At 43.1% G+C, this 144,179-nt stretch overlaps 2 protein-coding genes and 1 long non-coding RNA gene across 3 annotated transcripts; all 3 read left to right on the top strand.

Moving 5' to 3' along the window:
• Positions 1 to 19,362: 19,362 nt before the first annotated feature.
• Positions 19,363 to 49,076, top strand: CUNH13orf42 (chromosome unknown C13orf42 homolog). The gene is made up of 4 exons (XM_032149181.2): positions 19,363 to 19,832; positions 43,107 to 43,254; positions 45,608 to 45,848; positions 46,868 to 49,076. The coding sequence occupies exons 1-4, from the start codon at positions 19,428 to 19,430 to the stop codon at positions 47,040 to 47,042; spliced, it is 969 nt and encodes a 322-aa protein (XP_032005072.1). The 5' UTR covers positions 19,363 to 19,427; the 3' UTR covers positions 47,043 to 49,076.
• An 18,829-nt stretch (positions 49,077 to 67,905) lies between these two features.
• LOC116467487 (guanylate cyclase soluble subunit beta-2-like) lies at positions 67,906 to 125,606 on the top strand (the record flags this gene model as incomplete). Its single annotated transcript, XM_058438167.1, is given in 17 exon segments — positions 67,906 to 67,971; positions 68,798 to 68,871; positions 83,918 to 84,012; positions 98,163 to 98,288; positions 102,192 to 102,256; positions 102,586 to 102,685; positions 103,876 to 104,072; positions 105,483 to 105,594; positions 106,858 to 106,961; positions 107,980 to 108,196; positions 111,576 to 111,822; positions 111,824 to 111,864; positions 111,867 to 111,893; positions 115,494 to 115,642; positions 116,234 to 116,380; positions 122,400 to 122,554; positions 125,486 to 125,606. Coding segments are annotated over 17 exon segments (2,043 nt in total), but the record flags the coding sequence as incomplete, so codon positions are not given.
• A 1-nt stretch (position 125,607) lies between these two features.
• Positions 125,608 to 138,283, top strand: LOC131383396 (uncharacterized). Its single transcript, XR_009213386.1, has 3 exons — positions 125,608 to 125,637; positions 128,269 to 128,369; positions 138,123 to 138,283. It is a non-coding gene; the product is annotated as an uncharacterized LOC131383396 (long non-coding RNA).
• Positions 138,284 to 144,179: the final 5,896 nt, after the last annotated feature.

Below are 144,179 nucleotides of genomic sequence, written 5' to 3'. Positions count from 1 at the left end.
GCCCCAAAGGCTGCTGGTTGCCCATTTTTATGGTTATTTCTTGATTGTATGCCAAACCAGGGGTGGATTATTCATGCCTCCCCTTTGTAGACCATATAGTGTAACGTCCTGATGTTGCTGTGTCATTTGTAAACTGTCATGGCGCTGGCGGGGGTGTAGTAGTGAGGATGACCAGTGGTCACTCTCATCATCATCTTGGTTTTGGTTTGGGTTTTAGCCGGCTTCTTTACTGCAAGCTGTTTTATCAGCAAGGTCTTTATGACCTGTATCTTGTGCCAACCTCCTATTTCATCCTGTGACTTAAAATGCCTTAACCTGCTGGGAAAGTGGCCCAGCACGTCTCAGCAACATTTTACCCAGCCCCTATTCAAGATGGAGTTGCTCTGGTTCATATGCCTCTGACATAGGTACCTAGAATGAGTGGAATAATACAGCATTTGTTCTTTTGTGCCTGGCTCATTTCACTTAGTGTGATGTTTTCAATATGTATAGTTTTTTAAAAATGTAAATTTTGTACTACATTGTCTTATAGGCATGTAAATTGTTTAAATTATTAACATATTTCAAAATTTGAGGAGGTACTATAATGGACACCCAAGACCCCCACCACCTGGATTTCATGGAAGGTAACACTTTGCAGTGTTCGCCTCATAATTATTTTCATAAAGTTTTCACTGAGTCAGGTTCCACTGACTCATAAACCAGTCTTCCTTGCGGGTTCACACACAGAGAAGCAGGGTAGTAGAGAGGATAATAAGGGACCCTGAGCTGCCTGCCTGAACTCAAATCCAGCTTCCCTACTAGCTGTGTGGCTATGGACAAGTTACACAACCTTTCTGTGAATCCACTTCTCTTCTGAAAAATGGGGGTGGTCATACTAATGTCTACCTCCTCATTGCTATCATCAGGATTGAGTGAGTCAGTAAATTGCCTAGACTGAGGCTGGTTGTTATTCCTTCAAGATGTGGCTACAACTTCTCTGTGGCCCTTTCCATTTATTCCCCCTTGTCTTGTATTTTTTTATTTTCATTTTTTTAAGACAAGTCTTCTGCTGTGGTCCAGGCTAGAGTGCAGTGGTGCGATCACAGCTCACTGTAGCCTTGTCCTCCCTGGTTCAAATGATGGCAGTTTCCATGAAAACCCCATCATCTCAGCCCAAAATCTCCTTAAGTGGATAAGCAACTTCAGCAAAGTCTCAGGATACAAAATCCGTGTGCAAAAATCACAAGCATTCTTATACACCAATAACAGACAAACAGAGAGCCAAATCATGAGTGAACTCCCATTCACAATTGCTTCAAAGAGAATAAAATACCTAGGAATCCAACTTACAAGGGATGTGAAGGACCTCTTCAAGGAGAACTACAAACCACTGCTCAATGAAATCAAAGAGGATACAAACAAATGGAGGAATCAATATCTTGAAAATGGCCATACTGCCCAAGGTAATTTATAGATTCAATGCCATCCCCATCAAGCTACCAATTACTTTCTTCACAGAATTGGAAAAAACTACTTTAAAGTTCATATGGAACCAAAAAAGAGCCCACATTGCTAAGTCAATCCTAAGCCAAAAAAACAAAGCTGGAGGCATCACGCTACCTGACTTCAAACTATACTACAAGGCTACAGTAACCAAAACAGCATGGTACTAGTACCAAAACAGAGATATAGACCAATGGAACAGAACAGAGCCCTCAAAAATAATGCCACATATCTACAACTGTCTGATCTTTGACAAACCTGACAAAAACAAGCAATGGGGAAAGGATTCCCTATTTAATAGATGGTGCTGGGAAAACTGGCTAGCCATACGTAGAAAGCTGAAACTGGATCCCTTCCTTACACCTTATACAAAAATTAATTCAAGATGGATTAAAAACTTACATGTTAGACTTAAAACCATAAAAACCCTAGAAGAAAACCTAGGCAATACCATTCAGGACATAGGCATGGGCAAGGACTTCACATCTAAAACACCAAAAGCAATGGCAACTAAAGCCAGAATTGACAAATGGGATCTAATTAAACTAAAGAGCTTCTGCACAGCAAAAGAAACTACCATCAGAGTGAACAGGCAACCTACAGAATGGGAGAAAATTTTTGCCACCTACTCATCTGACAAAGGGCTAATATCCAGAATCTACAATGAACTCAAACAAATTTACAAGAAAAAAACAACCCCATCAAAAAGCGGGCAACGGATATGAACAGACACTTCTCAAAATAAGACATTTATGCAGCCAAAAAACACATGAAAAAATGCTCATCATCACTGGCCATCAGAGAAATGCAAATCAAAACCGCAATGAGATACCATCTCACACCAGTTAGAATGGTGATCATTAAAAAAGTCAGGAAACAACAGGTGCTGGAGAGGATGTGGAGAAATAGGAACACTTTTACACTGTTGGTGGGACTGTAAACAAGTTCAACCATTGTGGAAGTCAGTGTGGCGATTCCTCAGGGATCTAGAACTAGAAATATCATTTGACCCAGCCATCCCATTACTGGGTATATACCCAAAGGACTATAAATCATGCTGCTATAAAAACACATGCACACGTACGTTTATTGCGGCACTATTCACAATAGCAAAGACTTGGAACCAAGCCAAATGTCCAACAATGATAGACTGGTTTAAGAAAATGTGGTCGGCCGGGCGCGGTGGCTCACGCTTGTAATCCCAGCACTTTGGGAGGCCGAGGCGGGCGGATCACGAGGTCAGGAGATCGAGACCACGGTGAAACCCCGTCTCTACCAAAAATACAAAAAATTAGCCGGGCGTGGTGGCGGGCGCCTGTAGTCCCAGCTACTCGGAGAGGCTGAGGCAGGAGAATGGCGTGAGCCCGGGAGGCGGAGGTTGCAGTGAGCCGAGATCGCGCCACTGCACTCCAGCCTGGGCGACAGAGCAAGACTCCGTCTCAAAAAAAAAAAAAAAAAAAAAAGAAAATGTGGCACATATACACCATGGAATACTATGCAGCCATAAAAAATGATGAGTTCATGTCCTTTGTAGGGACATGGATGAAGCTGGAAACCATCATTCTTAGCAAACTATCACAAGGACAAAAAACCAAACACCGCATGTTCTCACTTATAGGTGGGAATTGAACAATGAGAACACATGGACACAGGAAGGGGAACATCACACACCGGGGACTGTTGTGGGGTGGGGGGACAGGGGAGGGATAGCATTTGGAGATATACCTAATGCTAAGTGATGAGTTAATGGGTGCAGCACACCAACATGGCACATGTATACATATGTGACAAACCTGCATGTTGTGCACATGTACCCTAAAACTTAAAGTATAATAATAAAAAAAAAAAGAAAAAGGAAAAGGACTGGAAGGAAATGTGAAAAAATAGTAAACAAGGCAATTTCAGCGTGGTGAGATTAAAAGGCAATTTTAATTAGAAAAAAAAAAAAAAAAAGACACAGTCTTGCTCTGTGGTCCAGGCTGGAGTGCAGTGGTGCGATCACAGCTCACTCTAGCCTTGTCCTCCCTGGCTCAAGTGATCCTCCTGCCTGAGTTTCCTGAGTAGCTGGGACTATAGGCGCCTGCCATCACACCCAGCTGTCTTTTTGTATTTCTTTTCTGTAGAGAAGGGTTTCATCATGTTACACAGGCTGGTCTTGAACTCCTTGACTCAAAGAATCCACCCGCCTTGGCATCCCAGAGTGCTGGGATTATAGGCGTGAGCCATTGCACCAGGCCCTTCTCTCATCTTTTAAAATTCCTCAGACACCTGGCCCTTGACCACTATTGAATTCTTCATTTGTCAGAATAATCAGGTGTGGCATTGGCCTTGGTCCATCTGAAAGAACTGGCAACCATCTCCCCCAGTCTTGGGCAGGAACCCCCCTTGGTAGTTCACTCCCATCGTCCCTGGCCCTCAGTCCTTGGGTAGCCACTTCCCAGCCCAGGACAATGCAGACAGCACTCTCAGAAGTTATTTTGGACCTGATGAGGGGCTTCCTTTTTGCCTGGCACCTTCCATTTGTAAATACATCACTGTTTGCAAATAAAGCACCACAGAACCCTGGGTGCATGTGGACAATTTAACAAATGGAGCCGAAGGTAATGCTTTTTAAATTTGTAGGTAAATTCTGGAATGTTTTAACTTCAAGGAAATAATTTTAATATGCCCTCCTGCATCTCTGTCTCATCCCCAGCTCATTAAAGATAGAGTTTTGCCTGAATGTAATTAATTTTAAAATGTTCTTCTTAATAGAATAGGTGCTTTATAAGCCAATTAAATGGCAGTCAACAGATGAGAGGGAAATGCTTATTTTACTTCAGTGTCAAAACAAATACACCTCAATGCATTTCACTGGCACTGCTCTTCATATAAAATGCTAATTATAAATAATTTCGTTTTAAAGACAAAAACTAAGGCAAGTGGCACCAGTTTTGGCATATGGTAGGTGCTGAACGCATGTTGAACAAAATAGTGACAATGTCTTTGCCACAACTTTTAAGATGTGAATACACATCCACCCGGCCACACACGTAGGCACACAGGCACATGAAATTTGCATACATTCACTAATTCTGACAGGCTTCCTGTCCATCTTGGTGCACCTGTTATTGTAATGGCGTGGATTGTCCTTGCTTTGCTAGTCACACGGAGCAGGACCAGGGCTGATCCTGCGGACGTGCTGCCCCCTGGTGGAATTGAGAAGACTTGCATGGTCAGCCAAATGAAAGAAAACAGTCACCATATTAAGAGCTCAGTTAGCTGTCGTCATTGCATTTATTTAATGACCTGATAGATGAAAACTGTGAAGGAGACAGAGAAGGAACAGCCCGAGGAAAACCCTCACAGAGCCCAGGCCAGTGATGAGCACAGAGTATCTCCCAGCAAATATTTGCTGATTAATTAAAAGGATAAGCCTAGGTGCTGTAGATGTTGATTCATAGACACTGCGGGGTGGATCTTGGTGCTGGCATCCACAGTGACCTCAGTGATTCTTCACAAGCACCGAGAATCCTGCTGAGTCTTGAATTTTTTTAATATTCACTTTCAGCAATTGATTAATCCACCCAGCACTGTTAGAGAGGTGTGTGGCTTCTCTCCATCAGCTTTTTGAGTTACAGCATTGAAAGGGCCAGCCATTTTCCACTCAAAGGGAGTTTAAAAGCATAGGGATAAAATATACATTCTCCACAAGCACAATCTATGCCCTAAAAACCTCAACTGAACCAGGCACCAATATTTGATATGAAGTAGCAGTTTCACTCAAGTTCCTTCCAAGAAGAAAATAACATGCTTTGCTGAAAGGGGCAAACCAGGGAGCTGAGAATTTAGTGGGAAGATAATGCAATTATAGGTCAGGATAGACACGTTTGCCAATCTTCCTGCCAACCTTGAAAGATTTACTACCTCTAGCTATACCTGTTCCTAATTTACTTGTCACAAATAAGACTGGCACCTTTGCCCAGCAGAGAGGCTGTTAATGAATGGAGAGGCAAGGCAGGCTGCTAGCAGGTACTGTATCCTTAGAGCTCTGAAACGATCTTTAGGCCCTTTTTCCAGCTAAGACTTGAGAAGAAAAACACTAGTAAACCTTACATAGAGGGCTTGCCTACAGAGTAAATGTAACAAGTTTCTTTGGAGTGTGATCAAAAGGAAAAAAAAATTCGTTTAACCCTCAGAAAAAATAAAGGAAGACCCTGCATTAAAGCCACTCTGTGTGTTATGAGGACAACGAGGTTTAATATAAGAATTAGGGTTTGTATGAAGGAACAAGAGCTGGGGGAGTGAAACCAGCTGGAAGGTCATGGAAGCAGCTGGAGGGTCAGACTGAATACCTAAGTGGGTGGTTCTCTAACATTTGCCAGGAAACTGCTGCAATTTTCAAGAAACTCTGGAAAACCTCCTACCAAACCTGGTGCTTGACAAGAAGCCTAGAAGCCATTGTGAACCTTGTGTCTGCTGCGGCCCCCATGACCTGAGGAGAATTGCCTTTCTTTACTGTCTTCCAAAGCTTAGGCAAGTTTCTCTCATTGGGAAATTGAACTCAACCTGTAAAAGGCAGGAGATTCTAGGAAAGAAAGATCCAGTGAGAAGCACATGAAAGTGATGCAAAGCTGACAACTAACAACGTAGCACAACCTGAAAGCACTTAAATTCCTACATTTACCTCCTCATTATGTAACCGCCCAATGGGTTCACCTTGTCCGCAGCCTAGACAGAGCCAATTTATCAAGACAGGGGAACTGCAATAGAGAAATAGTAATTCACACAGAGCTGGCTGTGCAGGGGACCTGAGTTTTATTATTACTCAAATCAGTCTCCCCGGAAACTTGGGGATCAGGGTTTTTAAGGATAATTTGGTGGGTAGGCCAGTGAATCTGGAGTGCTGATTGGTTGGCCCCGGGGATGAAATTGTAGGGAGTCGAAGCTGTTCTCTTATGCTGAGTCAGTTCCTGGGTGGGGCCACAGAACTGGCTGGCAGGTCCAGGTGGGGTTATTCAGTTGCTAGAAATGCAAAAACTGGAAAAGACATCTCAAAAGGCGGATCCTAGGTTCACAATAGTGATGTTACCTTCAAGAGTAAGTGGGGAAGTTGCAAATCTTATGACCTCCAGAATAATGGCTGGTAATATTTAGAATTCCAGCCCCTCTTATTCTAACTTGGTGGCTGGTAGCTTTTCATCTGTTTTACAGGGACAGTTCAGCTTTAAACTATAAACTGAATTCCTTCCCAAGGCTAGTTCAGACTACGCCCAGGAATGAACAAGGACTGTTTCGAGGGTAAAAGCAAGATGGGGTCAGGTAAGTCTGATATATTTCACTGTCATAATTTTCTCAGTTCTAATTTTGCAAAGGCGGTTTCCATTATGTGGGACAAATTATTCATTCATGCACTCAATAAATAGTAAGTACTTGCGGTGTGTCAGGAATTGGGTTAGGTGATAGAGGTGGATTTAACTTATGTAGAAGAATTTATTCCTGCCCCATGTGAGCTGACGTTGAACTAAAAGGGAGAAAATGGTTTGAATACACAAACCGTGATGATGCACAGGCATTTTTAGGGCTGTTCAGAAATATTCTGGCTCTCCTCCAGGCACATGCTAAGATTGTACTTCCCCACCTGCTTTGAAATTTGAAGACAGCATATGACTTGCTTTGGTCCACAAAGTGTGAGCAGAAGTGATGTGTGTAATTTGCATTTGGAAGGTTTAGGAATGATCTATGATTCACCATGCTGTCTTCCCCCTGCCATGATCAATCTGTTGAGATGAAGCTTGGGTCAGCCTTAGTCCCAAGAGACTAAGCAGAGCCCACCCCCCCCCCCCGCCCCCAGCTGACCTGCAATAGATATGCAATATGATTGAGAAAGAAATCTGTGTAACAAGCCTGTAAGAGTTTGGAGTTATTTGTTGTCACAGCAAAAGTAGCCCATCCTGACCGACGTGTAACAAGAGTGAGAACAATGAGCGGTGCTAGGGTCCCTGGGGGAGGGAGGAACTTTTTCCAGATTGCCTTGTACATTGGTTAATCATTCACCACGTGTGGCTTTGGCTTAGCTTGCTCTCTGGAGAAGATCAAAGAAAACAGATTAGCTAAGGAGATACAGCAGTGGGCAAAACAGACCACAAGTATCAATCTATCTTTCTAATGCTATCAGAACATCTCCTTTCTCCCCCATTGTTTTCAGCATGCACTGCCCCTGCCTCTTGATTTGACTTTAGATGATAGTGAACTGATCACCACAAGATTGGTGAGGATAGAATAACAGTGGGTGTTTTAAAAATTGTTTCTAACATGATAATCAGAAACAAGAACAAAACTGAAGAAAAGAAATGATCAGAATAGAGATCCACAAGGCCCTAAGGATTTACCATCCAATTTTAAGACTGGTCACAGGTTATTTCAGGGGAATTGATAAGGCTCTAGCTTGGTGTATCAGTCAAATCTACTTGTAGTGGGCAGGAATTCAAGCACAAAACAGCTGAGCTAGCACTTTATAACAAGATGACAGTTTAAAAAAAATTTTTAAGCTTGTAAATGCTGTCTTTTCTTTTTCTTTCTTTTCTTTTTTTTGTTTTCTTTTTGGAACAGTTCTTGCTCTGTCGCCCGGGCCAGAGTGCAGTGGTGCAATCTTGGTTCACTGCAACCTCCGCCTCCTGAGTTCAAGCAATTCTCCTGCTTCAGCCTCCTGAGTAGCTGGGATTACAGGCATGCACCATGATACCTGGCTAGTTTTTGTATTTTTGGTAGAGACAGGGTTTCACCATGTTGGCCAGGGTGGTCTCAAACTCCTGACCTCAAGTGATCCACCTGCCTCGGCCTCCCAAAGTGCTAGGATTACAGGCATGAGCCACTGTGCCCAGCCCAGTGCTTTCTTTTCTAATCATATATTCTGGTCATATATATTTCTGACATATATTCTTTATATATGTAAATATGTATTTTCAGTATTTACATTATACCATATTTACTATTTATATATTTTCAACCTTCCTTTTTCTCTTAATATACTAAAAATATTTGTGTATTTAAATATTCTTTTTCTACATGACTTCAAAACAACACATTTGTGTACTTAATACATGAAATATTTATTATACAGACACATAAAAGGGAATGTATTATATATACTGTTTTACACTGGACTTTTCCCATTACATTGTGAATATCTTTTTAACATTTTTAATTATTGCTCTAAGACATCATTTTTAGTAACTGCTGTGTTCCATTATATGAGTGTAATTTATTTAGCTAATTCTCAGTTGTAGAAAATTTGCGAGGCCAGATGTGGTGGCTCACGCCTGTAATTCCAGCACTTTGGGAGGCCGAGGCGGGTGGATCACGAGGTCAGGAGTTTGGGACCAGCCTGGCCAACATGGTGAAACCCCGTCTCTACTAAAAATACAAAAAATTAGCCAGGCGTGGTGGCACATGCCTGTAATCCCAGCTACTCGGGAGCCTGAGGCAGGAGAATCACTTGAACCTGGGAGGTGGAGGTTGCAGTGAGCTGAGACCGTACCATTGCACTCCAGCCTGGGCAGCAGAGTGAGACTCTGTCTCAAAAAAAAAAAAAAGAAAGAAAATTTTTTTCAGGCTAGATTACTAGAAGTGGAATAGCCAAATCAAAGCGAATGCACAATTTTAAGGATTTTGACATGTATTTCCAAAATACCCCATACAAAAGTTATTCCAATAGATGCTGTCACTAACAGCATATTAGAGTAACTTTTCCCTGAAACTTTCCCCACCCTTGCAACCCCAGGTATTATTTTTCTCAAAGTCTGGTCTAACAAGTATTAAATGTGGTTTTATTTTAATTTAAATGTCTTTGGTCGTCAGTGAGGTATGCAGTTTGGAATCATTCCACACTTCCCGCGGCACCGTTCTAGGTCTCTGGGCTCTGATCTGCTTGGTGAATTCTTCGCAGTGTTCCTCAGGATAGCTCTGCGCCCTTTTGAGTGCAGAAGGGCAACTCCATCCTGCTCTCAACCCTGAGCTCAGCTACCAACCACAAAGCTTGTGTGGCTCGAGAATCCTTAAAACCCAACCACCAGGGGGCAGAAGAGGGCAGGATCTATTACGACGGGCATTTATTTGTTTATTGAGATGGAGTCTCGCTTGGTCGCTCAGATTGGAGTGCAGTGGCGCGATCTCAGCTCACTGCAACCTCTGCCTCCCAGGTTCAAGAGATTCTCCTGCCTCAGCCTCTCCAGTAGCTGAGATTACAGTCACGTGTCACCACACCCGGCTAATTTTTGTATTTTTAGTAGAGACAGAGTTTCACCATGTTGGCCAGGCTGGTCTTGAACTCCTGACCTCAAGTGATGCACCTGCCTCAGCCTCCCAAAGTGCTGGGATTACAGGTGTGAGCCACCGCACCTATGACGGGCATTTTACTGAAGAAGAAACCAAAGGCTTTCCCAAAGTCACACAGCAATAATTGACAGATCCGAAAATAGAACCCAGGTCTTCTAACTCCGTATCTGGTGCCGTTTCAGGACCTCTGAAGTTAGAGACAAATAAAGAAGCTGGGAAGCGGTGGAAACAGTCTCAAGGCATTTCTCCTTTGACAAATATTCAGATAACCATTTTTTATGACCACAAAAAGGTTGAGTCTCATTTAACACATATTTATAAAGCTCCTACTACATATCTAGGAAGGCATTGTGGATACAGCAGGGAGCAAAAGCATCCACAATTCCTGCCCTGGTGGAACTTCTCATAATGCGGCAAGCATGCCCACTTCCAGTGACACAGCTTCTGCGTTCACATCTCGGCTCTGTCACACAATAGCTACAGGATGCCAGGCACGTTACTTAAAAAGGTCCACTTCTAAGTGTCCCCATCTCTGTAGTGGGGACAATAATCATACCTGATAGGTAAAGTTATAGGATTCAGTGAGATGACACATGTAAAAGCCCAGCATACGTCGTCAGTGCTTGCAAATATTAACCATGATTATTACTGTAATTCTCAAGTGGAACCTCTACAGATGAAACCATTTGCATTATTAATAACAATGGCAACTATTATTGAGCGACCATTTATTGAGTGCCTATAAATCAGCGTGGACTTCAGTACTTTCCTAAACTTCCTTGATGGTAATAATCCTCTGGGATGCTTTTCTTTTTTTTTTTTTTAAAGGAAAAATTCCCAGATTCTCCAATCTCCTTGAGTCGGGAGTTCCTCTAGAGGGTCTTGGGAATCTGTTTGTTTTTAAATTTATCATTTTAGCCATTTTTAAGTGTACAATTCAGTGGCGTTAAGTACATTCACACTGTGCAGCCACCGCCATCCGCCTCCAGAACTCTTTTCGTCTTCCCAAACTGAAACTCTGTCCACATCAAACACCAACTTCCCATTTTCCCCTCCCCTCTGCCCTTGGCAACCACCATTCTTTCTGTCTCTATGAATTTCATTACTCTGGGCACCTCATATAAGTGGAATCATACAGTATTTGTGTTTTTGTGTCTGTCTTACTTCACTTCGCATCATGTCTTCAAGGCTCATCCATGTTGTAGGGTGTGTCAGAATTTCCCTCCCTTTCAAGGCTGGGTGCTGTTTCATGGCAGGTATAGACGACATTTGGTTATCTATGCATCTGTTGATGGGCATTTGGGTTGCTTCCACCTCTTGGCGATTTCCCCTCTCAGTCTGTACACCATGGCAGCAGGAAAGCATTCAATGCTTTTCTGGCTCTGCTAGAGACAAGCTGATCAGACAAACGAGGACTCTTTTTGAGCATTTCGCACCCACTGATATCACCTGTGAATTCACCAGGTTTAGTGAAGGTTACTAAATTCCGAACAAACACTCCTTTCCCAGTGCACCCAGGTGTTATTGACTGAACCATTTCTGAAACCTCTCATTTCCTCTTGACGACTTGAGGATCTGTGGCTCACTCCATGCTTGCAGCCACAGGGCGTGCCATACACCTGGGCATGCCGTACGCCTGGGGATACTGTACACCTGGGCATACTGTACACCCGGACATACTGCACACCTGGGCATGCCGTACACCTGGGCACACCATACACCAGGGCATGCCATATGCCTGGGCACACCATATACTGGGCATACTGTACTCTTTGGCATGCCATACACCTGGGCACACTATACACCAGGTCATGCCATACGCCTGGGCACACCATACACCAGGGCATGCCATACACCTGTGCACACAGTACACCTGGGCATACTGTACCCTTGGGCATGCTGTACACCTAGGCATGCTGTATTCCTGGGCATACTATACCCCTGAGCATACTGTATGCCCAAGCATGCAAATAAGGCCAGGCTGGCTGTGTCACTAGCACCCTAGGCTACAAGATCATCTATTTGGGGTGCTATTCGTAATTATGCCATAGACAAGTAGTAGACAAACCGGATGTATGGTCACTCTATGTACAGGGATTGTTTCACCTAAATATGTTCTGAGTTCTTGCTGCTGCCTGAAGAAGAGTCACCACCTCTCATCGATGAAAGCAGAGAGCTGAGGCTGCCTGTGTAAAAAAACCACCACCTTGAATACCCCCATCAGGGCAGCTTCACTCTCTGCCCCAGTGTTGACTGACTCCTGATTCTAGGGAAGACTCACTGAGGCTAATCCAACAGCAAATGCCTGGTGGCCCAAAACTTGGAGCCCCACAAAGCAATCAGTGTCCTTCCATTGATTGAGGAGGTGAAGACATGAGGAAGCGTGAGGTAGGAGGCCTGTCGTGCCCCTCTCCAGGTGTCTTTTGGAGGACTGTTGTGGAGGAGGCAGCCAGACCAATTCCCTGTCAGGGGATAAATAGTAAAGTAGACTTTGATCTTGTGAAAAGCTAGAAAGTTGTTTTTCCCTCGATGTCACTACTCGAGGTCTAGATGAAGAAAATGTCTTCCTCATCTTATTTCTCTTTTCCTTCCTAACTCCACAAATGAAACTGAGCCATCTATCAGAGATTGTTGGTTGCCTCCCCCTGACCCCAGAGCTGCTATAGCAACAGAAGCTGGAACTGGACACAAGATCATCCCACAAAAGACCACATTTCTTAGCTCCCCATGCAGCTCTGGGTACCTTGTGAGTAAATTCTGGTCAATAGGAGGTGATTACAAGTGAGAGAAATGTGCAAAGCCTTTTCTTTCCCATTTTTCTATTGGCTGAAACAAGGATACTTTCTTCTGAGCCACTTTTGACCATGCAGGCAAGAGCAACATACTTAGGGAGTGAGGGAGCAATGACATGGAAGGAGCCTGGGTCCCTGAGTGTTCACGTGGAGTAGAGACATCTCCCCTGGATTAGCTTCCTCTGCGCTGTTACATAAGATAAAAATAAATATGTATATTCTTATTTCAGTTATGGTAGCCAAACTGATACTAGATAGCCTTAAATTAGAGAAAAAAGGAAAAAAATAGGAGGGGAGAGGAAGGTCTGTGAAGAGTGGTAAGTAGGAGGTAGGTGCAGAAGAATGTGAAAAAAATACTGGACCGCAGATATTTTATTTATTCCAACCCCAAAAGTACCATCAGTCTCAGACTTCTACCTTGGGTTTGGAAAGTCACACTCAGTTTTTCTGTTGATTGTCATGTAAATGTTTGATAAGGAAGCATGAGCATTCATGAGAAGACTATATCTTTTTTCTAAAAGTTCCAGTAAAATGCTGCAGTATATCACTTTAAAATGATTAAAGATAAGGCTCAGTCCCTGAATTTGTCTTTCCAAAGTATTATATAATCCACTCCTAATTATTCACTTTCCTTTTACATTTTCGGAAAATGAGACCTATTCCTACAATGATTTATGAAACTTGATTTTAGGCACTATAATCTATTTTGCTATTAGTCTTTGCTGAATACATTTAGAAAAATAAACTGACTAGGATATATAGTATTCTCAAAGCCAACTACAAATAATTTGGAGCTTATTCTTAGAAAAATCTGTCCACTGGCTGCTGTCCAATGAAGTCCTCCCCACTTCCACCTGGATGGCCATCTTAGCTTCCTAAGGAACTGTGGCAGTCTACTATACCTGTGGCCCCAATGAGCCATTCTTCTAGTACTCACACCCTTGTGTAGTCCCCTCCCCTTAATCTGAGTTGGTCCTGTGATTTGACTAAATCAATAGAATTGGGCAGGAAAACCAGGGCGCTAGTTCCCAGTTTCAGCCTGAGGCTTGGCCGTGTCCACCTTTGAACTGTTGGATGCCCTGAGCAGCCATTTAAGTATTCCAGCCACCTCGCTGGAGAGACCATGTGGAGAGGGAGAGACTCCCCATTTGTGCCTAGACCCAGACAACCCACCACTGAATGCAGCCACACAAGTGCCACTGGCACACCCAACAGAAGCCCAGCTAAATTGCAGATTTGTGAGCAAATATAATGATCATTATTTTAAGCCAGGAAAGTCTTGGGATGGTTTGTACACAGTAATAGATAAACAAATAATTAGCCTTTCTTGAATCATATGGAGCTCCTACTTAAGTTTCCTAAATGGAATTTTCTCACAATTCCATTTGCCACATCATCTTCTGTTCTAAGTTTTTAACCAGCCAGGGTCACCATATACTGTTGTGTGGGTTGTACACTGTACCAGGGCACCTGCCAAGGGAGCCAGTGGGGACTGCTTACCTGGCCTTCCCCTGGAGAGGGCACTTTTTCTAAATTGAGTGAAAATGTCTTATGGGCTCTCAGAGGTCTGATAACAGGCACCTTGTAGAATTAAATTGAAAGTTGTTGAACTGGCTTTTAAGACCCTCCTTTAACTGCCTGTTGCCACCCTTGCCCTTCCCTTCCAACTTTCTCCAACCCAGCCTCTCATTACTCATCTCCAAGCTTGGCTTAGCCGGGTTACCCTACCTCCCATTGTCAGATGTGCCCATTCTGCCTGATGGGTAGCAATGTACACGATGCTCCCAAATTAGGGCCACGCCTTCTAAAGGAGGATATAGTCCCGCCACCAGCCCTTTGTGTACTCGAGCACCAGGACATTTTCAGTCTTGTAAACCTCAGAGGATCTAATGTTTGCTTACAGGGACTTTTTTTTTTTTTTTTTTTTTTTTTTTTAGAGGTTTCCAAGCATGTTAAAGTAAGAAGGGATGGTGTAGAGATGTGTTATTCTGCTTTTGGTCTTCACATGTGGAGGGCCAAGCCCAGGGAGATTTGGAGCTGCACTTTCCCCAGGGAACTGTGCTTCATCTGTCAAAGATCTAAAGCACAAGGCCTCACTGTCTAAGCCAGGGAAGCTGGTCTCCAGGGAAAATTCTTTCCTCAGAATTCATGGTGCAACCAGAAAGCTAAATGTTCCAATACACTGTGCAAATGGACTTGGACTTCATGACATGGGATACACGTTGTCGAACTTTGTAATCTTACCCTTCATTCAATATTCAACACATTTACTTGATCTCTTCCTTTTCTCAGCGTCCCCTTCTTCTTCTGCACTCTTCCTTCGTTCCCCCCCACCCCTACCTCCCTGCCTCTGGGAAGGACCGACTCAGAGTCACCTTCCTGTCAGGGGAGTGGTCGAGGGGATTTCTAGATGTGCAGTTAGGGACCAAGGTGCTGATTGTTTTCTTTGACTCAGGACTCTAGATGAAGTACAGTTGCAGGCTGGTGGGATTAAAGGAGCCATGACCTTGAGAGGTGTGTGCCACAGACTATCCCCGGTTACACCATGATACGAGGCAACGTCCCCAACTGTAGGGAGGAAAATGATGAGGTGCTCACCTGAATCCATGCCTGAAAGGGACAGGATGCCTGGTCAAATGCCCCGTAAGCAGGTGTGCTAGTCACGATAGGGGGAACCAATGAACATCTTAGGGAAACTTAGCACTCTTCAGGATAGTGGGTGAAACTAGCAGTTTCTAGCTGATTATTATTAAGGATGGCCCATTTGAGCCTGTGATCTCTACAAATATTGCAGGATGAAAGGCCCCTTGAATTATAATTGGATTCCAAATATTTGCCTGGAATAATAGCTTGGCAACTATATGCTGGGAACTGTGAAGTAGAAGTAGTAGTAATCATATTTTTATATTCCTGTAAGTAATAATTACTATGATTGAGCAAATATGCATATTAAGTGCTCTCTATTATCTCATTTATTTTTGTTTTTTAATTGTATTTATTTAAGTTATATGACATGATCTTTTGATATACAAAGTGATATGGTTATTACAGTGAAGCAAATTATCATATCTATCATCCCACATGGTTATCCATCTCCCTCCTTTTATTACAAGAACACCTAAAACCCATTTTGGCAGAAATCTCAAATACAACACATTATTATTTGATGTACTCCTCATGTTGTATGTTAGAGTCCTAGACTTGTTCATCCTACATATCTGCGCATTGCAGCATTACTCACAATAGCCAAGATACGGAAACAACCAAAGTGTTCACTGATGGATGAATGGATAAAGAAGCTGTGTATCTATCTATCATCTATCTATCTATCTATCTATCTATCTATCTATCTATCTATCTATCTATCTATCTATCTATCTATCTATCTATCTATCTATCTATCTATCATCTATCTGTAGTAGAATATTATTAGCTTTAAAAAAGAAGATTCTGCCACTCACCACAACATGGGTGAACCTGGAGGACATTATGATAAGTGAAATAAGCCAGACCCAGAAATAAAAATTCTGTACGATCTCCCTATATGTGGAATCTTAAAAAAAAAAAGTCAAATACACAGAGATAGAGAATAAAACAGTATTCACCAGAGGCAGGGTGGGGGCGCAGGGAGGAATGAGAAGATGTAGGTCAAAGGATATGGTATCTCATTTAATCATTACACCAGCACTATGAAATAGGTGGTATCTAGTTTTGGAGGTGAGAGATCCAGAGTTCAGAGGTTTAAATAACTTTCTTAAGCTGGTAGGTAGTTGAGCTGTGATTCAAACTCTGAGTAAGGCCCATACTCTCATTCTCTCCTGCTACCCTGGCCTGCCCTTCCAGTCATGAGCAACACCACAAGACCAGGCTCGTCTAGGAGCAGGCAGAGGCTCAGTCAGCTCTTCTACACCTGCTGCCTGTAGCTGCCCCCGCCTAGCACTGCTACGTGGCAAATCCTCTGGACTGCTCAGCTGTCACTCTGGGGTTCTGCCCTTTACATTTGAGAAATTCTGCAATAAAGCAAGTTTTGTTACACAAGTCACTTTATGCAGATTCTCTGGCCAAGCCTCAAGGCTCTGACACCACCAGGAAGAGGAAATCTGGTCTGAGCCCAGTGAGGAGCACATAGGCAGTGGGGCTGGTGTGGAGGGGCTAGGCTGGGGGAGAGGACGCAGCCTCTCTCTCCCTGCTTGGATGTTTGTCCACATTCCACAATGTGTAAAAAGAGTCAACCTGGGGGGCCTGATTTGGGGTTTGATGGGCATTTGTAGTTTCCTTGTGATACACTTTGTGGCTAGGTATGGTTGCTCACTCCTGTAATCCAGGCACTCTGGGAGGCCAAGGCAGGAGGATTGCTGAGACCAGGAGTTCAAGACCAGCCTGGGCAACATAGCAAGATCCTGTCTCTACTTAAAACACACACACACACATGTACACATGCACACACACACACACACACACACGAAATATACTTTGGAAAACCACAAGGTGATTTCACACCTGTTTCTTATAGCGTAGGCTGTGAGAAAATCTAAGTAAGATACATTAGAGGCAGTCACTATTCTGGATGAATTTCCTGCACCAGCAGAGGTGACGAGCATTTTGTAGGGAGAAAGCATTCTTTCCCCTCACCCAACTCAGTAGGAGCTCCAGGAGGGAGGCGGCCTCAGGACAGGACTGGCATGGGAGGTGACTGATGGGAGTCAGCTGCTGGGTCATGGCTGCTGCTTAATGTCCTGTCCATTTCGTGTTCACGAAATGTTCCACAGGTTGATGTCAGTAGAATTTTCTCTCAATTTTCTTTCTAGGTCTGACCCTTGGGAAGAATCCAGCAGGAGGTAGGAGTGAAGAAAGGAGAACGTAGAGGAAGACAGTTTTATTCCCTTTGTGATCAAGATGTTAGGTCGCTTGTGGCATTCTAGATATGGAGGTAGACTTCATTTTTATTGATTTAAACTCTCCAAATCCATGTAGAATAAGTGTAATTGTAAACTCACTGGCACAAGCTACTGAGAAAGGCTGTGTAGTCATAGCCTGTGGATACCTCTGAGAAGAAGTTCAGTCAGCACTTACCCATCCCGGGTGCTTTGATATCATGCATCAGTCAAGGTAGAGAAGTGGTTTGGAGAAAGACTTCCCCTGGATACCTGGGAACTCGGTGACTTTATGAGTTCATTGCAGTGAGGGGGGCATTGGGACCAGCATAACGGGCTGGAAGCTGGACAATTGGGTCTGAGGACTGGATCTGCACTCACCTGATTGAGACCACAGACAAGTCTCATAACCTCTACAGGGCGCCCCTTCTTCATCTGTGAATTGATGACCACTAAAGATGATAATGGAAATAATGCTTCTCTTCCAAGGAAGCTACAAATATTAAATAAGTTAATATGTGTGGAGATGCTTTATCATCCCTAAAGCATGATACAACTGTGAAGCTGAAATGCTCCACATGTGAGGGGCTGTGCCACCCCAGTGCTTAGAAGAATGCCACAGGCAGAGGATGCCCTCAGTAGGAAAACATTTATAATGATATTTTACAGTCATATAAAGAAAAGTATGGTTATTGTTCTGATGCAGGATAGAAACATTTAAAAATGTTTTTATTTGCATCGCAGACCTCTGAATATCTGATAAAACCATGAATTTTTTCTTTCTCTTAAAACACACACACATACACACACACACACACCACACAGAGCAAACAGCAAAAATAAACCATGCTAATACATTCATTCAGTAATGCTCTACATACAATTTCTGAGGGCTCATAGTTTCTCTTAGCGCATAGCTTAAGAAAATGCCTGACCTAGAGACTGGTGCAGGCTTGTACTCTCTGACTGTAGTCTAGGAGAGAAATAGACTGCATAGAAGAATGAACAAAATAACAATGTTTAGCATCTGTCTGAGAAAAATGCTACAGAGAACATCTCTGGAATTCTAATAGATTCATACAACCCTCCTGAAAAAAACAGTTTATGTCTGATGTTAACTAGTCTAAGTTAAAAATGTGCTCAGGCTAAAGAAAGTGTCTGCCCCATAAATGTGGCCACCCTTCAGCTCACTGATGCTTTTGTGCAAAAAGTCGTGGTCTAGATATCTGAATCCTCCTCCTGCCTCCACAATGGGCTGCTATCCGGTGACGGCTGTGAGGTCCCATTACCGCAGGGCGAGGCTCTTCCAGGACGCTCAGATGCCTGCTCAGAGCCCGGCTTATCGGGGGATCTGCGAGCTCCTGTCAACGCCCTGGTGTGTCCACCCTGGCCCATCTTGGGGGACTAGATTTTACCCTGAGCAACACATGATTTTTGGGTAAGGGCTGTCCCTGCTAAGTAGAATTTCATTTTGGATTCAGAGAATTCAGAACCGGAGCCAGCTCAGCCCAGGTGGAAATGTAAAAATCCACACCAAGATCAGCTCAAACTGAGTGAGACCATGGCCAGCGATGGAAAGTGAAAAGGAAAGAAAACTGAGCAGGCAAAGCTCTGTCCCACTTTCTCCATCCAGCTGGGGCCTTCCACGGGAGAGCACAGAAGGTATTTACACCCAATGCTTCATAAAACCAGCCAGGGCACTCGCTTTTGAGCTCACAGTGCACTACCTTCTATCTTCGGGTTGTTTATGGGCTCTTGGTTATAGGATGTAAACATCCCCCATGGGAGATGTGCAGGTCACCCACCTGATCAAGCCAGTGTTCCCTGGGATGCCAGAGATCAGAGGCCTCCTGGAAGGCAGATGGTGCGAGGCCTGGATGTCGGCTCCTCTCCTCGCATCTAGATCAAGTGGCGGTAGCACAGGCAGCTGGAAGGTACCCACAGAAAGAAATCGAGCACTATGTTCAGAAAGATCCACTCCATCTTTAACTCCAGCCCACAGAGAAAGACGGCTGCCGAGAGCCCCTTCTACGAAGGAGCCAGCCCCGCAGTGAAGCTGATTCGAAGCAGCTCCATGTATGTGGTCGGGGACCACGGGGAGAAATTTAGCGAGTCCTTAAAGAAGTACAAAAGCACCAGTAGCATGGACACCAGCCTGTACTACTTGCGGCAGGAGGAGGACCGGGCGTGGATGTATTCGCGCACCCAGGACTGCCTGCAGTACCTGCAGGAGCTGCTGGCGTTGCGCAAAAAATATCTCAGCAGCTTCAGTGATCTGAAGGCCCACCGCACCCAGGGGACTTCCTCAACCTCCTCCAAGGGAGGGAAAAAGACTCCTGTCCGGTCTACTCCCAAAGAAATAAAGGTAAGTGCTGCTGAGCAGTACAGTTTAGATGAGGGTTTTTCCGAGAGCCTTGGACAACTGTTTGAAAGCTTCTTCCCACCTCTGCATGGCTTAATTAATCTGACACATTCTGAGCCACGGCGCAATAGTCTTCAGATGCTTTATGCGGCCATCTCCCCAGCCTGGAGAAGGGTGGCTAAGCCTATGTTTATTACTCATTTATTTATTATTAACTTTATTTTAGGTTCAGGGGTACACATGCAGGTTTGTTATATAGGTACATTGTGTGTCACAAGGGTTTGGTGTACAGATTATTTTGTCACCCAGGTAATAAGCATAGTGCCTGATTGGTAGTTTCTTGATCCATGTTTATTTTTAATACCCAGGAAGCAAAAAGGAGTAGGTAATGGTGTCCACAGAACAGCTCGGTGGGGAAGACATGGGTTTTGGTGTCAGGCGGCACCGTATTTGCATTGCACATCTGTCATTTACTGCCCAGTGTTATAGGTGAGATAATGCTTGCAAGGCATTTGGATGACAGCAAATCACTTTTCAACAAATTGTTGGGTTTTAAAAAATTATTGCTGTCACATCTAAAAATCCTGGTGAAAAGTGAAATCATCATATGACTAGATGTTTTCAAACATTGAGGTGCTTAGCCCCACGCAAGCCAAACAACTGGAAGATTCCTCCATCTGTACCTCAGACCAGGCATGTGGTGGCTCAGGCATGCCACAGAGAGAGTCTGTGTCTCTTGGGAGATTCCCGGATGGCTTTGGGCACTGGAGGTCTCCAGACAGTCACAAGCATGAAATGAGTGAAAGAAATAATTTGCATTTATCTCTTTGTTTATACTTATTGCAGTGTTTTGTCTATATCATCTTTTCTTGAGCATCCCAGTAAAGCCAGTACAGTAGGTGGGGAGGGACTCCTTCAGTGTCACAGAAGGGCAAACTGAGGCTTGGTGACGTGCCTCTAGGTGCTAGGTCACCTAATTTTAATTATGAGCTGGGAATTCATTCAGTTACCCTTTCCTTCATTTCCTCAGACTTGTATTTATTTAGAGACAGAGACTCCTGTTGCTCAGGCTGGAGTGCAGTGGCACGATCATAGCTCACTGCAACCTCAACCTCCTGGACTCAAGTGATCCTCCCACCTCAGCTTCCCAAGTAGTTGGGACTACAGGCACCTGCCACCTGGCTAATTTAAAAAAAATTTTTGTAGAGACGGGAGTCTTGCTTTGTTGCTCAGGCTGGTCTCAAACTCCTGACCTCAAGCAGTCCTCCCGCCTTGGTCTCCCAAAGTGCTGGGGTTACAGGTGTGAGTCACCAAACTCAGCCTGCTTTTATTTATTTCTAATGCCCGTAGGTTGAGGCTGTTTTGTTGTATACTTCTATCAATCATTTTCTTGGTGACCAGATGAGATGTTTGAAGCAGGCCTGTCTCCCGCTTCCTTGCTTTCTCCCCAGAGTGTCCTGTAGGCCGTGCAAGCTCCATTAATGTTGAATGACTGATTGGCCCACTATCAAATCTCTAGGGCTTGGCCTAACCCAATTGGTTTCAACTGTCTGCATGTTATACCAGGTGGGAACAGTTTAAATAATCATTTTAACTCTAAAAGTATGTCAGTGTTGGGGGCCCATACAAAAGGGTCCTAGTCGCGGGTCCTGATGCTGACTCTGTGGCCAGCCAGCTGTAGATCTGTGGGCCAGCCACCTCTGATGACAGAGAGGGTTGCAGTGGTTTCTGGACTCCTTTCCAGCTTGGATATTTTGGGGTAGTAGGCACTGGCTAGGTTTCCTCTAGGTACTACATTTCTCTGCAAATGGAGCTCTCTCTTATAGGACCTACCTCCCCTTCCTTGTTGAGCTATTTGAAGATAGAGGGAGGGAATAGAAGCAGAATGACCAGCTCTAGCCCTTTGAATGGCTGTGCAGAGGCACATGGGCCTGATATAACGCAGGGATCTCCTTCGGAGATGCCTCTCACCACAGCGCAATCAGGAAAGAGTTTTGAAAGGACACAAGTCAATCAGAACAAAATTTGAATTTTAGTTCTGCTATTTACCAGCTGTGTGCCTTTGTTAAGGGAAGTTCACTTCTTTGGGTCTGTTTTTCTATCAGGTAGTAATGGAAATGATAATGTGAGGCGTAGGCTCCTGCACGTAATTTTTCCTAGCACATACCAGGTACTGACTCCAGCGTTCACTGACTCTGAAATGTTGGGTACAGGAGGCTCTTAGCAGTCTTTTCAGCTGCTGTCTTTCCCCATGGCACTGACAGAAACAGCTGTATGCTGGGCCTGCCTGTGAAATGATGGGTTCAGGCTTCACGGCTGGTGGGGTGGCCCATGCCTGCCTGGGTCTCTGTGCGTTGCCGGGACAGGGGACAAGAAGGACTCCTTTGCCCTGGAATGCCGTTACCCCATGCTTTGGGAGAAAGCCCTGCTGACATAACAGGTTTAGGGAAAACACCATTCTTTCCCCTGACTACCTACTATGAGTTGAACTGTATCCCCTCAAAATGTATATGTGGAAGTCCTAACCCCCAGTACCACCTCAGTTAGAAACTCGGTGATTGCAGATGTAATTAGTTAAGATGAGGTCATGCTGGAGTAGGGTGGGCCCCTAATCCCATAGGCCTGGTGTTTTCATAAGAAGATGGCCACGTGGGGACACAGAGATGCAGGGAGAATGCCATGGACAGAAGCCAAGGACCTACCAGAAGCCAGGAGAAGGGCCTGGAACAGACCCTTCACCAGCACCTTCAGAGGGAGCATGCCCTGTGGACACCTTCCGGCCTCCAGAACTGTGAGATCTGTAGCTCTAAGCTACAGAAGCCACCCAGTTTGTGGTGCTTTGTTACAGTGGCCCTAGGAAATGAACATACCCCTCTATAGAATTAGCCTCTTCTCTTCTCCAGCATTGGTCTGAACATACCTCTATTTTAGCTTTCATCACATCCTACTGTGGTTTGTTAAAATGTGTGTCTCCCCGGCGGACTGCAGTGAACTTGGTGAGCTTGAAGCTGAAACAGTATCTTTCTCATTTTTCTATCTCCAGAGCATAAGAGTGAATACTATCAGTCATTTGTAGATGCTTTGTAGCCTTTAAAAGTCTGATGTCTTTTGTGCCATACAGAGCGGAGAGCCGGCCTCCATATAGGGAGGGAGCAGTGTTCTCTGTGACTCCAGGGCACCATGGCAGGCCCTCTCTGCTGCCCTCCCTCCATCCAGATGCAAGCCCCTGGCCTGGCCACAGGACCTAAGTTCCCTTGTCTGTCCCTCTTTCGTGGTAAGATAGTGGCTTTTAAACTATTTTGATTAGAATCCATTGCAGTAAGAAACATATTTTAGCTACTGACCCAGTTTACCCAAACACACAAACGAAACAAAAGTTTTATGAAATAGACTTACTCCTGTTCCTTGCTTAGCACTCTGATGTTTTCCAAAGCATTCCATGCTATTCTAATTTTTTTTTTTTAAATTGTCATGACACAATAACTTGATTTCACAAGCCATTACTGGATCAAGACATATGGCTTTCATACTCTGGAGTGAGGCTTTCTAACAGGTCCCGTTGACATGTGAATGGCATCCAAGGCCAGGGTACCAAATGGTCTGTTACCCCAGCCCCCTGGAGATACCCAGAGCCTAGAAGACCACCCATGTGGGTCGATGGGAGGAGGAAGTCAGGACACACTGGAAGTGAGGTGAGCCTCGGGTGGGTCTGGGAGCCCCTCCTGGGACCCTGCATGGTGGGAGTCTCTGCCAGGCCCTGTGGCAATGTACTCCTCCCTCAGAATAGGTCATTATAAAAATGAATGAGATACGCTTTTTGCAACATTTTAAAATCAAAACAACAACAAAAATCCATATGTGAGGATTTTTGTGCAGTGTTGGGAATGAGCTGCAGTTTGGGACTCATTGTTTAGGTGCTAAAAAGTTAGAATTTCTAACCCAGGGCATAATGTGTGTGGCAGAAGGATGGCATGTTTGAAGTGTGTCTTGTCAAGGAATGTAGAGTCTCTGAACCAACAGGACAAGCCTCCTCCTGCTCTGGGCACCTTGGGTGTTTCTTGCCAGTGAGGAGGAGCAACGATGTTCTCCTCTACACCCACTTCCCCTGCTCCCGTGCCATAGCCCAGGCACAGTCAGGAACAATCAGCTGTTATTCCTGACTTCTAATCACTCTCCAAACCTGACCTGTTGGCTATTAGCCTCATTCTATAAAGGAGAAAACTGGGGCTTGGGGGCGTTAAGAGATTTGTGTAAGGCCGTGCTCCTGATGAAGAGAAAGCCAGGATTTGATCCCAGTCTGTATCATGCCAGAACTCACACTCTTGTCAATGTATCCACAGCATCTTTTGACTGGAAAACATGTTTTGATCTTGTATAACATAGAAGATGCAAGAGTGTGCACCTTAGGATGCAGTGCAGAGGCTGCTTTATCCTGCACACCTGGGCCAGGGAGAGTCATTAGGGAGGTAGCTACGTCATACTGCATGTGGATTCTGTGTAGGGTGAAGCCCTCCCAAAGTGGGAGAGACTGGGCTTCTTTTGTTCAAGAGAAACCTGGCTGAAAGGAAGTGGCCAGAAGGTATGCTTTAAATTGTTTTCTTTCCGCAATCCATGGATGGAATTTATCTCCATCTTGACTTCTTTTCACATGGCTACCTGTGATTCCAGTTTTACTCTAGGTCTCCATAGCATTGAAATATTGAGTTTGTATATCATCTACTTTTGCACTTCTCAGTACATACTAGGAAAAGAGCTGAGGAAACAGTGCAAGCACAGCTACAATCGGAACTTCATGATGGGTAGGTATTATGTCCTGAAATCATTTTTCAACAATATGCTTTCATATCTCCAGGTCATTCTACAAAGTATCTGAGATGAAGTATCTATGGCAGCTGAATTAGCTTCTGTGTAGCTGAATTAGCTTCTGTATCATGTCAGAACTCATACTGTCAATATGTCTACAGCATCTTTTGGCTGGAAAACATATTTTGATCTTGTATAACATACAAGATTCAAGAGCATACAGAATTGTTAAGTAGCACCAGAAATTGGAAAACCAGGAGAGAAAAAAAATCATAGAAAATCAAGACCACTCAAAATAATATGCAGATCATAGGAGCTAATTCAGCTGCCATAGATGAGCCTTAGATTTGGCTCTGTCCTTGCTGGAAACTAAGATAAAAAGAGCTGGACTTGTTTCAAAATTCCGATGATCTGAGGAGAACCATACCCATTGCTTAGGGGAGTGAGATTTTCCCCCTGGCTTTGAATTTCAAAATATCTCATATGGCACTTGACTCAGGGAGTCTTGTGTGACGTGGTTAGTGATGCCCTTAATACTATTTTAGTAACACTTTATTAATATATCACTCACTTGTCCCTTAACACATATTGATTGAGCACATACTATGTGTCAGGAGCTGTTCTAGATGCTGGTGAAGAAGACAAAGTCCCTGTCCTCATGGGGGCAGTCGGTCTTGTGAGAGAGCAAGACCAGTGTTCCTATGGTGATTTCTCAGAGCCCCAGCTGTAACCACACAGGGTGTGGTCCTGAACTGCATCTTAGTGAGAGACTACGGATTGGCAGCTCAGCTGAGCTCAGTAGCTTCTGCCAGTCCCTTCTGAGCCCAGGGAAGAATTCAAATGCCAGAGGTATGGATAGATCACACACCCTTCCAATGGCCTTTGTCAAAATCCTCTGAAGAATTGATTCACCCCAGGAGAGAAAAATGTCTGTGAAAAGTAACAAGTTGTCCTGCTGTGTTTTTTGCTATTCCCACTCCACCCTGCATCCTAGCATGTTAGACAGCCGATTGCTCCCTGTGGAGTTTGTTCCAGGGTCACGTATGGGATGTGACTGGCTTCAGCCTCTGTGTGTGCCTGTCCTTGCTTGTTCTTGTTGATTTCTTCAAGCTGCAGCCCTCTCCTGCTATGATAAGCCCTGGGTTATTTTACTTCTCTCTTTTCTCACCGACTCATAAACATCACTTTTCTTAGCTTGGCTTCTTAAAAAAAAATAATAGCTTTAATTCACATACATAAAACTCACTCTTTCACAGTGTACAAGTCAGTGGTTTTTAGTCGATTCAGTATTGTGTAATCTTCACCACCATCTAATTTGTAAACATTTTCATTACAAATTTAAGCTTTATTTTGGTGTGGTACAATAAATGTAACATAACTTTTACCATTTTCACACAGCACTTCACGGTTCCTGAAATGAGTGCTTTTTAGTGTCCTCAGATTATGGGTAATGAAGTCTATTACAGTTAACAAATTCTTAAGAAATTAAATACTTTTCTCGAACTCCTGGACTCAGGCAATCCGCCCACCTCAGCCTCCCAGAGTCCTGGGATTACAGGTGCGAGCCACCACACTCCATGTACTAAATGCTTTTCTTTGAATGACTTTGTATCAATTTTTTTAAAAGTAAAAGTGTATACTACTAGATATCCTTCAAAATGTTAATAGCCAGACAATAACCAGGGTCTTTCACACTAGTCTCCCATGAGCTTTTCCAAATTATTGTTTATATAAATGTATAATAATTCATCCAAGGGATTATTAAGCCCTAATTAATGTATTTTTAGAACACTTTATGAAAGTATTGTTAGTAGTACCCTAGAAAATGAATTCCTTAAAAGATCGTGGACCCTCTCAAAGTACCTCATTTAGAAATCAGGAAAATGTTTTTATAAAAGGTTTGACAATTATTTCTTTAAATATGAAACAGTCTTTTAAAGTAAAATATTTTAAAATTACCATTTTAACTATTTTAAAGTGTACAATGCAGTGGCATTAAGTACATTCACAATGTTGTGTAGCGATCACTACCATCCATCTCCACAACTTTTTCATTCCAAACAGAAACTCACCCATCGAACACAAACTCCTCATTTCCCCCTTTCCCCAGTCCATGGTAGTCTCTGTTCTACTTTCTGTCTCTGTGAATTTGCCCATTTTAGCACCTGACATAAGTGGAATCATACTCGTTCTTCTGTGTCTGGCTTATGGCACTTAGCACAACGTCTTCAAGGCTTGTCTGTGTTGCCACTTGTGTCAGAGCTTCCTTCCTTCCTTTCTTTCTTTTTATTTTTTGAGACAGAGTCTCGCACTGTGGCCCGGGCTGGTATGCAGTGGCATGATCTTGGCTAGCTGCAATCTCTGCCTCCCGGGTTCAAGTGATTCTCCTCCCTCAGCCTCCTGAGTAGCTGGGACTACAGGCGCTCACCACCACGCCCGGCTAATTTTTGTATTTTTAGTACAGACGGGGTTTTACTATGTTGGGCAGGCTGGTCTCGAACTCCTGGCCTCATGATCTGCCTGCCTCAGCCTCCCAAAGTGCTGGGATTACAGGTGTGAGCCACCGCACCCGGCCCAGAACGTCCTTTCTTTCTATGACTGATCAGTCTTGGTTTCAATGGGAGGTGAAGAGGAAAAGTTGAAGCCTGTGCTCTGCATCTGACTAGAGTGCTTGTTGGCATTTGGGGTCCTCCCTGAGGACAGTTCCCCACACTTTTAGGGCCAGAGAAACAGCAACAACCACAGGCCACTTTGAGAAATGGGCCATCTAAGTGGACCCAAGCCTGGCTAGATCACAGAGAAGAGGCTCCGGAGGCTGGTGACAGAGCCGGGCTGCTGTTTTGGGGTTGGCAGCAGAACCCTATGGAACCCCATGGCTCCCATGCAGTCCAGATGGTTCACGTTGGACATTTTCTCAGGCGGGGTTACCTGTTGATATGACTTGACTCTGTGTCTCCACCCAAATCTCATCTCAAATTGTAATCCCCACGTGTCAAGGGAGGGAGGTGATTGGATTATGGGGGCGGTTTACCCCATGCTGTCGTGATAGTGAGGGAGTTCTCATGGGATCAGGTTGTTTTAAAAGTGTGGCGCTTCCTCTCTCGCTTGCTCTTCTCTTTCCTGATGCCTTATGAAGAAGGTACTTGCTTCTCCTTCACCTTCTGCCATGACTGTAAGTTTCCTGAGGCTCCCCCAGCCATGTGGAACTGTGAGTCAATTAACCTCTTTCCTTGATAAATTACCCAGTCTCAGTGTGAACATGGACTAATATACAGGTCACTCACCACAGTCAGAAGAAACCTCATTAATTCTCTCATGGATCCCTGAGTAGCTTGGATTTCTGATATGTCTGCCTGGATGAACTAGTTGCAAAATAGACACCCTTCCCTGACCCTCAACTAATGAAACTCACCTGTTATAAGAATGGTTTAAAAAGAACCCATTGAATTCTGAAGAATAACTGTCAAAAGTGATTGATTTTTAGTGAAAACAGTTTTATTTTGAAAATAGTTAGCTTTCAGAATTAATTTTCTATTAAGGCCACTCAACCTTGGCTCATAAAATGAGACCATATCAACAGCCTGTAGAGGCTCTTTCTCCTCTATGGCAGGAGGGTCTGAATCCAATTCATCTAAAAAGACTCCAAATCATCTGTATATTAATTGCATATGGGATGGGAAGCAGGTTCTGGATCTGTTTTACACCATTGATAATTATTTTTCAGATCTGTTGAGAATTTCTGCAAACACAATGATATTAAAATGCAGGTTTTCTGTGAGCATCAGTTACTGGCAGGGGCTGGGGAGCTGTCTCTATCACTTGGCCAGTGTCTGGTTTACATAGTTGAAAGGCAGTAAAAATTCAATATGAACTGCAAAAAATTTCCTATTATGCTTGGCAGAGTTCTCCGCAAGATGGCAGACAGTATAATAATGATTGATAACCATGCATATGATTCCTGTAGTCCCTCTCAGTCAAGCCGCAAGACGTGTAATTATATTCCTAATCTATCCTCTGAGCACAAGCTGTTTGCTCTGCCTAGAAACAATACTTCCTCCTCCCTTTTTTCTCTCCCCCATACCACCTTGTTCACCTGGCTAACTTCTTGTCCTTTGAGACAGCAGAGAGCACTTCCTGGGAAGCCTTTTCTCACATCCACAATTCAACACAGTGGATTTCCCTCCTCCCTACGTCTGAGCCTTGTTTTAGCACTCAGCACACTGTAATTGTCTGTTCTTTTGCTTATCTATGCCACTAACTGTGAGCTCATTGAGCAGAGGCATTATATCTTATTTATCTTTTTAACTCTGACCTCTGGCATGGTTTTAAGCACATGGTAGATGCTCAGTAAACCAATTACTTGAGAAACTCCAATTGTAATTTAAGAAGGAAACTGTTATAAACTTTGATGGAAGATCTGGAAAAGTCATAGGTGTGTGGTTTTGATGCCTTTTTTTTTTTTTAGTGGAATAGAATATAGTTTGAGTATATTCATGTGGAATCGTATCCTATAATTAAAATAGCCATTATGTAATTGATTAGAGTCCACCATCAAAAACATATGCCATACATTTTTTTCTGATAATAAAGTTCTATTTGCTTATAAGATGAAATTCATAATATACAGAAAAGTATAGGGAAGAAAATAAAAATATCTTAGAATCCTACCATCTAGATAGAGGTACTCACTATATAATTTTTAGGTATATTTTATTTTAGTCATATTTTCCTGTGTATTTGCATATATGTGCATTGGGGTTGTAAGATAAAATGAAGAATGCCTAGCAAAAATTAGAATTTTTTAGTATAAGGATGTCCCATGTAATATTTGGCATGTATGTATATGAAAAATTATTCATTGTTTATCTGAAATTAGACTTCAACTGCCATGCTTTATTTTAATTTGTTAAACCTGGCAAACCTAATGTCCATATATGTATAAATGTACTAAATTTGGTTCATACCATATATACATCTTTGTATTCTCTTCTCAGTTAATGTTATATATTGTCAGTTCTTTTCCATCTCATTAACTACTTTTTGAAAACAAAAGCTTAAAAGGCAAATTTAACAACTCACCTTCTTTAAACAATTGCTAAACGTTATAAATAAACACATTGTACTCTATGTCTATAAGGCATTTTTTAGCAGAGATTCCTAAAGTGTGATTAATGGGTTGAAAGCCAAAGGTCATTATTTTTTAGGGATTCTTTTACATATTACTTTCCAGAAACATTTTATCAATTTTTGCTTTTCATCAACAGTAGGTTTCTAATAAGCTCTTCTATTTGCATTTTATCAGCATCAAGTACTGTCATTAATTTTAAAAGTTTGCCAATTTGATAGATAAATTGCAGTATCTTCAGGTACTTTTATTATTGCTTGCATAATGACCTTTGCAAAGGGTCAGTGAAGAATGACCTTTTTTATCATCATAAAAATGCATACTTCTTATTTAGTGGATTGTTCATTCATGTCTTTATACATTTTCTTTTGGCTGTATTAAAGTTTTGTTATTTATTTACAGGGACACTTCTTATATTTTGTTATTTACAGGGATTTTTGAGGATATTAGTGCATTGTCTTCCATATATGTTAAAATATTTTCTCCAAGTTATTATACATCTTTTCATTTATTTGACACTTCTGATGTGCAGATACTACTTATTTTTGTGTCTTCAATTTTCGTCTGTAATTTCTTCTATTGCTTTCATGCTTAGAAAGTCCTTCCATGTTCCAAGGTCAATTGCATATTTGCCATATTATCCTTTTTTTAATAGTTCCATTTTTCTTTTTTTTTTAAACCAATCCCTTTGTCTATCAGCTATTTATTTGGATATGTAGTAGGAACTGAGAACACAACTTGAATTTTCCCGAATAGCAAAGTTTTCCAACACTATTTATTGACAACTGGCATGTATATAAGGGTGTACATTCCTTCTCTTAGTGGATTGTGACATTTCACTTACTGTATGTGAAGATTTTACACTATGCTTTAAGTCTGTTAATTCAGTTCTATCAGTTAGGCTTCTAACAGTTTCATATATATGAGCAACATTTTATTAACTCAGTGTTTTGTTAAAGCCAAATGATCATTTACATGACATATAAGGCCAGGAGTTACAAGGGGTTGACAAAATAAGTAATGGCTTTAAGATTATAAAGCTGGGCCAGGTGAGGTGGCTCATCCCTATAATCCCAGCACTTTGGGAAACTGAGGTAGGAGGATTGCTTGAGGCCAGGAGTTCGAGGCCACTGTGAATGATGGTCACGGCACTGCACTCCAGCCTGAGTGACAGAGAGATGTTCTGCCTCTAAACAAACAAAAACAAACATTATAAAGCTGGGGAAAAAGTAAGCCTAAAATTGTTAGTTGGATCCAGTGAGTCTACAATCTCTGTTACCAGAAACGAAAGATATGCAGCTGTTCTCCCAAAACTATTTTAGTATTTAGTTATAATAGATAATATCATGGTTTAGTTATACTAGAGTTTCTGACAAACTTCTTATTTTTATCTCTTTGTGATAATTTTCTCAGCTCAATTGTCTATTTCATTGATTTTTTCTTCAGCCCTGGCAAGTTGACTATTTAGCTCATCTATTGAAAATTTGTATGTGGCTATGTGTGCCTATGTACTTAAATTTCACTGATGATACTTTTTTCTAAGTTTTTTTCTTCTTAGTCTACAGTTCTTGTTTCATAAACTCCCATTCTTTTTCCATAAAACCCTATTCAATTATAAGCATACATTTCCCTGGGTGCTGTAATGTAAAAGAAATAGATAAGTATCACTTTTGACTTGGTCCTGTACCTCCATCCCAAGGATAGCAAAAGGCAAAAAAGATGCACTAGATGGAACTTTTAAGGTTTAAAACCAGAAAAACCTTATTTGGTAATATTAAATTGCTTGTGGGTAAATTTGACTTGTTTTGCATGTAATTTCACCCAGTTGAATGATCCAAGTGTAAAATGACCTTCTCAATCAGGACCAATTCCACATTTTACCCTGGAAATTTCATCACCAATATTGACATTCAGATACCTAGGTATGATTATCCCAAGAAAGTATTATTAGTACTTCACAGAAATTGAAAGTAGAGTTCCTAAAATTTGCCAAATTAAGTCCCAAAGTATAAATTAGCAACATATGAATTGGTTGGAAAATATAATTAGGTAATGGCATGTATATAACGGTGTACATTCCTTCACTCAACAAATAGTTATTTCAGTGCATCAGGCACTGAAATAGATGCTCGATGTTCATACATAACGACAATATATTTGCCCTAATGCAGCCCATAGCCTGAGGCAGCAACTCTCAGTGTCATTGTTTGAGCCACACTGGTGTTTTGAGGTGCCTTGGATGAGAAACAGGCGGAATTACAACCAGAACATTGGGAGTTGTGAATATCCTACAACCTGTCTCATGTATGCAGCAGCTGGCAGTGTGCATTTATCAATAGGGGTATGTCATATTTGTGAGTGTTATTTGCCAAAGTCATCTCACAGAAGAGGTTGAGGATCATTGGTCCAGTGTGAATTTATACAGTGTGCGATGCGGAGCTATCCAATGAGATAGAAAATGAGCATAGAAAAGATGTGCCTGGGTCTGTCTGCGGCAACTGGTGAAAGCTTCAGAGAGGAGATGACACATGAGCTGACCCTCTGAGGAGATGAGGGGAATTGCTAAGTAGAAGAGGTGAGAGGGGGTGGATGCATAGCAGTGGTCTCCTTGGCATTGGCTGGGTTCTCCTTTCTGACACAATGTTGCTGTTTACAACCGGAAGTTTATTTTGTAGAATTTAGATCTCTTGCAGAAAAATACTGACAGAGCCCAGAAGAAAATGAACAGACTGGGGAAGGGAGCATCTCAGGTACCCAGAGAGTGGTGAAGCCAAGCAGGATGGCAAACTGATACGAAATGCAAAAAAATAAATAATATAAAATTAGAAACTGCCCTCAAGGAATTAGAAATTGAAATGAGAAATACAAAGGAGTTTTGTTTGGAAAGTGCAAAGGATTCCATCTGAGAAGAGTAATCCGAGGCTCAGGCCTGGGGTGGGGAGATGGAGCAGGGAAGACTCGGAAAATGATAACCCTAAGGCCATGGAGGGTTAAATGTGAAAGGCAAACTGGAGTGGAGCTGGCAATGAGATACAGATGCTCTTAGAGAAAGCTTCGTCTCCCTGGGCTACTTCAGGGCTGATGGCAAAGGGACATGGACCCTGTGAAACTCAGCCGGGAAGGCTGCAGCAGGAAACAGCCTGCGTTACATTTGGCATTTCCAAAGACCAAAAGGTCTGGGCTAGGAAAAAAAAAAAAAAATCAAGATTGAGAGAGAAGCAATCCACTTTTGCTTGGAGTTGTGAGTTCAGGGAGGGAAGACTTTTGGGTTTCACCTAGGGGTGTTGATGACTGAAGTCTCATTTTGCACAACCACCTCTTTGTAAAGTAGATTTTCCTGTGACAATAGCCTGAGCCCTGAAGGAATCACTGCGGGAATGTCATAGTGTACATTAGAAAGCCCCATGGAAATTGTGAGAAGGCAGAAAAAGCTGAGCTCAGCATGAGTTCAATCCAGGAATAGAAAAGGCTCAGCCCCTGACTGGTAGTTTAGACTTGGTACTTAGAAAATCATCATAGAATCTATTTGGTGACCTTTAAAAGTATAATTTATAAAAGGACAATAGGAGGTCTATTAACCAAACCCTACTTAACTAACTTGCCAGATTACTTGATGCTCACCATTCTCTCATTGAGACACCCAGAGCAAGCTGGGTATTTATAAATGGAAGCCTATCTCTAACTACAGTATTACAGGCAAAATACAAAATGACATATGACAAGATTTTCATTGCCGCACTAATAGCAAAAGATTGCAAACTACCCAAAGATCTATCAATCGGGGACTGTTGTTTGCATCTATGCATGTCTGTACAATGGAGAACTACGCAGCTATTAAAAGGGATGAGGAGGATCTCTATTTACTGCTATAGAGTGATCCTCAGGATACATTGAGTGAAGAAAGCAATACTCACAGGTGTACATGGTATGCTCCTTTTTGTTTTTTTAAAAAGCAGTAAATACAAATATGCTTGCTCGTATTTTTGAAGAAATGATAGAAAGATAAACAAAATACTAAAGCAAAGATAGAGGAAATGAGAAGGGACTGACATGAAAGCAAGCCCTCTCTTGAATGTTAGTTATAGTTTTGGTTTTGGAGCCATGCATATTATTTACATAGTTTTGAAATATTAAAGCAAAAAGAAAAAAGCAATCCTTAAACAGGAAACTCAACTGAAGCATAGGAATCTAACAAATTACCAAGTCAAAAGCATAATCACACAGAAAAGCATTATTTCAAGAGACTTTAAAACCGAATTTTGGTTTATACAGTCCAATGACAAAACACACACACACATGCAGATGCACACACACATCTTAAACTGCATTCAGTGGGCTTACTATTGGAATGTTGATGTTACTATTTTGAAATGATTATATATAGTAGGGTAAAATAAATAAGTAATCTTGTTAATGTTGCATGGAACCAAGATATTCAGTTTAATAGAGATACAAATATGAACTAAAGAAGTTAAGTATGAAACCTCTACTATTCAATTTGAATTAGAGAGACTGTCAGTTTCTGCTCAGGGTGTGGAGAGCAGGAAAGAATGTCACTCTCAACCTTACAAGGCCATGGAGAAGGCCACATTCCCAGGGACACAGCGCCTGCCTGAGACTGGGGCTTTATCAGAAAACAGTGAATGCCCTCTTGCCTCTCACCACCATCCTAACAAGCATCAGGTAGAAACTGACAGTGGAATACTGCTAACAGAGGGGCAAAAGTGAGGAGGGAAACCCTCTCTTTAGGAAAGCAGATAGGAAAGACCTAAAGCTGAGGATGCAGCAGACGTTGAGGACAAACTCTCTGGAAAATTAGCCTGTACTTTAAACACAAGGTATTTCTAGAGAGATTTAAAATCTGTGATGTACTTCGAGTAACCATAGCAACAACAGGCCCAGTCCCAGCTAAAATCTTATCTAGATTGACTCAAAACCAAACTAAAGGCCTAGCCAAAGGAAAGACCATTTGCAGGCATAAAAACCTCAGTGTCTACTGACCTACATAAAATGCCTGGCTTTCAACAAAAAAATTATGAAGTATATGAAAAAGCAAGAAAAGAACAATGAAGTACCAAGCAACAAAGCAACTGATAGAACTAGACTCAGATATGACATGAACATTGGAACTATCAGACAGGAAAATTTTAAAAAATTATAATTAATATGTTAAAAGCCCTAATGGAACAGGTGGAAAACACACACAAGATCAGATGGATAATTCCAGCAGAAAGATGGAAACCATAAGAAAGAACTAAATGAAAAGACCAGAAATGAGCAGCACAGAACAGAGATGAAGAATGCCTTTGCTGGGCTCATCAGTAGACTTGATACAGCCACGGAAAAAATCAGCAGACTTGAAGATGGGTCCAAAGAGATGACCAAAACTAACACAAAAAGAAGATATAGTTAAAAAAAAACCAAATAAGTAAATAAATAAAAAACAGAGCATCCAAGAACTATGGGACAACATCAAGGGGTCTAATATAAGTGTAGTTGGAATCCCAGAGAAGAAGAAAGAGAGAAGGGGGTATGAGAAATATTTGAGGGAACAATGGCTGAGATTTTCCCCCAAATTAGTGACATATAATAAACCACAGATTAAAGAAGTTAAGAAAACACCAAGCAGGATCAATAACAACAACAGTGATCTAAGAACAACACACATAACAACAAACACAGATCTAAGAAGTTAAGAAAACACCGAGCAGGATCAATAACAACAACAACAGCAACAACAGTGATAAAACCTACATATATCATAATTAAATTGCTAAAAAGACAGAGAAAAATGACACATTGCACAGCATAACTAAGATAAAAATTACAATAAATTTCTTATCAGAGATGATGCAAGCCAGGAAACAATGGAGTTCTATTAGTCTGTTCTCACACTGCTAATGATGACATACCCAAGACTGGGTAATTTATAAAAGAAAGAGGTTTAATGGACTCACAGTTCCACATGGCTGGAGAGGACTCACAATCATGGCGGAAGGCAAAGGAGAAACAAAGGCACATCTTACATGACAGCAAGCAAGACAGCATGCACAGGGGAACTCCCCTTTATAAAACCATCAAATCTCAAGAGACTCACTATCATGAAAAAAGCATGGGAAAGACACACCCCCATGATTCCGTTATCTCCCACAGGGTCCTTCCCATGACACATGGGAATTATGGGAGCTACAATTCAAGATGAGGTTTGGGTGGGGACACAGCCTAACCATATTAAAAGTGGTATCTTTAAAGTGCTGAAAGAAAGAAAAATAATACTTATCAACAGAGTTCTATACCCAGTGGAAATATCTTTTAAGACATGAAAGCAAAAGAAATATTTGTTAGACAAGCAAAAACTGTGAGAATTCATTTTTCAGCAGACCTGTAGTACAATAAATATTAAGGATACTTTTTGAAGAGTAAATGTGGTACCAGATGAAACTTAGATCCACACAAAGAGGTGAGGAGGACTGGAAAAAGGTAAAAATACAATTTGTGGGTTTAAAACATTTTAAAATTCTCTAAATTATAACTAATTGCCTAAAGCAAAGAGGGTAGAATATATTGTGTGTTTACAGCATAATCAAAAGTGAAATGTATTGTAGCAATAATACAAAGTGTGGGAAGAGGAACTGTGAACACATCGTTTTAATTTGAGTTGCAAATATCAGTATGAACTCAAGATTTTTTTATTTCTAAAAAATTAGTATTCCCTCGTTTATTGCACTGAAAAGGCCTAGAAGTAATGACAACCCTGTAGCAATAAAATCCCTAACATGTATATTGTGCTGTCTAGATGCCACTTCCAACTAAAAATTAAGTTTTTTTTGGAGAAGTAACAGAATCCAGGTCTGGAGTAGAAAATGTACAAGATGAATATTGGGCGTTTGTTATGTCTAAAAGTTCAGAGGTTCTCCCGGGAGGCGGAGCTTGCAGTGAGCCGAGATCGCGCCACTGCACTCCAGCCTGGGCGACAGAGTGAGACTCCGTCTCAAAAAAAAAAAAAAAAAAAGTTCAGAGGTTCTCAAAGATACCAGGATTGTGTCAAAGAGACTCAGGATCCACCATGAAAGAGTTCTTGCTCTCAAAATACAGGACAGTGTGAGCATCAAAAAGGATAATTACAACTGATGAAAAGACATCCAATATGTTACAAATACATGAATTTTAAATAATACCCCCCCAAAACAAACAAGCAAGTGAACCTTATTGGTTACCTCGAAAACTTTCTAGGGTATCAATTTATTATATGGGAAAAAAAGAGCAAGTATTCTGCCATTCCTAAACAGACTATGTGGTTGATGAGGGAAAGTTCTTCATACCAAAAGCACAGTTAATAAATGCAGGAAGGTTGAAGAACTGGAAAAGCAACATTTTGCAACTAGTTGTAAAATAATGAATCTAGACAATGATTGCTAAAAGCATTAAGTAAAAGGTAGGTGGCAGATTTTCTAGTAGATGGATCAAGCCAACATCACATAAACCCCCAATCAATGTCAACATTGCATGAAACAGGAAAACATGCACTGTGTGCCTCCTGGTGTGTGATACACAGCACCACTAACCTTATTATTAAAAAAAATTAAATCTGAATTGAATTAAACCTTTAAATCTGAACTTTGCAATTCAGTAGCCACCAGTCACATATGGCTATTTAAATTTAAATTTAAGAATTAAAAGTTCAGTTCCTCAATCACGATAGCCACTTTTCAAGTACTCAATAGCCACACGTGGCTAGTGGCTGCCATATTGGACAGTGTAGATGTAGAACATTCCCAGCACTACAGAAAGTCCTACTGGACAGACCTGCTCCAGATCTGAGGACCAGTTATAGGGAATTTGAGGAAGAGAGAAACATGTGAACCAATACCCAGAAGAAGGAGACAGTCAAATCTAGGATGTGAGAAAGTCTATAGAACAAGAGATGCAGATTCTTCAATTAAATGACCTGCATAAATCATTAAAGAGACTTAAACAGGTAGCAACTAAATGTGGACCTTGTTTGGATCCTAACTTGAACAAACCAACTTGCACAAGACATGTTTGAGTCAGTCAAGAAAAATAGAACATAAACTAGGTACTTGCTGATATTAAGAAATTATGAATTTTGTTGAGTATTATATTGTGGATAATGTTGCTGAAAACTCTTATCTGTTAAAGATACATTTTGAAGTATTTGAGTAAAATTATCTTTTTTTAGGATTAGCTTTCAGAAAAAAAAGTGAGAGGTTGATAGATGAACAAAAACGGCAGAAAGGTGATGGTCGTTGCTGATGATGAGTATATGGGGTTCACGGTTCTATTTTCTATAGTTTTTGTATTGAAATTTTTTATAATAAAACATTTTTAAAACTAGGATATGCCTATGTACTTCTCAGCTTCACAAGTTGAAAGACCTGCTTATTAAAATTAAGTTATATTTCTTCCCAAACTGGTTTATATAATTTGGACTTATTGTAATTTATAATCATGTATTTTAATTAAATATGATAATATATGAATGATAAAATATAATTTCTTTTATGGAAACTAAGTTGAGTGTTTTAGAAAGATTCACTAATAGAGAGTTGGTTTTTAAAAAGCAACAAAATGAGGTTTGGACAAAGCAAATGTGACAGATTTGAAAAAAAAATTATAAATTATAAAGAGCTAGAAGGATTTTACACTCAAGTTTTTTTCTCAGGTGCCTAGATCACTTTAAATAAACCAAATCCAGAAATTTTAGATGAGATATTGTGGACAAGATTTAGGTGAAAACAAATGAATAATTCAAATGAATAAATCCTATTCAAAAGATTGGTGATCAAAAAACATGGATTAAAGTGAAGAATTTAGGAAAATGTTATGCATATTTACAGTAACTTGATAATAAAATGCAGCTTATTGCAGGTGGTAACAGACTTGGAGGAGGTGGCACAACTTGTGGTTTATATGATAAAGGACCGGGTAATTTATCCCCCAACTAGGGACACGTTGGAGAGTGAAAAGAGGTACTACGCATAATCCCACTGGGATAACAGGTGTAAACTGGGATGATTCCTGAGCACACCAGGATGTTTTGTCCCCTGGACAATAAGAGATAGGATTAGAATCCCAAGCCGTTTTTAACACAGTAGAGCAGCAGCTGTTTCTAGCCAGAATGAAGTCTGGCAGGGATGAATGCCAAACATTAATTCAGGAAGCAAACAAAACTGCATGAATACAAGCAGAGGAAATGTCTGCCTAGGAGGTGGCTTAGGTAAAGTTTGGGAATGGGAAAGTGCGCCCCTGTGGGTGAGATGTTCTTATACTTTGGGCCAATAGGAGAGAGCAGCAGGGGATGGATGGAGTCCCGTTACCTGGGCTTCTTTGTGTGCTAAGCCATAGGAAGGACACAAAGACATGAAGAGTCTGGGCCCTTTAACCCAGAGTTTTGTTCTCATCCCTCAGTGACCTGTATCCTGTCCCCTTGTGTCACGTCCCCTGTGTTCTTGTCATCATGGAGACACTCCTGTCTGCTCTTGCAAACCCAGGGAGTGTAACCAGGATTTGAGGTTTTCCACTCTAAACCAGTCAGTGAGGTGGAGATCGTGGGCCCCTTTGCTGTCTCCCCTATGTTCAGGTCCCTGTAGAGTGATGATTCAGCCACTGTATATTAGAATCACTTAATTGTCTAAATTAATTGGTTTAGGAAAAGGGCAGGCATAGATAGTGTTTAAAAGCACCCCAGGAGAATCTAACAACCACTGGGATTAGGTACCACTGTTACAGAGTCACCCTGACACTGATGGGGGATAGCATTATCACTCTCAGGACTGGGATCTCAGACTGGGTCAAGGGGCAGGGAAAGCAGGCGGGGAAGGCAGGCAGGGCTAAGTAGGAGAATAAAGCAATTTGTTTATTCACTTACACTTGTTTATGCCCCTGCCTTATCCCATGAAGGATTTGGGGCAAGGCAGTGGGGGGACTAATGAAGATAATCGGACAAGTGGAGGAAAGCCCTCTTTTGTGATGAGAGTTAGTCACACAGGCACATATGGGTCAGCCACAAATAATGTCACCAGTGTGCCGCCACTGACTCACTCCCCAGCCACAGCAGGATCCAAAAGATCTTTCAACAGAAATGAGTTTTCTGCACATTGTCACATTGTGCACATGTACCCTAAAACAAAAAAAAAAAAAAAAAAAAAAAAAAAAAAAACAGAAATGAGTTTTATAATGACCATGGATTGACTGGGCCAGCAGAGCCCAGGAAGTGGGACCTGGAAGAACAGGCTCTTTAGTGTCAGCCAAGGAGCTCACTTGTCAGTGTTTCAGAGTGATCCTGGGATGGTAATTGCTGCTGAGCTTAGCAGAAATGTCAGGGTGTGGGAAAGTGACCCAAGTCTTGAATCCTAAAGCTGAAGTTTTGGAAATAGGCGACATGTTTGAATATTTGGAATCTCACCTCCAGCAAAGGTGCAGCTGAAAGGGCTATTGTCCACTAGCTTGGATGACAGAGAATTCAGTGGCTGAGGTGGTGATTTCTATGCTAGTGTTTTCTTTTTTTAGTTTATAAATGTTATCCTCAGAGGATAATACTTGAGGAGATTCAGGAGATTCACAACAAGACAACATTCATGTTAAGCTAGCCAATGGTGGGATGCTTTCTTAGCCTTTAATAGCTAAGACACCAACATTGACTCTTTTCCTAACTCTCTAACAGCAACTGACTCAGGCTGCTTTGAGCTGCTAGCCAAACCCTCCCTCCAGAGACACTTAGGACTGAATCACTTAAATCAAATAATAGGGTAACCCAGATAAAAAAGAATATGACGAACATAAACAAGACTGAGACCTTTGCATTAAGCTAAACGCTGATGACAGTTGCCTTCTGAAGACTTGAAGATGTCCCCTCCATGTGGAGGTGGGTTTTGAGGTGCAAAACCACCATGGACCTTGCATTACTATTAAATAATACCCATCCTTCCTCAGGGGTCAGGCTGCGTCAGCCTGACCCTCAGGGGTCAGGCAAAGAATGGCTTTGTCCATTCTTTGTTTCTCTCTTCTCCACTTCACCAAAAATCTATAAAGTGATATCTGTCATCGGAGACTTAGGTTAGGTACTGAGACCCATGGAAACCTAGAGGATGGAAACTTAGCCCAGGAGAAGGGTAGGCTTCCTGGAGAAGGAGCAGTTCCAGCCAAGATTCAATGGATGAATTTGGAGTCAGCCAATGAGAACATCCAAGGCAAAGGAAGCAGCAAGAGAAAATGCAAGGAGAATAAACAAGTGTGGACCTACCTCCAGGTGTGAGCCTTCTGTCACCTGCCTTCAAGAAGGATGCCTGGCAGCTGGGCCTGCTGTACTAAGAGACTGAGCCTCCTGGTTTTTTAGTTTCATCCCATGCCCAGCCCTTGTTGTGCCTGGTGTCACCCAGTCTAGAGCATCTCCACTTCCTGAAGGTTGAATTGTCCCTCTTCTCAGCTGCCACCCTACCCGTGATGTTCTGGGACCTAGTCCTTCTGCTCCATCACATTAGTCACCTCTCCACCTGCTTTCTGACTGGCAAAAGGTTTTGGAAATTTCTCTTCCATGGTTGGCCTTTCTCTTGTTCTCTTTGTTCTTGAGGTTTCTACTTTTCCTCTCCTCAGTTTCATTTTAAAACAGAAAGGCCATCTGTGGAAGAGAGATTTCCAAAAGCTTCTGCCAGTCAGAAATCAGGTGGAGAGTGACCAATGTGATGGAGCAGAAGCACCAGGAGACACTGCTGTAAAGATCCTACCCAAGACTGGTAATTTGTAAATAAAAGAGGTTTAATTGACTCACAGTTCCACATGGCTGGGGAGGCCTCAGGAAACTTACAATCATGGTGGAAGGTGAAGGGAGAGTAGGCAGCTTCTTCACAAGGCAGCAGGAGAGAGAGGGCGAGCAAAGGGGAGGTGCCACACTTTTAAACCATCAGATCTCATGAGAACTCACTCACTATCATGAGAACAGCAAGGAAGAAACCGTCCCCATGATCCAATCACCTCCCACCCAGTCTCTCCCTCGACATGTGGGGATTACAATTCAGGATGAGATTTGGGTAGGGACACAGAGCCAAATCATATCAAGGTGTATATTGTGTTCCTTCAACATCTTCCTCTAAGAAAGCTCTTAGAGCTTTCCTTTGATATTTTGCAAGTATAAAAGGAAAAAACCTCTCTATTTAAAAATGTTTCTTAGTAGTACAAAATGCGTACACTTAATAAACATCTTGTACACATAGAGATGCTGTTTTCTTTCCTGACACACCAGTCTATAACTAAATCATATTCACTTTTAATACCATCCTATTTTCAGAATGCCCATATAAAATAAAATAACTCTACATTGAATCAAAATGCCCATATTAACACATCTGTCCCTTTTTTTCTCTCCCCAAGTCCCCTTATTTCCTAAATTCCTCAGAGAGTTTTTTTTATTAGTACACATATTGATTTGGTCAGTTCTAGAGACAATGAGTTCTCCACTGAAACCCATCTTGGATCTTGAACTTCCATGGTATCAGTCACTCATGACCGGACTGTTGTGAAGATCATGAAGGGAACAGTCAGGAAAGAGCCTGGAACCTCGTTAGCTACTGCATGGATTCTTGAAAGTCTCTATTTTATTATTCCTTGTACTTTTCAAACAACCATACTAATTTTAATTTATTCCACGATTTGAGTGTAAATTTGGTTCCTTTAGAAACTGAAAACATCTTTATTTAAAAAAATTTTTATTTTTAATTTTTGTGGGTACATAGTAGGTATATATTTATGGGGTACATGAGATGTTTTGAGACAGGCATGCAATGTGAAATAATCACATCATGGAAAACGCGGTATCCATCCCCTCAAGCATTTATCCTTTGTGTTTCAAAAAATCCAATTATACTCTTTCAGCTATTTTAAAAAGTAGAATTGAGTTATTATAGAAACTGACAACTCTTAGAGCATTTTCAACATATCTGGAGATCTATCATCTCTTTCCTGTGGTGAGCGTCTCACCACCTACTTATGGAACTGCACAATCTCCTAATTCGGTGTTTATCAGCAGGGAACAAGGCTAAAAAAAGACTAATTATTTGCCTAATGTCTGACAGCAAATCTGTGATGAAGAAAGAAGTAGATCTGGTTGTCCTTTCACTCTCCTTTCTTGAGATAATTAGAAATCCATTGACCTACAGCAATTATGGACCTGGAGTATCTACCTTCCTTCCACGGGGCACTTATTCATAGTTACCTTTGAAACCTCACAAATCCCTAACCCCATGCACATTTTGTTTTAGCAACATTTCACCCTTTTCTGAGTCTCTGGCTTACTGGCCCAGGCAACTCTCTCTTCTCCCCTTCACCTCTTGCAGAAAGCAACCCCAAAGAAATACTCACAGTTCAGTGCCGATGTGGCTGAGGCCATTGCTTTCTTTGACTCCATCATTGCAGAGCTGGATACAGACAGACGGCCCCGGGCTGCCGAGGCCAGCCTGCCAAATGAAGATGTGGACTTTGATGGTGAGTGCCAGGAAGGCAGTGGGAAGATGGTGGCTGAAGGCAGGTGGGGCTGTGATGCTGTGAGGATGGGCTGGGGGCTCTGGGGTGGACTTACAGGATGGGCCATCAGGAATCCCACCTCCCTGATTAAAAGGAAACCCTACACCTCCAAGCTGGAGCCTGGCCCTGAGCTCATCCTCTGTGGGGATCTCTTACTTCAGTTTTCTCTGCTGCCACGGCTCCAGCCTGCCCCTCCAACACTCTGGCGCCATGTTTGGACAATGTTTTCCCTGTGGTCCACTTACCATGGCTGAGATAGGTGGGACTTTCCTAAGACTCCAAGAAGGACAGCAATAGGGAAATGATGAAGGAAGGAGAATCGTTGAGGGGTGTCATTTAAAGGGTACAGTTTCAGTTTTTTGAGATGAAAAAGTTCCAGAGATCGCTTGCAAAACAACGTGAATATACTGAACATGACTGAACGGCGCACTTAAAAAATAGTGATGATGGTAAATTTTATGTTCTGTATGCTTCACCACAACTTAAAAAAATGAAACGAAATGGACAAACTGTATTTGAGAATCCAGCTTCTGACCATACATAGGCTAGGTAGTAGGGTGGTGCATAGGGCAGGAGAGGCCCATGGTGGCTGCTCAGACCCAGCCTGGACTGCTGGAGCTGGAGTGGGATGAGGCCTGAGGTCATGCTTCCCTCCTCACCAAGGCGTGTCCTGGGGCACCCCTCCTGATGGAGAGCAAAGAATCCAAACACATTCATCAGTTGAGCACCCTTTACATTCCATCATGCGACTATCAGTTTGTTTAACCTTTGACTTGCCCCCCATGGTGTAAATTAATGATAGTTTTATTTAGGGGGCTCACTGGCCCCTTATACTAAGGTCAAAGCTTTTGGTACCAGTATTAAATAATTCATGAGTGTTTTCTCTAATGCTTGAAAGAAGCTTGTGATTTGTTGTTGTTGTTCTGGCCTTGATAGATGTGTATCTGTGGGATTTGGGGTTTCAAACTGGGTTCTTTGCAGTTTCACAGAGGGTTAACCCTGCTCCCCAAGCTTATTCTTATCCTCCTCGTCTCCCACACAGCCCCTCTGGTCCCTGACAGACAGCAGCCCTGCCCCTGGGAGTGAGGGGGCCTAGGAAATTCAGGATATTGGTGAAAGGATGACAAAATCCACTAAGGGTGCAAGGGTCATTTTCAGAGTTATAATTTTCAATAAAAATGAGTGTGACCAAGTCATTTTTATTAAGTTCATGAAATGGCCACTTTTCTCCTCTGATAACAAAAAACATACCAAAGCGCAAAGAAGAAAGTAAAAAATATGACCTGCAAAACTACCACCTAGAGATAATCATCACCATTAACATTTGGGGATATGTCTTTTTGAGTGTGGTTTTAACACACACACACACACTCTCTCTCTCACACATCACACACACACACACACATACACACACACAAACTCACAGACTCATTTTAATTTTTTTGACATAAAACTAGGATGTCCTTTCATTTAACAATTTACAATACATCTTGGGCTACTTTCCAAGCCAATAAATATAGATCTGTGTCTTCATGTTTTTTTTTTTTTTTTTTTGAGACAGAGTCTCGCTCCATCACCCAGGCTGCAGTGCAGTGGCGTGATCTCAGCTCACTGCAAGCTCCACCTCCCGGGTTCATGCCATTCTCCTGCCTCAGCCTCCCGAGTAGCTGGGACTACAGGCACTCGCCACCACGCCCGGCTAATTTTTTATATTTTTCAGTAGAGAGGAGGTTTCACCATGTTAGCCAGGATGGTCTCAATCTCCTTACCTAGTGATCCGCAGGCCTCAGCCTCCCAAAGTGCTGGGATTACAGGCGTGAGCCACCGCGCCTGGCCTTTTTTTTTTTTTTTTTTTTTGAGACGGATTCTTGCTCTGTCATCCAGGCTGGAGTGCAGTGGTACGGTCTCGGCTCACTGCTACCTCTGCCTCCCCAGTAGCTGTGATTACAGGCACCTGCCACCACACCCGGCTAATTTTTGTATTTTTAATAGAGATGGGGTTTCACCATGTTGGCCAGGCTGGTCTCAACTCCTGGCCTCAGGTGATCCGCCTGCCTCGAACTCCCAAAGTGCTGGGATTACAGGCGTGAGCCCCTGCACCCGGCCTATGTCCTCATTTTTAATGGACATATATTCCATTGCATTCCTCCTGCACCACAACTGCAGAGTCAAATCTGCTTTGCTTGGCTATTAGGAACATGGTTGCCTATACCCATTTCCTGTGAGTGTTCAGTCCAATCCGCCCTCTCCTTTGCCTTATGCGCCTCCCAGTGGCAAGCCCTTCCTTCCCGGGTCACACGCTTTTCTCTTCCAGTGGCCACCAGCTCCAGGGAGCACAGCTTGCATTCTAACTGGATCCTGCGGGCGCCGCGCAGATGCTCTGAGGATATCGCTGCCCACACTGTGCATACTGTAGACGGCCAGTTTCGAAGGAGCACCGAGTGCAGGACCGTGGGCACTCAGAGGAGACTCGAGAGGCACCCCATTTATTTGCCCAAGGCTGTGGAAGGGGCCTTCAACACCTGGAAATTTAAGCCCAAAGCCTGCAAAAAAGAGTAAGTGCTTGACCTAAATAGCATGACCAAGATGTTCTCGTGGCCTCCAGACGCTTGGGGTGATCCTTAAGGTGCCTTGAGCCCCATCTTACATGCCAAATATTATTCTTATATACATATGTATATATATTTTGTTGTTGTTGTTGTTGTTGGTGGTGGTGGTGGTGGTGGTGAGGTCTTAGTTTCAACATTTTTTTTTTTGGTAGTCTGCACTCTAGCCTGGTGCACTGCTGTTGCCTGCTCCTAACTTGCTTCTTCCTGGGTCTGCCTCCCTTTCTTTCTGGCCCACTTAGCCCATGCACTGTGCCATCCACCTTCATGGAATCCCCCCAGTGCCATTGACGCACTGCGTGCTACAGACTTTTAATGAGTTTGAGGTTCAACAGAGCATAGCACCAAGAAGAAACCAACATTAAATGAATCAGATGCCCCTCTCTAAAACGCACCGGGCAGGCTCCGAGATGTAGAACTTCTTGCTGCCAGGCCCCTCTTGGGCCATCTTACCACCATCTCCTCTGGCCTCTCCTTTTAGATCCTCCTGCCCGAGGCCTAGTTACCGTCACTAACCGTCAAATTCCTGTTATCCACTCACTCAGAGCAGGAAGCTCTTTCTGGGTTTGGGCAACCCAGGCCATGCTGCAGGGCCTTGCCTGTCACAATGGAAGGGCATGTCAAGTCTCATCAGCTGTCTTCCTTTGCTTCTACAAAAGCCACTAAACCCTGTTGGATTTAGGGGCTTTCTAGATAGCATTTCCCTCCCACAGTAACAGACCATGCACTGGACGTATTAAAATCACAACCCAGCCCTCACCACCCATCCTTCCCCTTCAAGGCCAGGCCAAGGTCCAGCTGAGGTCCACCCACGGCCCCCATCGCGACACCATTTGGTCCTCCCCAAGACCCAGGACTAGGGCAGCAATCTGAGGGTCTCCATGAGAATGGTGGTCATCGAGCATCCCTTCCTTCTGTGTGGCCGGCCAAGCCGAACTTAAACCTCCCGCCTCATTCCTTCCTTCCAGCCTGGGGAGCTCCAGACAGATCCTTTTCAACTTCTCAGGAGAAGATATGGAGTGGGATGCAGAGCTCTTTGCGTTGGAGCCCCAGGTGTCTCCTGGGGAGGACTACTATGAGACAGAGAACCCCAAAGGACAGTGGCTGCTTCGAGAAAGACTTTGGGAGCGGACGGTGCCCTGACTCCATCTGGATTCCTTGACGTGTCTCAGGCTGGGTCCCTGAGAAGCTTTCCGCTTTCAGCGCAGCATGAGGTATTTGGTAGAGTTGAAAATGCAAATTGTAACACAGTCAACCCCCTCAGCACACTGCCTGCTGGTGCCGCGCTAGTGCCAAACAGACCTGTGGCTTCCCAGGGGACAGGTCTCAGGACACTCTCAGAGCTTGAGTTTCTCTGCGTGGGCTGATGAGCAGGGACTTACAGCCTGGCTGGTCTTGAAGAGCTGAAGGAATGGAAGGTCTTGAGTGGAGTGTCTGGGCTCACTCCCCTGACCTCACCTGGCCTGGTCCTCGTTCTCCACGTGTCTGTCCAGGTGGCTGCTAGCAATGTGCTCAGTACCAGAAATGAACCCACCTGTAGATTTCTGGGCCAAAGCTTCAAAGAGGTAGCTCCTCTTTCTATGAGGCTCAGAGACACGCTGGATCTGCACTGAGGTTGCCTTCTTGTGTGCAGAATGCAGTTGAGAAAGCAGCTCCCTTTGCTCTCTTTTCAGAGTTTTCCAGAAACTCCTGCTGCATTAAGCTAAGACGAGGCTAATGCCCTGGCAATGGGGTGAGGGAAGGGGTATGTCACGAGCCTGCCTGGGGGCCACACTGTTTCCTCAGGCCCAAAAACTCAGCTCCCCTTCACATAGGCAATTGACAAGAGAAGAAGGGAGATGGGGAGATTCTTTTTCTTTTTCTTCTAATTCTTACCCAGAAAAATATTTTTAAATATCCACGGAACCAGTTTATGACAGGCTACACCTTTCCCTTTCCCCAGTTAAGAGAACAATCAGAATCATTGCGTTCTTTTGGTATAGAAAGGATTTCTGTATTTTAGGAACTATCTGAATCAGAATTACATTTAAAATATATTCTTTGTATTTCTAAATACTTTTTACATTTTTGCAATAGTTGTGCCCATTCAAGCTTGAGAACCACTGGTTTGGAGAATATACTGAACTTTATCCATTCTCACTTCTTTTTTTGGCATTTTCTTGTAAACCAGTCTGTGCATGTATAAGGGCCTTTGGGCAGAAGGAAGGGAGAGAGACAAAAAACAGAAAACAAAACAAAACAAAACACAACCAATCATTTGAATTAAGCCAAGGATGTTCTAGGCTAAGGTCAGGCTAAGAACTGAACAGAGGCTTCCTTTCTGCCATGCCTCTGGGATGATATTCTTATTCCATTTTTTAGGAAGAACCTTTTGTTTATGTGAACCTGATCATATGAATCTAAGAATATGCAACTCTTACAAATAACAGACAGCTAGTAATTATATTGCATTCTTAGAAATTTTATCTCAACATGTTTTCAGAATGAAACCATACTGGAAATGTTTTAATACTTCTCTTTATTATTTTTCGAGTGCCAATGTCAATGTTTGGAAGGTTTCTTTCATTTTGTTGCTTGTACTAACCCAACTATAGCCAGAAGCTTGACTGGAAAATAAATGTTTAGGAGATTTGTTTTATAAACTGCATTAAAGCACTGCCATTTATCACCACAGATCTTTTCTTTTCTCCAAATGTGGCCTTGTTTGAAGCCTCATCTATAAAAGTTCATTGTTGGGGATAAACTCAGGATAAAGGTGTCTTTACTCTGCCTCTTATCAAACTACAGTTTATCATAGATCCACCCTGAAATTATGTGGTGAAGATACTGTGTACATTTTGTTTTTAAAGATAAGAAAAAATAAACATGACTGAGAGGATGTTTGGAGTCCTGATTTTTTTTAAAAGCATTTATTGCTTATGGCACATGAAGCTGTGCCATCTTATTTTGCTTTGTTTTGTATGTTTTTTGTCTTTCACGAGACTATACACAGACAGCCTGAAAAATTCCATGATTGGGAAACAGAAGGTTGTCTTGTCTTTGGGGATCATTTTTAGGTGTCTGAAGATGGTGATAAACCCAAGGATCTGGGCTCTGACTGGGGAATCTTGAGATGGTGTCTGGTGGGGTTTGAGATAAATCAAATCTGAAACAATAAAAGTCAATTCAGAACACCCAGTTGAGTTGACAGATTCTTTTCTTCCTTAGATTGGCCAGTTATTCAATGGAATCAAGCTGGTCACTGGGGCTATGTTAGCATCTCTGGCTTTCCCAGGATTCTCAGTTTTGATACATGAAAATCTACCTATCCCTAGAAAGAATGTGAAAAAGAGAGGATGTACATCCCTGGCATCTGGCTTGTTTTTTAGCCCCTGGTTTCTAGCTGTCGCTACAGACTGTCTTCTGCTTCGTGGGGCAAGATGCATGGAGCTGCTAGTTCGATTTGAATCGTGTGTACCCAGCCATGTGCCATGCAACTGAGAGCATTGCTGCCAAGACCGACCTTCCTGGTGCCCATTCTCAGACACAGAGCCCAAAGTGTCTCTAACAGGACACTGTGTTCCTCTCACCACTGATTGCCTTTGCATAGAGGATGAGTTTTCTGTTGCTGCTGTAATAAATTACCACAGACTTAAAGGCTTAAAACAATATATATTTATGCTCTGACAGTCTGGAAGTCAGAAGAACCAAAATCAGTTTCACCAGGTTAGGTCAAGGTGTTGGCAGAGCTGTGTTCCTTCTGGAGGCTTTAGAGGAGAATCCATTTCCTTGCCTTTTTCAGCTTTCAGGGGCTTCCTGCATTCCTTGGCTGGTGATCCCATCCTTGCATCACTCCAACCTGTTGATTCCATCATCACGTCTCCACCTGCTCAGTCTGTGCTTCTGCTTCCCATTTATAAGGATTTTTTTTTTTTGAGACAGAGTTTTGCTCTTGTCACCCAGGCTGGAGTGCAATGCGCGTGATCTTGGCTCACTGCAACCTCTGCCTCCTGGGTTCAAGGGATTCCCTTGCCTCAGCCTCCTGAGTAGCTGGGATTACAGGCATGTGCCACCACACCCGGCTAATTTTGTATTTTTAGTAGAGATGGGGTTTCCCCATGTTGGTCAGGCTGGTCTCGAACTCCCAACCTCAGCTGATCTGCCCGCCTTGGCCTCCCAAAGTGCTGGGATTACAAGTGTGAGCCTACATGCCCGGTCCATTTATAAGGATCTTTGTGATTACATCACTCTCACCTGAGCAATCTCTCCATCTCCAAATCCTTAATCAAATCTGCAAAATATCTTTTGCCGTATAAAATGACATTCACAGGTTCTGGGGATTAGGATGGAAACATCTTTGGGAAGCCATTATCTAGCCAACCACACAGCATCACAAGATGTTCTAGTCCTTCTAACAGACCCAGCCCAATTCCCTTTTAAGCTTCATTATAAAAGCCCAATATCTGTGGCTAATTCTGACTTTACATTTACATGCTTTCATTTACAAACTCCTTTGGTTCCAGCTCCTCCCTTGTAATTTGATTAAGGTGAAATTCTGTCTTGTCTGACAGGTTCCAATTTCAGAAAGACTTTTCAATTATATCAAATTCCCAAGTGGAAAAAACATGTCACTTCAACCCTATAAGGATGAGGAATGGGCAATGGTTCTAGATAAACATCGCTGCTGGTCAAGAGTGATGTTTTCCTTCAATGAGTCCATCAATTGCTTTATTAAGCAACTGCTACTTGCCAAGCAAAAGAACACTTCATCTGCTTTCTGCCCTTCAGCAGTTGGTGATCCAAAGGGAGAAAACAGGATGAACACAGAGAAGCTGTGCTGAGCTCCTTCTGCTTCACTGAGTGTCACTGTCTACCTACAAAAGGAGCTCTGGGAAGGGAGAGAGCCCACGGAGCTTGAGGTGTTGGGAAAAACGTCATGGCTGGGGTGGAGCCTTGAAAGATGGATTTGGACTTTAGCATAAGACTGCTGATGGGGAACAGCATGAAAAAGCACAGCCATGGAAACAATAGCGGAAAAGATGGGGGACAGTAAAGAAGCACCCTTGACTGAAGGGCAGGGTTTCTATCAAGCAGCCATAGGAAATCAGACTGAAAAGGTTGGAAGAAGTCAAAGGAGGGGCATAGAGTTGGGCAGACGGGGATGAAGAATTGCACCATTATTGCATCTCGAGTTGGAGAGTGGAAAGGTGAAGTAGAATCCAGTACAGTTAGGGGGAGGAGTGGGATCCCTAAGGCTGTCCCCTGAAACATTGTGGGCTTAAACCAATCCAAGCTGCCCATGTCCTCAGCAAGAGAGACTCTACAGCCTTTGTCCCACTCCTGACTGTCCTCTGCCTCCCTTGGTTTCTCCATCCTCTTTGACTTCTTTCCTCCCCAGGGTGTGGTGTTTGCCCCTAAACTCCCCAGATCTGGCCGGATCAGACTCTTGTGGCAGGTCTTACCCATGGTCCCATGTCGTTCGCCTGCATCCTCAGGGACTGTCTTCCTTCAGCCGTTCCAGCATCCCTGATCAAACACTGGGTGCTCAGCACCGCCTCCAGTTCTTCATAAACACTCTGGTTCTATGCAGGTCTCCTTGAAAGGAGGAGGGGGAGTGTGGTGAGAGGAGTAGAGGTTTGGGCAGGCACACTTTGTAAATCAATTCACATAGTCATTCATAGCCAGTTTGGTTGATCTCACAGGACACAGAGAATGCCAAAGTCTGCTGGACATTCTCTTGGGGGGAATTGCCTATGTTTGTTTATCCTTTCATCTGTCATTTGACAAATACCATTGAGCATGTGCTATGTCCCAGCCCTGTGTCTTGGGATATATCATAAAAAGAGCCTCTCACAGAGCTTTTAGTCTCACAGAAGAGACAGACATTAACCAAAGGATTGCACCAACACATGTGAATCAGAATTGTAGTATGCGCTGTGCCAGAGGCCCAGGGTGTCCCTAAAAAGTTGTAACAGAGGAATCTGAGCTAGTCAGGGCAGGGTGGCTTGTGGAGGACACTCTAGATCCCACGTGGTTTCATTTGTTAGGCTCCAGCACTCAACAGTTGCCTTCTCAGAGAGGCCTCTCCTAACCACTGGATCTCAAGCATCACTGCTTCATCCCTACCATGCTGAAGTTTTCTTTGTTGTGTTTACCATGATCTAATGCACACACACAGACACACACATGCATGCACACATGTCTATGTCCCCATTAGACTTGAGCCCCATGTGGGCAAGGGCTTAGTCTGCTCTGTTCACTCTATCCCTGGGACTTAGAACTACACCGACTGTGTGTTGACTGAATGATTGACAGATTGAGTAAATGAATGAAATGACCATGAGCTGAGACCGGCAGGAGACCATGAAGTATCAAAATGTCAAGGGCTGGAGGTCACTTCCAAGATGGCCGAATAGGAATAGCTCTGGTCTACAGCTCCCAGTGAGATCGATGCAGAAAAGGGGTGATTTCTGCATTTCCAACTGAGGTACCTGGTTTATCTCATTGAGACTGGTCAAACAGTGGGTGTAGCCCACGGAGGGCAAACTGAAGCAAGGCAGGGCGTCACCTCACCCTGGAAGCACAAGGCATTCGGGGATTTCCCTTTCCTAGCCAAGGGAAGCCGTGGGTGACTGTACCTGGAGGAATGGTACTATCCTGCCCGAATACTGTGCTTTTCCCATGGTCTTCACAACCGGCAGACCAGGAGATTCCCTCCCATGCCTGGCTTGGAGGGTCCCACACTCACAGAGCCTTGCTCACTGCTAGCGCAGCAGTCTGAGATCAACCTGGGACACTGGAGCTTGGCGGGGGGAGGGGCATCCACCATTGCTGAGGCTTGAGAAGGCAGTTCTATGCTCACAGTGTAAACAAAGCAGCAGGGAAGCTTAAACTGAGTGGAGCCCACTGCCGCTGAGCAAGTCCTACCGCCTCTCTAGATTCCACCTCTGGGGGCAGGGCATATCTGAACAAAAGGCAGCAGACAGCTTCTGCAGACTTAAACGTCCCTGCCTGACAGCCCTGAAGAGAGCAGTGGTTCTCCCAGCACGGCATTTGAGCTCTGATAACGGACAGACTGTCTCCTCAAGTGGGTCCCTGGCCCTCGTGTAGCCTGACTGGGAGACACCTCCCAGTAGGGGCTGACAGACACCTCATACAGGCAGGGGGCCCTCTGGGACGAAGCCTCCAGAGGAAGGATCAGACAGCAATATTTGCTGTTCTGCAGTCTCCGCTGGTGATATCCAGGCAAAAAGGGTCTGGAGTGGACCTCTAGCAAACTCCAACAGATCTGCAGCTGAGGGGCCTGTCTGTTAGAAGGAAAACTAACAAACAAAGGAATAGCATCAACAAACAGAAAGGAATAGCATCAACATCAACAAAAAGGTCATTTACAACAAAACCCCAACTGTAGGTCACCAACATCAAAGACCAAAGGTAGATAAAACCACAAAGATGGGGGGAAACCAGAGCAGAAAGGCTGAAAATTCCAAAAACCAGAATGCCTCTTCTCCTCCAAGAAACACAACTCCTCACCAGCAAGGGAATAAAACTGGATGGAGAATGAGTTTGACGAGTTGACACAAAAGGCTACAGAAGGTCAGTAATAACAAACTTCTCCGAGCTAAAGAAGCATGTTCTAACCCATTGCAAAGAAGCTAAAAACCTTGAAAAAGTTAGACTAATGGCTAACTAGAGTAACAAGTGTTGAGAAGAGCTTCACTGACACGACAGAGCTGAAAACCACAGTACAAGAACTTCGTGAAGCATACACAAGCTTCAATAGGTGATTCGATCAAGTGGAAGAAAGGATATCAGTGATTGAAGATCAAATTAATGAAATAAAGCGAGAAGACAAGATTAGAGAAACAAGAATGAAAAGAAATGAACAAAGCCTCCAAGACATATGGGACTATGTAAAAAGACCAAATCTACATTTGACTGGTGTACCTGAAAGTGACAGGGAGAATGGAACCAAGTTGGAAAACACTCTTCAGGATATTATCCAGGAGGAATTCCTCAACCTAGCAAGACAGGCCCACATTCAAATTCAGGAAATACAGAGAACACCACAGACACTCCTCAAGAAGAGCAACCCCAAGACACATAATTGTCAGATTCACCAAGGTTGAAATAAAGGAAAAAATGTTAAGAGCAGCCAGAGAGAAAGGTCGGGTCACCCACAAAGGGAAGCCCATCAGACTAACAGCAGATGTCTCAGGAGAAACCCTACAAGCCAGAAGAGAGTGGGGGTCAATATTCAAAATTCTTAAAGAAAAGAATTTTCAACCCAGAATTTCATATCCAGCCAAACTAAGCTTCATAAGTGAAGGAGAAATGAAATCCTTTACAGACAAGTAAATGCTGACAGATTTTTTCACCACTAGTCCTGCCTTACAAGACCTCCTGAAGGAAACATTAAACATGGAAAGGAACAACTGGTACCAGCCACTGCAAAAACATGCCAAATTATAAAGACCATCAACGATGTGAAGAAACCGCATCAATTAACAGGTGAAATAACCAGCTAGCATCATAAAGACAGGATCAAATCCACACATAACAATATTAACCTTAAATGTAAGTGGGCTAAATGCCCCAATTAAAAGACACAGACTGGCAAATTGGATAAAGAGTCAAGACTCATCAGTGTGCTGTATTCAGGAGACCCATCTCACATGCAGAGACACAAAAAGCCTCAAAATAAAGGGATGGAGGAAGATCTACCAAGCAAATGGAAAGAAAAAAAGAAAGAAGCAAGTGTTGCAATTCTAGTCTCTGATAAAACTGACTTCAAACCAACAAAGATCAAAAGAGACAAAGAAGGCCATTACATAATGGTAAAGGGATCAATTCAACAAGAAGAGCTAACTATCCTAAATATATATGAACCCAATACAGGAGCATCCAGATTCATAAAGCAAGTTCTTAGAGACCTACAAAGACACTTAGACTCTCATACAATAATAATGGGAGACTTTAACACCCCACTGTCAATATTAGACAGATCAACAAGACAGAAAATTAACAAGGATATCCAGGAATTGAATTCAGCTCTGGACCAAGCAGACCTAATAGACATCTACAGAACTCTCCACCCCAAATCAACAGAATAGACATTCTTCTCAGCACCACATTGCACTTATTCTAAAGTTCACCACATAATTGGAAGTAAAAACTCCTCAGCAAATGTAAAAGAACAGAAATCACAACAAACTGTCTCTTAGACCATAGTGCAATCAAATTCGAACTCAGGATTAAGGAACTCACTCAAAACCACACAACTACATGGAAACTCAACAACCTGCTCCTGAATGACTACTGGGTAAATAACGAAATGAAGGCAGAAATAAAGATGTTCTTTGAAACCAATGAGAACAAAGACACAACATACCAGAATATCTGGGACACATTTAAAGCAGTTTGTAGAGGGGAATTTATAGCACTAAATGCCCACAAGAGAAAGCAGGAAAGATCTAAAACTGACACCCTAACATCACAATTAAAAGAACTAGAGAAGCAAGAGCAAACAAATTCAAAAGCTAGCAGAAGAAAAGAAATAACTAAGATCAGAGCAGAACTGAAGGAGACAGAGACACAAAAAGCCTTCAAAAAATCAATGAATCCAGGAGCTGGTTTTTTGAAACGATCAATAAAATACATAGACTGCTAGCAAGACTAATAAAGAAGAAAAGAGAGAAGAATCAAATAAATGGCATAAAAAATGATAAAGGAGATATCACCACAGATCCCACAGAAATACAAACTACTATCAGAGAATACTATAAACACCTCTACACAAATAAACTAGAAAATTTAGAAGAAATGGATAAATTCCTGACACATACACCCTCCCAAGAATAAACCAGGAAGAAGTTAAATCTCTGAGTAGACCAATAACAGGTTCTGAAATTGAGGCACTAATTAATAGCCTACCAACGAAAAAAAGTCCAGGACCAGACAGATTCACAGCCAAATTCTACCAGAGGTACAAAAAGGAGCTGGTGCCATTCCCTCTGAAACTATTCCAATCAATAGAAAAAGAAGGAATCTTCCCTAACTCATTTTATGAGGCCAGCATCATCCTGATACCAAAGCCTGGCAAAGACACAACAAAAAAAAGAGAATTTTAGGTCAATATCCCTGATGAACATTGATGCGAAAATCCTCAATAAAATAGTGGCAAACTGAATCCAGCAGCACATCAAAAAGCTTATCCACCACGATCAAGTTGGCTTCATCCCTGGGATGCAAGGCTGGTTCAACATACACAAATCAATAAATGTAATCCAGCATATAAACAGAACCAACGACAAAAACCACATAATTATCTCAATAGATGCAGAAAAGGCCTTGAACAAAAGTCAACAGCCTTTCATGCTAAAAACGCTCAATGAACTAGGTATTGATGGAACGTATTTCAAAATAATAAGAGCTATTTATGGCAAACCCACAGCCAATAATATACTGAATGGGAAAAACTGGAAGCATTCCCTTTGAAAACTGGCACAAGACAAGGATGCCCTCTCTCACCACTCCTATTCAACATAGTGTTGGAAGTTCTGGCCAGGGCAATCAGGCAAGAGAAAGAAATAAAGGGTATTCAGTTAAATTGTCTCTGACTGTCTACATTCAGTCAAATTGTCTCTGTTTGCAGATGACATGATTGTATATTTAGAAAACCCCATTGTCTCAGCCCAAAATCTCCTCAAGTGGATAAGCAACTTCAGCAAAGTCTCAGGATACAAAATCAGTGTGCAAAAATCACGAGCATTCCTATACAACAAGAACAGACAGAGAGCCAAATCATGAGTGAACTCCCATTCACAGTTACTACAAAGAGAATAAAATACCTAGGAATCCAACTTACAAGGGATGTGAAAGACCTCTTCAAGGAGAACTACAAACCACTGCTCAATGAAATAAAAGAGGATACAAACAAATGGAAGAAAATTCTATGCTCATGGATAAGAAGAATCAATATTGTGAAAATGGCCATACTGCCCAAGGTAATTTGTAGATTCAATGCTATCCCCATCAAGTTACCACTGACTTTCTTCACAGAATTGGAAAAAACTACATTAAATTTCATATGGAACCAAAAAAGAGCCCGCATAGCCAAGACAATCCTAAGCAAAAAGAACAAAGCTGGAGGCATCATGCTACCTGACTTCAAACTATACTACAAGGCTACAGTAACCAAAACAGCATGGTACTGGTATCAAAACAGAGATATAGACCAATGGAACAGAACAGAGGCCTCAGAAATAACACCACACATCTGCAAGCATCTGATCTTAGACAAATCTGACAAAAACAAGCAACGGGGAAAGGATTCCCTATTTAATAAATGGTGCTGGGAAAACTGGCTAGCCATATGTAGAAAGCTGAAACTGGATTCCTTCCTTACACATAATACAAAATTAATTCAAGATGGATTAAAGACTTAAATTAAGACCTAAAACCATAAAAACCCTAGAAGAAAACTTAGGCAATACCATTCAGGACATAGGCATGGGCAAAGACTTCATGACTAAAACACCAAAAGCAATGGCAATGAAAGCCAAAATTGACAAATGGGATCTAACTAAACTAAAGAGCTTCTGCACAGCAAAAGAAACTATCATCAGAGTGAACAGGCAACCTACAAATTGGGAGAAAATTTTTGCAATCTATCCATCTGACAACTGGCTAATATCCAGAATCTACAAAGAACTTAAACAAATTTACAAGAAAAAAACAAACAACCCCATTAAAAAGTAGGCAAAAGATATTAACAGATGCTTCTCAAAAGAAGACATTTATGCAGCCAACAGACATATGAAAAAATGCTCATCATCACTGGTCATTAGAGAAATGCAAATCAAAACCATAATGAGATACCATCTCATGCCATTTAGAATGGTGATCATTAAAAAGTCACAAACAACAGATGCTGGAGAGGATGTGGAGAAATAGGAATGCTCTTACACTGTTGGTGGGACTGTAAACTAGTTCAACCATTGTGGAAGACAGTGTGGTGATTCCTCAAGGATCTAGAACTAGAAATACCATTAGACCCAGCAATCCCATTACTGGGTATATACCCAAAGGATTATAAATCATGCTACTATAGAGACACATGCACACGTATGTTTATTGCAGCACTATTCACAATAGCAAAGACTTGTAACCAACCCAAACCCAAATGTCCATCAATAATAGACTGGATAAAGAAAATGTGGCACATATACACCATGGAATACTATGCAGTCATAAAAAATGATGAGTTCATGTCCTTTGCAGGGACATGGATGAAGCTGGAAACCATCATTCTTAGCAAAATATCACAAGGACAGAAAACCAAACACTGCATGTTCTCACTCATAAGTGGGAGTTGAACAATGAGAACACATGGACACAGGGAGGGGAACATCACACACCAGGGCCCGTTGGGGAGTGGGAAGCTTGGGGAGGGATAGTGTTTTGAGAAGTTCCTAATGTAAATGACGAGCTGATGGGTGCGGCAAACCACCATGACACATGTATACCTATGTAACAAACCTACACATTGTGCACATGTACCCTAGAACTTAAAGTACAATAAAAAAAAAGTCAAGGGCCATGGGCCATGGAGAGAGACTCAGGCCGAGGGAATACCATGGCAAGGCATCTGTGCTGGAAGGAGTATGGCTCATGCAAGACGGCTCCAAGATGTCCCTGATTGATCTGTAGTGCATTACTGAGCACCGGTATTTGCCAAGCACTCTTCTAGGCCCTGAAGGCAGAATAGGACCAGATCCCGCCCTTCAGAGCTTTTAAATTTGGGGGCAGAGGTGTATAGGCAATAAGTAGTCATCTATGACATGCATATATATTTACGTAGAATAAAGGGCCGGGGGTGAAATGCTGTGAAGTCTGGTGGAAAAAGGCAGAGAGTGTAGAGAGGCGGAAGGTGGGGTGTTCAGTCAGTGGAGGCCTCTCAGAAGTGGTGACACTTTAACAGAATGAAATGGGGGATTAATGGAGACCAGAAGGAGAACTGCCCAGAAAAAGGAAGGCTCCACGTGAAACAGCATCAAGGGATCTTGAGGAGAAGAAAGGAAGGTGCCCAGGAGTGCTGGAGGGTTCTCAGCAAGGGAATAACACCATCTGATCACGTTTTTAAAAGATGATTCTGGCTGTTGGGTGAGGTTTTGACTGGGGATGGGGGTGGGGTGGAGACAGCTGTTGAGCAGCTCCGTGGGGTCCTGAGGGAGTAGCTTGATCAGGGTGGGGATAGGGAAGTAACTAAAGATGATTGGATTTAGGATCAACTCTGAAGGAGAACCTTCCAGTATTTAGGTTTGCTGTGAATTCAATATGGAGACATGGGATCCTGATAGAGGTTCCCTTTATTGAGTTGAATGAGGGATGGGCAGATGCACAGGGGTATTTGGTGGTGAGGGAAATCAAGAGATCTATTTTAGGTATGTTTACTTAGAGCTTTCTGTAGACCTCCAAGTAGAGATGTCAAATGGGAAATTAGATATCTTTGTGTAGAGCTCAGGGGAGTGGCTTGGTCTAGGGGGTAATCCCGGGGCCATCCTCGCAGAGATGGAATTTGAAGCCACAGGGAGGTGAGGTCAAGTAGGTGCTGAGTGGAGATGTAAGAGGGAGGAAGCTGACACCTGAGGCCTGGAGTACCCCAGCATGCAGAAGCTAAGCAAAGGAGGAGCAAGTAAGGTTCGAGGAAGAGTGGGCCAACGAGGAGGAAGTGCGGACTGAGTCCAGAAGGCGAGAGGGGAAGCAGCATGGGTGACCGGCAGGGTTGGTGGAGCAGGCTTCACAGCCAGGTGAGAAAAGCGGTCTCAATTTTGATTCAAAATTGGACCGTCCACAGCCCAGAGAGTTCACTAACCCGTCTCATGAGACCCAGCTCTGCACTCCTTCTGACTGTTTCTAAAACTCAAGCCCTGCTGAGAGACAGTTGCCTGTAGCAGAAGCCCACGGGCAGCTGAAGTGTCATTCATGACTTAGGTGCTCCTTTCACTGAGTGGTCTCTGGCCTGCACTAGGTGGGAGTGCGGATGGACTCTGGGTCCCGAGCACCCCCTCATGCAAAGAACAAACTACCCAGCCTCACCCCGTCTCACAGGGTCTCATCCAAGCTGCCAGCCTGAGGCCCTGGCTGTGTAAAAGTGGGCAGATGATTCAGGCCCTCTATGCCTTATTTTTCTCAAATGCGAATTGGGCATGATAATAACATTTCTTAACATATAGTGTCACGGTGAAGGTTAAATGGATTTACACCTGTTAAAGTGCCTGGTAGATAGTAACTGTTAACTATTGTCATAATGAAAGAATATTGATTTGCTATCACTTAGGATATTCAAAAATTGTGCCACACACTCTGGAAATAGCTGTAAAAGAGAAATTCTCAAAATGTTTCAATTGGAGGAAGTATAGTCTTCTGAGAAAGCTGTTTTGAAGAAGACAGCACTGCACCGACTTGTGGTTAAGATTGGGCTCTGTAGGCAGGAGGTCTGGCTTGAATCTTGGTTCCTCCACCCACCGGCTGGATGGCCTTCAGTGTGCTACTCACCTGCTCCCAGCCCCAGCTTCCTAACTGTAAAACGAACAAAGCTCAAGTACCTACTTCATGGGACCCTCATGAGCACCTGATAGCATAATGCACGTAAAGCCCTTGGCCCGGTGGCTGGCAGAGTAAGCACAATAAATATTCAGTTCATATTATTATTATTATTAGGGCTCTCAAAATACATAAATCTGCAAGTTACATTCAGTTGGTTACAATGTAACAATCCTTTTTGGTCATACCTCCTTATATATGGTCCCCAGATCACCTGGTTTATTTGCAACTTTTCCTTTATCAAATGGAAGTATAGATTAGGTTAGATTTGAAGATTGTTGACTTTGGTCTTGAGGAGCCCTTACCTCGAGTGCCAGTGTTGCGAGACCGCACCTCCATTCTTGCCTGGGTTCTGTACATAATGTACAAAGTCAGATGTATATTCACTTTGCAGTTCTGGGACCACTGCACCTGGAGAAGGTCGTAGCCTCAATTCACACTGAGGGGCACCATCACTTGGGGAAGACAGAGGACTTTTTCATGATTAATCCAGACCTCAAGTACCAGTTCCAGGGTGAAGACTCAGACCTGAGCCCAGTCCTCTGAGCCGTGATCCTCCACCTGGTCAGGATTTGTGAGTCTTCAGAGCCCCACACCTCTTGCCTCCCTTCCTGCGGAAATGACTTACAGAGCGTCCTGTTGGCATGTGGGGCTTTGGCCACACGGTGGCGCTTTACGCTCAGCAATCCTGCTGGTTCTCGTAACGCGTCACTGAAGATTTGAAAATCAAACTGAAAAGGAAAGAGCCCTGCCTTCTAGTTCTTAGAATACACAGATATCATTGTCAACGAGTATGGGGCTGTTAGCAATGGAGGAGGTGAACTGGGTTCACTAGCTGGTTACCACCCTGTAGAAAATGCCTCAGTTCTTGCTGGTTTCATCCATCCTAAGGGGAAATCAAAGGACCTCTTGTTTGAAATCAAAGGATTCAGAATTCCACATTCAGAGCCCGTTTTCAGGTGTTTTTCACAACATTGTACTCAACCACATGTGTGAATCAAACCTCACTTTCCAGTGTGGCAGATGAAATAAAATGGGCCCACATAAGCCAGAGTTTTGACGTTCCTGGAAAAAGAGATTTTTTTCCTGAAGATATTGTCTGACTCCAAAATAGGCCTAAACCTCTTCCAGAAAAAAGAGAGGGGTTAACAGCAGCTAGTTTTATTCTTCTCTTGAAGGTGATATAGGACATAGGCCTGGTTGTGAATACCAGCTCTGACACTAACTAGTTTTGGAGCCTCAAGGAAGCTACTTCATGTCTCTTCACCTCCATGCTCCCATCAGTCAACGGTGTTCATGATAATAGGACCTACACTATAGGATTGTGGTAAGGCTGAATTAATATTAAGTAGAACCAAAGGAAAGTGGTTCAATTCGTTCAATTCTAAAGTCTTTGGCCTGTAAAAAATGGCAATTTCATGTGGCTCATTCTAAAACATGGAAAGTGCTTTGTGCCAGGCATATTGTGAGGCTTGGTAAAAGTGAGTGATTATTATCACAGCTGGCATGAAAGGAGTACAAGCACTTACTATGAACATTTAGGAAAACAAACCGCCCTGTCTTCTGGATATTTTTTTCCTGAAGATTCTTACTGATAGCTGACTCAGTTGTTGCTGCACACGAAAGTTTCTAATACGCAAATATGCCAAAAGAAATCTGGCTCTTTATCATAGCTCCACCTTTAGCCAGGTTATCCCAGCCTCAAGACATCTTTCAATGAGATATTAATCCTACCAAGGGAGAAAACTCAAGGCCATCCCAGTACCACCTGCCACACGAGTAAAGCTGAACTCTTTCATTCTGTGCCTCTGCGGTCTCTAGGTGATGGAGACCTCCCTCTGCAGAGCCTGCCTCTCAGAGAGCACTCTGTGCCTTGGACTGATGTGGAAATTGATCCTCTCAGTCCCTCTGAAGCACACACATCAAAGTTGACCTGTTCTATGTCCTTTTGCTTCTTAGGTGAATACTAGCTAATCTGTTTAGCCAAAGGAATATATTTTTATTCTGTCAGAAGTTTCCCAAGTTGTAGCTAAAAGGAATGAGAATTTCAGAGACCTGGCAGGCCTGGGGGGTGGGGGGGTTGGGGGGTGGATTTTTTAACAGACAGGCCTCTGGGAGCCCAGCTTCAGCCACACCCTGTCTTGTGTCCGGGGACACCTTCCTCTGCTGATGTAGGCCCTGGAAAGAAAGCCAGCAGTGGCTCAGAAGCCAGGAAGTCTGAGGTAGCCTGGGGGGCAACAAATCAACCACAGGAAAGGCCTCCTACCAGGAATGAGGCAGCTTCGTTCCCAGAAATGCACAAACAAACCACCAAAGACCAGATCAGGGTTCTATTTTCTTCTCAGACACCCTTACCTTGCATTCTCCCTCCAGTTTCTTTCCTTAAATGATAGAGGTTTACTCCAGTGACCTCCCAATGGTATCCCGCCCGCCCTGCAAGTCCATGAAAAATAAAAGATTTGTGTTTCTCATTGCACATCATACACAGACGACGGGAGATGAGATGTGGCTTATTGGATCTCATCACATATCACAGGCCACGCATCAAGTGAGACTGTGTTTACATACATGTTACTAATTTGGGGAATGATGTTTGAACCCTTCAATGCACCAAAAGTGGGTTAACAAGTTAAGCCAGGCACAGCAGAGAACAGACTGTATTCACGTGAAGTTTGAGAGCAAGCAAAATTAGTCTGTGGCGATAATATGATAGTAATCGGAACAGGGGCAGCTGGGGGTGGTAGGGCTGATTGAGAAGGGGTACGGGAGAACTTTCTATGACCACAGAGATGTTCTTTGTCTTTATTAGGGTGTGAGCTACACAATAGTATACATTTGTCAAAGGTCATGAAACTGCTCACTTAATATAGAAAAAGGTAACAGCGAAAAATATCTCTCAAAACAACAGTCACAGTATCGGCAGGGAGGTCCATTATGTCATGGAGGAGAGAAGGGGAATTTCCATATAGTGAAATTTCCTCCCTGGCTGTCTATGCAATTGAAAAACATATAAAACGTCAGCCAATTTTCCAGACAGTTTCAAAATCTAGGGACTTTTTTTTTTTTTTTTTTTTGGTACAAGCACTGTCTATGTCTTTTCAAATGTTTACAGAGTATTTACAAAAAGTAGTCCGTTGGGTGGCAGTTGTAATTAGGGAAACTGGCAGTGAAAATTAACACATACCATAAAAGAGGGATAATTACTCCACTGTCATATACAATATTATTATCAAATGGTATTCACCCAGGAATCCAATTGGTTCGTTCCCACTCAGCCTCGTTGTTACAGGAAAGACCCTCCCTTCCTTGTTACCCTGGTTATGAAGCTGCCACGTTCCACGGATGATATGCCATATGGTACTTAACATCAGAATCAAAATGAGCTTGTGCTTTTTGTGTGAGATGTTGAAATTTATTAGAAAATCAGAAAGCCTAATTTCCACCAAGTTCCCGAGAACTGCCATCTGCCACATGAAAAAGAAAATGGAGATCTTTTTTTTTTAAACCATTTACTTATTGTGAAATGTGAGGGTGCTGGTGTATGTGTTTGAAAAAGCGGGTTGGGGGCGGGGAGGGGGTTTGTGAGAGAGCGCCAGAGCAAGCCCACTTGGCAGGGCAGAAAGAAAGAGTGTCAGCTGAATGGAGGCAAGGGCTTGCGAAGCGTAATTATGGAAATCATCTATTCCTGAGCCTTTTTTTTTCTCCTCCTGCCACATGTTCCTTCCACAGAGGAGCAGCACATACAGTCCAGCTTTTGAGAATAAGTAAAGTCCCCACTTCAGAAAGAAGAGGGGGCTGAAACCAGTCTCTCCGGGTGTCAAGTCCTTCTGTGGAGGAGCTGGCATGAGTTAAGCCAGGAGAGTAAAGGCGAGGGAGCCAGAAAGGCTGAGTGGAAGGAGGACCAGGAAGTCTTTCTAAGGAGAGTGACAGAAAGAAGGACAGGTAGGATAGGAGAGGGATGCCAACAGGGGAGAGTGAAGGAGTGCCTACTGAGAAGGGAAGAATCTTTCAGCAAACTTTGGATGCCAAGGGAAAGATGCTGAAGTCTTCCAGGAGGGCGTGCGATGCCTGGACATTCGTTTCGGTGGACGGCCCCAGTCTATGGCATTGTGGTTCCCGATAGACTGCCTTAACCATGAGTCACATCCATCTAGTGCCCCACACCTCCACACTGCCTGGAGGGCTTACCCCAGCCTTTGATTTTACTAAATCTATTTATTTGTTCTCTGTTTTTACACCAAAGCTAGCATGTGTGTTGGAACAGCTACAGACAACATTTGTTGGACCTGGTTAGTGGCTGGATTTCTCACCTCTGGCCACAAGTAATACTCAGGAAATAGACCTCTGGCAAACAGCCCACCAGAGCCTGAAACGGAACAGTGATGAGGATGGAGGATGAGGCTCCAGGCACCAGGGGACTTCCCATGATGACACTGCAGGGCCAAGTGTTGGTCAAGGCAGGCCGTTCTTGGATGGCATCCTATGTGGTTTAATTAAAGATACACTAAAAAGATCACTCAATAGACAGCCTCATCTACAAGGCAGTCTTCCTATAGGAGCTTATGGGTGTATGCTTTTCTGTGCTGGCAGAAAGGCATTCTGTGCCGTTGGCAGCTCGGGGAGAAGCTTCAGGTTTCAGGCTGAACTCCTGAGAGCTTAGCATCCGGGTTGTGCACAGCTTGCGGTGCCAGGCAGCAGGTCCCACTCGTTCATCGGAGGTGGCGGCCTTACACTTTACCCCCCAGGTGACTGAGGACCCAACAGTGTGCTCCTTGTTTGGAGGCTAGTGATGAGCTCCTAATTTCACCGTGGACTTCCCAGACTTCTACAAGACGGGCTTCTGGAGACGCTGTGGATTCTCTCCTGAGCGACTGGGGGCTGGCAGGAAGGGCTGGCGCTTGCTGCTGCATCTCAATCCCTGTGGCCCCAGAAGAAGCTGCGGCAGGAACACGGTGAGCAGCTCTCAGCACCCTTGGCCCTGACTTTCCCTCCGCTTCTGTTTGTTGAGCACATATTGTTCAAAATGCCTGTTATCTAAGAGGCTACAGTTTCCTGAGCGCTTACTATGTGCCAAGTACCTCACACGTATTAGCTCATTTAATGCTTACTAAAACCCTATGAGGAAGTGACCGTTCTCACCCCCATTTTCCAGTTGAGACAACTGAAGGTGAGTAAGATCTGGCCTGAGTCAAACAGCAAATAAGACTTGGGGTCAGCAATGAGCCCTCATGGTCTAACTTCAGAACCGTTACTCTATAACCCCAACAACCATCCTCCAACAGAGCAAACGGTATTATTTCCACTTTAGCTCGTGAGCAGACTGGGCTCAGAGAGGTTAGGCAATTTACCCAAAGCTGCACAGCTGCAAGTCACAGAAACAGAAACCCTTCTGGCTCCAGAGCCCAAACCCTTTCTCCTAAGCTGTACTCCCTCTCTGGGCTTACTGAGGCTGCATTTTATTTTGAAGCCACATTCCCCAGCCAATGCCTGGCAGGCACAGTGAGTAGGATTGGATATGGAATGTGAAAACATCTTTACAGGAGAAAGATTTGGCTAAACCTTAACATTTTCAGACGTTTTAATTGCTTCTTTGGAACACAGATGTTTTTCGGGGTGCTGCAGCCATGGCCCAAATAGCCTCTGAAAGATTTGGGTGTCACCAGCAAATGAGAGTCCCTGCCTGCTTGCTGATCTCACTGGTCGAGCAGCACTAGTTCCAGATGGTTAGAGAACTTTGGTGCTGGCTTGCCATTCTTACCTATTTCAATGAGGCCCTCAAATGTGTAGGGAGTGTGTCCTACTGAGTATCCCCCTCCACCTGGGTGTGGGCAGCAAACACCAAGGTCCCCGCATATGCTGGACACATCGTGTGGGATCCATTGCCTCTTTTGCTCTCTCCAGGGGCAGAGAAAGTCACTTGATTTCAGTGGACAGGAAAGGGACATGTTTATAGTCAGTAGAGGGTGAGGGGGCCACTCTCTGATCTATAAGCTCAAGGTCTCTAAATGATTAACTCTGGTACCAGCTTGGGGAACTGCTGAACACCAAAGACAAATGCTGGACCACATGACTCAATGACCCTAAATTCATCAAACAGAGGCACACTATCGGGGTGGTCATGACCCAGAAGTAGATGGTGTGGTTATCAACCAGCAGCGGACTTCAAATTCCCCAATGCCTCAGTTTCCCTTGTTACACATTAGAAGGTTGTCTCTAGTGCTCGGGCAGTGGGCATGATGTTTTATTTGATTGGGCATACTTTTGCAAAGATTGCTAAGTTGAACAATTGCTATCTTTGTTTATATAGGATTGATGTTGAATAACTGGGGTTATTTAAAGATTTTGACTTGAGGCTTCAATTCAGTACTTCCTTACTTGATAAGTATTTGTTAAATACCTCCTATGTAGCAGACACTGTCTTGGCACTTTAGTCAAAATATAGATAAATGACACTTACTTCCTGACCCTGAGGAGCTTGCAATTTAACAAAGGACAGGAAAAAAATATATATATACATACACACATATGCATTTATACGTATACATACCCACATATAAACCTACATAATATAAATAAGTATATACAAATACATGCACACCCATACATATATGTCTGTGTGTATATATATATGTGTGTGTTGACAGATACAAAATCCAAGCATGTGCATGTGATAGTTTAACACACCAGCTCTGTGGTGATGAGGACACAGAGGCATCCAGCAGTGAGCCTGACAGGAAATGATGGCTGGGTCTGGCAGAGGGAGAGGGAATGGTTCTGCAGACCAGGCAGTAACTCAGTAGCATCAGAGCCTGGCCTTGCCCTGGGCTGACTGGGTGAGAAAGGAGGAAACTCTATTCATTGAAGAAGTGACATCTCTGTTTGGGGAAGGGCGGTAGGCATTTTGGATGAGCCTAAGGCAGCAGGAGTAGGTGATAAAATAAAACAAATTAAGACAGTTCTAGAGAGTGCTCTGAATGCCAGGCTAGGGTGCAGGCACATATTGGGGACTGTAGAGCCGGGACAAGATGGAGTAAGGAGTAAGGATGACATTGGTGGTGGGGAACTGGAAATATAGCCCAGTAGGACAAATATTTCCATTTCTGGAAAAGAACTACCAGAGTTTAGACACTCTCCTTCCTGTTGGCACTGGGCTCTTTCGCTTTAAGAAATTCCTATATATATGAAAATCCAAACTCATAAAATAAATCTGGAGCCTGGTATTTGTGGGACAAAAGAATTCTTCCCTTCAGGAAGAAATATTTTGAAAGCTGAGCTCACACAGTGCTTTCAAAGATAACTCAATCACCCCGCTTGTGTTAGGAGCCCCGAGTTGTGGAAGGCAGGTGGCCTGCCTGGGGCACGCTGTCCCTCACTAAGCAGAAGTGTTCATGGGTCCTCTTTTTTTTTTTTTTTTTTTCTGATGGAGGAAGAAGAAAGAGCACAGATTAATGAGCAAACCCAGAAGACAGTTCTTTCTGCTAACCTGGTGCTGTCTTTCTTATTGGAGTTTCCTCCTCTGTTTTCCTGTACTCGTTATATTCTCCACACACACACCTGGGTATAGATTCATTTTTATAAAGAAAAAAAAGTCGTCCTGTCACTGCCTTTTTTTTGTTTGTTTGTTTGAGACGGAGTCTCGCTCTGTCGCCCAGGCTGGAGTGCAGTGGCGCAATCTCGGCTCACTGCAAGCTCCGCCTCCCGGGTTCACGCCGTTCTCCTGCCTCAGCCTCTCCGAGTAGCTGGGACTACAGGCGCCCGCCACCACGCCCGGCTAATTTTTTGTATTTTTAGTAGAGACGGGGTTTCACCGTGGTCTGGATCTCCTGACCTCGTGATTCGCCTGCCTCGGCCTCCCAAAGTGCTGGGATTACAAGCGTGAGCCACCGCGCCCGGCCCTGTCACTGCCTTTTTGGAATTAACATGAAGTGTGTGCCCTCCCTTTCCGCCAGGTGTAAACACCCCCATGCCACTGGTGTGTTTTTGAATTCTTTGTTCCAACAAACCAGTTCCTTATTTCGAAGAGGATTATAATTGACAGTAAATACTTTCTTTAACTTTCCCTAATTACAATTTGATTTCAAATGTAGTTCATATGTTTTCTCTATGGAAATAACCCAACCGGTGGGGTGCCAGGTTTTCCCTAAGTTGGGAATGAGCAGAGCTATTAAATTAAATCACGAGAAACAAGGAAAAGGTATAATTAGTTTCTCCAAGAGGATGCCATTGCACATTTCCTAAAAGACATGAAGATGTGTATGACTGGGGATTTCATGCCTTATTATATATATTTTTCTTCTGGTTTTGTATTCTAGTATGGATTTATCAACACCTGTCTGCAATCTCTTGTGATAGAGAAATTTGGCGAAGAAACATGGGAAAAATTGAAGTAAGTATATGAAAGGGAAGATGAAGTATCTCTGGAGCAACTGGTAAGCCTCCAGTGTTTTTAAGGTTACAGCTTTTTACTGACCTTTTGATTAAGCCAGTTAGTTGAATGAACCCATCATAAAAGATACAGCTGGTTCTCAAAGAGATTCAGTTACTAGGGAGATCAATTCCAGTACCGTAAATACATGAATTAGCTACAGAAAACACCTGCTACGCCTTATCGGTCTTCAATGAAGGTATCAGTCTTAATTACTAAAATCAGCCTTAAAACGGGATCTCACTGTAAATAATACCAACATTATTTGAACTTATATCTCGTGGATGAATTCTCATTTTCTCTTTCTAATCACAGAAGAGAGAGCAACTGCATTATTTCCATTGCACATCAATGGAGCTGCCAAACAGAAGAGGGGAGACACCTTTTAAGTTTGACCAGAATCACTTCTTACGTGTTCTTTAGTTAATTCTTGGTTTTTTTCCTCTGCCTCTGTCCAGTAACCCCTTAATGCCATCATTTATATCTCCACATAGTCTCCTGTCTGACTCTTGCAATCTTGTGCTATCTGTCTGCTTCCCTAGCGGCTCCCGGACCTAAAGTGTTAGAGGTTGGGGATGAAAGTGCCTCAGAAATCACTTGATCCTAGGAAGGGAGAGGAAAACAAAAATATGGAAAAATGATTGGCTTCCTCAGTTCATCAATGCCATGCAAATTAAAACAATTAGGCACTGCTTTGCCTATTAAATCTCCAAAAAATTTAAATGATAATAACCAGTTCTGGTTAAGATGCAGCAAAATGGGTAATTGCTGATGGCATAGTAAATCAGTGCGGCCCCTTTGGAAAGCAATCTGACAACATGTACCAAAAGCTGTGCAAATGATCAAATCCTTTGAAGCAGTAAGTCCATTCTTGAGAATCTATTCTGTTAGAAATGCACAGCTTTATGCACACATATATGCATATATATGCAAAAAGATATAATGTAGCTTTATATTTATAAATAATAAAATAAAAAAGTTCTTTAGTAGTTAAAAACAAACCAACAGATAGAATGACAAAAGAAATATGCATTATTATATGATGATTGCAAAGATCATGAAGCAACTTGCAAATTTTTATGACAATACTAAATTAAAAAAACAAGAAAAAAACAAAAAAGACACAAGTTACATATCTACTAGGTAAATTACACAAATGAAAAAGGATTAAGAGAAAGACCAAAATAATAACTAATAGTGACTGAATTAGATAAAATGCTGGATGATTTTTTTTCCTAACATCTATTTCCCAAATTTTCTTTTTCTGTTTCCCAAATTTGCTATATGTTTTTATTGCTTTTGTAATGTAAAAACAACTTAAAATGCTTAATGCAAACTTTCCCTCCTCTTCCTCCTACCCCCATTTTAAAAATAAAATAAATCGAGCTGAGAGCACAGTGACTTGCCACAGCTAGGTCCTGCCCAGACCCATGGCCCTGCACAGGCCTGGGCACTGTAGCCCACTGCTCACACACAGGGCACCATCAACCATCTTATTCTAGGGAAGGCAGCCCAGGGGTAAATCAGCATCTCTGGGGTAAATTGCTTACAGCTCCACAAGTTTAGATGGGAAAAAGGAGCTCTGGCCTCATAGAGGCGAAGAATACTCATTTCCAAATATTTTAAGTAGGAGCACTGAGTAACTGTGATCAGAGAAACCTTGGACTCGTGGACCCTTGAGAGATTATTTAGCCCAGATCTTCTCAGTTGACAGGTGAGGAAACTGAGGCCCAGAAAGGTTAAGTGACTTGGCCAAGACTGCACAGCAAGGGGGCAACAGGGCCAGGATGCGCTGTCAGAACCTTAAAGTGCTCCTTTTCAGCCCCCTATGCGGCCGTGGGAAGAGAAGCATCTGAAGACTTTTTTATTTTTTATATTTTTTTGTAACAGCCATTGTGTTGTAAAGGCTAAACTCAGTAAGAATAGAGGACAGGAAAAAGCAGTCTTCTTATTTTAAGCACTTACTTTGGGCCACACCTCTTATGTAACAGTCTTATGAAAGCCCAACAAGAACACTGCAAGGCAAGGTATTGCCCTGCTTCACCAAAGAGGAAACAGTCCCGGAGAGGATGATGCTGAAGACTGCACAGTGCATAAGGGGGCTGGGGTGGGGACACAAATCCAGGTTTGTAACTGCAAAGACTCCTCTTTCTATTAGGCCATTCTACCTGGGGAAAGGGAGAGCAACTGGCAACGGGAATTCATTTTCTTTTTTCTTTTTTTGTGAGATGGAGTCTCACTCTGTCACCCAGACTAGAGTGCAGTGGCGTGATCTCGGCTCACGGCAACCTCTGCCTCCCGGGTTCAAATGATTGTTCTGCCTCAGCCTCCCGAGCAGCTGGGACTATAGGCACCTGCCACCACGCGGGAATTCATTTTCAGGGGCTCTGGGCGAAATAAGAGAGGTGTGTCTTTAAACCTGTGTTTACTGAGCTCCCATAGTAGGCCTGGTACTGCGAAAAAACACTGGAGGATTGAAGAAGCATATAAGCCATTTGGCCTGGATGGCTTTAGAATCTGTGGAAACATTACAGGTATGCCCGGAACACAGGAACTAGGGTACTGAAGGGCCATGTCAGATGGGAAACTGGGATCGTTTCCTCTGCTACAAACTTGACAGGGGCAGGTCAGCTCCAGCCATGCACACCTGGGCCTTCCAGAGGATCAGCTGCTCCCATGCAGAGGGCGAGCAGTCTTAGGAGGAGGAAGGAGAGACGGCAGGCTCAGCCAAGCTGTTGGGTGCACGCTGCAGGGTGGGGTGGGGAACCAACTTGGGAAATAGGATACTCATATTCTCAGAAACAGGGCATTGTTGCAAGGAATGGAAGAGTCGTTGGATTCAGCGGGGGCTCTGGGGCTACAATGCTGAACTCAAAGCCCAGAAGCAAGGCCTACAGTATGTATGACCCTGGCATGGCACTTAACCACTCTGCGACCCAGGTATTTCATCTGAAAAGAAAAATAATAAAAGTAGCTAACCTCGTGGGGTTATTGTAAGTGTTAAATGAGATTGATGATACAAACCAGGCACTTAGAAAAAATGAGTGGCCCAGGATGAGCACTCAACAAATGCAAGCTGCTGTTGCATAATGGCTGCTTCAGTGCTTGGTATTGGCTTATTTTCAAGACGCTGGTCCTCACGTGGGTTGGGGGAGAGGTGGGGGGCAGTGGCGTGCATCCCATTGGACTGGATTTGCATCTGGGCTCTGCTGCTCAGAGCTCTGTGATCCTGAGCGGGTTGCTTCACCTCTCTGAAGCTCTGTTTCCTCATTGATAAAGGGGGAATAATGTACCTATCTTCCAGGGTTAAGGAGAGAATTGAGTGGTGCAATCTACACAGAAGTACCTAGTAGAAAGTCAGTAAGCATCCTTCCTCCTCCTCTGAGATATAGGTGCTACATTAAGATTACATTATACTTGACACTATTAGAACCACTTTGCTGCTGGTCAGATAATGATGCTTTCCATCTTGAAGAAGCAGATGTTCCTCAAAGGCTTTCTCTTTGCCCAGAGACCTTGCCTCCTAAAGTTAGTGTGATTTGCTGAATGGCTTTATCTCCACTCCTCATTTCAGTCTGATCTCCCTGACACCCAGTGTGGGCCACTGTCTAACCCTTCCTTGAGGAACCCTCATAAATGCTAGGGACCAGGCCGTGAGGGGTAGAGATGGATTTTTGTTGATTGATTTTTGACTTATGAATCTTCTACTATGTGATTTCCTGGTTAGGACCTTTAGCCTCAGCTCGGCTGCTGCTTAGAAGAACCTGTCCTTCCTAGGAGAAAGGCCAGGGCTCTGGAAATCATTGAAAATAGCCAGAAATAGCCAGAGCACTTAGACATGAGCAGAGGTAAAATGACGTGTTCAGCTCTGCCTATGACAGGCAGCTGAGATGTGCTGTTTAAGGAGGGACTCTCACCCTCCGGGTATGACTGAACACAGGTAGCATGGCCAGCTGCTGGAACCTTCATTGGTTGAGATATTCAGCATATCTTTCCAAATCAAGGGGGAAAAAATCCCCAGCTTTCCATGTGCCAGTGGATGGAAGAGACTTTTTCCTTTTTGGATCCTTGGTGCGACCTCTCTGAAAGGCTGGAATGTCATCTCTTTCTTCCTTTAGAAGAGCAGTTCTCATAGCATTCCCAAACAAACAGGAATCCACATGACCTCCAGGGGGATAAAGAACATTTGAATGAGGGTACAAGAATGCAAGGGAACCAGAGAAATATGTCTGGGAATAGAGAACCCAGCAGGGCACATCCTGCGCTTGTGTCATTAGGTTTTATCTCTTTCATCTTGAAGTCTCAATTATCTGCTTAATTGGGTCTCAGGATGTTTGTATACAGAGCACTAGACATCTATACGATTGCAATGGAAATGCATCTTTAAGCCAAAAATAAAGCCAATTTAAGAAGTCCACCAGCTATGAAAATTGCATCATATTAGAATTTACTAAAAAAAAAAAAGAAAAAAAAAACTAGTGCAGAAAACTCAGCTTTTAAAGGAGAAATTAAGGCGAGATTATTGGCTGTGCAAAGGGATTTGCTTCAGGCCAAATTTAAATAACAAATTTCCTAATGCTTTTAGAGTAGAATTTCAGCTGAGAAAGAAAAAAACCCATCAATTCCTACAGAAATTTTAAGAAGAAATGATTAGGTAAAATGAAGCATGTTTCCAGACCTTATGACATAAATTTTATCTTAACATGAAATAGGAAACAGATGTTTCTCCTCCTTTGCTTGCAGTTATTTTCCTCTCTTATAGTCTAGATTTGTAGATTTCTAATTATAAATCACTTTTTTTTTTTTAAGAGACAGGGTCTCACTCTGTCACTCAGGCTGGAGTACAGTGGTACCATCATAGCTCACTGTAGCCTCAAACCCTTGAGCTTAAGTGATCCTTCCACCTCAGCCACCAGAGTAGCTGGGACTACAGGAATGCACCACCATGTCCAGCTAATTAAAAAAAAAAATTTTTTTTTAGAGACAAAATCTCTCTATGTTGCCCAGTCTGTGAACTCCTGGCCTCAAGAGATCCTCCTGCCTCAGCCTCCCAAAGTGCTGGGATTACAGGTGTGAACCACTCTGCCTGGCCTAAATTGCTTGTTTATAATCTTTTGGTTAAAACCTTTATTGAAACTTAACAATGAGAAGGAACTAATGGATTAGGAAGAGTAAGGCCTTTGGAATCAGATAAACCTTTACATTTTGCCTGGATTGCTTACTTGCTGTTCGACTTGGGCAAATGTATTTATTCAAGTATTTAGCTTCTAGGATGTGCTGAACAAAGTTTCAGCCACTGGGAATAGAGGCAAAGGGAATAGGCAAGGGCTCTGTTCCCTGGGAATGTATTCCAATGTGGAGGACAGTAAACAGGCAAATAAACAAATAAAACTCAGGTTGTGCAAAGAGCTAAATTTAGAGTATTTAGTGGTGACTGGGGAGAGAAGATGCCAGTTGCCCTGAGTTGGTTAAAGAAAACCTCTTGGCAAAGGTAATGTTTGAACTGAAAGGAAGGAAGGAGCCAGCCTCGAGACAGAGAAGTTATATGTGTTCCAGAGAAAATGGCAAGTGCAAAGGTCCTGAGGTCAGACTGAGCTCAGTGAAGTTGAGACCCAGAGAAAAATCTAACATGCTTGGAATATCATATGTGAGGAGTCTGATAGGAGATGAAGGTGGAGAGGGTTTTAGGGATCAGAACAGATAAATGTGTAGAAGATGAGAAGGAGTTGAACTTTTCTTCTAATGGCAGTGGGTTACTGAAGTTTCTGAGCCTTGGTGTGCTCACTTGCGAATGGAGATAATCATGGTGCTCATCTCATCCACTTGTGAGGATTGAGTCAGCTAACACAGGTGAGGCGGCTAACATCCCCTTGGCACTTTGGTTGCAGAACTTAGTCCAGGATTTTGCTTCCAAGGATCAGCAATCCATTATGTAAGCTAACGTTTAAAGGAGTTACTATAAAGATTCAGAAGACTCTAACAGAGCTCAATTGCAGGAAGTACAGAGAAATCTCAGAGGAAACAGAAAGTCAGCAGGCCTGTTTCCAACTCAGTGTCTCCCTTCACGTTTACTCTATTTTCCTGGTTCTCTCTTCTCTCTGCAAGTCTTTTAATTTCTGTTCCTTTTTTTTTTCTGTCACCCAGGCTGGAGTGCAGTGGCATGTTCATAGGTCAATGCAGCCTCAAATCCTGAGCTCAAGTGATCCTCCTGCCTCAGCCTCCTGAGTAGCTAGGATAAGAGGCACATGGCACTGTGCCTGGTTATCCTAGTTTTTGGTGAGACAGGCTTTGCTTTGTTGCCCAGGCTGGTCTCAAACTCCTGACTTTAAGTGATCCTCTTGCCTCAGCCTCTCAAAGTGCTGGGATTACAGGTATATGCCACCATGATTGGACTTAATTTCTGTTTCTTCCAAGCTTTTCTATATGCCCTTTGGATTCAAGAGATCACCATCATCAGACTGGCTCAGTTTCTCAGTACCTCAATTGCAGATGCCTGAGAAAGAGGGTTTGATGGTCTTTGATCTGGAGTCCATATGTATCCCATTCAGATGGACTTTGGAGGGTGGGGTCTCTAAGAAGAGGTAATGGGTAGAGCCATCAGGACTGAGTATATTCTCCACTGTATAAATAAATACATGAAAAAGGAATGAATGGTTGGATGATTCATGTGTGTATGAATGGAAGATGAATAAATGAATGAGAGGTGGATGGATGACTACCAAGCCCAACCAACCCATTTAAGGAGAGAGGTGGGTGGGATTACATGGCTTCTCTCTATGTCATGGGTTCTTAACCAAAGGTTCATGGATAGGCTTGAGAAGGTCTGAGAACCCTCCGAAGTCATCTATTAAAATGTCGTGTACATGTGACTATATGTATTTTCTGGGGAGAGGGTTCATAGTTTTCATCAGAATCTCTAAGAACGCGACAATCTAAAAAAAATCAAGGATCCCTGATTATGAATCCTTGGGATTTTTGTTCTTGCTAAATAGGAAATGCTGGCAGGGCACAGTGGCTCACGCCTGTAATCCCAGCACTTTGGGAGGCCGAGGCGGGCAGATGACGAGGACAGGAGTTCGAGACCAGCCTGGCCAAAGTAGTGAAACTCCTGTCTCTACTAAAAATACAAAAATATTAGCTGGGTGTGGTGGCGGGCGCCTGTAATGCCAGCTACTTGGGAGGCTGAGGCCGGAGAATCGCTTGAACCTGGGAGGCAGAGGTTGCAGTGGCCGAGATCGCTCCATTGCACTCCAGCCTGGGCGATAGTGTGAGACTCCATCTCAAAAAAAAAAAAAGAAAGCTGTTAATATTGTGACATCCTGAGAAGCATTCCTTCAAGCCCAGTATATTGCAAAACTAATTGAGCCAGAAAAAGTCAGAATTAATTCATTCCCTTTTCTGCTGTCCCTCGTCCATCCAATTGACTCACCAAGTTTCTTACCCCCTCTTCAAGACCGAAAGCCCCTGTCCCTCCATGTTACCTACTTTTCCCATAAATAAAGTCTAGCTAAAAAGTAGCTGAAAGCAGAGAGTTTTTATTTTTAACTTTGATCCAAAAATGTTGCTTGTCTCCCTACTTCTGTCCCTTTCCTGGCCACAAACGTTTTTCCTGGTTCATCTAGCTGCCTGAAACCACAGCCCCTCAGAGCCAGAAGGGCCCTTAGAAATCAATCTGGTTGGAGCATTTCACCTAGAGGACTCAGCCTCCAAAAGATCATATGAGAATATCTGTGGGAAATTCTAAAAATATAGTGAATATTATAATATTAAATATACAAAGCAGAAGTATTTTTTTCTAACAAAAGCTGTCAAAGGTAAAGCTTGAGAAATACTTTTGTTTAGTAGGACTATATGGAAGATAAATTTTTTTTTTCTTCTTCTTTTTTTTTTTTTTGAGATGGAGTCTCGCTCTGTCGCCCAGGCTGAAATGAAGTGGGGCGATCTTGGCTCACTGCAACCTCTGCCTCCTGGGGTTCAAGCTATTCTCTTGCCTCAGCCTCCTGAGTAGCTGGGATTACTGGCATACGCCACCACACCTGGCTAATTTTCTTATTTTTAGTAGAGACAAGGTTTCACCATGTTGGCTAGGCTGGTCTCAAACCCCTGACCTCAAGTGATCCGCCCACCTTGGCCTCCCAAAGTGCTGGGATTACTGGCGTGAGCCACTGCACAGGGCCTGGAAGATAAACTTAGTAGGAGTAGAAACAGATATCATGAGGCCTGAAGCTTATATAATTTGGGAAGCCTCCTTTAAAATATAATTACCAATAAAAATTTAGCTACAGAAATAAGTACTTTTTTTAGAATTAAGCAAGAAAACTTTAAAGCTGAAGGATAACATAAACATCAAAAGCTGGAAACATGTTTTTATTATTGGTATCATAAATTAACTAACCCTCTTTTATAATACTTTTCTGCATCTTTGGCTGTATTTTGCTTTTTCTGTTCATCAGACAATGATTTTATAATGTCATTTTCTATAAAGAGGATAGAATGAATATTCTAGTATGGCTGGCTGAAAATTGTATTTATTGTATTTTGTTTTCATTGTTAGCTTAGACAAATTTCTTTATGCACATCCATAACTTTCTCAGCAGTTTCTTGCTGAAGTATTCTTCTTTCCTGGTGGCAAGTCCTGGGAAAACTGCAGCCTTTGATCTCCCTTGACCTGTTCCACCCCTCTCCCCTACTTTGAGGCAAGTCCTCTTGGACCAGGCAGTCCCCACTGGGAATGTGCAGCCTCTCTTTCAGATGCCTTTTGGGGGCCAGAGTAGAGTCTGGATGTGTGTTGAGTCTACCAGAAGCAAATGGTCCTGAGGACTGGGTGGTCTGCAGCCCCACCCACAGGCATCCAGGACCACTACCAGGGCATATAAGGTGACCCCTCAGGCTGGGGATGGCTCCAAGCTAGAGGGGGCCAGGTGAGGCTGCTTCCTGCCTGTCCTGGAAGCCTCAGCTTCATTAGCTTCCAAAGCAAACCTGAATCACTCTTGATTTAAATCAGAAGTTCTTAAACACTTTGGTATGCAGAAGCCTTTATACTCTCATAAATTATTGAAGACCCCACAGAGCTTTTGTTTAATCTATGCGTATTTATGGTATTAGAAATTGAAACAAATTTAAAAAAACATTTTAAAATTCATCTAAAATAATTATATGTTATAATATATAATATAATTATGCTATAATACATAATATTACATGTTAGTGTAACATATTTTTATGATAAATAACGATATTATTCAAATAAATTAATGACAAGATGGCATTACTTTACAGTTCTGGAAATCTCTTTTAATATCTGACTTAATGGAAGTGATGGAAGTGGGATTCCATCTTCCACAATGTATGTATTCTGTAATATGATTTTGGTCGAAACTTATGAAGAAAATATGGAAGGAAGAAGAATTTAACACTCTTCTCAGATAATTATGCCTATTCTTTTAAACCTCACAAAAGCTTGACAAGTGGTGTTTTCTCAAAGGTCAGTTATAATGTTGAATCTGTAACTGTACCGATGACCTTCTTCATACTCTGTTATATTAAAATCTCTTGATCTGTGTTACACTTGGATAGAAATTTTTTAGCATCATTTTGTACTAGCTTGCATGAGTTATTTGGAAACTACTAGCTAACTGACTTGTGCTAATCTTACAAATGTTGACATGTTTCACTATACAATATCAAAATTGCATTTGTCAATATCATCATCATCTTAGCCTCTAAGGATTGGGATGCTAATAAGCTTACAGTATAAGATGAAATTTTTTTTCCCCAAACTTGAGTTTTGTCATTGGCAACACATTCTGCCAGTTATTTTCCTTGAAGTGACAGGCTAACTTTGTTCTTTTCTTAAGAAAATGTGTGCCAAATATCCAAGTCTGAGTAACCATAGTTCGTCTGACAGTGGTTTTTTAAGTGGAAATGATGTTCCATTAAAAAAGGTGGCTAATTCAGCTCATGACTCAATCGTGTAAGTACTTTTCCTGGAAGTGACCATTCACACTCCTGCATATAGGAGAAGTACTTTATTTGAGTATGTACTTCCCATTCTGTTACACAAAATATTCAAAAGATGTATACTCAGGGTCAAGATTTCATAACATTGGTAATTTTTACTACCTCAAAATGAACAACCTAAAGTGAAACTGGCATTTTTTTTTTTTTTTTACTGCACATATGTGACAGTGAGGAATATGATGACTATAAATAATATACTGAAGATTTAAAAAAGAATATAATAAAGAATGTAATAGTTTTGTGCCACTGTCTTAATTCATGCTATAAGGCACCAAATTTTTTTTGTTTGTTTGTTTTTGTTTTTATTTGAATTTATTTTTTTTTATTTTTATTTTTTTATTATACTTTAGGTTTTAGGGTACATGTGCACAATGTGCAGGTTTGTTACATATGTATCCATGTGCCATGTTGATTTCCTGCACCCATTAGCTCGTCATTTAGCATTAGGTATATCTCCTAATGCTGTCCCCGCCCCCCCCCCACCCCCCACCCCACAACAGTACCCGGAGTGTGATGTTCCCCTTCCTGTGTCCATGAGTTCTCATTGTTCAATTCCCACCTATGAGTGAGAACATGCGGTGTTTGGTTTTTTGTCCTTGCGATAGTTTACTGAGAATGATGTTTTCCAGTTTCATCCATGTCCCTACAAAGGACACGAACTCATCATTTTTTATGGCTGCATAGTATTCCATGGTGTATATGTGCCACATTTTCTTAATCCAGTCTATTGTTGTTGGACATTTGGGTTGGTTCCAAGTCTTTGCTATTGTGAATAGTAAGGCACCAAATTTTACTCACCAATGCTTATGTGCCATTAGTGCAAACACCAATCAGTACAAAAGGCAAATAATGTCTTAATTTGGTTTTGAAAATAGTTTGGCCCCATGGATTCCTAAAAACACCTTAGGTATTCGCAGGGGTTCCATGGGTCATACTTTGAGAACTGCTGGCTTAAATGCCTTAAGCATCCTTCTAAGTGAATCAGAGGTCAAGGAAGGAGACATCATTAGTGGCTGAAGGAGAGAAGGGGAGGACCAGACATGACAGTCTTCATGACAACAATGACCTAATTGAATACTATCATTGTAAAAATGAAGAAATGGAGGCACAGTGAGATTTGCTCCAAGTCATCCAGCTAGATGGTGGTAGAGCCAGGGTTAACTCCTAGGTCTCCTCCTGACACACAGAGTCTGTGAGCCTCTGTCAAGTTAGGTCTCTCACCTAAATTATCTTACAATTATTTATTGAGTACTTGCGTGCCAGGTACAAGGCTAGGTATTGAAGATATTAAATCAAATGACATTGTCACGATCCTTCAACTTGCTAGTCTAGGAAGCATGCAGATGGGCAAATCAATTCCACTCGCAGTGAGCATGAAGACAGGTGATACAGAGAGCACAGGGGCCTCAGAGCAGGGACGCCCGGATCTGCAAGTGGCTGAGAATGTCCAGAATCGGGATTCTGACACTGAGTTGGGAAGGAAGGATCAAGTTAGCCAGATCAGGGAAAGTGAGAGCTTTTCTAGTGGAGCAGAGCCTGTGGGAAGGTAGGGAAGAGAGGAGCTTGAGTAGCTGGAGGAATGGATGTATGGGAGAAATGGCTGGAGGTGAGGAGTGGGTGCAGAGGCTGGGTCGTGGAGCTGGGTATGTCCACCTAAGAAGTCTGGATTTTATTAAGAAAGCTGTGGGGAGCCAGACAGGCTAGCTGGAGGACAGGCTAGAAAGACAGTCTGGTGCTTTTTCTAAATTCCAGATGGTCGTGACACCAGGACAAATCTTTTGCCTCTCTGGGCCTCCCTTTCCCCAAGTACACCTTGAGTCACACATTGACAGGCAAGTTTGTTATATGAATTCCCCACCTACCATTAAGAGAGCTGTTGAAAAAATGAGTTCTTATGGCTTAAATTGATCCCATTCTCTTGGCCTGAATCTTGCTACAAAGTGCTGTTCATTTTTCCTATGGGCTTTATAGCTCACCCTGGACTCTGAAAAACCATTACATCAGTTTAGTAAGGTTGAACCACGTAAAATGTATCATTTGTAACCTGTTGCCTTGCCAGACTGAATCCTAGAAAGTGTTTCTGTGCAGTGGTTTTCAAACCTGGACAGTCATCTGAGGCAAGTGGTTAAAAAAATGTGGATTTTCAGACACCACCTACTGGGGCTCAGGAATCTGTGTATTTATTTTGCTTTGTGAGTTGCTCTGCTATAGGCAGCCTGGCCCTGATTTTCTGCTCAGATATTTTGGGTATTGCTAGTTGGAACTAACTAAAGAGGAACATATATTGAATGCCTGCTGGTGCCAATTAAACACCGATTCCTCAGTCTCCTGCACATGGATGCATACAAGCACCTATGTGGCTGACATTTTTCGTGTGCCATGATAGGTGCTCCTCTTTGTGTGAGCTGGAAACGTCTAACTCTTACTTCATTTCCCACATTTCTTGCATCTCCAACTCTCGATCTCTTCAAAGTGCTTTCCAATAGCCATTTTTCTCTCTTTCTCCTCTGCATGTGAGAGGCTTTGTCATCTCATTGGAAGATATCAGTTGGTTTATTTATTTTAAAAAAATTCTTGGTGAACATACTGTTTTACTAAAGCAGCTTGAATGACTACATATGCAAGTGTGCACTGGCTCTGTGGGAAATGTTATACGCAGGATCGTGGAGATCAATAAACAAGGCTGAAAATCCCTGTATAATCATAACAGTCTGGGCACGTCTGGCATCCCAGCAACGTGCAACCTATATACAAACCCAAATAAATATTTGACACTAAAATATGATCAGTTCGGCCTACAGGAAAGAACAGGCTGCCAGATCCAGAGATGGGTGAATGGGTGGTCCCATCAGAAGGCCGGGGAGCGCCACAGAGTTTGTTACGTTTCTGATGGTCCTGGAGGTCACTTAACCCTTTCTAAGGTCTTCAGAACACATTATGACAATGTGTCAAGTTTAAACTGGGGTCTTGTCCATGTATTTCTGTTTTGCTTATAGGCACAGAAGGAGGGCACATGTTTTCACAGAGACTTGTGGGCCCCTGGGGGCGAGTAAGAGGCAACTCCAACATGGTGGAGAGTGCCCCACTTAGGCAGCAGTGGTGGTGTACAGCACTCCTCGCCCGAGCAGGCCTACAGCCGGTTTCTCTGAACAGCTGCCTCCAAAGATGCTTAGAAAACACTGTATAGGCATGGGCCAAAACAGGAACTCTTACAGGTGAAGGAGAATTCAAGCAGCTTCTAGTCCAGGATCCTCAACTGCGTGCACAAGCGTTTCTGGGGCTGTCTGAGAATCCCCAGTGGATGTGTGTGTAGCAGAGAGGTTAAAAAAGATGGAGAAACACGAATCTTGCCCAGTACTTCCTTTATTTTACAGATAAAGAAATCAAGGCCCAGAGGGGGAAAGTGATTTTCCCTTAGAGCTTATTTGTGTAAGGCATAAGCTTGGAACCAAAGTCTCCTAAACCCCAGCCCTGGTCACCTCCCACTCGCTACGCAGCCCCTTTGTTCTCATTGTCATCACAGCTCTCCTTGGATCTGCATGGTGGTTCTCATTTTCCCCAAGCTCTTTCAGATTTGTTATCCTGTTTTATCCTTACCAACACTCCTGGCAGATAGGAAGGGCAGGTAATAATAATTGCCACATTGAATGAAGTCCAGAAAGATGATAAAGAGATAGTTAAATTTAGTGATGAATAAGGATCCTCAAACATTAGAAGGTTAGGTATCCAGAAGAGGGACCAGCCCAGTCTGCATTTTCCTAAAGGGTAGAACTAAGGCCAGTGAGTAAATTCCCAGCAGCACAGTACATGCTGTGGTGGGCTTTGAAGTTCGGAGCCCAGATCCTTCTCTTGTCAACCGGTGACCATAGCAAGACATTTAATCCCTCTGAGCATCAGCCTTCTCAACAGTACCAGGAATGATAAGTAATAAACTGGTCATCTCTTGGGCCAAAAGCACATGCTCAATAAATAGGAGGTATTATGAGGGCCCAGAAGGGGGTTTCATTTGAACATAAGAAAGACATTTCCATCAAAGAGTACAGTTGGTAAGTGGAATGTGCTGCCTTGCAAAGGAATGAGCTTGTTGTCACTGGAAGCATTCAAGAAGAAACTGGAAAACCAGCAGTCAGAAATAGTGTGCAGTAAGAAATTGGACATTTAGAAAATTGGACATGTAGAAAATTCCATACTTCTCACAATGTCAAGATTCTATGGTGTGCTCTGGATAAGCTTGAATGCTCTGACCCCTCTCTGTTCTTCAAACTTGCTCTCTGCTGCCTAGAAGCCTGTTCTCTCTGTCCAGAAGGCTCTTCTTCGCCTTTCCATCCTTCAGTCTCAGCAAAATCTCCCTTTCTTAGAGAAGCATTCCCTGACCAACCTCCTTCCCCCATTTGTTAACTCAGTTGCCAACTACAGTTTGATGGCTCACATAAGGGCCAAGCCAAGGGTGCAAGTCTCAGACTCCCAGGCTAAGCCTCTTTTCAGCAGGCTTGGCTAGCTGTTGAAGACTAAAGTCCGTCCATAACTCCTGCAACATAGCCAACTACACTGCAAAACAGTGAGAAACTCAAGCAGCTGCTCTACTATTCAGAGAACAAGACTCTATGACAATTGAGTTCCAATTTACTACCATATATTAAGTTCTGAACATGTGCTCAGTACAGTGCCACTTGCTGGGGGTTCAAAGATAAAAATAGGTCACAATGCTCATCTTCAAGGAGCCCAGGCTAGTGGGTAAGACCAACAATCTTTATATAAGTTGAGGAAATGCATAGCCTATCCTGGGTACTTGAGAAGGGATCTCCAGGCTCAAACTGAGGTCCAGGGAAGGCTTCTTGGAGGAGTTGACACCCAAACACTCCAGTGTCTCACATTCCTTATGATCAAGAAGGTTATTGCTATATTATATCTTGCTGGGTCAGTGGATGTATTCCTGGGGCAAAGCTCCAGCTGATGAGCATTCACTGCACCTCGATTTCTCCTCCAGAACTTCTGCAGAAGTACAAGATGCCTTCATGACCTACACAATGTATGATGACATCATCACCATTAAGCTCATCCAAGAGGCCTGCAACATTCTGGGTAAGTATGAAAGAACTTGTTTTGCTTTCTTAGAGCTGCTGTAACAAAACCCAGTTGATTCTCATTATTTGCAGTGGTTATAGTCTATAAAGCTGCTGCAATACTGAATTAGTGAATACCAAACCATTGTTCCTAGGGGAAATACAGGGTTAGTTTCCTGAAAGTCTCTGGTCACAAGATTTTTGCCAACCAATCAATGCATAACTTTGTTTCATGTGTGCTTCTGTGAAAAAAATACATATTTAATATACATAGTTGATTCATTCACGTTGAACTGCTGGCCAACCATACCGTAACTCATGCCTGAAGGAGGCTAATCTAACACTGCTTTTTCTCTGGAAGGATGTGACAGTCTTCTTGTGCTTAGGGACACTAGATAGCACTTCAGCCTACACTTGGGGTTCATTCTAAACAGCAAAATCACCAACAGAAAAGCAGAAAAATGTGAAAAAGATGACACTAAATAGACTGCAAGAAGGACACTTGGTTATAGTTAGAACTAAAATAAGAACTTAGAGCACAGCCTTGTTCTATCTTGGCTAGAAGCATTCATGTTGGCCGGTGGAAATTCTATGTCTGTGAATGACCTTGACAGCTCTGTGAGTATTGATTTCGGGGCTACAGATAGATAAGTAGCCAAATTTGTAATATGAAATCCTCAAATAATGAGGACCGACTGTATCACAACCTGGGTGGCTTAAAACTACAGAAATTCATTCTCTGTGGTTCAGGGGACCAGAAGTCCAAAATCAGGTTGCTGGCAGGGCCGTGCTGTCTCTGAAGGCTCTCAGGAAAAATTCTTTCCCTCTTCCAACTTCGGGTGGCCCCAGGCTTTCCTTGGCTAGTGGCGGCATAACTCCAGTCTCTGCTTCTGTCTTCACGTGGCTGTCTTCTCCCTGTATTTGTGTCTCTGTGTCTAAATTTCCATCTTCTCATTAGGACATCAAGCACATTGGATTTAGGGTCCATCCTAAATGATATCATTTTAACTTGATTACCCAATTTCCAAACAATGTCACATTCACAAGTTCCTGGTAGACATGAATTTTGGGGGCACTCTAACCCAGGAGAGGGCTCAGGTATGACCCTTTCCATTTGAGTGGCCTTAGGCTTCTTAACAGACAAAAATGATGAGCAGCACCGTCTGCACCACTGCCATCATGTTTGGCTTCGATGTTGGCTTTACAGGTGTTGCAATACCTTTAGAATGGTCTGCTATGATTACCTCTGGGTGTCAGGAGGAACAACATTGAGAATCCACCTATGCCACCTACACTCGTGCTTACCTGGAAATAGACGTGGGGTGCTCTGCAGCGTGCTGAGGGCCCTTCCCCCGTCTGCTCTCCATCGCATATTTTCCCATCTGCCTGGACATGAAAATGCCATTGACAGGGTCATAGGAGGGGGACCATGTGTGGATGGTCCCACTGACAATGTACATGTCCTCCCAGGATGGTTTTTGCTGTGGATGTATTAGCACTGGATTTTTTTATCTTGTTTATCTGCTCACTCCCTAGGCCCAGAGGGGAAAAGGTACAGGACAAAAAAAAAAACAAGAAAAAAAAAAAAAAAAAACAAAGAAATTAGCTCTGCCTCTTTCTAGTTTAATGACTGAGGACAAATGACCTAAATAGTCATAGTTTTCTCATTGGTTGAACAAGATCTACTCTTCAGAGTTATTTGGAGGATTAAATGAGAAAATGTATGTGAAAATATCATATGTGGTATCTGGCATATAATAGGCTTTCAGAAAACATTTCCTCCCTCCCTCCTTCCCTCCCTCCCTCCCTCCTTCCCTTCCTTTCTTCTTTCTTCCCTCCCTCCCCTTTGTGTTTCCTGGGCTGCTGTAACAAAGTACCAACAACCAGGTGGCTTCAAACAATAAACATCAATTCTCTCCCAGTTCTGGAGGCCAGAAGTGTAAAGCCAAGGTGTTGGCTGGGTTCATTCCCCTGGAAGCTCTAGGGATAACTTGTCTCTTGCTTCGCTCTCAGCTTCTGGCATTTGCTGGCACCGCTTAGCCTGTAGACACATGTCCCCAATCTCTGCCCCCATCTCCACAGGCCTTCTTCCCTGTGTGTTCACGTGACCTTCTCATATGGACAGCAGCCATTGGATTTAGGGCCCACCCTAATCCCTTATGTCCTTACTTTATTTTAACTAGCTACATCTGCTCTCTTTTCAAATAAGATCACAGTCTGAGGTTCTGGGTGGACATGAATTTGGGGGCACACTATGCAACCCAGTACACCTTCCCTTTCTTTATCCTTCCTTCTCACCAGCACTGAGTACTCAATGAGCCAGGGCAGGCCTGAGGGGAAGGAGGGGCAGGCAGCCTCCACTGTCCCAGGCTCCAGGGATCTATGCAGGAAGCCGAAGCCCCCCTCTGTACTTCCAGGATCTTTGATGAGGTCTCTCTTTCCATTCCCGTTGAACTTTCTTCACCCATTCCTCATAGGCGGTGCTGCCTTGGATCACTGTGAGAGTGTGAGATGGCATTTAAGGATGATTCCAGGCAGACGCTGCATCAGGCCTCATGGTTGGCACCTGGTACCGGGTATAGCCCTGTTGGAAGTGTCAGGCTATGCCCAGTCCCCAGGAGTGTGCAAGCTGGCTCTTATGCAGCCTGCAGAGGATCTGGCAGCAGGGGCCATGGTTTTGAGTTGGTTTCATGGTGCCTCTGAGGGCCTAGCAAATTGGCTTGCCATTCTCAGGAACAATTTGTGAAATGATATAGGTTTAAGCCAGTAGCAGGTGTCACAGTCATCAGCCCAGCAGGCGTGCCTGAGAACACGCCAGGGCAGCTAGCTAATGCTAAGCCCCCCAGGGACAGGCAGCTTCTCCAGAGCACAGCAGTGATGTGGAAAGTGCCTGTGTCATGTGAGGCATTGAACTTATTTCCCTTTCCTTTGGATTTCAGAAAAATTACCTGAATATTAAAAAGATAGTGCCAGCTTTACTCGCAGGCAACTGGATCTGACAGATGAGAGGACTTTTCCCATGGCTTTCACATGGCGATGTGACTGATATCTACATCTCTTCTCATGTTGCTGGTCATCTCCTGGATTCAGAAGACCTTCCAGGGATCCGTATCCAGGAGAGGTCCAAAGTCTCTGCCAAGCTGGGAGGGGGAAGTCATTGAGGCTGAGGAAGCTAGATGTGTGCGGTGCTCAGAGTCCTCTCTGGTAACAGGTGGTCACCTGCTTCCCCTGCCCACTCTGGGCCACCTGCTGTCTCATCTCATCATGTTGCTCTCTTGGAGCCACAGAGCCAAGCAGGGGCCAGAGCTGCCAACGAGGCCTGGCAGGTGATGGTGATCATAGCTAGGAGGAATCTGGTGTCCCAACTGGTTGTTAAAACAACTTCCAACCAGATGTATTTTAGCCCCTGGTCACTTCCCACCTGCATCTTTTGATAGAACCAAGGTTGTATCTGAGGCTGGAAATAAGGCACAAGGAGTGAAACAGTCATTTGCTCCTTCAGCTCCTGGAATTCAGGCGCCAAGAGCAGCAACATCTCCCGGATGCTTCCTGAAGCCAGTTCCCAGCCTGCCACCACGGCAGCACTTAGAGGGAGGACGCAGGCAGCTGGCAGACACGGCTCATGTGGCTTCCCAAGAATCACGGCTGGGCCTCTCCCTGAATCCACCAACCAACTCTGCTCTCCAAAGAAGCTTACAGAGAGAGATTCCAGGCCAAAGCTGGCCCAGGAACTGGGAAGTGTCAGTGATACCTGCAAACCTCACCCCTATCCTGTCCAGCCTGTTTTGGGGGGACTCTCAGGCCCTTTTGTCTCTCCAGCAGCTAACACCAGGGGAGGTTTCTGTGGGGCTGGGCTATCAGAAAGCACACAGCATCGAGCTTTCTGCGCTCGAGTCTGAGCGTGGGATGTGTCCTCTTTACAGCACTGTGCTGCTCCCACGGGCTGCAGCCTGGAGACCTGGGTTCTCGACTCAGCTCTGCTCCCCAGCCACGGCCTTTTTGTTCAACAGGTGGCAGCAGCACAGCCACCCCAGAGGGTCACCTGTCAGCCTTCGTGCTTGACACACCTGTCAAGGAGATTACCTGTTTTATTTTCGTAAGCATCACTTTAATTTTTTTAAAAGTATGAGATTACGATATTAAATATGCTTTTGCAAACCAGACAGACAGATCCCCTCTTGATCCTAATATGTCCACCCCACATAGGCAAAGCCTAGGTGCTGCCCTTGTGGCTGACAATTCTGCACATCTGTGATCCTAGTGAGGGCTGGAGGTCCACAAACAAGTCCAGTGGTTTGCAATTACCTCCTTTCTTCTAGCTAAGTAAGAGGAGCATCTGGTAACCTTCCTTCCACAGGAAGAATACAAATCATTAGGTGGAAATTCTGTAATGAGAGATGACTACTTTTGAGCTGAAAATCTGGAGTTTTGACAGAGCTTTCGAAATAAAAGGGCAAAAAAGCTTAGAATGAGTAGTGAAATTAAGCCCACCTTTAGTCTTTTCTTGATTTTATTCCAAGGGAGCCCAGCAGCAGAAGGACGTAGTGGCTGTATCGTGTAGTCTTGATTTGGTCTGAGCCCTCTGCAAAAGAACATCTCGTTGTTATTCCAGAATGAGAATGGAGGGTGGATTCTTTTCTGTCACACCAGCTGTGTGACCTTGGGCTAGAATTTCACTGAGCGTTGATCTCCTGCAAAAGGAATAATACCTTACAGGGTTGTGGGAAGGAATGAATTAAATCAAATAACAAATGTAAGGCACTTAGCAACGTGCATGGCACATACTGGGTGTTTGGTAAATGTCAGCCGAATGTTGAATCTGAAGGAAGGATGGGGGTATTTCTATGTTTTGTACCTCTAGATACTGTCCCGTATAAGAAGACAGGCTTTGCTGTTCACTTCAAATGGCTGTGGTAAAAAATTATGTTCTACATGTACACAGGGAGGGGAAAAACACACACTGGGGCCTGTTGTGGGGGTCAACGGGAAGGAGAGCATTAGGAAAATTAGCTAATGTGTGCTGGGCTTAATACCTACGTGATGGGTTGATCCATGCAGCAAAGCACCATGGCACACGTTTATGTATGTAACAAACCTGCACATCCTGCACATGTACCTTGGAACTTAAAAATAATAAAATACAATAAAATAAAATAAATTATGGGCCAGGTGCAGTGGCTCAGGCCTGTAATCCCAGCACTTTGGGAGACTGAGGTGGGTGGATCACTTGAGGTCAGGAGTTCAAAACCAGCCTGGGCAACATGGTAAAACCCCGTCTCTACTAAAAATGCAAAAAAAAACCCCCCAAAAAAACAAACAAAAAATTAGCCGGGCGTGGTGGCATGCCCCTGTAATCTCAGCTACCTAGGAGGCTTAGGCGGGAGAATCACTTGAACCTGGGAGGTGGATGCTGCAGTGAGCCAAGATCGTGCCACTGCACTCCAGCCTGGGCAACCGAGCAAGACTCTGTCTCAAAAAAAAAAAAAAAAATTATGTTCTGAGCTCTCTGATTAGTGGTCAGCAAACTACATACAGCTTATGGGCCAGATCTGGGCCCTTGCCTGTTTGTGTAAATCAAGTTTTATTGCAACACAGCCGTGCCCCTTTGCTTACACATCGTCCGTGGCTGCTTTTGTGTTACAGTGGCAGGGCTGAGTAGCTGCACAGAGACCATATGACCTGCAAAGCCGAACACATTTATTATTTACTATCTGCCCTTTACAGGAAAAGTTGGTCATTTCATGCTCTCAAGGGTGGATGCAGATCTTTTTCAAGATTCTAAAAATATCCTTTAACCTAAGAACTGCTCTGGACTGAATTGTGCCCCCATGCCCCAAATTCATATTTGGAAATGGGGCCTTTGGGAAATAATTAGGTTAAGATGAACTCATGAGGGTGGGGCCCTCTTGATAGGATTGGAGCTCTTATAGGAGAGATACCAGAGTGCTGGCTCTCTCACTCCCTGTCACATGGGGACATGGTGAGAAGGTGACCCTCTACAAGCCAAGTAACCATGTTATCTCCTTGATCTCAGACTTCTGACCTCCAGAACTCTGAGAAAATAAATATCTGTTGTTTAAGCCACCCCATCTATGGCATTTTGTCATGGTGGCCCTACTGGACTAATATAAGAACTTGAATCAGCTTGTATATCTCCAGAAAGAAATACTCTGTATGATCATATCACCCCAGTCCATTTTTGTGGCTGTCTGTGCTCATGTACATCAAACGGTGTGGCAGTACCTTCAGCAGTGAGATGCCATCACATACCTGCCCCACTGCTGTCACATTCCCAACCCAATCAACATGTGCAGAGGCAGCAGCCAGTCTATAGACCAATGTGTGGGCTGATCCACATCACCTTTCCACCGAAAGCCAACGTATATCACTGTGGTTTCTCTTTGCCTAGCTTTGAATGTCAGAAGTCTTTTCTCCTTGTCGTTTATTTCCATAACATCTATTGGCCTGTATCTATCTGAAAGAGTAAATGAGTATGGTGAATGCATTTTTCAAACAAGAAGTTGGGATGCAAAATCGAGTGAACACATGTATGAGATATGGAATCAGGACTGCCCTAGGAAGCCCATGGTGATTCTGTATGTCTACAACTCCCATGAGTCTGAGAGAGCAAGACCCAGCCAAAGAGAAGGCTACAGGAAGGACATTTTACTCTCTAACAAAATATACTGGTCAGTTGAAAATCCTCCCTTTGACAAAGGAATAAGAGTGCTTAGTCACCACTAGCGAGGGCTTTGCTTTCCATGCGGGCTTCAGAATGCAATTTCCCTACCTTGAAGCAATTGCTGGGACTTTTCCAGACCGCTCTGCCACTGCATAGCTCTGTGCTTTCCAATTAGCATAATTCAGGAGGGGACCAGATGGCAGGTTGAGCACTGCATAAGGAATTGTTCTGTATATGAATAAGTGCCTACTTAGTGTGTAAGTGGGTTATTAGTGATCTGAAGTGACAAAATTCAAAACAACACACAACAGCCATTTGGCACAGCTGTGTCCGTCTAGACTTTGCTTGCGAAGACACCCATAGTAAAATGTGTTTCAACAGTTAGCTATCAGCAAATGCTAGCAAGCCTCTCTGCACTCACGTCTTTAAAAATAAGAACAACACAAAATTGACAAAGTCTTGAAATCAGGCATTATAATGTTTGCTCTTCACTATTCTCCTCTGAAGATGGGACAAGTAACTCAGGCTGTGCAACTAGCCACGAATGGAGACTTCTGATTCCAAGGCTGATGCTTAATCCCACAGACTGGAGGGGAAGTCGACAATGTTTAGAGCAAGGGCTTTGGAATCAGACAGACCTGGGTGAGCCCCCTGGCTACACCAGCTCCTGATAATATAACCTGGGGTAAATGTTCCCCTGGTAATGCAGCAATGATACCTGTGACGTTTTGCTCACCTTATTTGATTTCTTCTGTAGGACAACAACCCAGGGGGTTTCATCTACAGAAGAAATCAAATAAGGTGAGCAAAATGCCTGACACCAAGTGGGTACACAACAAGGTACCTCGCCCTGTCCCTCACCCCTGCTCGCCACCAGATAGACCACTGGCCCTCTGCTGTGGCCCTGATAGGGCTGACTACTCTGTTCCAAGGTTTGACGGGAACCAGGAGGCTTCTTCTCTACCAGGCTTCAGCGGAATTGCTTCATCCCTGCGGAGCACCACCTTCCTGAGCTGCCTTAATCGACTTCCAGTTTATTTTTTCTCTATGCCTGTATAAACTTACGACTACTTCTGAAACCCAGCCCTCCCACTTTAGAGTCTTCTTCCTCCTTGCAAACTACAGCATGGACACGGGCAGATTTTTCTTTCCTTTTCTTAAACTCCTCTTTCTCCTACTCCAAAATATTTCCCCATAAACTAACTCATGCCTGACATTAGTGATATCATTGGAGAAAAAGAGTATGTGAGATTATGGCTCTTTTCAGGTATCTGAAGAGTAATCCTTTGGATACCAACACTTTGGGGGAAAAATTACCCATTTTCAATGGAAAACTTTGTCAAATGTAGAGCATGTACTTCTCTTTCCTGTTGAAGAGCATATGTTTTGCTGGGTGACTCAGGAAGAGTGCCATGAGGAGTAGCTCTTGTTGCCTGTGACTTGGGTGATGGGAGGTGGGCAGGGTTCTTGCAAGTCTGGCTGTGAGTGGGCTGTTTGTCCAGGAGGCTCTGCTCTGGTGGCTATGGTGTCCCTGCCAGCCTCCTCACTGGGGCTTCAACAGGTGCCCTCTGTCCCCCTGCCCTGGACAGCCCAACTCTACTCTTTCTAGTACCTTGAGCTGAAACCCAGCAAGAAGCAAAAGTTTCCCAGTGACGAAGAAGACCCATGCTTGTTAAGTCAGAAAGTTTGAGTTCATGCAACATTCCAATGTAAAAGCTTGTTAGAGGTCTCCACACCTGGGGAACCAAGCATAGAAGCTTTGTGATCATCATTTTCCTTCTGGAAAAAAAGTCTTGTCTGGGTGCTGTAATCCCATCACTTTGGGAGGTCAAGGCGGGTGGGTCACTTGAGCCCAGGAGTTTAAGACCAGCCTGGGCAACATGGCGAAACCCCCATCTCTACAAAAAATACAAAAATTAACCAGGCATGATGGCACACACCTGTAGTCTCAGCTACTTAGGAGGCTGAGGCAGGAGGATCACCTGAGCCTGGGGAGGTTGAAGCTGTGTGAGCCATGATAGCACCATTGCACTCCAGCCTGGGCAACAGAGTGAGACCCTGTCTGAAAAAAAAAACAAAGGAAAAACAAACAAACAAACAAACAACAAAAAAAACTTTTATTTATTTATTTATTTTAAAAAACATGTTTTAATACATACACAGAAGTAGAGAGAATTGTTTACAGAAGCCCACATACCCTCCACCCAGCTTCACTAATTAACAATATTTTGCCAATCTTATTTTGTCTATCTGATTCCTCCACTCTTTTTCTGGTTTTATTTTTTCTGGAGTGTTTTAAAGCAATTACCAGGTTTCTCACAATTTCATCCATAAATATTTCAGTATGAGTCTCTAACAAGATATAGACATTAAAAATATACTGATAATGCCCCGATTATAACTAACAAAATTCATAACATTACAGAGGCCTGGGCTGCAGCTGTATTTCAGCTGGCCATGGATAAACGAGGCCTTTATGGTCTTATTAGGTAAGATTGCCTATGGTCTTTTCAGAGCAATCAACAGACTTTTTTACTTTGACATAATTTCAAACTAGCAAAAGGCTTACAAGAATAGTACAAAGAATTCCCATGTAGTCTTTACCCGTATTTCCCAAATGTTGACATTTTACCATATAGTGTCTATCTTTCTCTTTATATCTAGATTTATACTTTTTTCCTGAAATTGTTAGTATGTTGCAAATGTGATGCCTTTTTGTCCTTAAAAATTCTCTTAAATAACTACAGTACAACAATCAAACTCAGGAAATGAACATAGATATAGTGCTATTATCTAATCTATAGACCTTATTGAGAGTTTTCCAATTGACCCAATGATGTCCTTTAGAACAAAAGAAAATCCTGGATCATGCCACTTATCGTGTCTCTTCAGTATTCTTTGGCTTGGAACAGTTTCTGAGTCTCTTTATGTTTTATAAAATTGGTATTTTTGGAAAGTTCTGGTCAGACATTTTGCAAAATGTCCCCCAATTCAGGATTATCTGATATTCCTCATGATATAATTCAGGTTATGCTTTCTTGGCAGGAAGATCACAGACGTGATCTTTTTCCTTCCCAGTTTATCATATCAGGAGGCATATTGCATTGATCTGTCCTATTATTAGTGAGGCTAACTTTGATCACTTGATTTACGTAGAATTTGCCAGCTTTCTCCACTGTAAAGTCGCCTTCTCCCTTTGTAATTGGTATCTTGTGAGGAGTTACTTTCAGATTATGCAAATATCTTGTCATTTCTCAAACTCCCTCTTTCGTAGTTTTAGTATTTATTTATGATTCTTTTCTGAATCGCTACTTATGATGGAAGTCAAATGGTGATTTTCTAAGATATTATTCCTTTTGTATTTATTCATTGAGTTTCTGTAAGGAAGAATTTCCCCCTCTCCCCCATGTATTTATTTACTTATATCAATGTAGATTTGTGATTCTTATTTTTTAAAAACAGGCCGTAATCCTTTCCTTTTATTATTTATTCTGATGCTCAAATTCTGCAAGAGTTAGCCAGTGAGAGCCCCCTAAACTGGCCCCCGTGTCCTTTTGACATGTCCCCATCATTCTTTGATCACTTCTTTACCTTCTTGCATAACAAGGTATTATAGGCTGATCTCATCCTTTCCCTGCCCCAGCCCTGGAATCTGCCATTTCTCCAAGGCCCTGATTCCTTTTACAGGAGAAGGTCATTTAAAAACTAAGATCTAGACATTAGGCAACCCCACTGCTACTGGGATGTCACTGCTTTTAGGCCCTCTTAGTGGGCAGTACTGGAAAATAGACGTCATATACACACACCCAAACCCACACACACATATACACATACATACATCCCTCTCTCTCTCTATATATATATGTATATATATATATAAAATATATATAATATAGATATAGATGTAGATATATAAAATATATATATATATCTAAAACCATGATAGATTTAATTGTCTTATTATGTTAGATTTTCTAATCCAGAGGCACAGGTTTCATTCCTCCCCTTTCCATAACTGTAACTTCATTCTCAGATAGTGAAGAACCTGGCTCCCACTATCCACAATATAGTTACATGTTCAGAACATAGTTTCAGAATTGCTAACCCACACTGCTGTGAAAAAGAAGCCTACTAACTACAGTAAAATATTTGTTTAAAGTTCTTTTTTTTTTTTTTTTGGCCTGAGGACACAGTAGTGTAAATACTATGTTCAAATATTACTGGGTTAATTTTTTTCCTAGGTAATTATGTTATTCAAAACTGTTCTGTTGGCCGGGTACGGTGGCTCACGCTTGTAATCTCAGCACTTTGGGAGGCCGAGGCGGGCAGATCACGAGGTCAGGAGATCGAGACCACGGTGAAACCCTGTCTCTACTAAAAATACAAAAAAAAATTAGCCAGGCGTGGTGGCGGGCGCCTGTAGTCCCAGCTACTCGGAGAGGCTGAGGCAGGAGAATGGCATGAACCTGGGAGGCGGAGCTTGCAGTGAGCCGAGACTGCGCCACTGCACTCCAGCCTGGGTGACAGGGCGAGACTCCGTCTCAAAAAAAAAAAAAAAAAAAATACTGTTCTGTTGAAATGCTGTTCTGTGAATTTGTTTCTGTTTGTATTCCATCTTAGGGGTTTTCTCTATCCTTGTTGATCTTATATTTTATTTATTATAAGCATATGAAACATTAACATGACTCCCCAAACCAGAACTGTTCAAAAAGTTATGCTCAGAAAAATGTCATTTTCCCCAACTCCACGATTTTTCTAATCTTTCCACCCCATTCCCTACCAATGTCCTGTAGGTAACCAATCTCAATAGATCCAGGTTTATCCTTCTGGTGTTTAATTTTGCACAAGTAGGCAGATAGATGATTATTTCCTTGTTTTCCCTTCTTTCTTACACTAAAGAATACTAAGCATAGTAAAAATTCTCCCTTGCACTATCAAAAAACATTTTAAGTCACCTAAATTAGTTTAGTTCTTTCTTGCAGTTTCTAACCATTTCCTGTATATCTTGGATCCCTTATGACTTAGCGGGTTTTTGGAATCTTAAATACACTGAGGTGAAACTATATAAAAGACTAAGACAGGTGTTGATTTTTTTTAAAAAGTGGCCTTTATTCTCTGCTGGACAAGCATTCTCAACTAAGAATTCTAGAAGAAGCTCCAAACCCATTACAGGTGGAAAACATCACACTCAAACCCAAGATCCTTGTTTGGGAAACAGTTCATCTCTCAGCCGGATGTCCTTTCCTTTTAACAGAGCTGGGCATCCACAAACAAAATAACCAGAGCATGGAACAAACAGCTTCATGGATTTTTGTAAGTTTAAAGATTTAAAAGTCAAACAGGCAGTCTTTTACCCAAAGCTGGCACTCTCACTTGAATGTAACTTTGCTTGGCTTATAGGCAGCCCAGTCCTCCTGGCAGAGGTTCTTGGGATAAGGGGGGTCACTGGGACCCCTGCTTTTCCTGGCAGGTAACAGGATGCACCTGCTCAGAGCTCCAGCCTCCAGGATGCACAGAACAGCTGTTTTTTCTTAGTCTGAATAAGCTAGATTTAGAGGTAACAGAGGGATGGAAGCAGGAGAGCAGAAGGACAATTTCCCATCTGTCTGTCTACCTTTTAGCAGTCCTCCTCCCAGAGACTCAGGCATTGGAAAGGAATTTGGTAGAAGTGGTCTCAGATCTCCTATGGGTTAGCAGGTGGCCCCTGAATACTGGTATAGACAAGCCTGCCTGCAGCCAGCCAGGATGCACCCACAAGCAAAGAATCCAATGGAGGCAATTAACACAGGCCATCACCACTGGCTTCTCTACCATCCCAAGCTTCGTCTAGATTCAGATCAGACTAATCAGTTTTTGGAAAATATGTATAACTCATTTTGGAAAATATGTACAACTCATCTCTGAGAAAACTAGATCAATTCAGTGGGGACTCTATCCTGCTCAGATTACAGAACAATTATCGGCCCCATGGTCTGACTGTGGACTATGGGCTGTAGGGAAACTGCTCTTCAGATCATCCTAGGAAGCAAGCAGGGGCTGGAGAGTGCCTAGACCTCCTTGGTCTGTCCTCTGTAGGATTTAGCCCTGGATAGCTCACGAGACCTGGAATGTCCCTTGCTGTGAATTCCAAATCCAGCCAGAGCATCATAGAGTTATTCAAGGATGCAACCACAGATACTGGTGATGGTGAGCTCTTCAGGCCTTCCATAAACCTGGGCATTACAGACATTTGCCCCAGCCCCCAAGACTCACATGTGTCACAGCCTCATTGTAAGTAAGAGGGCGTTTCTCACAGGAGCTCCAGACCAGCAGCACGGATGGATGCCCTGTCTCCTATGTCAATGATGCCAATGCATAAGCAGCGCTTGCCTTGAGGAGACTCCTTGCTTCTCTCATTGCTGCTTCAGAGGCTGGGGGATGTGATACAAAAAGTGCTAAACTTAGAATTGGAGCCTCTTCAACAAATCTGGCCTCTGCAACTCTATGTGACTGGAGTCAGTTCACAAAGATGACTCAGCCCCAACAGGCTCAGCTGTAAAAAGGATATGATAATGAGGTTAGCTACCTTATAAGAGCTGGGCAAACATTGAGTAACAGAACCATAATTAATGTGTGTTGTTAGAACTATAAAATATTCTTTTAAAATGTTTTCTGTCTCTCCCATAAAGCGGACACTTGCTCACTGTCTATTCCAACAGTGCAGACTGGGGAGTGGAGAGGTGGGCAGCAGCCCCAACTAACGCTGCAAATCTACCTCCAGGTGTTCATCAGGCACCTACGCTGTGTTTAGCACAGAAAACGTGTAGGACCAGGCTGCTTCTCTCCAGAATTACCATGAATTAGGAAGAAAAAAAAATGCAACACTTAGGAAGAGAGAATTCAGAGAAATCTTTATGGAGAATGGAACGTGGACACTGGGCCTCACGGGGAGGCCAGGATCTGATGAGGTTAGGAGAGAAAGGGAAAGACACTGCAAGTATTTGGTATCATCTTTTTGGTAAATCAGGATCCTGTAGCCTTGAAGACATAGTTTTTTCATTGTGTATTAGTTATTTCTCAGAGGCATCCTTGTATTCTTGTTAGAGACTGACTGTTACATTTAAAGATGTGGGAGGTATTGGGAGTGATTGTGGAGGGTCGTGCCCTCCCCACCCAGAGTGAAGCTTGTTCTGGGCACTGGCTTCAGAAGCTAAGCGGGTACAGCATCTCTGCATCCCTTTCTCGTCTTTGAGGAAATATTTGTCATGGAGACTTACGTTTCACAAGCACCTACCCAGTGCCAGGCTGCACGGGGCTCCTCACAAAAGCCCCATGACATCAATGTGGTTATTGGCATTTTACCAAGGAGGCAAGTGACAGCTTAGAGAGTAGCTCAATAGTGTCACACAGCCAGGATGTGAACCCTTTGGAAATAAATGAAGACCACACAAAGGACAAAACACACCTCCAGGGGATTTTATTTAGGGGATATGCTTTGGTTTCTACAGGTGTCTCCATGGAAGCCATCCTGAAACTCTTTGGAGAATACTTCTTTCAATTCTGTAAGACGTCTGGCTATGACAGGATGCTACGGACACTGGGAGGAAATCTCATGGAGTTCACTCTCTTATCAGGTAAGGCCACTTGAGTCTGGTCTTGGCTGCCCAAGAGGAAGTAAATGCTGTGGCAGTCCTGGGCCAGCTCCCCGCCTCCCCCAACAGAGGCGCGGTTGCAGGAGAACTCTCCCATCTGCAGAATCCTTGGTACCTGGTGTTGGTGGGCTCAGGAGTTCTTTTTGGAAGAGAATGAAAAAGAAACACCTGCTGGCCACTTTTATAAACTGGCTCACAAAAACCGAAGGGATGGCCTTTTCAGGTAGGGTGTGGTGTTGATTTGGAATTAAATCCTGGAGACTCATTACAGTTGGAACAAAGGCTGGAAAACAGTCAGGTTTCAGTGCATTTGCAAAAGCTCTCCTAAGGTTTCCTGGCCAGGATGGAGCTGATAAATTGCATATGCAGCCAGATTCATGTTATTCATGTATCAGAAGGGAAGACTTGACAGGGCTAAGAGCCAGAATCGAAACCATCCAATTCTGATTAACCCATGGGTGACTGACTGAGGTGTTAGGAAACTAATTTCCCTACTGGGATATATCCTTCTGGAGTTCTTTCCTTGGGTTTCTTGTTTGTAGAGCTCACTGGAAATTCAAATGCCTAGATTCTCTTTTATTTTTTGGACAAGAAAAGGTGAAAGAGCATTTATATATATCATAATAATAGTTTATTACTTTATAGAACATAGTTTAATTTTAGGGCCTTTTATACTTCACCAAGATTCTTCCTTCACCATTTCTATATTGGTGTTCATAGCCACCCTTTCAGGGTTGTCATGGGGACAAAATGGGATTGTGGATGTTAAAAAGCCTCAGCAACCCTTACACCCCCCCATAGACGATAAATGGGATAAGTATTATTTTCTCCATTTTTCATATAAGGAATCAGAGGCTTGGAAGCCTTAATTGACTTCAATTATGAGTCATGAATAGTTGGGCATGAATAGCCGGGCCTGTCCTATTGTTATCATGTGAACTACTCAAGGGTTGAGGAAGTGGAAACAGCCCTGCTTATGGGGTCAGATGGGCCCATGAGACTGTCCCACTGGCTCTACCACTTAACAGCTGTGCAATCCTGGACAAGTTAGTTGCCATCTCTGAATCTCAATTTATTTTCTTTAATACTATTTACTGGGTAACTAATATTTATTGAGTGATACTATGTATCAAGTACTTTTTAAGGTATTGGACACAAACAGAGACAAAAAGGAATAAATAGGGAAAAAATAACCTACCTCATAGCAATATGTGGATTACAAGAGATAAGATGTAAAAGTCTTTAGCATTGTAATCAGCCCGGAAAAATCAGCTTTCCATAAATAAATAATAACTCTATTCCTTCCCCTTTCTTTTCTGTCTGTTCAATACGGCCAGTTTAAGAATTACGATAATTTGTATGACAACTTCCTTTCAATTTCTTAGCTAAAGCACAACAATTAGGATATAAAGAAATACAGTTAGGCCCTTTTAATATTTTTTTATAAGACATATATTTTTTATCCTATGACCTTTTTTTCTTTGCTTTTTTATAATTTCAATTTTTAAAAAAAGATTCAGAGGGTACAAATGCAGGTTTTTTACATGGGTATATTGCATGATGCTGAGGTTTGGGGTATGATTGACGCTAACACCCAGGTAGCGAGCATAGTACCCAATAGTTTTTCAACCCTCGACCCCCATCCCTTCCTCCCTCCTCTAGTAGCCCCCAGTGTCTGTTGTTGCCATCTTTATGTCTATGTGTATTTCAATGTTTAGCTCTCACTTATAAGTGATGCTAGAGAAGCAATAGAATAGAACTTCTCTGGTGGTATTTGAGGACATTTTGCATATAATGAGATAAATAAAATATTTAAATATTATAATATACAAGTTGGAAGAAAATACATGCAATGATACCTAACAGCTATATAGTGCTTTTTTCTGGGCAAAGTATTATAGATTGTCTCTTTAGGCAAAAATAACAAAGTAAGATAATGTTCACTTTTTTTGTGTCTATCTAGTAATTTGGCAGTGCCTTTAGGGTATACATTTCTGGTTATAACTGAGCCTTTAATCTTGTTATGCTTTAGCTAACCTTTATTGAGTGCTAATTATGAGGCAGGTGCTGGGCTAAGTAATGTGTCAACATTGACTTACTTTCTTGATGCCCTAAGAGTAGGCAGTCTTATTTTTCCTGTTATTCAGATGAGAAAACTGAGGTCCAGAAAGGTCAAGTAACTGTCCCCAAATCACCCAGGCATGGTGGCTGAGCTGGACCCAAACCCACACCGGTCTCCAAAGATCCTGCCCTGTGCTGTTCTCATTATTCTTGGGAATAATGAGAACTTTGTCAAAGATCACATGGCTTTAGGTGTACAGCCTTATTTCTGGGCTTTCTATTCTGTTCTGTAATGATACCTAACAGCTATATAGTGCTTTATTCTGGGCAAAGTATTATAGATTGTCTCTTTAGGCAAAAATATTTTTTTATTCTGTTATTTTTTGCCCTAATTCTCCACTTTTAAAAAGCCCTATTTGAAGCAAGAAATAAAAGTATAACTATATTATTTAGAGACTTAGTGACATTGACCTGAAGAACTAAAAGCACAAACTTTTGGAAGTGTCTCTGGGCAGGGGGTAAGAAGTAAGGGGCATGAAACAGGATCACGTGGACTTTCTTTCAGGCCTCTGTATTCTGTTACTTTATTTTCACTATGTAGGATTTGGATATAATTTTTAAATTAACTGTTAATTTCCTATTTTATTTATGCTTTTTATATGTGCTACCTCAACTACTCTTTACATTTTGTCAAGATGTAAACACACATACATACAAATAAATATATGTACTTTCTCTAGGTACATACTTTAGGAATTATAAAAAAAAATGGTATTTGAGGGCTGGTTGTGGTGGCTCATGCCTGTAATCTTAGCACTTTTGGAAGCCGAGGTGGACAAGATCATTTACGCCCAGGAGTTTGAGAGCACCCTGGGCAACACAGCAAAGCCACATCTCCACAAAAAATACAAAAAAAAAAAGTAGCCGGGCATGCAGGTGGCGTGCCTGTAATCCCAGCTACTCAGAAGCCTGAGGTGGGAAGATCATTTGAGCCTAGGAGGCAGAGGCTGCAGTGAGCCGTGATCGTGCCACTGCATTCCAGCCTGGGCAACAGAGCATGACCCTATCTAAAAAAAAAGATAAAAAAGTATTTGGGGAAAAAAAAGAAACTCATTTTAACTAACAACCTTTCACCATGGAAGATGACAAAGATCTTGGAAGGAACCCATCTCCTTTACCTATTCCCTCACTTGGACCAAAAGCTGTGTGTCCAGGGTGCTGAGTTGCCCACTAACTAGCTAGAGACTCCCCTAGGAAAAGTCTCTATCCTTCTTTCCTAGTGTACATCTCATTTACTGTGAAATGATACGTACTTGAATGTCAATATTTCTGAAGAAAGGGGATCTCTTCTGATGTATCCTTGAAGGTTCTCCCCCCCACCCTTTTTTTTTTTTTTTTTTTGAGATTGCTCTATCTGTCGCCCAGGCTGGAGTGCAGTGGCGCCATCTCGGCGCATGGCAACATCCGCCTCCTGGGTTCAAGCGATTCTCCTGCCTCAGTCTCCCGAGTAGCTGGGACTACAGGCATGTGCCACTATGCCCGGCTAATTTATTCGTATTTTTAGTAGAGACGGGGTTTCACCGTGTTAGCCAGGATGGTCTCTATCTCCCGACCTCGTGATCCGCCCGCCTCGGCCTCCCAGAGTGCTGGGATTACAGGCATGAGTGACCACTCCCGGTGGAAGGTTCTACTTTCTAAATGTTCAAATTGACGTCACAGATGACATTATCCTTTCAGAACAAGACATTGATTAAATCTACTTGCAAATTCTCTGATTCCCTGATATATTGGAAAGTGAAGATGCCCATGGTCACTTGGTCACAGGCCAAGGGCAGCGGAAACTCACTAAGGCTTCCTGTTACCAGCAGACAGCTGCTTTTGAAATATGGGTAGAAACAGCATGGCACGGTGCAAAGGCTCATTTGGGAATCAAATGTTGTTCTACCATTAACCTAGGTTTACCTTCCCTGAGCCTCAGTTTCTTCCTCTTAAAATGGAACTAGTACTTGCCATATAGAGTTGTTTAAAGTACAGTAGGTATAGTATAAAATTCCTGACATACAGGAGCAGAAACAAGGGGAGTTTTTACGTGATTGGAGAGAGGGTTGGGATATAGTTCTGTATGATGTAATGGATAAATACTATTGTTTCACAAAGCCTCAAAAGCATAATTTACACAATTTGTGTCCACTGGGAAAAATGTGTGTTTTTTAATTAGGAGATGAATGCACCATCGTTTCATGTGGAGAGAGGAGCAGATGGGAAAATGTTTCTCCATTACTACTCGGATAGAAGTGGTCTGTGTCACATTGTACCAGGTATGGAAATGGCTTAGCTGGCCGCAGAGCTATGGGGCTTCTGAAGTGAGGAAGGTTTCCCCATAGATTTTCCAGGATGGCTAATAACTGGCTACTGGTAAGAAGTTAAGACTCTCTTAGAATGTGTGACTTCATATCATCTTGACCACTGCTCCCAATGTCCTTGAGCTTTTAAAATAAGTTTCCAAAATTCCACAAAAACGAGTAATTTGTATTTTTCTTTCAAAATTTTAAATTATACAGGTTTTTACAAAGTTGTGATAATTCTGCATATGTTATTTTGTATCAGCTCTTTATTTGCATTTAGCATTGTAGAAAAAGCGTGTTTCCACATAATCTTTAAAACCACATATTAAATGGCCGAATGATATTCCATATTGTAATTATCTTAACTAATCTCCTATTATTAAATTTTCCATTGATACTAATCTTTTGCTTTTGTAAACAATGCTATCATGAACATCTTCATACATGGTTTCCATATATATATATATTTTTCTTTTTTTTTTGAGACGGAATCTCGCTCTGTTGCCCAGGCTGCAGTGCAGTGGTGCGATCTTGGCTCACTGCAAGCTCCGCCTCCCAGGTTCACGCCATTCTCCTGCATCAGCCTCCCAAGTAGCTGGGACTACAGGTGCCCACCGCCACACCTGGCTAATTTTTTGTATTTTTAGTAGAGACAGGGTTTCACTGTGTTAGCCAGGATAGTCTTGATCTCCTGACCTTGTGATCCAACCACCTCAGCCTCCCAAAGTGCTGGGATTACAGGCGTGAGCCACCGCGCCGGTGCTTTCCCTATATTTTGTATATAAACTTGGGATAGATTCCCAGGGGAACACTTTTTTAAACTTGATCCTTAATGCTTTTACAACTGAATTTTGCTTACATTATCTCTAGGTTTATTTGTTTGTTTAATGAGTTAAATGCCTACCTGAAATAACAAACAAATGAATAGATGCCAAACTAGAAATTAAAGTGGCGTGGATATATTTGGTATCCAAACATGTATAACTTCAGTCTCTGCATATTTTTATTTAATTGGCTGTCACTGAGGTCTGATTTGAAGCAGGGCCTGGGCTTGGTGAACTTCAGAATATTAATCAGAAGTTTTACAATTTGATTATTTTATGATTTTTGCTGATAAAGTTGCCTTCGGCCATCCCTCGACAATAGGTGTCCTTCTGCTGCAGGTATCATTGAGGCTGTGGCCAAAGACTTCTTTGACATTGATGTAACCATGGACATTCTTGACATGAATGAAGAAGTGGAGAGGACAGGGAAGAAGGAGCATGTTGTGTTTCTGATTGTACAGAAGGCTCGCAGGAAGATGAGAAAGACAAAGCCAAAAATGTTACAAGACAGTCAGGGCATCGAGAGAGACCAAGAGGTACTGGGTTTGCTGTGCCTTTAGAAAGAACAGTTGCACTTAAGTAGAGCTACCAGTCTTGGAAAAATCTATACAAACAACAGAATCAACTGGACCTTTTGTTTTTTTGTTTTGGTTTTTTACATGTTCCTTTAAGTTCTGGGTTACATGTTTTGAACGTGGAGGTGTGTTACATAGGTATGCATGTGCCATGGTGGTTTGCTGCACCTATCAACCCATCATCTAGGTTTTAAGCCCCGCATGCATTAGGCATTTGTCCTAATGCTCTCCCTCTCCTTGCCCCTTGCCCCCTGACAGGCCCTGGTGTGTGATTCTCCTCTCCCTGTGTCCATGTGTTCTCACTGTTCAACTCCCACTTACGAGTGTCTACAGCTATACCACCTTGAATGTGACTGATCTCGGAAGTTAAGCAGAGTTGGTCCTGGTTAGTGCTTGGATGGGAGACCAACTGGACCTTCTAATAGTGGAATTAAGGCAAAGTTTCTCAATTTTGGCACTACTGACATTTTGAACCAGATAATTCTTTGGTGTTGATGGGATATCTTTCACATTATAGTGTGCTTAGCAGCATCCCTGGTCTTTTCCTACTAGTAGAACCTCATCGCCTCATTTGTGGCAAAAAAAAAAAAATAGAAAGAAAGAAAAAGAAACGTCTGCTGGCATTGCCAAGTGTCTGCATAGTGGGGGTAATGGACAAAATCATTCCCAGTTGAGAATTGCTGGGTTAAGATTAAGTGGATATATACTGGGAAGCATTCTGGGATGTACCTGAACCTGGACAATTTTTCACCTATAACAATAACCATATGAAGGGTTTGAAATTTGAACTTGATGGCTTTTTTTTTCAGTCCTCCTCAAATAAATTGATCTTTCCAGTCTTCAGTGCCCACTTCTGCAGCTGGAACCAGTCATAGGTCCTGAGTCAACTCAAGACTCTGTACTTGGCCACCTCAGTTGCAGCTGATAGGGTGATCATTACCTGCTTAGGTTACCACGTATGTTAGGTAAACAGCTCTCCATGCACATAGCTTGTGAAAATACCCAGATTAGGATTAGTCTGTGATTCCTTAGAGTATTTTCAAAGTCCATCTCAGAGTCTGTTCACTGCAGAATCTTCAACCACAGGAAGAAATGTTCGTGCATGATTTTCATACCAGATATCATCCTAGTTCCCTCTTGAGATTTTCTAAAAAGTTATTGCTTTCTTTGATAGAGAAACAGCATGAGGACTAATTTGATTAAAAAATACCGGGAACGCTAAAGTCTTGGTAGAATTGATCTTGTAAGCCCTCATGATATTCCTCGGGCCATGGACACAGTTCCTTATTTAAAGGTGGACCCCATCACAGCAAATGGGGTTTGTGCTTCTCCAATCATGTGACCAGGTACCTGTCTCCCTGCCATCTGCAGGCCCTCCAGGCAGCTTTCCTCAGGATGAAGGAGAAATATTTGAATGTCTCTGCTTGTGCTGTGAAAAAATCCCACTGGGATGTTGTGAGAAGCATAGTCATGTTTGGAAAAGGTAAGTGAGTGATTCTCCCAAGCTCAGCTCTGAGATCAGAAAGATTGCTTGATTCTCAGGAGTAGCGGCCAGTGTACACTGACAGGGCCAAGCCCTCTGCGATTATGTTGGCACTCGTTTCTGCAAAGCTTGGATTTGGTGACCATGGTTTTTAACTTTAAAATGTCAGGCTCTAATTGTCCTTCCATTGCCTCTCATTATTTGTGCCAGGTGACATGGAGACATCGTCTCCCCTGTCCTAAGAAAAAGCCTTTGGAGACACAATTGGAATCACCCCCAACAGGTGATGGGTGGAGAGAAGGAAGATGAGCACTGATGTGCCATCAGGAACAATGAATTTTTCACAGCTCCTCTTCTGCAGTCAGGGCTTCTCCATTTGGACACATTTCTGGACTGGAGATCTGTGGATAACAACCCTAGTCACCCAGCAAACGACACTAGAACAAGAGCCAAGAAAGCAAGTTTCTGGCTCTGTGCCTAAGGAGCTGTGTGACCCTGGACAAGAGTCTCCATCTTCTCATTTGCAAAATGCAGGCATTAGGCTTGCTAAGGTACCCCTGTGGGCACTGAGCCCGTCTAACGATTAGCACCTAACGCCTGAGTCTGAATAAGGGCTCTGATCCACTGGGAGAAGGGAGTTAGGGTGCTCTGCGTCACGGCTCAATGGGCCAGGTGACATGCATCTGGGAGAAGGTCTGCAGGGCTCAAAGGGCTGCATTTTGCGTCCTTCAAGCCATGGCAAGTGAGTCAAACACGCAATTGACATCCTTTGTCTAGGAGATTTTCATATCAAAAAGGCTCCATTTCGAATCTCTACCCCCTGCCAAATAGGACTGTTGGTTAAATTTTCACGTGCCACCCAAAACTGTCAGTCTAAAAAGCTCCATGGCAAATGTCCCTGATGCTGGGCCTGGAGCACACGCTCTGCTCTGCTAGCTCATTGTCTGGCTGTCACCATTTCAATGCCGACTCTGTGTTCATGGCGAGACATACTCAATTGGCCCAGAAACTCTTCAGTGGCAGGCAGAAACTTGGCAGGGGGCAGGAGGGCTTCTCAACCTGGTAGCAAGTTTTCTGTTTGTTTTAATTTGGAAGAAGAATTGCTGTGGCCATCTGGAGATGCTGAGGGAGCCCATGCAAAAGAAGTGAGATTGCACTTTGCTTGTGAAACACTTAAGATACTATCCCTATCCCAAGCTCTGCTCTGTGCAAGGGTGGAGGTGGGAGCTGCTTCTCATCAGCACTTTCTTTTTCTATGTCCAGGGCATCTCTTGAACACCTTTGAGCCAATTTATCCTGAGAGACTCTGGATTGAAGAGAAGACATTCTGCAATGCTTTTCCTTTCCACATTGTATTTGATGAATCAGTAAGAGACTCTTCCCTCTGTAGCTTAGAATTGGGGCTAAGCCAGGGAAGTGAGCATGATTTACAGTCCTTCATGAACAGTGGAGATTTTCAAGTCCCTGAGAAATTTGCAGGGCTTGGAAGACTAGGCTTTACCCTGGCAGGACCATTGATTTCCTTTTCATATTGTGGTATCCTCCAGAATCCAGAATGCAGAATCTTCTTGATAGGGTAGAAAGGGAGGTTTGAACTAGTAAGTGCATGGGAAAGCTTACCATTAGAAAAAAGGGGAAAAGGAAGTGACGCTAAAATTCACTACATAAAGAGACAGCAGAACACAGTCAGTAGCAACAATAGGGTGGAATTCTACCCATGAACTCTTCCCATCCTTCTGATCACCATGTATGTCTCCATCCCACCCAGCTTCACATTCTGCATCTTGAATATGGGGAAAGGGTCATGTCAACTCAAGCCACTGCTCTGTGAGAGTTGTGAGCATAACTATTTAAGTTTGATTGTTGATCCATTTCCATGGATAAAATATATGTCAACTGAATTGATTATGAACTCATTTAAAGGACACCTATTTTACTTCTTCCTTCTGTGTGTTCACTGGAGATAGTAGTGAAAGTTATCCCCCCACCTCCTTGATGGATTTCTTCACCCAGGCCTGGTTGATAGATCCAATGCTATAGAATTTGCTAGTTTCTTCATTAGTAAATGCTAGAGAGAGTGAGAGAGAGTGTTGTCTCAGAGAGTGAGGGAGGAACTATTAGCCCAATAGAGAGCTGTAACCTCATTTCTCTTTAGTCAGAAATAAGCCTGTCAGCACTCTTGTACTATTCTTTTCTCTTCAGACATTAGCACAGATTTGATTGTTTCAAAAAAATTTATTACTTCCATGACGTTGATTCCATTACTGACCCCCTTTCCCGATAGTGAGCCACAGAACATGGCTAGAATGTTATTTCCAAGGGGAAGTTTATGGGGAGAGGGTTTGCTTTCTATTCCTCAGTCTTATATCTGTCCTCTGTGGATAGCTACAGGTGAAGCAAGCCGGAGTGAACATTCAGAAGTACGTACCAGGACTCCAAACCCAGAAGATTCAACTGGATGAGTATTTCTCCATCATTCATCCTCAAGTTACCTTCAACATTTTCAGCATCCGCAAATTTATCAACAGTCAATTTGTCCTGAAGACACGAAGAGAAATGATGCCTGTAGCATGGCAAAGTCAGACCACACTCAGACTTCGAGGTAATCACTCACTCCTTTCCTGTTGTTCCCCGCCTGTTTGAGAGATTGATCAGAAAGGGAAGAGGCAAAGTTTTCCAATTTCCTAAAAAGTGGGATAGGGGCTACGTTGAGAATATGTTTTCTTTTTTCTGACATTTCCACTTGACTTGATCTGTAAAGAATATATTTTATTTCCTCAACTATCTCTGGTTTAGACATAAACTATATATGTAATATAGTTACATACATAATTATAAAAGTATATACATTATGTAATTATAAAATTCTGATATGTTACCAAAATTTTCAGAATGCATAAGGTACTATTGGTATTAAATTGATGTCTGTATTTTATGTATCAACATGATCATCTAACTCACTATTAGTAGGGCCCACATTTTGTTTTTAATTGTAGTAAAATTTACATAACAAAATTCACCATTTTAATAATTTTTAAATGTACAGTTCATTGGTATTAAGCACATTCACATGTTGTACGTTGTACCTTCACTACCATCCATTTCCAGAACTTTTTTATATTGTGCAAAACTGAAACTCTGCCTATTAAACAGTAACTCATTTGTCCTTCCTCAATTCCCTGGTAACCAGCATTCTACCTTCTGTTCCTATGAATTTGACAAGTCTTGATACCTCACATAAGTGGAATAATACAGTACCTGTTCTTTTGTGACTGGCCTATTTCGATTAGCATAATGTCTTTAAAGTTCATCCATATTGTAGCATGTGTCAGAATTTCCTGCCTTTTTAAGGCTGAGTAATATTCCATTGTATGAATATACAACATTTTCTGTATCCATTCACCCATCAGTGGACACTTGGATTTCTTCCACCACTTTGCTATTGCAAATAATACTACTACAAATGTTGGTGTACAAATGTCTCTTTGAGTCCCTGCCATCATTTATTTGGAATATATATTCAGAAGTGGCATTGCTAGATTATATGGTAATTCTATTTTTAATTTATTAAAATTAGGAACTTCCATACTGATTTTCATAGTGGCTGCTCTATGTTACATTCCTATCATGGACATCAATGGACAAGTGTTCCAATTTCTCCACATCCTCATGAACACTTATTATCTGCTTTTTAAAAAACAGTAGCCATCTTAATGGGTGTGAAGTGGTATCTCATTGTGGTTTTGATTTGTATTTCTCTAATGATTAGTGATATTGAGCATCTTTTCATGTGCTTAATGGCCATTACTTATTCTTCAGAAAAATGTCTATTCAAGTCTTCTGTCCATTTTTAATTGGGTTGTTTGCTTTTGCAGTTGAGTTGTAGGAATTTCTTGTACATTCTGAATGTTAACCTCTTATCAGATATATAATCTGCAAATATATTCTGTGTGTTACCTTTTCACTGTTGGTTGTGTCCTTTGATGCACAAAAGATTTTAATTTTGATGAAATCCAATTTATCTATTTTCTCTTTTGTTGCCAGTGATTTTGGTGCCACATCCAAGAAATTGTTGCCAAATCTGATGTTGTGAAACTTTTCTTCTATGTTTTCTTTTAAGAGTTTATGTTTTAGCTCTTACATTTAGGTCTTTGATTCATTTTGAGCAAATTTTTGTATATGCCATGAAAGGGCACACATTTTGAGCTATCTTTCTATTAGAGGGATGTTTAGTTATTCCAGGGATAAGCACAGGCAGAGCTGGGGGGATGTCCGAGGGGAGAATGACATGTTCTGGGAACCCGAGTGAGGTGTAGAGTGGAGTGATGGGAGAGGAGGCTGGCAAGATGAAGACTTGAACTCTATCATGCAGCTGGAAACATGTTGAAGTGTCTGCCATGATCAGATTTGATGTTTAGAATGATCACTCTGGAGGTGTGTGAAGGATGGGTCCAAGTGTAGAGAAAATGGATCCTGGGAGGCCAGACAGAGGCTGCTTCTAGAATGCAGGGAAGAAACTCTAAGGTGCTAAACTCTGGCAGTGGCACTGGGGTGGCAATTGGAGGATAGACTCACAAGATAATTAAGGCAGGACTTGGTGACTGGATGTAGGGGGTGGAAGAGAATCGTTAGGATAATTATTAGCTTCCTTGATTGGGTAACTGGGTGATGAAGGTGCAATTAACTGAAAAAAAGACATAATGTAATGTCCTTGAGGCAGGGATTTTTGTCAGTTTGAGTCACTGCTGTATCCTCAATGCTTAAAACGGTGTGCCTAGCTCATCATAGGGACTAACCACATATGTAATGAAAGAACTAATAGAAAGAGAAGATTTGTGTAGGGGATTGAAGATGAGTTCAGTGCAGATATCCATGAACAGATACCTCATAGGGAGCACAGAAGAAAAAGAAACACTATTCATGGAGGTATTAATTGTCACAATCATCCTAGAGGGTACTTTGGCAATATGTATCAAAAGCCTTAAAAATGAGCATATTCTTTGTCTAAGTAACCCGTGTCTGAGAATATATCTTTTTAACAAACTAACTAGCCATGATTATACACAAAGACTGCCTCAAGCTTATTCATCACAATGTTGTTTATACAATGATAAACTAGATATAATATAATCAATACTAGCTTATTATTTAATAAAATACAGTATGAGCAAGGTAACCAGCAAAAATTAAGATGCATATCTATATTTACTATGAAAGAATATGTTATATATTTTAAGTGAAAAATTCAGATTATGAAAAGAAGATGCCATGTAATCCCTCTTTTTTTGTAAAACAAAGATATACTACAAAATATTAACAGTAATTTTCCATGTGGTATGATTATGGGTGATGTTTACTATTTTCTTTCACTTTTTTTGTTTTCCGCAGTGAATGTGTACTGCTTTTACAATAACATAACAAACATATCTATTTTTAAAGAAATACACATATTGAGTTCAGGAAGCAAGGTTTCTCTGGAAATTCAGACTCAGTCAGCATGGTGTAGGATGCAGTTGTGTGATGCTAAATGAGACTACCAAGACAGAACCCTCAGGAACACTAACGTTTAAGGAATGAGATTAAAATAATGTAAATAAAAAATTCAAAGAATTAGGGGACATCTCAGAGAGAAAGCAGTGTCAGAGAAGTCCTAGGAAGTGAGATTTCAGGAAGAAGGGTCTGGTTAACAGCATCAAACAGCAGAAAGGCTGAGTAAAGAAAAGGCCAAGAAACTTGTGTTGGCATCAGTAGCATGGAGGCCATTGATAGATGGTAGCCACTTCAATGTAGGCAATGGCCAGAGCTGCTAGGGAAAGAGGGGAGATGAGTAAGTTCTCACAGACCTTGGGTAAAAGAGAAAGAGCGTGACTGTGCAGTGGCTAGAAGCACACAGTGTGGGAGATGATTGGTTGTCCAGCCAGCTCGTCTCAGTCCCTACTGGTGACATACTCTATTGTTGCATTTCTCTCCATGACAGCAAGGCCAGATGATCTGGATGGAGTCCATACGGTGCATGGTGTACCTGTGTTCTCCGAAGCTCCGCAGCCTGCAAGAGCTGGAAGAACTCAATATGCATCTTTCTGACATCGCCCCCCATGACATCACCAGGGATCTCACCCTCCTGAACCAGCAGCGGCTGGCTGAGATAGAGCTGTCCAACCAGCTGGAAAGGAAGAAGGAGGAGCTACGGGTCCTCTCCAAGCACTTGGCCATTGAAAAGAAGAAAACAGACCTTGCTTTATGCCATGCTGCCCAAACACGTGGCCAACCAGCTAAGGAGGGCAAAAAGGTGGCTGCAGGTAAGGCACTCTCTCCTGCACAGGGTCCTCTGAGCAGACGGTGGTATGTCTTAGTGGTCAGAGCCACAGGCTTTGAAGCCAGACGGAAGTGGTTTTGAATTCTGGCTCTGTCACTTGTAAGTGACATGATCTTGGGGTAACTACTCCACCTGCACGTTCTTAGGTTTGTTCTCTCTACATTGATAATAATAATAATAAAAGTAATACAGGAGTGAAACATGAATTATATAAAAATGGTTGTCAACCACACACACATTAAATTCTCTAAGAATTTAAGGATGTGTCCTGAGACTGGCCTCATTACTCAGTGACAATGGGTAGGGTTCTTAACTATAACTAGAAATACTACACTTGCACACCAGTTAAATCACAGGGTTCCTCTGAGGACCATTCTGGGACAGTATACTATTTATGGAGGCAGGGATGCCGTGTTTACCCTGAACTCACTTTCCATTTGTCATGGGATTGTGTTCATTCACCAGACATGCCTGGCGAACTTACTCTGTGCCAGGGTGCTGCTCCAGATCTGGGGACACAGAGGAGTTTACAGCCTTGTGAGTTTGATAGATATATGCAGAAGAAATTAATGGGGGTGGAAATGACCAAAGGAAAAGAAACTAATTTGCATTAAGGAGCAATTATTGTGCCAGGATCCATGTTAGACATCTTACATGTGCTGTTTCATTAAATTTTCTCAACATTTCTATGAGAGAGGTGTTGTCCATACCATATTGCTGAGCAAATTGACATTCAGTGCAGCTGTTAAATGAAAGAGCTGGAGACTAACTGTGTTAAGGCCATCTAACTCCAAAATCCATACTCTTTCCATCACATAAGGTGCTACGGCAACATGGGGACAGGCAAATTAATAATAAATAGATGTCAGGAGATAAGGAGATAGGGGGGTGGGTTGGAGTTGTGGAGGCACCTCTCAAAAGTGTGTGACACTGGAGTTGGGCCTTGGGGCTGAATTTCAGCAAGCAAAGAGGAAAAAGGCATTTCCAGAGAATGGGCTAGTAAGAGCAAAGTTAAGGCAATGTGCAAATAAATACCATGGGGCATGTTCCCAGAGCATGGGGTATGTGGAAAAGTGGGGTCTGGTGACACTGAGTGGGTAGGGTGGGGTTCAGGTGATGCAGTGATGAATCTGGACTATTAAGGAAAAGGAAATTGTCTTTTATTTTGTAGGCAGTGAGAATTCATTGAAGTTTCTTCTCTTATTATGGAAGCGACATTATGAGTTTTATAAATCTGATTTTGGCTGCAGTGTAGTGAATGCGTGAGGTGGGGCTGAAAGCCCATAAGGGCACAGCTGATTGATGGTAGAGGCCTGAACTAGGGCAGCCTGAGGAAGAATCAGCAGGATTTCCTCACTGACTAGATGGGGAAGGTAAGACAGAGGAGGCAGGCATGGGTCTGAGGCTTCTTGCATGGAAAAATGGGATGCTTTATCCTAAGACAGGGCCAGAAAGAAGAGCAGGGTTGGGAGAGAATGATAAGGTCCATTTTAGAACCATTGAGCTGGAGATGTCTGTGGGATACTCCACATAGCCTGATCGTGGTAGGAATCTTAGTGAGAGCTCATAGGAACATTGTGGCATGGAGCTATACATCTGGCAGTTATTGCAGTGTGGGCGGGGTTAATCATAGACTCTGTGAATGGTGGATAAGATCACCTAGAGGACAGGAAGTGAGAAGAGTTCCTCTTTAGGGAACTTTTAAGAAGGTTGAGAAGCCAAGGAAAGATATAAAACAAGGAGATCAGAAAGATAGGAGGAATATGAAGAGAGGACGATAGGCCAGAAGCCAAGGAGAAGGGAAAGTTCCACAAAGGGGAAATTACCATCAGAGGCTTAACTAACTAAGAAGGCACCCGGCTGTGTTCAAGGAGTCATTGATTCACTCACTCAATGTTTATTGAGCATTTACTATGTGCCAGGCCCTGCTTTAGGTGCTTGGGATATGGCAGAGATCTAAACTGACAGTCTCCTGTCTCATAGAGTTTTGTATTCTAATGGGGAGGTAGACAATAACCAAATAAACCATTCCATATAAAATATGAGGCCGGGCGTGGTGGCTCACGCCTGTAATCCCAGCACTTTGGGAGGCTGGGTGGGCAGATTGCTTCAGCTCAGGAGTTCGAGACCAGCCTGGACAACATGGTGAAACCCTGTCTCTACTAAAAATACAAAAAATTAGCCAGGCATGGCGGCATGTGCCTGTAGTCCCAGCTACTCGGGAGGCTGAGGCAAGAGAAATGCTTGAACCCAAGAGGTGGAGGTTGCAGTGAGCCGAGATCGTGCCACTGCACTCCAGCCTGGGTGACAGAGCAAGACTCTTGTCTCAAAAAATATATATATATGTGTATATATATTTACATATACACACACATATAGATGCATATATGTATATGTGTATATATATTTACATATATACACATTTATATACATATATACACATATATGTGTATATATTGTGTGTATATATTTACATATATACATTTAAATATATATATTTACATATATACATTTAAATATATATATTTACATATATACACAATATATACACATATGTGTGCATATATATGTAAATATATATGCACACATATATATACACATACCTCTATATACACATATATATGTGTGTATATATATGTACATATATATATAATGTCACATGTGTATGGAGTGGGTGGAAGGCAATCGAGCTAAGAGGTTAGCCAGTCTAGGGGCTATTTTATACAGGGTGGTCAAGAGAGTTCTCACTGAGTTGGTTACATTTGAAATGTGAGTAACAGGCCCTGTAGATATTTGAGAAAAGTGTCAGGCAGAGGAAACACCTGTTTTTTTTAGGTGTAGAAGCCCGAAGGCAGGAGGCACTTGGCATGCTGGAGAAAGCCCATGAGGCCAGTGTGGCCAGAGTGGAGGAAGCCGGAGGGACATAGGGTCAGAGAGGTGGCAGGGACAGAGGTGGGGGGTCCTCTCTGTAGGCCATGGTCAGGACTTTGGGTTGCATTCTAAGTGTGATGGAAGTCATGAAAGATTTGAGATCAAAGAATGGGAGATCTGACTTAAACAGGGCATCTGGCTGCTATGTGGAAGTTAGCATGAATGGGGGCCAAGGTGGAATCAGGGGCATGATTTAGGAGCAAGTGTTCAGGACAAGGTAGCTTCCCTGCCATACAAAGACGGGGACCCTCCACTTCACAGTGACCAGTCTCTGTCAGCCCTGTCCCCAGGTCTCCTGTAGCTCAGGCTCTGCTTGGCCCACTTGCTAGGGGCCCTTTCTGTCCTCTCACAGCACTGGTTGCATCTTACTAGAAGCATTTGTTCACTTTTATGTCTCCTTCATTAGACTGGGGGCTCCTTGGGGGCGAGGGCCTGGTCTGCTTGCCCCCGTGATATGATTCTCCTAGTAGGACTAGCTTGCAGTGGGCACTCAGTAAACGTGTGCTGGGTGATGTTGGATGGGGAATGGCATCCAGCTCCTTTTCCCACAAGGCACAGGCAGGTTTGATTCTGACAGGGCCTCTTAATCCAGAATTCATGGACTTATTAATCGATCTCCTTGTTTCTCACTGATACCTGGTTTCTGTTGTAGGAGAATTTAAAAGCTGCATGATTCTTTTCAGCGATGTAGTGACATTTACTAACATCTGTACTGCCTGTGAACCTATACAAATAGTGAACATGCTGAACTCCATGTACTCCAAGTTTGACAGATTAACCAGTGTGCACGCGGTCTATAAAGTAAGTGTCTGTGCAGTGTGGGGTGTTTCACGGTGTGCTCACGCAGGGCGAGTGCTTGATTCTAAGTCTCCCTTTGCCTCTGTCTGCATTGGTCTGGGGTTTGGTGTGCACGAGTGTGGGGTCAGAATAAAAGCTGAAAGGGAATTGGAAGTATTTTAGGAATTCTAGTTTTTAGAAATTCTTTTTAGAATGCTCAGTGCTAAGATGGCACTCTGGTGTCCTTGAGGGTCACCTAGATGTCAGATGTTTTCCTAGAGCATAGTTCTCCTACTCCTAAATTCAGCAGAAAATAGAACCCAAACAATGTGTTATCTCATATATACCATCACATAACTACTCCAGGAGCTTCCACTTCTCTGGGATTTGTTTCCACCAAAAGCAAGAAATGCCTTTTGGCTCTCTCATGGTTGTTTCCTGAGTCCTTTTCCTTCTCACCTCCTCCCTCATGCCCCTCATACCCTTAGCAAAGAATCAATCACCAGCTTTAGTATAGTCCCTTTGTCAATATATGCAAAATGAAAAAAAAGTGTAGTGACATGTTTAGTGCATGAAGGAATCCCTCTGAATACCTATTTTTTTTTTCTCTGATAGGTAGAAACAATAGGAGATGCTTATATGGTGGTAGGAGGTGTACCAGTGCCTATTGGAAGCCATGCTCAAAGAGTGGCTAATTTTGCCTTGGGGATGAGAATTTCTGCAAAGGAAGTGATGAATCCTGTTACTGGAGAATCTATCCAGGTAGAGAGCAACTGAGTACTTGGCTTAATGCCAAACATCTCACACACGAAAGTAGAATTCTGCTTATGTGCTTAGGTGATTACTGGGTAAGTTGCCGTCATTAAAATGGGTAATGTATCCTAGCCCTTTTCTTCTCTTGCATATGTCCCTAATAGAGATATTCCTAAGGCTACTATAGTCTCAACTTTTCTCAAATTTCAGAGGAGGCTGCGGTGCTCAAGGTTTTCCTACGATTGACTGCAAGCTTCCTTTGTTGGTAATTTAGGACAGTGCTGAGCAGTTCTTCCTATTTACCTAGCAGGGCTCAATCCATCTTAAAAACCAGCTCATTTATAATTCCTGCTTTTTTGTTCAAGCATTTCAACAAGTGGTTCAGGTTTAGTGAGCAGCCAACTTTTCCTGCTTAGGAAATTGTGTCTCCAGCATGCCATCTGACAGGTTCAGAACTCAGGCTGAGGTGTGAAGCTGCCTGCAGTCAGCAGGCCAGGCACCATGATGCCGTAAGATATGTGCACACGTACCCTAAAACTTAAAGTATAATAATAATAAAATTAAAAAAAAAGATATTCAGAATGGCTTTCCTTCCACCACGTGGCCACTAGCGAGACATCTGCTCACCTTTCTCACAGAAAAGTACGCTTCCAAGTCTGGGAGTTTGTTCACACTCTAAAAGTTGAACAGTTTTGGAGATGAAAAATGAATGTCCTCCTCTGCTGGCTCAGCAGATCCTAATGCTCCTCGGATGGCTGAGAGCGGTGTCTCTCTGCCTTTGATTTCTAGATCCTTCCTCTGCTAATATCAGTCAGAAATTCAAAATAAACTAGCCAATTCAAAATAAACAAAGCCAACTATAAGATGGAATATGATTTTTCCACATTATAACCTTTTTACAGGAGATTCTGAAAATGTGCTGCACTCACTCTGACCGTGGTGAGTTACAAGCTGAGAAACAGTGCAGATCATGGCTACAGCATCTACTGTAGTCTTCTAAGTAAAAGCTGGCCTTAGATAGTCACAAGAACAAGACAGCTGCCATAATGGCTCATTGTAAACACAGTGTGCATCAGTGGAATAAAAATCCAATGTAATAAATAAAAAATCAGGATGAGAGGTAATGAGGGAAGAGATATAAGAAGGTTAGATAAGAGATAAATGTTTCAGTTAAAGGACGCTTGTGTAAGTCACTGGTGAAAAAATAAAAATAAAAATGGAAAGCGTAGTGTGCGTGTGCGTGTGTGTGTGTGTGTGCGTGTGTGCATGTGTGTATGAAAGGGTCATAGCGCCAGAGATGAAAATAATGCTACACCAATAAGAATGAGATTAGACAATGAATTCTGGGAAACTCTCAAGGTGGATTTACCAAGAAAAAAATAGGAAAGGATGTTAGCAATTCCAAGGTAAGACTACGGACATAATTGGGAGCATCATTAAATATCCACCAGAAACAGCATACCACATGGGTTTATTCAAGGATGTAGGGGGACGAACTGGAAACACTTTCTCTCTTAACAGAATTGTGCAATTATTTTGCACTGAGATATTCTATTATTTTATTCATATAGCTTTAATATACATTTACTGAGATCCATCCATGTATGAGACAGTATTACTCAGTGCTTTGAAGGGTTCAGAGAATCCTCTTTTCCTAGAGGAAGTTACAATTTTATTTCAAGGAGAAGAAAATCTAGCAAGTAAAAACAACAAGCAATCTGATTAGGTTGTAGAAAGCTGTAAGAGACTGTTGTTCCCATGCTAGCAGTTGTTTTTTTTTTTTTTTTTCCCCACCAGAAAGCAAAGGAATAAAAATAAACTAAATTCCAGGAAGTGACAAACCCTTTCAAAGAGAAGTCACCCATAATTGCATTCAATCTTGGCAGGGCAGCAGCAGAAGTAATCCACCAGAGGTGAGGGTAGGGATAAGGCTGTCTAAATTTTAGTGGATTTTTAATGGTCACGGGGCTGAAACAACAGGTTAGAATGCCAAAGAGTCCCAGCCACAGAGTCTGTACTCATCTACCAACTCTTCCTCATGGGCCAAGTGCAGGGGATTAGTCAGCCAAAAACTAGGACAGGAGAGGAGAGCTGAGAGAACTCCCGAGTCCCTGAGGTGTTTGGGGCCTTTCCCAAATGCAAAGCAGTGGCCCATTAAAGGCTAATGTTAGAGTAAGAGAACTGAGAGAAATCCAGCTGAAGTACTCTTCGTCTTCACCAAGTACACTATGATGACCTTTTGAAGTATGAGGGCAAGGAGGAGTGGCAGAGAAAATTTTCCCAAGGTGCAGAGAGCCAGGGTGGGACTGAAGAGCAAAGAGACTTCTGAAAATCTCACTATTGGGCTGTAATGCAGAAGGAGATCTCCTACAATTCCAAAAGCTGTGGATTGGCTGTACAGTATTCAAGGTCCTCAGAGCCTTGCTGGTGCTCAGATTCTAAGCTCTGCTGTACTGAAAGTTCTGATTCAGCCTTCATAATATTTGAAACCAGTGGTGCATGGAATCTACCAATATTTCTAGAAAAGCCCTGACCCAACTCAAATATGGATTAGATTTACTTACTGCCCATTCCAGCAGCCTAATTCTGTAGGGATGTAACATTTTCTGGAGGATAAATATTATCTACTTCAGTCTCTACTGTATTTTCACACACAATATGGGTCATTCAATTAGATAATGAAAAATATGAGATGCAAGAAAAACAAGAAAATGGTAATGTAGTGGACAGCCAATAGAGAAAATAGTCAATAGAAGCAGGTCCAGAAATAGCCTAGATGTTGGAATTATCAGATAGAATCTTTAAAATAAGTCTGATAAATATTTTAAAGGGTCTATAATAAAAGGGGCAAAACAAGTGTGAAGATATGGGAAATACATACATACTGTCTATATTTACATCTGTATCTATATCTAACAGAAAACTATGATATCAGAAATCAGAAATAAAGAATTAATTTTATGGGCTTAACAAAGACTAGACACAATAGAGAAAAAAATCAGGGAATTTGAAGACAGAGAAATAGAAATCATCCAAACTGAAATGCAAAGAAGAAAACAGGGTAAAAAAGGGGAAAAAGACACTCTATATCTGTAGAACAATATCAAATGGACTCCCATATATGTAACTGAAATGCTAGAATGAGAACAGAGTGAGAATGGGCAAGAAGAAATATTTGAAAAGATAAGAGTTGAGAATTTTTCAACATGAAGGATATCAATGCAGACATCCAGAGCTCAGCAAACCCAAGCAGAATAAATACAAAGGCAACCACTTCCAGTTAAAGCATACCAAAAACCCTACCCAGTGCACTAAGCAAGAAGAAGAAATATAAGACATTAAGTTTGGAAATGAATGAAGAAATAAAATTATCATTATTCACAGAACAAATAATGGTGCACCTAGAAAATCTTATACAAACTACAGGAAACCACAAGATCTAATAAATGAGTTTAGCAAGGTCATAGCATAAGTAGAGGAAAATTAATTAAATTTTTATATGCTAAGGACAAAAAATTGAAAATGAAATAAAAAGAGAATAAAATTAAATTTCTAGGAATAAATCTAACAAAAGATATACATGACCTCTATGCTTAAAACTGTAAGATATTGCTTAGGGAAATTAAAGAAGACCTAATTAAATGGAGAGATATACCGTATTCATTGGAAAACTCAATATATTTAAGCTGTCCATTTTCCCCAAATTGATGTATAGATTCAGTAGAATACCAATCAAAATCCCTGCAGGCTTCTTAGAAAATATTCACAAGCTGATTTTAAAATTTATATGGAAATGTAAAGAATCTAGACTAACCCAAACACTCTTAGAAAATAACAAAATTGGAGGATGTACACACTAATTTTAAGACTTATTCTAAAGCAATAGTAAAAAAAATACAGAGTGAGATTGGGAGAAGAATAGACAAAGAGACCACTGAAGCAGCACAGAGTGTCCAGACATAGACTCCATGTTTAGTCCATTGATTTTTGACAAAGGCACCAAACAACTGAGTGGGGAAGGCAACCTCTTTTTAAAAAATGATTCTGTTACCATTGAATATCATATAGAAAGAAAAAATGTACCTCAGTTCTACCTTACCCCATATACAAAAAAATCATTTGATATATATCACAAATCTAAACATAAAATCTGAATCATAAAACTTCTTGATGGAAATAAAGAATAGCATCATGACTTTGGGGTAAACAATGATTTTTTTTTTTTTTAGATAGGACACAAAAAGCACTGACCATGAAGGGAAAAAAGTGATAAACTTCATTGTTACGGGCTGAATTGTGTCCTGCCCAAAATTCTTGTTTTGAAACTCTAGTACTCAGAACATGACTGTCTTTGGAGCTAGAGCCTTTACTGAGTAAAATGAGGCCTTAAGAGTGAGCCCTCATCCAATGTGCCTGATGTCCTTATAAGAAGATGAAATTTGGACATAAAGAGACACTAAGAATGCATGTGCGCAGAGGAAGGACCGTGTGAGGACACAGCAAAAAGGTCAACATCTACAAGCCAAGCAGAGAGGCCTCAGGAGAAACCAACCCTGCCCACAGCTTGATCTTGGCCTTCCAGGCTCCAGAATTGTGAGAAATAATTTCCATTGTTTAAGCTACATAGCCTGTGGTATTTTGCTATGGCAGCCTAAGCAGATGAATACATTCATCAAAATTAAAACATTCTGCTTATTAAAGAAAATAAATATACAAACCCACAGACTGATAAAAATATTTGTAATACATACATGTTACATATCCAAATATGTGTACTTCTCATACACATTAACAATAAAAGACAAACAGCTCAATTTTTAAAACAGGCAAAAAATTGAACAGACTTTTTACAAAAGAAAATATATGAACGGCCAATATGTGTGTGACAATGTGCTTAACATCATTAGTCACCAATTTAACGCAAATTAAAACCACAGTGAGATATCATTTCACACCCACAAGAAGACCAAATGATGGTGAAAATGGGAGCAACTGAAAGTGTCACGTTGCTGATAGAAATGTAAAACAGTAAAACAATTTTGGAGAATTGCTGGGTAGTTTTTTTGCTTGTTTTATTAAAAAATAAAATTAAATATGTATCTACCTTGTGACTCAGAAATTCCACTTCTAGGTATTTACTTAAGAGAAAGGAAAACATGTCTACAAAAATATCTGTACAGAAATGTTTATAGCAGCCTTAATTTTAATAGATTCAAACCGAAAAATAATCTAAATGTTTGTGAAAAGGAGACTGGATAATGAATGTGGTGTATTCTTACAATAGAATACTATTCAGTGATAAAAATAATGAACTACTGATATGTAAGTCAATATAGATGAATCTCAAAAACATTATGTTGAGTAAATGAAACCGGATATAAAACAGTATATACTATATGATTGTACATATGTGATGTTCTAGAACAGGCAAATCATTCTTTGGTAAAAGAAATAAAAAAGGCTGGGCGCGGTGGCTCATGCCTATTATCTCAGCACTTTGGGAGGCTGAGGCAGGTGGATCACCTGAGTTCAGGAGTTCGAGACCAGACTGGCCAGCTGGCCAACATGGTGAAACCGTGTCTCTAATAAAAATACAAAAATTAGTCAGGCGTGGTGGGGGGCGCCTGTAATCTCAGCTACTCTGGAGGCTGAGGCAGGAGAATCGCTTGAACCCGGGAGGCGGAGGTTGCGGTGAGCTGAGATCGCGCCACTGCACTCCAGCCTGGGCAACAAGAGTGAAACTCCATCTCAAAAAAGAAAAAAGAAGAAATGAAAATGTAGTTATCTCTGCTGAAGAAGATGGGGAGAGAGCTTAACTAGAAGGGGCACAAGATAATTTTTCAAGGTAATGGAACTAGTTTACATTTTATTTTGGGTGGTGGTTACAGGGATATAAGCACATGTCAAAACTCATGGAGCTAAACACTTTAATATTTGTTTTTTTTATTTTATGTAAATTATATCTCAACTTACAGATAAAAGCAAGAGTATTAGATGTTCTCTTTTCAGTGATGCTCTCTCTGTACAGATCAGAGTGGGGATCCATACTGGACCAGTCTTAGCAGGTATTGTAGGAGACAAGATGCCATGGTACTGCTTGTTTGGTGACACTGTGAACACAGCTTCTAGGATGGAAAGTCATGGGCTTCCCAACAAAGTGCACCTCAGCCCCACAGCCTACAGGTAGCCTTCCATTTATTCATGCCTTCCTTTGTCCCTCCCTCTTTCTAGAACTTACAGAGTGCCTAGCAGCCATGGGTTGGTGTAGTGCAGGAAACTCATGTTTTTTCTTCCATGTCTCAATGGCTTACAGAAGATATTGTGGCACATAATAAATTTAGTTGCTCTTCTAACTGTAACATAGTTTTTACTCTCAAGGAGCATATAGTTTAGTTCAAATAACAGCATATTATAACCCCACAGACCAAATCTAGTCTGCTGCTCATTTTTGTAAATAAAGTTTTATTGGAACACAGCCATGCACTTTCATTTACATATTGCCTATGGCTGATGTCATGCTACAAAGGCAGAGTTGAATCACTGCAACAAAGACCATATGATACACAAAGTCTAAAATATTTACTATCTGGTCTTTATTTATATAAAAAGTGTGCTGACCTTTGGTCTAGCAGAAGAAAAAAGAAAAGTTGTAGTTGATTATTTTTAAAGTGAGATAAGTACAATGATAAATATGTGCATAAAACAATACTTATAGTTTCTTGAGCGCTTAAAATAGGCCACATTCTATTCTAAGTTCTTTTATATATTAATTCATTTACAGTTGCAACAGCTCTGTGAAGATACATTATTATTATTATTTACATGAAAGAAAAGGCACAAAAAGGTTAATCATTTGCCTCAGGACCAGGTAGGCTAGGAAGGCGAATAGCTCAGATGCTGCCCACGGAGTCAGAGTTCAGTGTTCCCCCTTTAACTGCTGCGCTCTTATCCTCAAGGTAGTCACCGGGGGTGCCATGAGAGCCCAGGGCAAGGGTGCTTGACCCAGTAAAAAAAAGGGCTTCATGGAGGAGATTCCTGAGCTGAACCTTGAGCAAGGAGTTCCAGAGTAAAATTTAGCCAAAATTGGGGTATTGGGTGTAAAAAGTGGGTAGAGGCTCACATGTAGAATAGGTGCAGAGAACTATAAACACCTGAGCTTTTCTGTATTGGAAAATATGAGGCAGGAGCGATGAGAGCTGCACATGCCTTACTGAAGGGCAAGGGCCCTGTGCCGTAGATGAGGAAAAGTCCCCAAGGAATGTGAGGTTGAAGACAGTGACAGGGCCAGGGTCCTATTTGACACTGACCACTCTAGAGACCCTGAAAGGACATATTTGAGAACCAGAAAATGAGATAGATGATACCTGTTAGGAGTTTGGTCTGAATCAGAACATTAGTGGTGGGAATATGGGGGAAAATAAAACCAGCTAAAGTAGTTAGAAATGGGGGAGGAGAAGAAAAGAGGAGCCCAGGTCTCCATTCTGGGTGACTAGGGCTTGAATGGTGGCCTCGCCATCTGCAATGGGACAAATGAGAAGTATCCCAGATCATAGGGGCAGACAATGAGTTTAGGTTGGACACATTGGGTTCAAAGGAACTGTGGAACATTCAGCTAGAGGTGCCACAAAATGGATGGAGTTGAGTTATTGAAGATCCAGACTTGGAGTAAGTAACATATAGGTGGTAATTACAGTCATGAGAGTTGATGAGATCAACCCAGGGAAGGATGTAGTGTGCAAAGAACAGTGGGAAAAGAATGGAATCCTGTGCAGAACCAACATTTAAGTGGCACAGAAGGAAGAGGAGCCCAGGGAAGAGACAGGAGAAGAAATACTCAGAAAGGACCAGGAGAGTTGAGGGTGAGAAGCACTCTTGTGGATGACTTTAGGAAGGAGGAATTGAACAAAAATGTCAAATGTAGTAATAAGGACTGAAAAATACTCACTAGAGGTTTTGGGGACATTCTCAAAAGTGGTTGTAGTAGAATGGTGCGATAGACCTTGGGCTGAAGAATAAAAAAGAGAAAATTTGTATGAGATTAAAGCAGGTGAGAGGCTGTTTTGTTTGCTTCTGTTTAGGATGGAAGAGACATAAGCACACTGAAAAGCAGAAGGAGAAAGGCAAATGGAATGGGAGCTGAAGATGAGCGTGGGGTGGCCAATGGAGTAAGGCCTAGAGGTGGTGGGAAGGGGGCATGAATGAGGAGCCCCTGGACAAGAAAGATACCTCATCCTTGGAGATTGGGGGACAGGATGGTGTGGTCATGGGGTGAGAAGTCACAGGCTCTCACCTGTAATCAATGTAATTTTGTAGATGAATCAGGGCATAAAGTAGGAGCCACAGCCACTAGTGTATGAGTGAGGGGAGCAGATGCCAAATGGAGGCACATGAGGGGTGTGCTGAAGGTCTGAACTCTCTACCAACCTGGCCAAGGACAAGGGAAGGCTCGACGGAGTGCCGAGGCAGGTGGTCATGAATTTGAATCTTCATTGGTCTGAGTGGTTCTTTGGCTTTTCTCCAACATCACTTGGTGGCCAGTAAATAAATAAACAGGGAAACATTTTGTAATTACCCCATAGCTCTGTCTCTTTTCATGGTCCCTACCCTATAGTCCTCCTCCCCAGTTCCTTGGCAGACAGAAATTATGGTGGAGAAAGCTTGGGTAGTTAGGATGAGCATAGTAGCAAGCATGGGGTATATGGTGCACTTGGGGAAGATGGAAAGAAGAGTGTTGATACCCAAGAGTCTTACGTGGCACAACCATGAAAGGTGGTGTCCACATGGGCACTGACAGCATGGTGTGTAGAAACGTGAGAGATGCCCATACGAGGGGTGAGCTGGAGGGAGGAAAATTGGTGGCAGGGTTGGGAGGGTTTTGATGGGTCCCTGTGTTCTCTTTTGGCCTTTGGCATCCTGTTCAGAATATCTTATCCTCACTTTCCCCGTGGCCTCTGTCCTGCTTCAGCAGGCGGATGTCTGGGATCTTCCCTCCCCTGCTGTTGTGTGTCCTCTGTCCTGGACTTTTCCTCTTGAGTAGCCCTTTGCATTGTAGCCAACTCTTGAGTTACAGACCCACAATCTTTGATATCTGATGCACTTTTTTTCTCTGTGCAGAGCCTTGAAAAATCAAGGATTTGAAATCATTGAGAGGGGTGAAATCGAAGTGAAAGGTAAAGGGAAAATGACCACATACTTTTTGATCCAGAACTTGAATGCCACAGAGGATGAGATCATGGGGAGATCTAAAACCCCACTTGATCACAAGGGTAAACAAAAAAGAGAAGCTTTGTCATTAGTGTTGAGTAGTTTTTCCACTAACCACTTCAGATATGTTTAGTATCTGCAGGGTCAACACAGATAGCATCCCTGCCCACCACCAAGCTCTAGGGTTCAGTTCAACCATCTTGCCCTGAACATTCTTCTCTTGCATCCTGGTAATTATGATGTTCTTTGAGCTGGGCCGATAGATCCAGCTGAAGAGTTCTACATACATTAGTCTTCAAGGTTCTTCTCTCGGCGTTTCCCATGCTGCTCTCTGGTAGCTGGGGAATGATTTGTGAGAGCTTCGTCTGCTCTGTAGCCTCAGAGGCTCCAGCACAGGCTTCCCTCGCATGCTGGAGCCTTTTGCCTTCCACATTTTGTTCTAACTTCCAAAACTGGGATGAGGGACAAAATTTGTGACTCACCCAGCTCCAGGAATGACAAGAGGGTGGGAGTTTAGGGGAAAACAACCCAGTACTAAGCTGGACCAGGATTACTGTTTGGCTCATGGTACCCCCAAAAAGAAGCTGGAATCCAATGGCAAGGTCTCCATCAGCTGCAAGGCTGGTCAATCCCACACACTCAGGGTCCCTTAGCTACAGCCTGGCTAAGATGGAAGTGCTGACCTGAAGGGGAAACCCGGTAGCAGGAGGCAAGCCTTTCTGAACCTCCAAGAAGGGAATGAATTCCTTCTGACAGGAGCTAATCTTTAGCCACGCCAGAGGCCCACAGGGGGAATCTCAAAGTCCAGAGGTTCCTTATTTACACAGCTATTATATGCAGTATGTCTCTTTGGGACATGTAGATTATGATGACTATTTTTAAAAGTGGGGCTATCCCAAAGAAAAGATGGATTATTTGAAGAATTTTTAGAATTCTTGTCATAATGCTTTCATTCTAATATCAGCTCACCGTAGTATCCCTGTGAGCTATAGTTGGTTTAGGCCACATTTTACTGTTGTAGACACTGAGATACAAATATCTAAATAAAAAACAAGAAATAACTTTGGTAATAAGGACCAGGAGCAGTCCTCATTAGAGGTTTTTAGCCCCAGAATTTCCAGGCTCTGGGCACCTCATCCACTGCTATCTCTGACTCCCTCCCACCCACCATCATGCCAGCCCCACAGTAAAGAGGGTTTCTAGAGAGCAGGCAAACAAACTTTCCCCCTTTTTCTCTTCTTCGTCAAGAAATGGACAAAGTAAAGCGGGGAGGGGGCATCATGCCACGTGATCATTGGAGAGGGGAAGGCAGGGCTGGAGGCTTTGGCACAGGACAGGGCAGATGGGTCTCAGCTGTGCCTGGCTCTAACCCCACACTGCTCTCTCCCACTCGTCCGCTGAGGGTTCCCACACTTCTTAGAGAACCAGTGCTCTGGAGCAAGGTCTGAGTCACTAGAATCAAGCCCACTTTCAGTTCTGAGCTAGGGAAAAGCAACCCTGAGTAGAAAGTGAGGAAGGGCGCCTCAACCGGGAGCCCTCAGAATGGAGCCTGAGAAAGAGGAGGGAGGGTAGGTGTGAAAGGAGGTCAGGGGAAAGCAGCCCCCATCCCCCGAGGCCCCAATCAGTGTCTCTATGCAAATTAAGAACAAGGACCCCTTTGTGGGCTATGGGGTCGACAGCCCCCAGACATGGCTTATCATAGAGGAAAATGGCAACCCTCTGTGTGGGCTGAGGTCAGTCCTCACCCCGAACCCCTTGGCCAGGTGCCTCCATGTAGAGAAAACTGCACAAACATATATGTGGTCCCAGGAAGGAAGGATCCCAACCCTTTTCATGCTTCTGTGCATTTCCCAGTCCCCTCTCCCTTTCCCCAGCAGCCTTGGATTTCCTGCTGTGAGCCTCAGCCACCAGGCTCTGGGGGAGGGTGAGTCTGTCTCTCTCTGCCTGCCTTCATCTGCCCTGAGTGCAGCACGGGGGCTCCAGCAGGAAGGCCAGGAACTCTCAGGGGAGACCTCATGCAGATACTGCTTCCTAAGGAACCCCATTCATTTCCGGGGGCCAGGGGGTTTTCTCCCAGTGACCACTGACATCTCCATGACGCAAGATAGAGCCTCTCAAAGACAGTGATAGGGGAGGGGCATGGAAACACTGTTATGTTCACTGATACTCTTTGCACATGGGTCTATTCCCTCAGATTATCTCCCATGGGACACACACTATTTTTGTGGGGGTTACTTAGGGAGGAGCAGGAGTGAGGGCACTTCAGTGATTCTAATGTGCAGTCAGTATTAAGAACTATGTCTAAGACCATAAGACAAAAGCAATGCAGAAGAAAGGGCCCTACGGGGTCTTTCTTGTGCCCTACTCCACCCTAGCACAAAGAGACCCAGAAGGTGACAGGAACAAAAAGGATAGTGTCCAGGAGAGCTCTTCCTCAAATGAGCCTCCTCTCCTCCACTTTGTTCTCAGACAGTGCATTTCCTCGTTCTAGGTAATGAGTACATGAAACACATTAAATGTCCTTCAGCCTCCCTAGCACGACATCCAACAGCTGGAACTTCCATCCAGTCCTTCACATGATGGGCACCTGTGGGAAACCTGCCAGGGGCAGCCGATGTTCTCCCAATTTGGCCGCCATGAAACCCACTCATGCAACTATCCTCACTTTTCCTTCCTCTCACGGTTTTTTGCAGAAGCAAGTCCTCAGGGAAATCAAGACAGGAGAACTGTTGCCATCATGAGCTATGCCGACAGTCAGCAGCTGACCCCGACAGAGATGCAGCAGATGCAGACGGTGAGTACAGCAGGCCTGGTCTAAAATACTTCCAGTCTTGCATTGCTCATAAAGACAATCAGACACTTCAGAGGTCACTTCATGGGCAGTGAGAAAGAGCTGGGAAGGGATAGCACAGGTGAAGTTTGGGGTCCTGGGGCAGGACGCTACTGACTTGCTCGCTGTATTTTGAATAAACTGTTGTTTTGAGCACCCCCATCCCAGGTGTCCCAAGGGCTCTCATTCTGGCAGGGCCTTCTATACTCACTTCCAAAAGAATCTCTAATACCAGAAAAACATATTACTTTCTGTGCATCCACAAAACGAAGTTTCTCTGGACAGCGTGGCCCTCAGTAGCTTGCCTTGTCTTGCTGAGAGCTGAGACTTCCTCTTCCTGCACTATCTGGTGCTTTACAGAGACCTCAGGGCATTGACACTTCCACAGAGTAGCCCAGTTACTCTCTTCTCCACTTTGTCCTGAGGGTCGTAGGGACAGGAGGGTTTGCTTAATTCATGCTTATTCTGGATGACCTTGGCAGTCATTCAGCTCCCTCGGAGCCAGAGCCATTCTCAGGACTGACAAGGCTTGGTTTTGAGTATGGAGTCACAAAGGAATAATGAAGAACCAGGGATGGGTGGACAACATGAACCCCTGTAGCAGCAGCTCACCCATCCTTTTCTAGAACCCCCATGCTAGGTGATCCGTGTGGAGTTAAATGCGGCACGGCCACAGTATATGTTTGTTAGAGGGGATCACATCTCATGCATTTTCTAAAAACCATCTCTGGTCACTGAGACAATTTCTTAAGACAAATGAAATGATTCATGTGATGAGTTAGAACAGCTTAATAATCCATATAAAAGTCTAGCTCTTGTTATCTTTATTAGACAATATCTCTAAAGTTGGGTGTTGCTTGAGCCCTTGGGGTTGGCATTGCCCTGAAGCCCGAAGGCTTCTGTCTAGCTTGATCCTAGAACCTGAGGTTGAGGGAATGAACAGCAGCCTCCTGTTCATTTCAGGTGAGAGGAGACAGAGCAAAACTTCTCTCACTCTGATCCTGGGGTCAGATGGACATTTGCATTCTGGGACATGAGAAGCTCAAAGCAAAGTTTTTGCCATTGCCTGGAGGCATTTCCCTCCCGTCCCCACTCTTCTCCTTCCTGGAGTTGCATGTTTCTGGCAGTGCCCAAAACCCTGAGTAGTTGTCCAACCTATTACAGAATTATAATATAGAATTATAACACTCATAGATCCATTTGATAGTGTTCATTGGAAAACTTGCTGCTGCAGGAATGGACAAAGCGTCTAGTCAGTCCTGGGATCTGCAATGCTCACTGAACTAAACACGTGAGGTCCCTGCCTTTGGGCAGCTTGTGGTTTAGTAGAGGGAAACAGACAATTAACATGTAACTAAACAAATAAGATCATTTGGGTAGTGATGAATGTTAAGAAAAAAATAAAACTAAGTAAAGGGCCAGTGAAGTCTTCTGAGAGGGAGCAGCATTTCGGCTGAGACTTGGATGAAGGAAGAACCCCCATGTGGCTACCTGGGTAGGGGCTTCCAGGCAGCGCTGTGCCCAAGGCAGAAACTGCCTTGGCAAGTTCACAGGAGACAAGACCAGTGTGCCTGCAAAGGGCTGCAAGAGGAAGGGAGACATAAGGATGAAATCAGACAGGTGCGTGGGGACCTGGGACAGTCTTGGCCTTGAGACTGCTTATCGACGTGCAAAAAAGCATGAGCGTGAAATAAGGGGTAGGTGAGGAGGTGCTGGGGCTCCCGGGGACCTTCAGAGGGAGAATGGCTCTGCCATTTGAATTCCTAAATGGCGGTTCCATAAACAGCTCAGAAGGGAAGGTCTAAAAACTCTTTATGCTCCAGGAAGATGAGTAAATTAATTTTTCAAACTTCTGCTGCGTGGGAGATGGGGAGGTCCTGCCACAGGGACCAGCAGGGCTGGATGTCTTGCTTAGAGGTGAGAGACAGAAATTTCACAGCACCTCTTCTAACTGTGGCTTTCCTGGACAAAAAGCAACACTGAACTAGAGAAGGAAAAATTGAGGCCACCTCAGTTTTGGTGGGAAACTCGAGGGGTGAACTGGCACTTTTTTGGCAACTACTTGTGCCAGGCATTTTACCCACATTATCTTATTTACACAACAGTTATATAAGGTCCCACAACTAGTAAGTGGAAGAAATAGCATTTGATCTTCATTTTAGACTTGTTTATCTTGGGCAGATCACTTCCCTGTGAGTTCGTTTTGAGCATCAGACCAAGACAATTCCATAGTTTCCCTAAGTGGTGGCCACTGCACTTGAACTGCTTGGGTTGACAATGGCCCAGCCATGTGTGTCTCAGATCCTCCGGGCCCCATCTGAACAGATCTCTGATTGTTCAGTGTATTAGCAGGTGTATTAATGAGGAAGTACTCCCACACTGTGGGTTCATGACAGACCGGTGTGCACCAGGAGTGCCACTGGACCCAAAGCTACCCACACCCAGACGTACTGAACTGTGAAACTGCCCTTTCACAACGTGCCCCAGTAATCTGAGTTTGGGTTTACCACTGACATGGGCTTCTTCCTCATCTCTGACAGTTGGCAGCAGACATAGAATTTAGCAGTGGAGGCCGGGCGCAGTGGCTCACGCTTGTAATCCCAGCACTTTGGGAGGCCGAGGTGGGCGGATCACGAGGTCAGGAGATCGAGACCACGGTGAAACCCCATATCTACTAAAAATACAAAAAAATTAGCCAGGCGTGGTGGCAGGCGCCTGTAGTCCCAGCTACTCAGAGAGGCTGAGGCAGGAGAATGGCGTGAACCCGGGAGGCGGAGCTTGCAGTGAGCCGAGATTGTGCCACTGCACTCCAGCCTGGGCGACAGAGCAAGACTCCATCTCAAAAAAAAAAAAAAGAAAGAAAAAAAAAAGAATTTAGCAGTGGAGGACTCATGCCACCTGCTTATGGGACCTGCCTTTTCACTGTGGCTCGGGTCCTGGTTCTCATGGGTTTTCAGGTCCAGCTAGGTCTCCTATATCATGCTTAGCTCTGAAGTCAGTGAAGGCTGCCAGAGTGTCACTGTGGGAGCCCCCACCCTCGCCACTACCCCTGGGCCATCGTGCCCGGCCCCTATGTGGGCATCACGATGGGGAAGTATCTCCATCAGTAGCCATGACCTGTCTGGACTCCTCAGAGACCAACTGCTTCCCAGGCTCCAGGCAGCTGGGCGGACATTCAAGACTTGCTTCATTCGTCATCTCTGCCACCAACCTCACCAGGTGGTCACCTGGCTGCCAAACACATGGCTCTTCAGTTGCACACCATTCCATCTGACTTGGATCTCTTGGGTGGGAAACAGGCACTCCTGGCCCCCTCTCCCCGGAGAGGACCATGGATCCTGACAAAGTATCTCAGAGTCTTGGTAGCCTGTGCAGCTGCAGCGCACCTAGACTTCTCTCTGCTGGCCAGCTGAGGCCTGGGGCTCACGTGTCTCTCGACCCTCTTTAAAAAGGGGGCCACATGGAGTCCCTGCAAGGCCCAGCCACCTTCTGCCAGGGCAGTAGGGAGAGCTCAGCGGGACCCAGGCCTGCAGGCTGCACGAAGGACCTCATTTGCACTTCAATAACATGCTTTTCTTTCACTTAACTATGTATCTTGGTGTTAGATGTGTCAGTGGAGAGACTCCCCAGTGCAATTAAACGGGAGTATTGAGCCGGAGAGAAATCAGTGTGTGTTGACTCAGATATTTAAGCAACCACCTTTCAGTATTGACTCAGAAATTGGCCTTCCAGCTGTCCCTGCTGGCAGACTCTTCTGGCATCTCGTCAGGCCCCTGTTAATGTGTTTTTCAAATTTCAACTTGCTTCAACTTGTCTCCTAACTGATCCTCCTGCTGATGATAATAATGGTTTCCAGGCTGACCTGCACACAGCACTTAGGCAAGTAGCCCAGGCCCCTCTCTGGAGGCGACCCCTTCCTTATAAATCACAGTCAGAGGGCGTCTGCTTGCTGGGTTCGTGGCGGGTTAAGTCAGCTTGGGGGAATTCTCAATCAACTCCTAATTATTCCTCTGGAGAACTTGAGTGGTGAGGGTCTCTCTCCTGATGGGGTTAGACTTTAGTGGTCTGCTGCTGGAGGGGGGCGGGTTGCTGATTCCCTCCAAATTTCACTCACTTTTCCAAACAGGAAGAACTTTCCCACCATTTGCAGTCCCCCGATGAGTAATTATTGGATGGGTTTGTGGTCACTTAATTGCCAGGGCCCTTGCCCCTTGCTTTACAGAGTTGTGACTATACAAGCACCTTTCCCAGACGTGGCCAATTAGGGGGGTCCCAGCTGGTTTGGAGCCAGGCTTCTAAGGAAGGCTGGGTCCCTGTTCTCAGCTCCGAGGCCTTTCTGCAGCCTCTCTCAGTCCTTCCTAAGTGCAGCTGTCAAACTTTGCTGACCTTTCCCCCTTGGGGCTAATGAGTGTCACAGCTGTTTTTAACCTTGGGTTTTCTAGAAGTTGAGCCGTTAACCTAGCTCCTACAGAAGGAGGGCCCTGGGAGGTATAAATGAACTCTTCACACACAAGGAGGTGACTAATGGAGGAACATAGGATTTTCAGCGTCAGGGCTAGCCTTGAAGTTTTGTGTTGACACCCTTGATAGCATCGACCAGATGTCAAATCAGAGCTGGTCAGCACAGTCGGCATGGGTGGGAGGGCAGCCGGATCATCTGTGGAACAACCTGTTGACAGTATAGACGGCTGAGCCTCACCTGAGAGGGATTTGGCAAGTCTGCAGTAGGGCTGTGACTGGTTCGTTAACCAACTTTATAGGGGATTCTGACGAGCCAACCGGCTTGGGGATCACCATCCTGATGGAAAGGGCAATCAGAATTCCAGGTCCTGGCAGTCAGTGACCTGTGTGTTACTTCGGGCAAGTCTTCTCCAAGCCATTTTTCTCATCCTGAAGGCAGGGGTAATGGAGGGCCTTCTTCACAGGGTTGCTTTGAGAAATAGATGAGATAGTATGTAGCACCTGAAAACAGCAGAGTGTCAGGTGTGCGGACTGCTGAGTCACTTGGGCATTCATTCGCTTAACAAATATATGGGTCTTAACACAAAACTGTAAGAGGTAGTGCAGAGGTTTTTTTGTTTTTGTTTTTGTTTTTTTTTTTTAAGTACAATCTGTTGTGTGCAAAGAGCTTCAGACAAATGCGACAGAGGAATCCACACAGGAAGTCAGGATCCCAGCCTTGTGCAGGGTGCTCCAGCGTGACAGTGTGCACAAGTGATGCTGAAACACACACTGGGATTTGGAAAACCTCTTAGACAAGGTGCACGCAACAGCAGAAACGAGAATAGGCAAGGATCTGCTCTGGTGTCTGGAAAATGTGGGGACTTCTGGAAGCTGGGAATTTATTTCCTGCACGGCATGGCCTCTTTTGCCCATGGATGGAAAGAGGCAATCAGGCAGCGTGATCCTAGAACAGCCACCCCTTCCCTCATCCTGGAAATGCCACTGTACTCTTTGTATCACTAGGGTAGAAGTCTACACTCACTGGTAGAATTTCCCCTAAAATTTCATTTTTGGAATTTGTGTCTCTTTTCTCTGTTCACACGTCCCCTGCTCTTCCTCTAGGATGAGGGTGAATGCTGGGAAAACTGAGATGGAAGCAAGTGGGAGGGGTACAGGGCTCTGCACAAGTGGAGACCACACAGAGCAAAGGCCAGTCCAGGGTGGGGAGAGAGGTGGGACGGTGGCACAGGCCCTGTGCTGTCAAGGACCAGGATGGGGTGAAGCCGTGGGTGGGGGTGAAGCCATGGTGGTGCAGCACCCTGGAGACGACTGAGTGCCTGCTTAGGCCAAACCCTCCACCCTAGTCGTGGAGAATCAGTGTTGAAACCAAGATGTGATCTTCCATATCTTATTCTGTTTAGAAGGTTAGAAACAGATGCAGAAATGCTGTGAAGTGATTATCTTAATGGCAAATGTAAGAATCCTTCCTGTAACCCCATATCATATCGTGTATGACTCATAGAGCCTGCCTGTGATAACAGGTGATGATCCACATCCCACCTCTATTCGCCAACAGAGGCAACAGCATTTCCTCACATTCCACGCTGCTATCGCCGCAGCCACTACCGCCCCCTACCCCCCAGCCTCCAAGTTTGTGTTTGACAATCTCACGTGATAGGTGTTTTCCAAATGGGAAGATTTCTTCCGCAACCATTCTTTTCATTTAATCTGTTCTTGACCTATATCGAGATAGATTGCTGTGCTGATTTTAATACTGAGCTATGTGATTTTTCCAATTAAAGACTATTTGTTTATTTGTATTATAGAAGAAATATTTAATTTTTAATAAGTATGGATAAACCAAAAGAAGAAAACCAAAGCACCTATAATTACATCATTCAGAGAGACTACTATTAAAATATGGGTCATATCTTCCTTGACTTGTATATGGGAGGCTGTGTGTATGTCTATACAGACATGCTTTTTCTTACAAAAATGGAATTTTCATGTATATACTGTTTTGTAATCTGGCAGGTCATGAATTTCTTTCCTTTGAACATTTAAACACTTAATAATACTGAGGAGGAAAATTTAAAAAAGATATAATGTGCTTCACATGGTACCCTTATTTCCCATGTGACTTGTGCTATTACATACCCCCAAACCACTTTTACATTGTACCAAACGAAAATCCCAATTATCTTATACTACCCACATCTACAACACACTTTGGTACCCTTGATGTTCCATGAGTCCTGAAGTTTCCTCTAAATTTTCCAAGAAAGACTAAACTTGTTCAAGTTAGCTTTGGTGTTTAGAGTATCCCAGGTGTCTGGATGTCAGCAACACATGGAAGATGTACCTTGTAATTTCTATTAATTGGAAAATGTAATTAACCAGAAGCCTACATTTCCCAAGTGTGCACAACAATGAGCATTAACTGTAACAAAATGATGGTACTCATAGGCAGTCCTTGGGGGTTGTGAGCAATGGTCTTGTGGGAGCGAAAGATGATGGATGAGAATTCGTCTCAAGTAAACAAAATTCTTCCACCATCTGGATTGTGGAACTGAATTGGAGTAGAATGTCAAACATATATGTGTGAAAATTCCAAGACAGCCTTGCAGTTCTGCGCTGACCAGGTCTTGTTTGAATTGTTAGAGGCATCAACCCAAATTGATGGAGTCAGATTTGGCTTGTCCAACTTTCACTGTGCTGTGTCAGTTCATTTTCTCAGCACAATCCTAGCTGATTGTCCTTTCTGTCCGTTGTCTGTTCACTCTTTAGGGAGAGAAAAGGGAAAGAAGAAAATGAATTTAAAGGAAATAAGAGTAGAAATGGAGGAGATGGAAGATCCAGTTAAGATACAAGTGAGAAAAATGAAAAATGGTCAGGCTAGAAGAGAGAAAAATGTGCTATGAGACAGGAGAGATGAATCAATGCTGAAAAGCTACATTTCTGAGAAGAGAAATTGCAAGGGGAAAAAAATTAAAGAGTGTTGAATAAAGAGGAGACGAAGAGATCTGTAAAATATTATTTCCTAGTGTTGAGCTTACTTCCAAAATGCCTTATGAGCAGTTAGGCCAGAAAATAGATTATTCCTCTTGGTTACAAAGAAATCATGGTGCTCTCAGGAAGCAAGAGCAGATCATGAACACAGCCTGACAGCTGCTGGGTACAGGGAATGGTTTCCTTTACCGTATTTCCGCTCATTTTAGCAATTCCAGCCCTTTCCAGCTCAGTTTTCATTTTCACTAGAGTGACCTCCACTTTTCATACAATTACAAAGATATAAAACAAATAAATTCTGGGATCACAACACTTTTGTGGATATTTTTTTCTCTCAAAGATTCTTATAACATTTCTTTGAGTTGAGGGGGAGACAGATGTGTTGTGTGGTGTTGTTTTACATCTGGAGAAACTGGGGCACAGAGGAGTATTGGGGGAGAGTTCAGCTGCCCTTTGTAGTGCTGTTGAGTGGTGATGGATGTGGAGGCAGATGACCAGGTCTTCTCAACAGAAAAAAAATTACACTTCCATCTGTAATCAACTCATTTTTTCTCTATTTGCTATGATGACAAAACAAAATGGAACCCAAATTTCACAAATACACTATTCTTATCATTTAACCTGCATGTTTCCATTTTTGAAAATTTTAGTTCTAATTATAATAGTTTTTACATCTCAAAAAATACAATACTGCAATAAACTCCATAATTCAAAATGAAAGAGATGAGGGTATTGGGAATAATAAAATTAGCAGAGAATCAGCAAAAAGCAAAAACAAAACACCCTGTATCTGAATAAGTAACAATTTCCAAAGAGCATAAAATACTGCTGAATATAATTCAGTCGTGTGTGTGTGTGTGTGTGTGTGTGTGTGTATGTGTGTGTCAGAGAGAGACAGAATATGTAATAGCAATCAAATGAACCTATAGCTAATGACAACTGTACTTAGCTAACTCTGGTTGCACCATACCCTATAAAATGTCACAGTTGAGAGTTTCATGAACCTTGATTGCTTTTCCCATTGGCCTCAATATATGCATGAGCTAAACGCTTCTTGTAAATCATTGCTGGAAGTTGCCTCAGTGACATGGCCCTACATGTCCCAGGAACCCCCCTTTCTCTGCTCCAGGGCCCTTTCTCCAATTTTCACCTCATTCTGGGCCTGAGACTGAGATGAGACTGGGGAGAGGTCTGGTAGCCCCAAATTTTCCACATGTATGTCATCACTGACATTCCTCAATGAGCAGTGCATTCGCGAATGGAGCCTGTTTCAGTCTCATTGTTTGTGCTCTTAGGTTCTTAAAAAAAACCGATCACTAATCCAGGTTCAGGAGGAAGTCTGAGGTGCTAACAGCCTCTAATAGTGGAAAAAAAAGTCATCCATTATTTTGGCAAGAGAAGGCCGAAGACAGGAGCCCCTCTTGATTTCCGGCTTTCTATAACACTAGATGTACATGAGCCTCAGACCTAATACATGCGCCTTTCTGTACTTGAATGTCTCTGGGACAATGACTTATATTTTTAAAAAAGGAAATAGGAATGATATATGACTTTAAACTCTCAGACGCTGCCCTTCCAAATGAAACTGCAGGGAACGCGGGAGGAGATAGATTCAGTGTTCTCCACCCGGCCTCTATCCCATTCCTTCTCTGATCCCACTCTCTCTCTCGCCTTGACTCACAGTCCCGGAGGCAGTTTTTCTCCAGAGCCTTCTCCCAGGGCTCCCTCCCATGCTTAGAAATACTAATTGGCATCTTTGAGTTTGTGCTCTGTGGGGCGTTGTGTGAATCACTTGGTATAAATCATCTAGTTTAATGATCATAACAACCCTGGAAGGTAGGTGCTATTTCTCCATTTTTCATATGAGGAAATCGGAGGCCCAGAGAGCTTCAGTAACTCATCCAGGGTTACAGGTTAAGTAGTGGCAATGCTGGCTCTGACCTTCAGCCTCCGTGTCTGCTGCTCAGAACTCACGGACAGTCACAGGCCAGAAGACAAGGAGACTTGGTGCTAATGTGTGAGTTATGCAGTAGCAAAGATGTGGGTGTGACCAAAAAGATGGCACAGGGCAATTCAAAGAAATCATATAGCCACAAGGCAGTGGTCTGTCTGGGCTGTTTGGCCTTGGCTGTGAAGACTTCTTCCTGTCCAGGATCACGCTGAGTAGAAAAGGAGGCCCATAGTGTCCACACGTGTTCCCCAGGGTCTGGCCCAGACAGACAGTCTGTGGCTCGATCACTTGCTCACCCCTCTGTGTTCTTTCAGCTCCTGATGAAATCATCCCTGTGGGGAGTGCAGGGCCAGATGGGGACTCCATGGAGACAGCCGACCGGCGACAGCCTTCAGTTCTGACAAAGACACATCACCTTGCAAATGACACTGTGCCGTCTGGTTTCTGTGTTTTGTTGTAACAGGTTAAATGAACCCCTGGGCTTAATTTTCCCCCTACTTAGTTCTGTGGCAGCAAAGAAAAGTGACTTCTTTTCATTTCTCAGCTCAAAACTTCTTAAGCCGTGTCTCTTCCTCATCATCCCTTTGAGAATAAAAGTCTAGAAATGAAACACAATCCTGACAAGTTTGGAAAATGTGCTTTTATATTCTTAGTTCAAAGCCAATCCTAAACTTTGAGATTTTGGGTCAAATTTGTTCTCAGAGACATAAGTTTGGCCTTGAGGCCTATTTCTGTCTTCTTCTAACAGGAATGAATGGCTTCGAGCTCTCATCACTATGGTTCCACTGAACCTTTGCCTGAACAAGAGCCCCAGTGGCTGACACCCTGACTCTGGAGGCTCACCTTGTTTTAAAGGGTGGTGGGAAGGAGAAAGGGAAGAGGAGGGGAAGGGGGAGGGGGAGGAGGAGAAGGAGGGGGAGGGGGAAGGGAAGGGGGAGGAGGAGGGGAATGGGGAGGGGGAGGGGGGAGGAGGAGGAGGAGGAGGAGGAAAGAGACCCACGCTCTGCAGTTTATAAATCACCCCGGAACACAGCCGGGCTGTGAAAGGCACTCAGCCAGAAGTTGTGAAAGCAAATAATTTTCATTCCCAGCCCTGGGAATTACGTGAAACAACAGAACAAAAGCTGCATTCCCCAGAGATTTTCTGAAAGTAAAATGAAAGGGAAAACATGAAAATCACCGGAAAGGCAGAGTTAGGAAAGCTAACGGAAGAAGGCAGAGCACAGCCAAGACACCTTTGGCCGGTTCCTCTCCTGCTTCCAGCTGTAGGTGCAGAATACCTTCTGCAAAGAAGAGTGTTGGAAATGTTCTCAGAGGCCACCCCAACTAGGAGAAGCGAGACATGAGATGGGGCTATGCATCTGCATTTCGTGATGATAAGAAAATAAGTATTTTTTTTTTTACCTAGACATTAAAGAAAATCTTAAGGGCACATAGGAGCTTGTGATCCATTTAAGCTAGTACCTTACTTGTCCCAAGAAGCATTAACTGTCTTAGCAATTCCCAGGAGGGCACAGCCAGGACCTGGCTCGGTCTTCAGCCAATTCCAGGGCCTGGAGACAAAGGGAAAGTGACAAGAGTTGAATTCCTTGCTCCAATCTTTCTAGACGGCAACTGTGTTTGGTGTCTAGAAATGGACAGGTGTGACCTGCAGTCCAGCAGGAAACAGCAAGCTCAGATTAGACAAAGTGCAGAGTCAAGAGATGGGAGTTCTTGCCCAAGCTTTACCACTTGATACACCAGCTATAAAATGGGGTTAGTGACAGCTGCCCCACTTACCTCATAGTTTTATGTGTGCATGTGTGTGTGTGTGTGTGTGTGAGAATTCAGTGAAATATAAGAGCACAAAGATAATGACAATGCTCACGGTAGTAATAACCACAGATGCTCCTCAACTTATGATGAGGGTTCTGTCCAGATAAACCCATTGTAAGCTGAAAATACAAAAATGCATCAGGTTTATATCCTGATAAAATGTTTATATCCTGATAAACCTATGGTAAAGTTGAAACTGTAAATCAAACTATCTTAACTCAGATGCTCCTTGACACACGACAGGATTACTTCCCAACAAACCCACTGTAGAGTTGAAAAACTGTTAAATCAAACCATCAGGGGACCATCTGTACTAACATTTATGGAGCCTCAAACATGTGCTGGGCACTGGCCCTGCATGCATGTATGTTACACATTACTTCTGCTCCTGACAGCAACCCTATAAGACCACTATTCCAGTCCTTGCTTGACAGACAAGGAAATGGGAACTCAGGGAGACTTAGTAGCCCAAGATGGCACCACTGGTGAGCAGCCAAAATAGGGAGCCTAAAGTTCAGTTATTACACCATCAAAGCACTGCTTTGGTGGGTAGGAAAGTGTGGTGGTATGGACCTGGGACTGGCTGTGCAACTTTGGCAAAGTTGCTTAACATCTCTGTGACTTGGCATCCTATTTGTAAAATAAGGATAATCAGAGAACCTGCTGCATACGGTTGTCATGAAGATTACATGAAATGTACACAAAACACTTAGAGGCAGGGCCGACACTTTGGTAAAGTGCTAGGCTCTAATACCAGCATCTGGTGGTCTGTCTGATGTCCACCGGCCCCCACGTGTGGCTGTCACTCCAGACAACAGACTTGTTTAGTGCTTCTTAAATGCTAGCATTTTAAAATTTTCTTAAATGCTCCTATTGAGTGACTGATCTCCCTGCTTAAGTGGAGGCAAGGAAGGATGATGCAGCTCACGCTCTTGTTACTTTAGTGATACGGTTTCCTTTGAAATCCTTAGCTCTGCTGTGAGTGAGAGAATCCCACACAAAACGAAGAACCATATTATGTGGTAGCACTACCTGGGAGATAAGAGAAAAACAGTTGGTGGGGTGGTGGCTTTCTGTTTCATTTTTAGAAAGAAGAAAAGCCAGAGCCTGTGGTTTTAGTCCCCAGCTGGCAGCTTGCTTTGCTTCCTTGGCCCTGATAGAATATGCCAGCTTAATGTTCAGTTGTACCAACAACTGCCAGGAATTGTGAAGTGGGTGCCCTCATCCTGGGCTGAAAATGAAGAGAATTTTGCTCAATATTTATTAGGAGTAAAATAATAGTTTCCAGCTTTAAATGAATGACTACATCTCCCCACATTTGGTGTCACCCTGGAAACTATTTTCTTTTGAGTAAACACTGCTGGAGACAAGCTTCAGGTGACCAGGCAACCTAGCCAGGCTGACGAAGTGCTCCGTGAGCCCCCAGCACTCACTCCCACGGGCACCTTCATTCTCTCTTGGTCTGTTTCTCTGGGTTGGAGGCCTCAGGCGCCCTGGTACCAAGCTGGGTGTGTGAACACTCACTAAGAGGGCAGATTCGCTTGAAGGAGGCCTGTGCCTCTGCACACATCTGCAAGTGCTAGGCTCTAACACCAGCATCTGGTGGTCTGTCTGATGTCCACCGGCCCCCACGTGCGGCTGTCGCTCCAGACAACAGACTTGTTTAAGAGCAGTGAATGCTTTGCTCAGCAGGGCAGGCAGAATGACCCCAGACCAAGCCCCTCTCAGCCTCAGAATCTTCAAGGATAGGAGCCCTCCCACACCTACAACCTGTCAGTTTCATTTGACTGCCCCCTTACTCCAGCTGCCTCCACCTCAGCACCCGTTCAGGAGCATGGCAGACCAGGATCCCAGCAGACGGCTGGTCCTGCAGGCTGAGGACTGACAGACTCATTGGCCTGTGGCCCGCAGAGACAGGCAGACATTGTCATTAGGAAGAATTGAAAACATTGTTCACTGCCCCTTTCCAGTGGGGCACAGAACTTAATCCCGTGGCCTCTACAGCAGCCCGCGCCCCTCCTCCCAGCCTCTACACACCAAGCCTTCCAGGCAACATTGGATCGTGGAGGTGAAGTTCATGGATGTGTGTGGAGGAGATAACAATGTGTTGGGTGTCCCCTCTGTCTCCCTGTCTTCTCCTTTGTGGACATCTGGAGACAGTTCTTGAACGCTCAGGGCTGGCCAGGGCCTGGAGTCTCTCTCTTCCTCTGGGCTGCGAGGACTTGCTTGTTCTTTACAATCACCCGTTCTCCCCCGCCCTTTCCTTTTCACCCTTTCTCTCTTTTCCAACTTCCCTTCAGCTCGAGTTGTGTGTGAGAAAGAAGGCGGCTCACGTGCCCGGCTGAGGAATGAGATCATTTCTCTCCCCGTGTAGCGGGCTTGCTGTCTGCTGGTTGGGGTTACTGGGAGAAAGCAGGACAGCTCGCTCTCCACAGAGAGCCATCTGGCTCCAACAGACTCACGCGGATGCTAATCTATTGGTTTCTTTTTCTTTTATTCTTCCATTCTTTCTTTTTGTTTGCTCCCAAGGAACACTTCATCTGCAGCTGTAAATTCAGACCTGGCCCCGTGAAGGCGAGCGTTCATTCGTACACTTATTTATTCCTGCATTATGCCCCCTCGCCCCCCTCTCCTCTGGTAGGTGTCAGGAAGCCATTGTTATCATTGGTGGGTCTATGTCATTTTAATGTCAGGGCTATACTTTCAAATGGAAATCAGGCAATTATGCTCCACATGGAGAAATCTGACAGATGCAGAGGTTTTACACCACTGGCCGTGTGGCAGGGACAAAGGCGACCAGGGCTCCCAGGGGACAGTTAAATAAATAGAATATGCTTCAAGAGTGCAGAAAAATTCAAGAATAATTAACTGCCTGATGAGAGTTCATAGATCCTGTGGCTGTTTATCTTCAGAATGTGATAATGATATGTCAACGAACCACTTAACTCATCCTTGTAAAGGCAGCGTTAGAAAACCGATTACAATGTGCATTTACACAGAGGCAGACTGCTCTGTGCATCTGTTTTCCGGTTTCTAAATGCAAAGCTTTGCAGTATTTTAATTTGCTCTGTTTCCCCCTCGCAGGGGTTCTGGTTGGAGAAAGGAGATGGAGGCATGTTTGAAGTCTGATGTCTACCTGATGAAGCACTGTCATGTCTACATTCACTGTTAGCTAACCACAGTGGTATCTACAGATACCAATGGTGTGTAATATCAGTGTTATCTAATATCAGTGGTATCCACCTGGGAACTCAAGCTGAAAAACATGGTGACAATATCATTGTGGCTATTGTTGGTTGATGCTTGTTTTGCGTCAAGCACCCAGCTAAGCATTCTCCACATGTGGCCCCTTATAGTCCTGTGAGTGTGACGTACATAGTATTATTATCCTTGTTTCACAGAGGGGAAACTGAGGCATGGGGCTAAGTGGAAGAAGTGGCCTTCAGACCTAGCTCTGCCCAACTCTGACCTTAGCTCTCAGCCACTGGGCCCCAGTCCTCTCCAATGTTCCAACAGGCAGAAAGGTAACTACTCACTCACACCCTGTATAAAGCACTCTCATCATGTCAGACACATATAGTTGGAGTGAACTGAACAGGAGAGATCTAATAAAAGTTAAAACTTGATTTTTTTCCCTGACATATACAGCTGTTTAAACAGATAGTTCATTTGGAGCCTGAAAGAGTCATTATTCAATGTGTCCAAAGCTGGGTTTACATTAGTTTATTTTATAAAAAAGTAAAGTGCCTCCAACTACTGGTCATTGCTCTCTTCTGTTGTGGAGGAGTCAGGGAGCAGGCGAGGGTGTGTTTGGACTTCAGCGCCCCCTGCATTTCCTCACTAAGCAGCTGCCTTGAAATACACGGAAGCTGATGCTAATTAGAACACAGAAAAAAGGGAGGGCGTTTTTCTCTCTCAGGAAAAGTATGTTTTAAACTAAACAAATGATAAAATAAATACAACAGGTTTATGTACGAATCTCCAATGCTTTCTCCGATGAGCGAGTGCCATCCTGAAAGTCCATTAGGCCCCTCTGTAGTGAGCAAACATGAATCAAAGCCAGAGGTATCAGGAGACAAAATGTCTACTAATTTGCTAGAGACTAATAAACATCAGTCACACCCACAACACCCTCCATTATAACTTGTTTTACCTTGTCCAAGGGTGAAGACACACGTAAGGAGACTCACAACCTTTCAGAGCATTAGCTTCGTCTTAGGTGAGGAAAAAAAATATGCTTATGGAGGAATTAGTTTTCTTTTTTCATCTTTATTGAACACATTGGTTTGAAAACATTAGCATAACAAACTTGCGTTACAAAAACAAAAAGTACTATTAAAGTATCCTTTCCAATAAACACCTTAATTAAAAGGATTCAAATACTAGGGAAAAGCACGAAAGAGACAAAGTCATAGCTCACTCAAGAACGGATCACCCGAGAGCTCAAGGAAACAACAGGAACATCATGCTGTGGGAGGGCTGATGCAAGGTCTGGGATAGTCAGAAAGAACAACTCGTGTTCCACAGAGACCAAACACTAAAGAATGAAGGGAATC

The sequence above is a fragment of the Hylobates moloch genome, unplaced genomic scaffold, assembly GCF_009828535.3.
Source record: "Hylobates moloch isolate HMO894 unplaced genomic scaffold, HMol_V3 SCAFFOLD_4, whole genome shotgun sequence".
Lineage (NCBI taxonomy): Eukaryota > Metazoa > Chordata > Mammalia > Primates > Hylobatidae > Hylobates > Hylobates moloch.
The sequence above is the reverse complement of the archived record's forward strand: the minus strand, read 5'-3'. Positions and strand labels throughout refer to the sequence as shown.

What these genes read in the sequence shown, in the direction of transcription:
- CUNH13orf42 (XM_032149181.2), top strand. Translation starts at nt 19,428, where the DNA reads ATGTTCAGAAAGATCCACTCCATCTTTAACTCCAGCCCACAGAGAAAG. An exon ending in CTACTCCCAAAGAAATAAAG is followed by an intron (nt 19,833 to 43,106) that starts GTAAGTGCTGCT and finishes CACCTCTTGCAG; the next exon opens with AAAGCAACCCCAAAGAAATA. An exon ending in TGAAGATGTGGACTTTGATG is followed by an intron (nt 43,255 to 45,607) that starts GTGAGTGCCAGG and finishes TTTCTCTTCCAG; the next exon opens with TGGCCACCAGCTCCAGGGAG.